General features: G+C 29.9%; 11 protein-coding genes across 19 annotated transcripts; 4 read left to right on the top strand and 7 right to left on the bottom strand.

The window, feature by feature from the left end:
* The first annotated feature begins 13,764 nt into the window (after positions 1 to 13,764).
* On the top strand, positions 13,765 to 15,873 carry LOC114190105. Its single transcript, XM_028078873.1, has 5 exons — positions 13,765 to 13,859; positions 13,949 to 14,150; positions 14,493 to 14,872; positions 15,585 to 15,651; positions 15,862 to 15,873. The coding sequence occupies exons 1-5, from the start codon at positions 13,765 to 13,767 to the stop codon at positions 15,871 to 15,873; spliced, it is 756 nt and encodes a 251-aa protein (XP_027934674.1).
* Positions 15,874 to 31,149: 15,276 nt separating this feature from the next.
* LOC114190801 (leucine-rich repeat receptor-like tyrosine-protein kinase PXC3) lies at positions 31,150 to 35,009 on the top strand. The gene is made up of 2 exons (XM_028079845.1): positions 31,150 to 34,008; positions 34,361 to 35,009. The coding sequence occupies exons 1-2, from the start codon at positions 31,650 to 31,652 to the stop codon at positions 34,690 to 34,692; spliced, it is 2,691 nt and encodes an 896-aa protein (XP_027935646.1). The 5' UTR covers positions 31,150 to 31,649; the 3' UTR covers positions 34,693 to 35,009.
* Positions 35,010 to 37,054: 2,045 nt separating this feature from the next.
* Positions 37,055 to 41,604, bottom strand: LOC114192096 (zinc finger AN1 and C2H2 domain-containing stress-associated protein 16-like). 2 transcript variants are annotated; one of them, XM_028081676.1, is made up of 3 exons: positions 41,380 to 41,604; positions 38,419 to 39,178; positions 37,055 to 37,310 (listed from the first exon to the last, which is right to left on the bottom strand). In XM_028081676.1, exons 1-2 carry the CDS (start codon positions 41,476 to 41,478, stop codon positions 38,420 to 38,422), a joined length of 858 nt encoding a protein of 285 aa, XP_027937477.1. In that variant the 5' UTR covers positions 41,479 to 41,604; the 3' UTR covers positions 37,055 to 37,310; position 38,419. The 2 variants fall into 2 exon arrangements, with proteins under 2 accessions (XP_027937477.1, XP_027937478.1); XM_028081677.1 differs by lacking the exon at positions 37,055 to 37,310 and having other exon boundaries at positions 38,218 to 39,178.
* A 4,852-nt stretch (positions 41,605 to 46,456) lies between these two features.
* LOC114192470 (polygalacturonase-like) lies at positions 46,457 to 49,814 on the bottom strand. The gene is made up of 9 exons (XM_028082203.1): positions 49,474 to 49,814; positions 49,040 to 49,165; positions 48,594 to 48,761; positions 48,479 to 48,499; positions 47,555 to 47,762; positions 47,384 to 47,465; positions 47,129 to 47,237; positions 46,922 to 47,038; positions 46,457 to 46,838 (listed from the first exon to the last, which is right to left on the bottom strand). The coding sequence occupies exons 1-9, from the start codon at positions 49,798 to 49,800 to the stop codon at positions 46,620 to 46,622; spliced, it is 1,377 nt and encodes a 458-aa protein (XP_027938004.1). The 5' UTR covers positions 49,801 to 49,814; the 3' UTR covers positions 46,457 to 46,619.
* An 11,163-nt stretch (positions 49,815 to 60,977) lies between these two features.
* Positions 60,978 to 66,099, bottom strand: LOC114190444 (probable galactinol--sucrose galactosyltransferase 2). 3 transcript variants are annotated; one of them, XM_028079329.1, is made up of 14 exons: positions 65,926 to 66,099; positions 64,678 to 64,886; positions 64,340 to 64,587; positions 63,993 to 64,083; positions 63,782 to 63,830; positions 63,601 to 63,692; positions 63,383 to 63,493; positions 63,162 to 63,284; positions 62,510 to 63,062; positions 62,365 to 62,432; positions 62,144 to 62,278; positions 61,845 to 62,062; positions 61,478 to 61,566; positions 60,978 to 61,384 (listed from the first exon to the last, which is right to left on the bottom strand). In XM_028079329.1, exons 2-14 carry the CDS (start codon positions 64,866 to 64,868, stop codon positions 61,094 to 61,096), a joined length of 2,259 nt encoding a protein of 752 aa, XP_027935130.1. In that variant the 5' UTR covers positions 64,869 to 64,886; positions 65,926 to 66,099; the 3' UTR covers positions 60,978 to 61,093. The 3 variants fall into 3 exon arrangements, with proteins under 3 accessions (XP_027935130.1, XP_027935131.1, XP_027935132.1); XM_028079330.1 differs by having other exon boundaries at positions 64,678 to 64,883; positions 65,926 to 66,097; XM_028079331.1 differs by lacking the exon at positions 65,926 to 66,099 and adding an exon at positions 65,881 to 65,897.
* Positions 66,100 to 74,753: 8,654 nt separating this feature from the next.
* On the bottom strand, positions 74,754 to 79,401 carry LOC114190561 (calcium-dependent protein kinase 20-like). Its single transcript, XM_028079501.1, has 8 exons — positions 78,694 to 79,401; positions 76,953 to 77,076; positions 76,705 to 76,848; positions 76,188 to 76,340; positions 75,944 to 76,059; positions 75,672 to 75,839; positions 75,297 to 75,527; positions 74,754 to 75,209 (listed from the first exon to the last, which is right to left on the bottom strand). The coding sequence occupies exons 1-8, from the start codon at positions 79,159 to 79,161 to the stop codon at positions 75,051 to 75,053; spliced, it is 1,563 nt and encodes a 520-aa protein (XP_027935302.1). The 5' UTR covers positions 79,162 to 79,401; the 3' UTR covers positions 74,754 to 75,050.
* Positions 79,402 to 84,180: 4,779 nt separating this feature from the next.
* On the bottom strand, positions 84,181 to 90,460 carry LOC114191955 (putative elongation factor TypA-like SVR3, chloroplastic). Of its 2 annotated transcripts, XM_028081430.1 has the most exons (14): positions 90,111 to 90,458; positions 89,721 to 89,830; positions 89,088 to 89,291; positions 88,770 to 88,946; positions 88,440 to 88,592; positions 88,081 to 88,170; positions 87,382 to 87,516; positions 87,186 to 87,302; positions 86,873 to 87,024; positions 86,712 to 86,796; positions 86,222 to 86,316; positions 85,767 to 85,932; positions 85,481 to 85,676; positions 84,181 to 84,856 (listed from the first exon to the last, which is right to left on the bottom strand). In XM_028081430.1, the coding sequence occupies exons 1-14, from the start codon at positions 90,322 to 90,324 to the stop codon at positions 84,723 to 84,725; spliced, it is 2,028 nt and encodes a 675-aa protein (XP_027937231.1). In that variant the 5' UTR covers positions 90,325 to 90,458; the 3' UTR covers positions 84,181 to 84,722. The 2 variants fall into 2 exon arrangements, with proteins under 2 accessions (XP_027937231.1, XP_027937230.1); XM_028081429.1 differs by having other exon boundaries at positions 85,481 to 85,932; positions 90,111 to 90,460.
* Positions 90,461 to 94,527: 4,067 nt separating this feature from the next.
* On the top strand, positions 94,528 to 96,816 carry LOC114190101 (pentatricopeptide repeat-containing protein At5g27110-like). The gene has a single exon (XM_028078868.1). The coding sequence runs from the start codon at positions 94,528 to 94,530 to the stop codon at positions 96,814 to 96,816; it is 2,289 nt and encodes a 762-aa protein (XP_027934669.1).
* Positions 96,817 to 98,621: 1,805 nt separating this feature from the next.
* On the bottom strand, positions 98,622 to 101,190 carry LOC114191978 (remorin 4.1-like). 3 transcript variants are annotated; one of them, XM_028081461.1, is made up of 3 exons: positions 100,300 to 101,190; positions 99,321 to 99,382; positions 98,622 to 99,189 (listed from the first exon to the last, which is right to left on the bottom strand). In XM_028081461.1, exons 1-3 carry the CDS (start codon positions 100,969 to 100,971, stop codon positions 98,970 to 98,972), a joined length of 954 nt encoding a protein of 317 aa, XP_027937262.1. In that variant the 5' UTR covers positions 100,972 to 101,190; the 3' UTR covers positions 98,622 to 98,969. The 3 variants fall into 3 exon arrangements, with proteins under 3 accessions (XP_027937262.1, XP_027937264.1, XP_027937263.1); XM_028081463.1 differs by having other exon boundaries at positions 98,622 to 99,161; positions 99,325 to 99,382; XM_028081462.1 differs by lacking the exon at positions 99,321 to 99,382 and having other exon boundaries at positions 98,622 to 99,161; positions 100,300 to 101,179.
* A 3,459-nt stretch (positions 101,191 to 104,649) lies between these two features.
* Positions 104,650 to 107,862, bottom strand: LOC114189600 (NAD(P)H-dependent 6'-deoxychalcone synthase-like). 2 transcript variants are annotated; one of them, XM_028078213.1, is made up of 5 exons: positions 107,418 to 107,862; positions 105,703 to 105,946; positions 105,431 to 105,610; positions 104,984 to 105,055; positions 104,650 to 104,952 (listed from the first exon to the last, which is right to left on the bottom strand). In XM_028078213.1, exons 1-5 carry the CDS (start codon positions 107,807 to 107,809, stop codon positions 104,842 to 104,844), a joined length of 999 nt encoding a protein of 332 aa, XP_027934014.1. In that variant the 5' UTR covers positions 107,810 to 107,862; the 3' UTR covers positions 104,650 to 104,841. The 2 variants fall into 2 exon arrangements, with proteins under 2 accessions (XP_027934014.1, XP_027934013.1); XM_028078212.1 differs by having other exon boundaries at positions 104,650 to 105,055; positions 107,418 to 107,861.
* Positions 107,863 to 115,326: 7,464 nt separating this feature from the next.
* On the top strand, positions 115,327 to 118,902 carry LOC114189732 (guanylate kinase 2-like). 2 transcript variants are annotated; one of them, XM_028078397.1, is made up of 11 exons: positions 115,327 to 115,544; positions 115,970 to 115,998; positions 116,143 to 116,250; positions 116,360 to 116,436; positions 116,511 to 116,637; positions 116,775 to 117,140; positions 117,731 to 117,852; positions 117,944 to 118,079; positions 118,171 to 118,213; positions 118,303 to 118,408; positions 118,579 to 118,902. In XM_028078397.1, exons 2-11 carry the CDS (start codon positions 115,996 to 115,998, stop codon positions 118,697 to 118,699), a joined length of 1,209 nt encoding a protein of 402 aa, XP_027934198.1. In that variant the 5' UTR covers positions 115,327 to 115,544; positions 115,970 to 115,995; the 3' UTR covers positions 118,700 to 118,902. The 2 variants fall into 2 exon arrangements, with proteins under 2 accessions (XP_027934198.1, XP_027934197.1); XM_028078396.1 differs by having other exon boundaries at positions 118,156 to 118,213.
* Positions 118,903 to 128,965: the final 10,063 nt, after the last annotated feature.

The raw sequence follows: 128,965 nt of genomic DNA, 5'->3' as shown, positions 1-128,965 counted from the left end.
TTTATCGGAGACAAAAGGAACATGAGTGAGGAGTTTTGTTTTGTGGGTTTGCTTGGTTCTGTGTTTGACTTGTGTTATTAAATCGACACTAGTTTGTTTTCAAAGTGTAGGTGAGTTGGGAAGAGAGTTAAAGTGGGTGTGGTGCGCAACTTAGTTAGCAAGTCTATTTCTAACCAATCAATGCTTTGCAATGTGCACTAACAAGTTTCCAAACAAGTGGTATATGTCTATGATTAGAGATGGCAAATAAATCCGTACCCGTGGGTATCACCCGAATCCGTCCCCGTTTTGACGGGGAATCCCCGCTTTGACTGGGTATGGGTATGGGTATGGGTAATACCCGAAATTTTCAACTGGGGATGGGGATGGGGATATATATATACCCGCCCAAATACCCGTCCCCGCTTAAATTACTAAACTATTTATAATTTATTAAATAATCTAAAAAATATATATAAATAAATAATATATTTACACATAAAATATAATATAATATAATATAATATAATATAATATAATATAGTATATATACATATAAATAAAATATACTTTTATATATATATATATATATATATATATATATATTTACACATATACATGTAATATAATATAATATAATATAATATAATATACATATAATATATATACATAATAATATAATATAATATATATAATATATACGTATAAAACAAATTAATCATTTAACTAGTGAGATCTTTTATAAACAAATTTATAACATTACAAATTTATAAAAATTTAAAAAAAATATATATATATATATATATAAAAGCATAAAATATCTACGCATATACATATAATATATATACATAATAATATAATATATATTATTATATTTATATTATTATATAATATAATATAATATATACTTAAAATAAATATATATCTATAAAAATATATATATATATATATATATATATATATATATATAAACATAAGATATCCACACATATAATATATATACATAGTAATAATAATATAATATATAATATAATATAATATATATAAATAATTATATATATATATATATATATATATATATATATAAACATAAGATATCCACACATATAATATATATATATACATAGTAATATAATATATAATATAATATAATATAATATATATATATATATATATATAACATATTTCTCATTCTCTTTGTTTTTTGTTATACACTTTGTTTACTCTCTCAATTGTCTGGTTTGTTTTTCAAGATTTAATTTTGAAGGTAATTTTTCTTCTTCTTATTACATAATTTTTACTCTCTGTACATGGTTATGTTCAAATAGGTGTTCCTCAATTTCATTCTATGAAATAATTTTTAGGTTACACATTTGATTATCTTTATTTATTTATTTATTTTCATGAAAATGTTTGACTATTATTTTGTAGCTCTTCTTTTTGTTACTTTGGTTATACACTTTTTTACTCTCTTTTAATTGTTTGGCTTGTTCTTTAAGGTTTAAGCAGATCTTCAAGGTACTTTTCCTTTTATCATAATCTTAATTATACATTTTTTTTCGTTATGTTATGTTCAAATGGATATTCTCAAATTTGGGTCACACATTTAATTATCTTTACTCCTTTATGATAATTTTATTTATTATTTATTTTTTGTTTCATGATAATGTTTAATTCTCAATTTTGAAAGTTACTGGAGTGTTATTCATGATATATTGGCAATTGCTTCAGTTTTAGATCCAAGGTACAAGATGGACATGTTAGAATATTATTTTTATAAATTGTATGGTAATGATTTTGATATGAAACTTAGTAGGATTCGTCAAATGTGCTATGATTTGGTTTTGGAATATCAATCAAAAAAGAATGAAACTTCTTCTTATAGAGCTACATCATTGGAGTTGGGAAAGGATGTTGATAATGATGCGAATGAATTTTTAGAGTTTATGACAAAAAAGAAAAAATCTAGAACTACAGTTATGAAAACAGAGTTGGATTATTACTTGGAAGAAGATAATTTGCCGGTTACACAAGAATTTGATATCCTATCATGGTGGAAAACAAATGGGTTAAAGTTTCCAACCCTTCAAGCAATTGCAAGGGATGTTTTAGCTATTCCAATAACAACTGTAGCTTCTGAATCTGCTTTTAGTATTGGTGGTCAGATATTAACTTCTCACCGTAGTCGACTTCATCATATTACTATAGAGGCTTTGATGTGTACAAGAAGTTGGATATGGAACTCAAACCATCTAGGTAAGTTACTCAAATTTATTAATATTTTTTGTTAGTATTTTTTGTGAATTCTCATCTAATATTCTACATTTGGTGTTTGTAGGTGTTAAAAAATTAGAAGGAAAAGATGTTCTCATGAGTGAAAATGAATCTGATGAAGAAGGTACATTATATTCTAGTAATTAAAATTTTCAATTTCAATTATTATATCATATCTAATTTTTCATTTTTTTTCTATGTGTAGGTGGATCGAATGCAAATGAAACCACTGATCATTTGTAAAATTAATAAATATTTTGGTTATTATAAAATTTTAGTAATGTGTAATTTTTTAGCTTTTATATAATTATTTGAATTTTATTTAGTTGTTATTTGATACTTTAATTTGAGATTTATACTATTATAATATTTTTCTTAATATTTGACATCATGAAAATCAAAAAGAGTATGTTATTTTAATATTGAATATTTTGATAGTATCATGATTCCGTTGGTGTGATTTTTAAATTTTTTTTATAAAAAATATTTAATTGATATATGGAACAATAAAAAAATGGGTATGGGTATGGGTATAAGAAAATACCCGTTACCCGGTGGGGATGGGGATGGGTCAAAAGTTGTATACCCGCTGGGTTTGGGGATGAGGATGGGGATGAATTTTTATTATGGGGATGGGGATGGGATCATGATACCCGTATCCGCCCCGCCCCGTTGCCATCCCTATCTATGACAAAACCAAAAACCTTTGATCTTAGATGTTTAGTTTGGAGAGGACTAAAATGATATCAACACACTCCATTAAACATATGCTTTTAATTTATTTTTGAATTAAATATATTTTTTCCCTTATTATTTTGGGTTAAAAATATTTTAAACACATTTCATAATAATATTTGACTTAACAATAAAACAAATATGTGTCAAATAGTATAAAAAATTTAAATACAAACCTGAAATGCGTATGAAAGATCAAATAAATCTAACAAAATTTGATTAAAAGGATTAAACCCACATATTTCCAAAGATGAATGACTAAATTGGTCCAAAATTTCAAAATGAACTAATTCCAAAATTCACTAAAAGTTAAGGGACAAAAACACATTTAACCGTTTATATTTTTTATTTTTTGTTGTGTGAGTCATGTGTATTGATGAGAAGAAGTGATAAGTGATATTTAAAAGTGAGTTATTATTTTGTGAATGCTAAGAAAAGTTAGATCTTACCAAATGATTTTATTGAGACAAGAGTGATTTGATGGGATCCTTGAAATAGATGTAAATAAAAAGTTATGAAAATGTGGATTCTTAGAAAACTTTTCCAGTAAGTTGTGAATAAGTTATTTAAGATAACAGCACATATATTTTTTACATCTTTTTATTGAATAATTATTATTTAATGATAAGAGGGTGACGAAATAGTCAAGAAGTGTGTAAATAATTTTTTGAATAGTATGAAAAGTGGATCGTATTAATTTTACTATTGGACGGACTAATTTTGGATAAAGCCTGTTACAGAGTTGGATGATTGGGCCTAGATGCTTGCGGTGCAAGTGAGTCGGCCTCATTCTAAGAAACTCGGTAGGTAAGCTTCTATTTGTTTGGAAAGAATAAAAGTGAAATGTAAACCGAAAAAAAATAAAATAATGAGTAGATGAAATTTAATTATTTTTATTTAAATAAATTATATATATATATATATATATATATATATAAAATTTTTAACTTAAAAATTATGTTATCTATAACTATATATAAAGGGGATTCCCTCTTTTGTGTCCACATTTCATAATTCCAACTTTACCCTTTATAATTTAATTATTTATTAAATTTTTAAAAATTAATGGTTATTTGTATAAGTTTTTATAAAATTATTTACTTATCTCCTTTTTCTTTTTTTCTCTTACTATTCATCAACAGTTATTTTTCTCTTATTTTCTCCGTACATTTTATTTTATTTTTTATAAATATACTTTTATTTTATTTATTAACTTAATAACATTACAACATCATCAATTATTAATATAATTCAAAAAAATGTGTACACACAGGCGCGATAGCGCCTGTGTTTACACTAGTTCTATAGTAAAGAGAATTCGTCATTTATATTTACTTTTAATTTTATACTATAATAAGTAGCTTTTCTAAACTAAAATAATTATTTTATTAATTTTATTTTTTAATTTAATTGTTTCTTTAAATTTCATATTTTTTAATTAAAATAATTATCTATAAAAAAACAAGTTATTCATAAAATAAATAAAAATTACATATAATATTGTAAAAATAATCTAAATTTACTTTATAATTAAAGTAAAATGTATTATTTTTTTGTTATTACGAACATACATGCACATGTATTATTTAGTTTCACCATTCTAACTCTTTATAATATGTTAAAATAATAATTAACATTATTTCCCATAATGAATTCCATTCAAGATCAATTTTAATAGCACTGATTCAAATGTCCACTCAAAATACGTTGGTTAAATATATTTATTGACTGACCGAAAGGGAGTTACTTAAGCTAAAAATGTTACCTTAATGAAAAAAAACAAAAAAATGGTTTTATTCCTAAAACGTTTACAAATTTTATATTTGGTTATTAATTTTTTTTAATTTTTAGTTCCTATTTTTTTATATATTTTATATGTGATCTTTCTCATTATATTACCTATAATAATATTAATATGATACATTTTTATGTTAGAAAGTATATAAATTAGTATGATAAAAGAAATTAAAAGTAAAAGAGAAATATAAAAATATTTATAGAATTACTTTAAAGAATTCAACCAATAAAAGTCAAATAAATGTTTGATTAAATACAAATGGATTAAATATATTTTTGTTTTTTAACTTTTTATAATAAAAATTAAATTTAAAATATTGGTCAAATTTAATCGTTAATTTTAAAAATATATGAATTTAATATTTTTATCAAATTTAATTAAATATATTTGATATTTTAAACAAAATTCATAATAATATTTAAGTTGTTTATATAATTTGACACAATTTTTTTATATAATTTAACATATTTTTATTTTAATATTAACAGATTAATTTTAATTTTTAATAAAAATGAGAATTAAATACAAATTTTTTTCCTGATTGAAAAGAATTTTAGAAAAAGAAAAAAAGGATTTTGAGTTGACATTATCTTCGAATGTTGTTTCTCTCTTCAACTTCATTTTACTAAGATAATTGAAACATGGTATAACAAAGGAAGATTTGACAGTTTTAAGTTCTGAAAGAAGATTTTTTTGGAAATTAATTGAATATAATAATAATAATTTGGTATTTTAAAAGTCGTTACCCTTAAAAATACTATATATCCAATCATCCAACTAAATATACAAGTAACTAAGTAACAGGACACTAACCATGTAGTAAACATCTAACTGTCAAACTAAAAAATACCATTAAAACTCAAATGAAGTTATATTTATTATACTAAGACTAAACTGTTTTTTTTTTTAAATTGTACTAACATGAAGATCTAGTTTCTTTTGTATAAAAATATACAATAAATTAATATGCCATTAATATTTTTCTTTAGATCATGTTAACATTAATATTTAATGGCATAATTAATAAATGCAATTAAAATTCAAATAAAAGTATAGTTATTTATGAATATCATTTATATTTTGTACTGTTACTAAAAAAATTGGAGTATATGTTGTATTAAGAATATATTTTTATAGAAAACAAAGAAATATAAGAAGGGAATTGTATATTATTGAGTGTTTATAAAATATTATGAGAGATGTGTTATATATACACACAAAGCTAATTCTAAGAGTCAAACTCACAATACTACGACTAAATACATTGAAAGTTTATCCAATAAAAATCGAAAGCATGAAACAAAGTGCGACTTAGTAAATATATTCATAATTTGTAGAGCCGAAGGAACAAATGGTAAAAATATAGTGTCAAGTTGAAGATGGTGACGAGTAAAATGACAAGTTGTTTCAATATATTTAGTTCAATCATGAAAAATAGAGTTGCGAACAATATAAATAGCATTTTTATTGTCACAATGAAGATGTGTAAGATCTTTCAAATAGACACTCATATTTGTAAGTAACCAACATAACCAAATAACCCCACAGGTAGTCAAAGTCATGGCGCGATACTCAGTTTTTGTGGACGATCGAGATGTAACATATCATTTCTTACTTTTTCATGATATAAGTGAATCACCAAGAAAAACACTGTAACATCCCTAATGAATATTACTTAATTAAATAATTAAATATATAAAAAGAAGTTCAAACGTCACAATATTATTAATCCCAAACGCGGGAAAAATTAAAATTTAATATTCAATGCGACAATATTCAAATGGAATTAAACCAAAAGTTATTACAAATTCCAATGTTCCAAATAAACCATGAAAACATAGTAAATCCCTAGTTCAAATTCCCCGCTAGCCCTCACTCCATCGCCTGAGCATCCTCAACATCACCTGTATCAACAGCTGCTCCCGTGTAACGAATCACACGATCATCGCCAAACACAAACAGAAAGAGTGAGCTGAAAAAAAAAACATATATATAATAACACAAGATAAGTCATACACCCATCTTATTCAATCTACTTAGTTCTTGGCCAAGACCTTAACCCCAAGGCTTTTCAGCCTTCAAATCACACAAATGGTTAGCCTTGGACTCGGGAATATGATGCTCACACGAACCTACCCGCTCATTGTCCTATCTCTACGAACCTTCCCGCTTGTAGTCCTGCTCTACGAACCTCCCCGCTGGTAGTCCTGCTCTACGGACCTACCCGTCCGTAGTCCAACACATGTGATCCACCAGCCACGTACCTCCCCGCACGCAACATCTCTCAAGCGTGAGCACGGAACATATGAACCTACCTCGCTCGTATCCCCACACGAGAGTAAATGGATATGAACCTCCCCGCTCATATCATCACATGTTAACCACCATCCATTAACCTACCCGCTCATGGCACAACATCTCCTGATCCAAGTATAACATCATTGCTTAAACGCAACAAACACACAAGTCACAATTTGCAGGATTATCGCCTGGCGCAGCCCCAAGCGCTGCCAGGCGAAACCAGTCCAGACCGCCTGGCGGAACCTCCTCGCCGCCAGGCGCCAGCGCTCTCCCAGGCCCACTATTTTACAGTCACCGCCTGGCGGAGCACACCTTACCGCCAGGCGCCACGCGATGTAGGGACCTCTCATGTTGTTCCTATCGCCTGGCGGCATCAGCAGGCTGCCAGGCGCCATACTAGAAGCACACCCCTGCTGGTTTTTTTTTTTTGCACTCTCTTTGGTCTGTTCTCCAATCCAGATAGCTTGCAACCAGTATTACACACTCTTGTATCAGTACCTAGGTCTACTTACTCATTCTCTGCAACACGATTTGATTTCCTTATAATTCATGTGTACCATTCAACCCTTTTAAACTACACGATTCATCCATCCCTATCTAGTTACACACTGATTTAGTCCACCTACAACAGTACACAACTCTTACTCCATTCTGGTACTCAATTCGACTAATTAACACACAATTCCACACTTAACCAATTGTTACCACACCCTTCCAGCACTCATTTGTAATGCTCAATTCTACCTACTCCACTACACCATACTCCGTATATCCAACTCCATTTTCCTTCCCTTATTAAGCATAATTATTCTCTGCAGTCATAGTTCCCTGGTTTCAAATTATTAGTTCCCATGAATGTTCATTATCTATTAAACTTCAAAGCACTCCAATTACACTCTCCAAATCCTTACACTACCTATAACCATAACAACCTTCTCTTTTCTTTATATTTCCTCCAGTCATGATAACTTTTCTTCCAATACCATTCACCCACTATCTCTCTCGCAGCCACTATACCAGATTTCTCACAACAGGGGTGACCAGCTACTATCGCCTGGCGGCCAATAAGATGCCGCCAGGCGGCACGACAGTTCCTGGGCAATATTCCATGTTTCTTGTTCCCCCGACCCCAATCTTTCCTTTCTTCATTTTCAGTAGGCTAATACCCATTCACATTTCAGAATTAATACAACTTCACGCTACTATCCATTCCATAACTTCATATCAATTTAACTAAGATACCATTAACATCAAATTCTGAGAATTCAGAATCCTCCCAACACGTAAATGAACCTTTAAATTTCATAATCACAACCCAAATTCTAAACACTCAAAGTGACAACATACAAGTATAATCATCCATTCATTTAGGCAAAAATATCCCAATGGAACCTCAACACATGATGAAATTCACGAAATCACAACGAAACAGCAACAAACATAATGAACCGCCTGGCGAAATTCAGCCCACCGCCAAGCAACTCGAGACAAAAACCCAGAAATTAGGTTATACTGATGTGCCGCCTGGCGGCACGTTCATTCCCGCCAGGCGGTTTCTAGGCGAGAACCCAGAATTTTGCGAAAACAACGTGATTCAACAGGGTTTTCATGCAATTCAATTCATCTAATTCACAGTACAATCATTCACAAATTAAAATGCTTAAAACAATGCCCCTTACCTGAATTCCTTGCTCCAAATTCAAAATTGATGTGTGTATTCAACCCAAGGACTCTCTTAGCCGTGGTTTCTCCTCTAACAATGGCTTCACTCTCTATTTCTCTCTGCAACCAGCACCAATTCACTCAATTTCCTCTGCCCAGTGACTAACACGAAAATGCAGACCTTTCCTCTCCTCTAATTCTCTTCTCCCTCTGTGTTAATACACTCTTAATCACCCTTTACTCCTCATAAACGAAAATTAATTCAAAATTGGTGTAATGGTCTTTGGATGGTTATTAGCAATACTTTTGCAGTCCCCTAAGCTGCCCCTATTAGCTGCTAGGGTTTCTAAACCCTTTCCTAATCATGCCAAAAGAAAATTTGGCAAAAAGAGAGTAAATTTGTTCTTAGCAAGGTTTAAACCCACAACCCATCAATTACCAAGTCAAATGCACAACCAAATCAACCAATTCATATTTGTTATAATTCTTATAATTTTAGGATTACATTATCACGTCTCACATTCAAATATATCAATAAATCATGCACAGATTAAAATAACATACAAATGGCATACATAGGACTTGAACCCAAGTCCTCTCACATAATTAAAATACTCTCAACCACATAAGCTAGTACTTTTCCACGTCATAACACTCCGCATTAAATGCCTTAAAGACTCCTATTACCTGCATTTATTAAATAATTATTTAATTAACTATTTAATTTTTCTCAGGTCTTACAAACACCACCTAGTAGTGGATTTCTAATCATTAGGATCATCATTCCAATTTTCATCACAATAGACACGCAAGTCTAAAGATGACATCGAAGAAAGTAAAAGAGACTAAAATTGAGTGTCCCAAAGATACTTGAGAATACGAAGAACAACACCCAATGAACTTTTATGGAAGCTGAAACAAATTTACTACAACATGTGCAATGTCTAGACAAATCACAGTAAGATAAACCAGACTCCCAACAATAGTTCGATATTAAGTAGAATCAATCAAAGGAACACTATTAGATGGAGAATATTGTACACTTGTCTTAAGAGGAGTATCAACAATCTTGCTGTTAGTAAGTCGAGCACACTCAAATAGGTCAGCAATATACTTGGACTAAGACAAAAGATAACCTTTGGGAGAAGAAGCAACCTCGATATCTAAAATAGTACACCCAAATCATTTATAGCAAAACGATGGAGAGTGTAAGTAAAAGTTGTCAAAGCACAACTATAAATCAAACATAAAAGTCCAAACTACTAGAGATTATAGAAAATCACAAAAATCCAATTAAACCATTTTACATTGTATTGTTAACATAGATACAATGTATAATGAACCTAGAATTTTTATGGTTTATATACTATTTTGGTCTATCTTTTGTTCCAGCTTGTTCAATTTGTTTTTCTTTTTTTGTGCGTTTAATTTGGTATCTGATTTGCTAAATTGTGTTCAATTTCGTCCTTTTTGATACTGTTTAAATTGATAACGGCAGAGTGTACACGATGTCATTGTTCATTTGACGTAGCACTATTCACATTATAATTGGTTTTATTTTGTTCAAATAAGTCCTTATTTTAGTTAAATTTGTTCAATTTAGTCACATTATGTTAGTTTTGAAATTGTTATTTAAGCCAAGAAGGGGGGGTGAATTGACTTTATAAAAGTTTTTCGAAAGCTTAAACCTCTTTTAAATTGAATCAAATTGACTGGAAAGTTAGTATGTAAAAGTAGTAGACCAATACACTTTCAATCGATTAAAACACAAAACAATAGACTAATTTGTTCTTGAACTATGAAACAGTCGATTAAAAAGACAAATCAGTCGGCTAAAACAGTAGAGATTTATGCAGAATGCAGTATTCGCAAATTTAACTCAAATAACAATCTTTTACATACAAGACTTGTTCCAATCAATATTTTTAACAAGTATACAATCTCAGATTACACAAGAACGCATTAAATCACACCAAAGAATGAATTGCTTGGTTTTCTTGAGTTTTTAAAGAGATTCAAAGTGAGTGAGATGAGGGAGATAGAATTGCACAGTTGTTTTTATACTGGTTCAGTCAATCACAGAGCTACATCCAGTTTACCAGGACAACCTGAGCCTGATTTCCACTATATCCAAAAGTTTTACAAATCACACACCAAATTACACTTTTGAACAAAGAAACTCACAAGATTTTTGACTCACAAAAATCTAGACACACACCCTGCAAGAATCACACTTACAGACCTGAAATCACATCAAACAAACCAACTAGAGGCACAAGAACATCCAAACGTGATGGTGGTTGTCCCTAGCCAACCATACATGTGTTCTTCAAGCTACTCACAAGTCAAAATGCCTCCAAGATCACCAAAGATCTTCAAATCACGAGTTGCAGTTGTGTATTGTAGAGAGAGAGTTTTCCAGAGAAGAATGACAAAGTTTCGTGCTCAAAAACTCATATTCGCACCTCTGCTCTCGAAAATACAACATATATAGTCTGGTTTAAGTGAAAACAGTCGATTGAATTTTTCGTACAATCAGTTGATTTCACTCGACTTAAGTGAAATCAGTCCATTGAAAAATAAACTGACTGAATGCATTCATACCAGAAACTATATAATGCAAGCCTTTTAATATGTTAAAACCCATTTTAACATATTAAAAGAGACACACTAAGGCACACAAAACATCTAACCTATGTCATATAGCCTACCAACATTATATAACAACAAAACATTACATTTAACATATTATTTTCAGATTTAACAACAAAAACTTAATCTTCAAGTGGATCTTCATCAAACACCTATAATCTTCATGCACATGGCTTTATCAATTCTTTGCTTCAAGCTTGCTTGTGCCAACATACTATTTATTTCATGACCTTTTACCACTACCACCACCACCAATGTCGCTATCACCACCACCACCACCACCACCACACAAAGCGTAGGTATATAAGGGGACTTTATTGGTGTGCATGAAGGAGAAGGAGGCGAGAGCAAGAAAGAGTTGTGTGATCATTATTCTTAATCACTCCCTGCAACCACATCACCACTATGAGTGTTGTTGTTGAAATGGAGGGTCATGAAATGGAGGATGAAACTAAATTGAACAAATTTAACTAAAATAGAGACTTATTTAAACAAAGCACAACTAATCATAATGTGAACAATGTTAGTTTGTACACTATGTCGTTATGAATTTAAACAATGTCAACAAAAAAGACAAAATTGAACATATTTTAGCAAATCAAAGACCAAATTGAACGCAAAAAAAAGTATCGAATTAAATAAATTGGACCAAAACGAGACCAAAATATTATTTAAATCGATCTTTATTGATATAAATTTTCACTTGTTATACTTCTCAATATTGTTTCGTGATTGTAGTAAGAAAACTACAAAGGTTAGTAATACAGATAAAATTTACCTTACTATACATTAATTATGATGTTGACTTAGTATTAATAATACTAATAATAATAAATATAAAATATTATGCTAATAATTAGGGATGACAAAAATACTCGTGCCCGTAAGTATCTGCGGATAAAATTCATAATGAATAGTTGGTACCAACGGATATTTGTTACCTACGGATAACGAGTATTTTAATACCTGCTTATAAATGGGTCGGGTGCGGGTATCATACTATCCGTAACCGCGGGTAACTACGGGTATCATACTTTTAAAATTATGTTTTATAAAGTTAAATTTAATGAAAATGAAAATTTAATTTATATTTTATTAGATTAAATTAAATTAAATTTAAATTTAATTGAATTTATATTTTATTTTATACTTTTTTGTAATTTTATTTAAATTAAATTTTAAATATTTATAAAATACATTTTTTAAATATTTACGAGTATCCACAAGTACCCGCAAATTTTAAAATACCTACGAATATTTTTTAAACGGATATCCACATGAATAGTGGGATGAGTAGCAAATAAATTTTTTATCACGCATCAGGTTACAGATACATACTATCTGTGTTCGACCCGACCCGTTCTCATCTTTATTAACCACTCCAGTGTTTGTGATATGAATTATGGGGATAACCATGACACTATGGTAGTTGTTAAAATGGTTATAATCGTAAAGTTCATGTGTATGGTAATGGTATTGACAGTAACACTAATAATAAAAATATTGATAATGATGATATAACAAAAAATATTATGTTAAATTAAAGAAAAAATTATAACCTCACTAAATAATACTCATACTTCCCTTTAATTCAAAAAAATTGATACCTACCTCCGTTTGTTTTTACAAAATAATACTTACATTCTCTATACATTTTAAATAAACATAACCTTTCTTATATTTTTAATAAATCACACATCTATTTATTTTAGTTTTTTCAATAAAGTGACAACGCAGCATCTTACTTTATATAAATATTTATATATTTTTTTCAAATTTTATTTTACATAAATTTTAGTTCTGTTAAAATAAAATAAGATAAGTGGGTGTTTATTTAAAGGTAAAAGAATTATGAATCTTATTTTATTGCAAATATAAAAAAGAAAGTAAATGTAAATTTTCAAATTTTCAATTTAAATGTAATGAAGTTGATGTGCTGTTTTATAAAATGGTAAAGTAAATACTTATTGTTCCGTAATGAATTTTCATATTTAAAAACAGAGAGTAACAACTATCAACCTTAACAAGGTTTTCTTAAAGTATTTTGAAATAGCGGAATTAGAAAAAAAAATGAAATTATAATTTATTGATTAAAATTATTTTAGTTGTAAGAATTATTTTACATTGTTCTAATTTTTATGTAAACTAATTTAATTTTTAACAAAAACTTATTTTATTTTTTATTACTCTTGTTTTGTATAGTATAAAAATGGCAGTATTATTCTTGCGTCTTAATAATAACAATAAACCAAAACAGTTAGGACACACGCGGCAAACGCTGACGAAGAGAGAGAAAAATTTGAAAACATTTCAATATACCGGGAGATTTGAAAAGCTGAGTGAGAAAATAGTGGAGGCAAACAATGTCTTCGTTTCCGAGTTCTGAAGAACGAACGGTTGCATCGTCTCTGCTTCTTCTCAACATCACACCTCCCTCTCCCTCGCTTTCTACTCCAAAGTAACTGCAGCAGTCTGAATTTACGTTTTTCTTCTTAGGTTTCTTCGTTTCGATCTTCACTCTGTTTTCTCAAATTTCTCGCTCTGAAGGTTTCGCTCTGATTCAAGCGATGCAGTTCCAGAGAGAAGAAGCAGCAGCAACACGTCCAAACAAATCTCAGTTTCCTACTGTTCTAATAAATCCTCATCTTCCTCACTCACCAATGACGACGGTGATTCCTCGGAGAAAGAGATCAAATCGCACAGTATATCGTTCTCTGCTATATTGCGTTACAATCAGATGAAGCTCAAGGTCGATTTTATATTTCTGTATATCTTCTCGTTGGTTGTATTTTAGAGTTTATTTCGCTTCGTTTTTTGTTTGTGCTTGTGTTTGCAAGCAGAACAAAAACAAACATCTATCTGTGATATGAAATTCGCGGAACTGATTCTTCTGATGAGATTATTCATCGTTGTTGCTGTTGTTTCTGGGATTTTATGTTCTGTTATGATCTCTTGGATTTGATAATGTATGGTTGTGTCTAAGCGTCGGTGTTAGAGGATAAGAGATTTAATTATTTGATTGATAATTGCGATTTATGTTATAAATTTATCGACTGTTTTATGTAAACTGAGGATTTTAGTTTTGTGAAAGATTGCAAGGAAGATAAGATCGAAGGTCACGTGGACCTCGTCGTGCTCCGGCGACCGGAAACCCAACGCCGGCGAGGATGCGAATATGCTCTCTCCTTTTTCGGCCTCCGGCGAGGCCTCTTCCTGCTTGTCTAGCAGCTCGAGCGGCATCTCCAGCGCGCGAAGTTTGCGCTACGCTAAAAGATGCAGAGGCGCGATTGTTGAGCGTGTGGCCGGGATCGGACGTGAGAAGGCCGCGCCGTCGCGTCGGGCGGCTGGTTCACCGCACCTTCGACGGCGTGGCGAAGCCATACTCAAGTTGCTCTCTTGCGGTGACTCCTCTGAAGTGAAGATCCGTCAAATGCTCGGTGACAGCCCCGACACCAGCAAAGCTCTAAGAATGTAATCTCTCTCACTCACCCAAACACGCAGATTGTGCCATGCAACATAACGTTTACGTGATTTAAATATAATAGGTTTAGTTTGGTTGATTTCAGCGGATTGAAATCATTAACCGTTTGATTTTGTTATTGCAGCGAAAACAAGCACGAACCAACTGTTTGGATTTTTCATACACACAAAAATGATAACAAATCACTCTCAGGATGTGTTTAACAGGGAGGAGGAGGGACATGGGAGGAATGAGTAACATGAAAAGAAGTAATAAGAGTGAAAATATATGGAAAATGAAGTGAAAAGAGAGAAAAAGTAAATGTGTTAAATTGAGGGTAGAGAGAGACAGTACGGGTACGAGTAGAAATACATTGGGAAAAGAATATAAAAGTACAAGTAGGTTCTCATTGTTCCTAAGATTTTTTTTTCCTTAAATCATCTCAACCAAGCATTCTTATTTCCCTTTTTAATCATCCATCGTCATAAGGTATCTCCACCAAATAAAGGCTTAAAATTTATCAAAAACTGAATCTCACTTTTCTCTAATGAATGTTAATTACGACAGTAATAAATTCTAATAATACTAAACATGTTTAAAAGAACCTACTAAATATTGATATTCAATGCTTTTATATATATATATATATATATATATATATATATATATATATATATAAATGTCATTATTTTTGTTGTCTGATGGATAGAATACTGTGTCTAGGTTGCTAAGGGTGGATGCTGTGAAAAGATCAGGCTCAGGAGGGCGTTATGATCCTTATGTTTACACGGTACACATCTTTATAATTCACTAATTAATTGAGTTTAATTTTTATAGCATAAAATTCGGTGTCATTTCATAGTGATTCATGCAATAATGAATTACACTTATCCTATCTTTTCCCCTAACATCTTATTGCTTCACGATGTCTGCTCTACTTAGATGATTTCATTTCCTTGTTTTCATGTTGTTTTTTGGAAAACAAATATTTTTCTCACAGATAAGTGGATGAAGTTCGCGTTGCTAGCTAGATTGTAGCGGATTAAGTATACTCACGGATATAGGTAATATCATATTTCGGTGCAATTTCAGGTATATATATCCCTAAAATAGATAGGGAAATTTTGCTGTAGCCCAATTATTATATAGTGATCTAGATGTTTTTTATGCTTATGATGATGTACTATATAAATCAATAACCATCATTGAGTACATAATGCTATCCGAATGTAGTATAGAAATCAATAATCATAGCTTAAAGTACATATTTTTTTCTTCTTGCTATCTTCTCTATTTCTTTTTGTTTTTATTTTGTTGTTTTGTTTGTTATTCTCCGTATTCAAAATATGTCAGTTGTGCAATGAAAATATATTTAAAACTCAAAAGTGGTAGAACTAGAGATTGGAAATGTTAAGTTGATGACTTCTATGTGCTCCCCATACATTAAGTGATGAGCTTTGTAGTCTAGTATTCTTGTAAAATTCACGTTTGAGCACAATAACTCTTCAATGTATTTATCATTCAATATGATGCATTTCTTCTCTCTCAATTGCATGAAATCTATTTTAAACAAGAATTGGGTCATTCCTGATTGAAAAATCAATTAAAAAGGGTAGTATTCAGACAATGAAAATGATTATAGACATTCTGATGTTGTCTACATTTATTACACACTTTTTTTTTTTTATATTTCTCTTCTTATCATATCACATAACCTATAAGTTTATTATCTTTCTTCTCTCTTTAAGTGTTTTTAGATGTTAATACACATTTTTGGTGTCCTTGAATTATTACTCTTCATACATGTGATTATTACAAAACATTAATTAGGCATAACAAGTACACTTTTTAATCCTGAATAACCATTCAAACTCTATACCTAATTCTCCTAAAAAGGATATTCTTTGACTTGGTTCAAGTTTAGAGTTTGAACTCATTGTTCGGATCAAATGTGTTTATATATATATATATATATATATATATATATATATATATATATATATATATATATATATATATATATATATATATATATATATAATATTATATTGATATAATTTTTATTAAATTTTATATTACTTATTATTTTGAATTTATTATATATTGTTTAAATTTATCGTGAGAGCTAAATTATATCATTAACTTGCTATTTTCAATTTTTTAAAAAATTAACGTTATGTATGATGATATTATGTTATGATTTAATAATTAATTGATACGCATTATTTTTGTATAAATTATTAAAAGTATATCGTTATAATTTGATCTCTTTTATATATATATATATATATATATATATATATATATATATATATATATATATATATATATATATATATATATATATATATATATATATATATATATTAGTTCTTACAAAAATGAATATAAATTATTTAATTTATTAAATAATATTTTATTTGTAACTTATTTTCAATTTATTAAATTTGTTATATTTTATCGATTCAAATTATAATTAATAGCTTAATTTACGATGTTTAAAAAAAAATTCATAAGTACATTATTTTCTTAAAATTAAAGATTCTCCCAATTTTTTACAAACAAATTTACAAATTTTGAGGAGAATGAGTTTTAAAATTTTAAATCTATCTTTTCCAAAAATTCAAACTCAGCCCTTTAACCTCTTTTTGTTGTCATCTCACCCTATAACCTATCTCGACCTCGTGACATGAAATCTTTACATAAATGTTTAGAAACGGTTTATGAGAGCGATGCCATATTATTCTTAACACAAAAAAAAATAAAAAAGACAAAGACGTATATTATGAAATGGAAAAGAAGATGGAGCGATATAAATTTTATTTTGCAAGAATATTATAACTTTTAAAGATGTAGATACAAAATATTTCAAGTATGAACATATTATCAAATATTTTGAGTTTTTCTATGAAACTGTATTTGTAGTTTTGTATATATTAAATGCTATTAATTCAAAATTAGATTATATAATATTACTTTAGTATATATTTTAAATAAATCACATAAATGTAAACATAATATAATAATAGACATTTATTTATATCTTAAATAAAAAATATAAATTAAAATAAAAAGGGGTTAATTAGTATCTAAATATATCAATTTTTTATTTAATGACTTTATAAGAATGCAAAGATTTGATTGATACAATTTACTATTTATATAAAAATATTAATAATGTAAATTTGTCAAATTAATATGGAGTACATATTAACTCTAGTATGGAGTATATATTGATTGAACAAAAATATCTCTATATCTCTCTCTATCTATATATATATTAAAAAGTGTCGTTAAGGATAATAATAAAAATTAACTGTCATGAAAATTAGTGGATATTTTCCTATGTCATGATGATAAAAGATTAGAATAAGGTTTAGATTGTGAGGAGATGAATAAATTTATATATTTAAACTTTTAATTAATCTTTATTTTGATAAATCAAATCTTTTAAATTTCAATTTGTTAGTTCTAATAAATTAATTTATTATTTTGTGTATACAAAATAAAAAATATTATCTATAAACAAGTTAAAATTTCATCAAAACAGATGTTAGCTAACATTATTATATTTCATATTTAATAATTTTAAAAAATTACGAATATTAACCTCTTAAAACTCGTATTCATAGAGAAAAGATAGTTCCAAGACAAAGAAGAAAAATATATAAAAGAAAAGAAGAGAAATCAATCAAAGAACGAGACAAGAGAAAGAAGAAACATATAAAAAAGGAAGAGAAATAAAACAGAGGAAAAGTCGAGAGAAGAAAGAAAGAGAGAGAGATGAGAGAGAGAGAGAGAGAGAGAGAGAGAGCAAAACAAGATTAAGAAGGAAAAAAAGAAAGTAAAAACTGTGAAGTACACAAAAAATTTGAAAAGACACAAAAGATACAATAGAAGAGAAAAACATACAGATGAGAAAATAGACACAAGGTTAAATTCTTGATATTTTGTGAAATTTGAAAATTTAAAATTTAAAGTAATCAAAATATTTTCATAAATTTACATTCCAATTCTTTTTTCCAAAAATATTTTATCCAAATATGTTTCAGTACAAAATATTTTAAATTCTCGATTTTTTTTTTTAAATTTCTAATACAAATACAGTAAAACAAAACAAAATAATTATAATTACCTTGAATTGGTTCAATTTATTAAGACCTTGTTTAGGAAGTTGTGATTATATCTTTAAATGTAATTTTAAAATAAAATGTGTTAAAGAAATACTAATATTATGAATTTAAAAGGTTTTTCCTTTGTTTTCAAAATTAAGAAAAAATATTTCTAAATTTAATTTATAGCATAAAAGATATATATATATTTTTTACTTTTGAAATAATATTTTCTATCACCATTATTACTATTACCGTTGTGGAGACTAGGGGCCATGGTCCCCAAAAATTTGAATTTCTTTTATACTATAGATAATATATTAGAAATTAATGATAATTAAATTAAATATTTTTATTTCTTTTATAAAACATAATATTTAATATTAATAAATAATAAAATACAAAAATCAAACATAATAAAGAATAAAAATATTTATCAAGATATTTATTTTATTGTGCAAATTGTACTCATTTTTCATTCTCACTTGTTTTCTCTTGTTTTTTAAGATAAAAATATCTATTACTTTTACTCTCATCTCTTATATGTTCTCTTCCATTCTTGAATATCTCTTGTCTTACTTGACAGTGAAATATTAGTTTAATCATTTATTTCATGAGCTTCTTGTATATCAATTTTTTATTTTGTGAACATAGAAGTAAAATTATTGTTCTGTATTTTTTTATAACTTAATTTTAATTGTGGTTTAATTATCATCGAATTTTCTTTTAGTATTTATGTCTCTCAATTTTATTTTTTATTAGATTATGGTAAATTATTTTTTAGTTTTAATTTTTTTAAATAGGTATATTGATGAAGAATAAAAGAATAAATTTATATTTTTAAAAGTGATAAAAAGAAAGTTACACGTGAAGATGAAAACAAGACAAATTCAACATCTTCATAAATGTTGAAGCACGATACTAATGATCCAATTGTTCAAATAGTAAAGCCCTTTCTTAATGCTCAAAGAATTAGAGGTGAAGAATTTCATATTAATTCTTTGGAACGAACTAGGAAAACATATTATTTTAACTATTCCTGTCTTTACAACTACAACACAAAGATAATTTTCTGCAATGAAGATTATCAAAACAAGACTGCAAAAAAAGAAAATGGAAGATGGATATCTTGCTGACAATATGGTTATTTACATTGACAAAAGAATATCTGAAAATTTTAGTTCTGATTTAATTATTGATGAGTTTAAGGATATAAAGGAACAAAAGAAAATATTTTAAATATGTGTGATTTCTTTTTTAGTTATCGTTATACCAATTTTAGGTGTATTATTTTGGCTCCTCCAACAATATTGGTCAAGATCAGCTACTGACGGTTACAACTACCCTTATAATTAGTATCACCAACACTTTTATTTCAATTTTATATCCTATTTGTTTTGTTAAAATTTCTTAATAACAACATTTGACTTTGGTGTTTGTTACGTGATAATTTATAAGTGTCTAGAATATGTAAAGTTTTCATACAAATTTGACACTTATCATGCTTTAATTAATCATGTTTTGTAAGTAAACAACCCCAATGAGGTACTTTAAAGAAGAAAATTAGGAAATTGATTATTTTTTGATAATTTTGTAGCAATTTCTCAAAGATTTAAAGATGATACTGCTGAACCCCAGAATTCACGGTTGAGATCTAGTAAGGCGATCAAAGAAGGATCCAGAATATGACTTTTTGAGCTGAACCACAACAAAATGGTGCTCAACACTTAAGGTGGTGCATGATTGAGCCACAACAAAATGGTGCTTAGCACTTAACGCAGTGCATGACTGAGCCACAAGAGAATGTGGTTAGCGCACTTAAGGCGACGCATAGTTGAGCGTCAAAAGTTGGGCTAAGCACCGTTCTCTAAATAAAGACTTTAAGTCCTCATTTGAAGCATTGAGTGGAGGCTATAAAATGTAGTAGTAGGATAGAATAGGGTCTGTGAGGCGCAAGGGAGATGCTTTTAGTGTAAATCTTATGTGTAGATGTTGTTATAATTGCATTGTAATATTCTATGAGTAGTTGAACTCCCTCGTGTCCAGTTTTGATGTAATCAATTCTAATTCCATACACTTCTACTCCTTGGGTATTTATCTTTGCTTTCATTCAATTGTTTGTGGTTTAATTTATGCTTAATGATGACTTGATCACTCATCTATTTAACTAGTTTGGATTGAGTTGAGAAATTGGTCTCAAGTGCCTATTTGATGCCTATTTGATAGCTAGAGGGGATGCCAGATGAGAGAGTTTTGCACATTAAAGCAATGATTCATTTTACCAGGAGTTGAGGAATCACACTGAGTTTGAAGTCCTTAGGTTCTAGTGATTCAAGGATGAACCTAGATCTATAGAGAAAGATTACTCCCAAGATATTGAATGATTTGCATAATAAGTAAACAAAATGGTAGTGGTGTAGTAGAAGAAGATGAGATGAAATCAATTCATAGCCTCCACTCCACTCAATCTATATAATTACTACTATCTATATTTACATAAACTTTATCACAATCCAAAAAACCCAAAAATTAACTATCAATATACTTACTAAATCCTTATGGATACAATAACCCTCATTCGGTTGTTCTACAATTGACTTGGTACACTTGTCAATAGGTCACACAATTGGATATCTGTTTTAAAACTTGATTATGTGTGATGTTGGGGCTTTTAGGGCTAAGCCTATAGGACTAAAAGATGTTTTGGCTTTTGTGACTCAAGCCCAAATGTTCTAAAAATTGTTTGTGGCTTTCGTTGCCCAAGCCCAATGGACAAAAAGTTGTTGTGGCTTTTGTGGCTTAAGCCCAATGTGCAAAAATTGTTGTGGCTTTTATGGCTCAAGTCAAATGGACTAAAATTCTCAACTGAAGTTTACCCATCATTATGTCTAATTAGTTATACTTTATATTACTCTAATATGTAGTTAGTTACAATTGTAGCTAATTTGTATGTATTTGAGTCTAATGATAAATTTTTCAAAGGATTAAAGGGAGTCCCATAAACTTTTTTCTGTGAAGTTTTTCAAAGTAAATTACATACACATGGAATAAGCATGAAACATTTAAAAAGAGCTAAACATGAAAAGAAAGCCAAATCATGGTGTATGGTCTTTATATCTATTTTATGTGGTATAGGAGAGACACATGAGAATAATTTGAATTTTTCCTTTCTTTTGTTAAATTTTCAAATATAAAAATAGGATCCTCCACTCTCGGTAAATTCACTTTGGATTTGAATGAGATAAGTTACTATAGTGGAATTTTAAGACAAAGTTATTTTTTGTAATTCAATCTCATCTTGCATGTCTTGAATTAAGTAGCAAATCTCCTTGTTACTCATTAAGAATCCTTCCAAGAGGCGTGACTTCACTTCTCCATCCAGGTAAGTTATTTTCTTTGATGTCATTTTTTAAATTTCATTTACTTGTCTAGTTTGTCTCTATCTTTTTATTCCACTTTTGCTTGTATTATTGTTTGTGCTGTACGATTCCATTATGCAATTTGATGAAAGTTTTCACATTTATTCCGGTGAACATCGTAGAGTTTCCTTTAACCTAAAATTCATAAAGAACTAAAATTCAACTTTAATATCCTTCTAAAAGCTAATTGTTTGCTAATTCTTATTTTCTAATTCTTATTTTGTGCAAATTTTGCTCTTATGAGTAAAAATATGCTCCTCAAAACAAGAATGAAAAAGAATAATAAGATAATTTAAAAATCAAAAGGAGAAAGATGGTAAAGAATTATTGAAGCTTCTACCTTTTCAAGATAACATGAAATGGTTTGTACATAGGTACACTTTTGCATCACTTCATTGAGATAAGCAAGGAGTTAAATCACTACCTAAGAACTCCACTCAAGATAAGAACTCTTCTAAAAGAAAGAAGGCTTGCTAACTTTCACAAATTACTCTAAACTCAATTTTATCAAAGTTGTCTTACTCGATGACACTTAGCTCCTTATATAGATACTAAGGTTGAATGTTTTACATCACTAAACAAGGATGGTCATGAGTTTAACTAATGCACAAGATATATTATTACTCCGAGAAAGAGGTTATTCGCCTAAACTAAAATATTAAACTTTTTTTATGATCTCTTGTATTTCCTGCATCCTTTCTTTCTTTTTCTTTTCTCCTTAGTCTCACATCTTGTAATAGCTCCTTGATGAACCTTTTTCCTTATCTCTTTTACTATTTATTTATTTGATTCATCTTCTTTATCGACACTCTTCTTCTATGCAAAGTATTTTTTTATTACCTTAAGTTAACATGCAAAAAGATTTTCATCTCAAAATTTTACATCATTTCAAATATGCTTCTTGATATACTTCATTATTTTTATCTAAGATGTTTTGTTGTGCATGATCCAAGGCTTGAAAGAATATTTTGAAAGAATGTGTTGAAAGAAAAAATCTTCTTTAACTTCGTTCTTGATGATGTTTGATCACATAAACAATAAAAAAAGAATTTAGTAAACTTTAAAAAAATTATAAACTCAAAATAAGAAAAGAAATTCAAATAAAGATGTATTGACATATTTAACTGTAAAAACAACAACAAAAACACACAAAACAAAGAGAATCTAGGACAACTAAAATAAGACTTTGAACAAGAAAAATATATTAGAACAATTTACTTGAAAATAAATGTCTTCAATCTTAATTTGAATCCAATTTCTAGATACCACTTAATGAAAACTTATGTGAATCTTAAAAGGATCTATCAACTCTAAGTTTTTAAAACAAAGAAATCAATAGAACTCACGGATCCCATGAAGATATAAACTCATCCAAACAAGAAACAAAAAAAAAATTAAAATAAAAAATGGAAAGAGGAAAAATGATATACCATGCCATCTTTGGAAAAATTAGTGTTATAAAGATTCACTACTTGAATAGCCTATTAAAAGTAAGAACTAAAGAGAAAAAATAAATCTTATAAGAGAAAATTGATAATAACGAAGTAAAATTATGATTTACCTAAAGATTGTAGCTATCTTAAGAGGTGTGTGCAAGAAATTAAATAGAATTCTAGTTGTAAAAATTTAACTATAATAAATTTAGTCAGTTCTAAAATCTTTAACTAATTAGATAAATTATCATTGACTATGAGACCATTAAACATAAATAACTTATTAGATACGTTATCATTGTTTCAAGTGTTTAGGTGGTCAAGTTGTGCTTTGGTTATACAATGGATATAGCATGACTACATGGATAGTGTGAAGACCACAATTTGGAACCCTTAAATGAATTAAGAAGAATCAAGGACGTTCTGATGATCTCTGGATGTGTTAGACTCATTTATTCATTTATAATATAGATTTGTCATCTTTGTATTTTGGAGATGTATGTGGTTATGTATTGTATTCAAGATGGGCAATGGGTTGAAATTTCTTTGGTGATTAAGATGTTAGTCCTATGCACTTATTGATCCAAGGTGAACAATATTTTGGTCATCATGTTCATTTTTTTTTTGTCGAGACTCATGATGTTAATCTTCTTGCATCCCTTATATATAGGGCTATCATATTTTTTGTAAAAGAGTTAGAACACCCTACAAGTGTTTTACTATATTATTTACTTAATTCTTTGCTGACAAAAGAAAACCATAAATAATTTATTGTCCATGCCAATAGTTTCTAAGAGAAGTTTTACATGTTAGATGGAAGTTAGGATAATTAATAAATTATAAGTTATTTCATTAATTTCATGTTAGGAGATTAATACTTAATATTGACTTTAATACACATGGTTAATATGATGTGGTCAATACCATATTTACGAACCCCCTTAACTTGATTTGTCTTTAAATTTGATGGGCATATTTTAGAATAAGAAAGAAATACAAAATTATTTTCTTTTTTTCTTATTTACTTTAATTTCTTATTCATCTTCAAATTACTCTTACATACAATATATATATATATATATATATATATATATATATATATATAGAAATACTAAAACTTTGATCCCTTATTCATTAAAAACTAATTTCAGACAAAATATCATCTATTAGGCTTGACATGGAGAAAACCTAGTGGCAAGACAACATCTTTTACCCATCAAATATTCATTACCTATTGAAATGTCTTTGGCTATGTGTTAATTAATAATGTGGTTTTTCTTTTCTGTGTTTTTTTTTTGTTGCCTTTCAATGAAAGTTGGCTACTGAAAATTTAATCCTTTTACTCTATAGATATTATTGGTTACTCAACACGTGTTGTATTTAGTATGAACCGCTTTTTTTCATACAACTTCATATATAAAGGCTTTATAAATTTTACCATTGATCGCATTTAACAACAAACACAATTGAAAAAAAAAAAAACTGAGCACAAAACGTATAAAAGAAAAAAGAAAAATAAAGTTAATGATTAAGATAAAAAAACACGTACACTGTCATAAAATAATATCATAACTCTGGAAATGTTTTCATTAATTATGGACACAACACAAATATTTATTTATATTGAAAAGAATGTTAATTTTGATTGTCGAACCATTATAATCATGCTGCCAATTATCAATGTTCTATTTTATATTGAAAACATGAGTAGAAACTTATCTAATTACGTACACACATTCCAAGTCATTTATTAATTGATATATTTTGGTTAATATCACAAAGTCTAATTTAATAAAAAAATGTTATATTTATAAAGCAAGATAGAAGCAATTAATTAGTATTTCAAGAATGACACCTGCCATATGCTTCATATGTCATGACATGCATCCAAACAAGTGTTATATGTTAAGAAATGCTATAGATTTTTTGTCATAAAATTTTGTATATGCATAGTGTAAGGAATGGCATCGGGACGAGTGAATTGCGGACATGTTTTCATTATCTTGAAAGTTTCATATCGGTTAAAGATAAGACAATTTTATAATACATAAATAAGGAGACTTTATTTTATAAATTAATTTTTTGGAATCGAGTTAGATTTAAAATCCATTTCTGACATATTATCTTTTCATTTTTATTTTTGAAATAAAAAAGTATTTTTATATACATTTTTAATCTAATAATATAATTTTTTTTGTGACATTCTATTTTTACTAAATAACCGGTATATCTCGTATCCATTATTTTACTATGTCAATATCAATTAATAATATTTTTGAATAATATAAAAACTATGATATAAAAAATATTATTAAATATTTAATATCAAATAGACATATTTTAATTTTTTTCATATCAAATATTTATAAAGTAATTAGTAATAATATAAAATTTAAATCCAAATACCAAGTAATAATTGGATAAAAATGAAACAAATATATAAATATTATACAATTACACATAAATAAAATTTTATAACAATAAAAACATATATTAGTATCACAAATGTTAATAAAACAAAGTTGATAAAGTTAAAAAGTATTTTTAAATAATTATAAAAGAAAATAAATATTCAAGTTTAAAAATAAGTTAAATGTCTCTTTACTTTCCTTCTCTAAACTGTAATGAAATCTGTTTTTTGATACACCAAAAAAAATCATAATACACCACTTAAATGAAATTGTACAGAAAAAAAATTATTAAACTAAAAAAATCAAATTTAGATATAGATATTTCATCTTTTCAACTTTTTGATAATGATATTAAATTATTATATTATTGTAAATAAAATATCATTATACAATTGTATCGGTAAGATTACACTTATGAGAATGAGTTAAAAAATTAAAATAATTATATAAAATTATTAAAATAATATTTTACATGATTAAAATAAATAACAACAAAAAATATTAAAAGAAGTAAAAATGATCAAAATGTTTCATAAAAACATTTTAATACATCATTAAATGAAATCACACAAAAGAAAAACGTATAATTAAAATTATGATAAGATAAAAAATAACGAGATCTAAGAAAACTTTCAAGATATAAAATTAGTTGAACTATTGGGAGATAATAAAAATTATTTTAATAAAACAAAAAAATTTTCAAATAAAACAAAGATTAAAGATCAAAGAAAATATAAAAGATAAGTTATTATATATATATATATATATATATATATATATATATATATATATATATATATTAAATCAAGGAACTATGTGATTGAACACTTCCAATTAAGAGTCAAAAATTCTGATGCAAAATAAACATAAAATAAGTATACTAAAAAAAAGGAGTATAAACAATTACATGTAAGACCTAATACTCTTTGATTAATTTAAATTGATAATACACAATTTGAATATATATATATATATATATATATATATATATATATATATATATATATATATAAAAGATGTGTAATTAAGATTGTTAGAAGAGAGTAAGAAAAAAGTATGAAAAAAAAAACTAAATTATATATATATATATATATATATAATTTCTTTAAGTTATTTAATAAACAATAAATACTTTGGTAGTTTAAATGGGACAAAGATGAATATGAGTTGAATATTAAGACGAGTACAAAGGTATAAAAATATGTATATCATTAAAAAAATAAGATATTATTTATATTGATATCTTAATTTAATAATTGCATATTTTTTATGAAAACAATAATAATTACATAGACGGATAATTTTCTCATTCCAAAATATATTTATTTTTGTTTGAGTAACATATATGATATTTCTTTAGACTTTCTCTTATCTTCTTTGAATAGTTTTGGTTAATTAAATTGGTCAGTTAAAAATCTGAACTATATATTGCGAATTTAAATTTTAGTTTAACTTCTTGAGACTTTACTTATTTTTCAAGTGATTTAAGATTTTAAAATAAACTCCTGAAATTTAAACTGTTCTATAACTTACAAAACTGTTATGTAAATTAAGACATATTTATTGTCTGCAAATATGCAGGAAAATACACGAAACGCACTTTTAAATTAGAATAATTGTTATATATATATATATATATATATATATAACCTTTAATATTCTTCTTAATCTAGTTACCATATCAGTTGACTGTCCAATGTGTTTAATAACAAATTTTCCTTTTTATTTTAAATACCTAATTATTAAACATAAATACTTATACATACATAGAATTTCTTTATAGATACTAATAACACAGAAAAAGAAGATGAAATGTACAAGTTAAAATTACTTGAGGTATATGAACTAATTTGTAAACTGTTTTATATATAATTTTAAAAATTTAATTTAAATTCTGTACATAAACTAATTTGAATATGCATTGATTTTTATATAAAAGTCTTCTATACTCAATTAAAAGTGAAAATAATACAAAAATATTTATAATAATAATTTACTGAATCATTATTGTTATTATTATTATTATTATATGCATTATTTTTTTATATTTTAGATAATGATTTTTTTATACCGAAGGTGAGAAGAAACAATCTTTCATAAAAATTATATTATCATATTCTAAAGTTCAAACCTCTCACCTCTCATACACCATATTTTTTTTATGTTAATATTTTGTTTTGTTAGTTATACGAATGCAGAAATTACTTTTTATAGTTAATATACCATATAGATAAGATGTTAGACATATTTACTTTTTCTTTTTCGAATTTGTTCATGGTGTGTTTGAAAAAAGAATGTTCAAATGATTTTCTTCTGAAATTTTAATTTTGTTTCAATCAGTTCATTATAAATGGTGTGTGACAATTGAGTTAAATATACAATGCAAAATAGAACATACGTTGAATAATAAGGGTAATGAAGATGGTCAAAGTTGAGTTAGTTTTAGTTTGACTATTTAATTTCTTTAGTTCTATTGAATGTAATTAGTATTCAGGATATCATGCTATTTAATTAAAAATGTTCAATTTGACTTGACCACTACCCTTATTATTATTTTTTTCACATTTTTATGAGTGTTACATCATTTTAAACAATAAATACATAACTATATGTGCAATATTATATTTACTCAGTTTAGATTAATTAAATTGCTTTTTATTGATTCTTTTTTTCATAAAATATCATCCTAGTTCACTCTTATAATTTATAATTTGTTCAGTATGGTTAATTTGAGTGTGTTGAATGACTTCAATAGAATTAAATGGATTTCTAATATAACTTAAACAAGGGATGTGGAATTAGGTGACCAATTCACCATTGGTCAAACCAAAACAAACTTTGGTGTTAAAACATTACATTGTTTTTAATGTTTTCATTCCATGTTTTCCTAATTCTTATAATATAATTGGGTAAGAATTTATAATAATAATTGTTTTTAATTTAGATTGAGCTTAATTATATTTTCATTTTTTTATAAAATTAGTGAGTTCTAATTTTGATTTTTATAAAGCAATATTTTTGTATAAAAATTGAAATCACTTTATTTAGTTATTTTGAAATATTCTAAATTTTAATTTTTATCTATGATTTTTTTTTTCAAAAATTTAAACAATATTTACTTTATATAAATAAACAACATTTATTATATAAGTTTTAAGAATTTTTCATATTAATGTCAATATTATATTACAGTATTTAAATGCATTACTTGAAATTATTATTTAATATTTCTAAAAGTAAAAATTAATATGTATTCATTTACATAATTTTAATTTAAAAATTAAACTTACACGTGTTATAGAAGAACACACTGTGAATGTATTACTTGCGTAAACGACAAAAAACCCTTTTTAGGTGAAAAAATCCACAAAATCTCAGTGTTTAGGTACTTAGATCAAATGCATGAAAATATGTGAAACATCCGACAAAGATTCTGTGAACCATCCGACAAAGATTTTGTGAAGGATCCGACAAAAACTCTATCATTATCTAAATCAAGTGAATGTTCTATCAATCAGAAGAACTTTGCTATAATCTTTTTCTCTTATGCTTAAATTTATTATATTTACTAAATCCGATAAATCTGAATGATTTCACAACCTTATATAAGTAATTTAAAATCAGTTTTATTCACATTAATGTCCTATGTAACTGTTATCTTAAAATAATATTATCCATCTACATTGATGCGAGAAACTTAAATACTACTTTTTTTTTCTTTTCAAATTCAAATATTTAAGTTATATATATATATATATATATATATATATATAATTAGTTATAAACTAAAGATAGTATTTAAATAGTGTAAATAAAATGTTATCGTCAATATTATAATTTTTATTTACATATAGAATTAATTATATTTATAGATACAAGTAAAATATATATTCAAAGCCAATATTCACTCTTCGTTTATTATAATAAAAGTTTCATTAAACTATAAATAATTTTTAATTATTAAAATAAATAATATTAATATGCTATACAATAATTTTCATAAAAAAGTCATTATAAAAGTAGATAATTTTTTATAATATTTTATTATATACATGTTTTTTTATTAAAGTTAAATATATTTGTAATTCTTAATCTTAGACACAGAATTAAAATTAGTTTTTGTCCCAAACTTTAATACATTCTTGTTTCAAGCTTAAAAAATGAATAGATTTGTTCTTAACCCAAAAAAGTTAAATTTCGTTGACGTGTCAAAAGATATTTAGACTAATGTTCGAGCTCTTTGACAACAAAAAATAATTTAATGTCGTTGGGTTAAAATTACTTCAATTTGAAGGTTTGGAAAAAAATTGTATCAAAGTTGGAGATACTATAGCCAACTTCAATTGTGTCTAAGTTTAAAAACTACAAATATATTTAACATTTGTTTGAGTAATTATTTAAATGTAAAAAAATTTATTAAAAAGATAAAATTGGAAAATAATTTTTAATTATAATAATTATTTGAATTGAAAACATAGTTATTAAAATGGTAAAGCTAGAAAAAAAATTGTGCACACAAAGAAGAAAAACCTATGTAGCAATGATATAGATCAGAGACATATAGAAGTGTTGCATATAGCATAACTTATTTGCAAATAGATATTTTCATATATTAATTTATACTAATAACACATAATGAAAATATCGATAATATTATTTAAAATTGTTTTTATTAAAGAAGTTGAAACTGAAATTTTTTTGAAATCGCATTGTAATGTGTAATGTGTGGCCCCTCATCTGTAATGATTTCAAGAGTCGAGGGATAGTAACAAGTTTGTCACTTACAAGAGAAAGATTCTATTTTTTTTTTTATATAATTAAGAATTAGAAGATGTTAATCTTATAATGAACTCTTGTTGTAGAATGATACAAGCTCCACCACCCTGATAAACCATACAAAGAGCTTTGTACAACTTGCATTCTTTCATATCACCCCTTGTTTCTTGTTTATCGTGAAGCCAAACATTTTCCTTCTTTCTCTGCCTACGAGACAGAGAAAACAACTAGCACCTGGTCCTGTGCCAACCTTGTATTATGTGATTTCAGTTCTCTCTTTCATTTTGTCACTTTTTTGCTTCTTCTGCTTTTCCATTCCTTTCCTCACATCTGCACCAAAACATGCAATTTATGGTGTTGGTAATGTAACCACCTTTTGTTTCTTTCACTGTTATCTCTTTTTCTTGCTAAGCAATTCCTTGGACTGGCTTGATCGTCTTGTAATTCTCAAAATCCTTCCGTCCACATTACCATCACATGCATTTTGAAACCATTTTAAAAGGGGGGTATCTCTAGACCTTTTCATTGTGGGTTACTCAATTATCCAGTGAAAGCTTACAAAACCACTTTTTCTTCCCTCAACAAAGTCTTGTGAATTCACATCTTCAAGAAAAGATCTTTCTTTTTTTCTGTGAAGATGGTGTTTTCAGTGATGAGAATTCTTAGCTTGTTGCCTTTTCTGCTTACTTTGTTTCTGTCAAAATCTCTGCTTGTGGATGCTGAGTTGCAGGAACAAACTATACTATTTTCCATCAACAAAAATCTCAGAGTTCCTGGGTGGAATGCCACCAACTCAGATTACTGCTCCTGGAACGGTGTCACCTGTGGCCATCGCTCACTGGTGGAGAGTCTGTCACTCTCTAAGCAGAATCTTGGAGGTGATGTAAGTTCAATTTCCATGCTCAAAGCTTTGAAGTGGCTTGACCTTTCAAACAACAACTTTCAAGGGATGATTCCTAATGCTTTTGGAAATTTATCCCATCTTGAATATCTTGACCTGTCTTCAAACAAGTTTGAAGGTTCAATTCCAATAGGATTTGGACGCCTCAAACGCCTCAAAACATTGAACTTTTCCAATAACATGCTGGTGGGAGAGATGCCTAAGGAACTTCAAGGCCTTGAGAGTTTGCAGGAATTTCAAATTTACAACAATCATCTGAGTGGTTTGATACCATCTTGGGTGAGGCACTGGACCAATCTGAGAGTTTTTGCTGCTTATGAGAATCATTTCAATGGAATGATTCCAGATGATCTGGGATTCATTTCTGAGCTTAAAACACTAAACCTGCATACAAACCACCTTGAAGGTCCTATACCAGCAAGCCTCTTTTCTGCATGGAAGCTACAAGTCCTGATCCTCACTCAGAACAACTTGAGTGGTGAAATTCCGGAGGAAATCGGGAACTGTCAAACCCTTCTCAGTGTTCGAATTGGAAACAATAATCTACAAGGTAACATTCCTAAGAGTGTTGGAAACCTCACTAGCCTTGCTTATTTTGAAGCTGACCATAATAATCTTTCTGGTGAGTTAGTATCAGAATTTTCTCTGTGTTATAATCTCACCTTCTTGAACCTGGCCTCAAATGGGCTTGCTGGAAAAATTTCACCAGAGTTTGGAAAGCTTATGAACCTGCAGGTGCTGATGCTTTCTGAAAATATCCTTTCTGGAGATATTCCAGAACCGATTCTGCAGATCAAAAGTCTTAAGATTGTTGACTTAAGCAATAACAGGTTCAACGGAACAATACCAAATGAAATCTGTGGCACCGCTCAGTTGCAGAAGCTGCGTTTGAATCAGAATTTCTTAAGAGGAGTGATCCCTCATGAAATCGGAAGGTGTAGAGAACTTGTTGAATTGCAGTTGGGGAGTAACGATCTGACAGGAACCATTCCCTCTCAGATTGGTCACATGCATAACTTGGAGATAGCCTTAAATTTGAGCTACAACCATCTTGAAGGAAAATTGCACCCAGAATTAGGAAGAATAAACAAACTTGGCTCTCTGGATCTTTCCAATAATAATCTCTCAGGTAAGATCCCAGAAACATTTATCAAGTTGTTGAACTTGGTTGTCGTTAACATATCAAATAATCAGCTCAGTGGTCCATTGCCAAAGTCTGCAGCATTCCTGCTCAATCCTGCTTCAAGTTATTTGGGCAACAAAGGGCTCTGCGGGGCGCCATTGAACACTACATGTGAAGATCAAGATAATCCTCATCATTATGCAGCTGTGGGAAACAATAATGGAATTTCTTACGTAACCATAATATATATACTTGGACCAATTCTTCTGGCTTTTGTGTTATTTGCTTCAACTGTCTTTGTAAACAGAATGTGTCGAAGGCAAGTACCAAATGTTCCTGAGATAATAGAAGGTGGTGAAACCGATACCAAACCATATATAATATCACGAGAAGTTTTTGCTAACAATCTAACAGAAGAAGTAGACCTTGGCGCGGTTGTTGAAGCAACTCGTGATGAATCGAATAAGGTTAGCAGTGGAAATTTCAGTGCAGTTTACAAGGCATTGATGCCCTCTGGGATAGTCTTATTTGTAAGGAAAATGTTCCCTATGGACATGACAATGATGCAGCAACACAACAAGATCGTTGCAGAGCTTCAAAGGCTTAGAAAACTGAACCATGAAAATTTAATGAAACCCGTTGGATATGTCATTTGTAATAAATTTGCTCTTCTCATTTATGAGTACATATCCCGTGGAACACTGGCTCAACTTCTTCATGAACCTGCAATGCAACCTGCATATGAGCTCGATTGGCCTGCTAGAATCTCTATTGCAATTGAAGTGGCAAATGGTTTGGGTTTCCTTCATAGTAAGACAATGATCCACCACGACATTTCTTCTAGCAATGTTCTTCTAGATGCAAATCTGAATGCACTGATCGGGGACATCGAAATATCAAAGTTCCTAGATCAAACTAAAGAAAGTTCTAGTATTATCCCATATGTTGGTTCTTTCGGTTACGTTCCACCAGGTATACTACTTTCTAACATCCAATCTTCCATGTTTTCTTGCTACTAATGTTTAAACTAGATCAAAATATTGTTGTAGTTCTCATATTAAAAAATGTTTTCATCAAAGTTCATTCTAGTTTCTACGTTTTCATGGAGGTAGTTCTGTGCCTTGTATTTTCTAAAATGCAGTGGATCTTGTCCTGTGTTGGTTCAAAATGAGGTATAGCATTAAAACACTGAAAATGTTATGCATTTTGATTCTTACATGAATTTGTTCCTACCCTCTTGAGAAAGGTTACAACTTTGTTCTATGTATTGAATATAATGTTTGGCATGATTGTAAGTAACTATTGTGGTTGTTCTTTGGTGCAGAATATGCATACACAATGCAAGTGACAGAATCTGGAAATGTTTATAGCTTTGGTGTGATTCTTCTGGAGATGATAACTTCCAGAACAGCCATTGATGAAGGTGTAGAGTTGGTGAAGTGGGTTCATGAAGCTGCAGAAAGAGGTGAATCTCCAGAGGAGATAATGGATGCAACGCTTAGCTCGGAGTGCGATGGTTGGAGGAATGAAATGCTTGGTACTCTGAAATTGGCGATGCTGTGCACTGACAACAGGCCAATAATCCGACCACCGATGATCAACCTTGCGGGAATGCTTCGACAAATAAGGAACCCTGTTGATGTCTATGTCGCATGATCTACCCTGCAGTGGAGAGTAAGAATAAACCTTAATAAAGTGGTGTCTGTCTTTTTTTTTTTTCAGCTGTTAAGAAAAAAATTACAAAAATAAAGAACCTTGTTTTGTTTATTTTGCATTTGAATTTGAAGGGAGAAGATGAAAAATCCTTTTTCTGTGTAATCACTCTGATATCAGAGATGATGACAGAATGGATTGTGTTTAGCTTTCTAGGTTAAGTGGTTTGAGTCAATAAAGCACTATGTTGGATTCTGTTTGAGATGGATCGCATCCATTTGACTTTATATTTAGTTGAATGTCATGTCATTGCCTTATTATGAGTTGTGTTGATCTGAAAATCAAATTTGAAGAAAAGAGATTAGTGAAAATAAAGGGATGCTTTTTCAGATTTTTTTTTGAGATAAAAATAAAATTATTCAGACCGGAAAACACAAGCTCACTCGACTCGATCGATTGAGTGAGACTGGTTCATCACCCGGCCGCAAAAAATGGAGGTTTTTTCTTTTTTATCCCATTATTTTAAAATAATCATTATCTGTTCTAGGAATCTTCTGGAACAAGTTTTTGAAACTTTTAAAATATAACTTTTGGAATAAAATTTTTAAAACGGGATTTCAAGAATAAAATTTTTGGAATATCTTTTATCTTAAACAAATGGAATGCATGTTGAAATATGTATTTGAGGGTTAAATATATTTTTTGTCTCTTAAATTTGAATGAAATTTGAAATTGGTTTCTCTTTTAAAATTTTGATTAATTTAGTCTTTCATATATAAAAATATGTAAATTTAATTATTTAAACCAAAGTTTTTTAACTTTATATGACGTTTCAAATGTATTTCATGATAATATTTGAATTGTTTACATCCTTTGAACCATTTTAATGCTAACTCAAATATTATTATAAAACGCGTTTGAAACTTCAAATAAATTTAACAAAATTTGATTAAAAAGACTAAATTCACACATATTTAAAGATAAATGACTAAATTGTTCGTCCTAATTTTAAATTTTATCGAAACTTGAAGGATAAAATCATATTTAACTTTAGAATTTTTAGAATAATTTTCTTAGAATATGAATGATTCTGTGTAGAACGAGGTTTTTGGAACAAACTTCTTAGAACAATTTTTTCAGAAAACATGAAATACATTTTGGAATAAGTTTTTCATAACAAAATTTTTGGAACCAGCTTTCCAGAATATTTACGATATCGTTCCGAACGATTTTCTTAAAACCAACTTATTTTTTCTTCTTCCTTCTCTTAAAGAGTGCAGCGGTGAAGAACAAAGGTGTAGTTGCAGGTAACTGTGATAATGGTAGCAACAGCGACGACAGAGGTAAAATGATGCAACGAGGAGGATATTTTAGCCTTTTACTCTAAATATAGGGGTGCAATTAAATGAATTATCATGTGGTGCAATAAGAAAAGGCCGAAATGAATCATAAAATACAAAAATGAGAAATAACCATTAAGATTTTACTTTATACACTCCGCACAATTTCTTTGTGAACCCCTCAAACTTTTGAAATAACCATTCATCTGAAAAAGTGACTTCCGAACTACATATTTTACAAACTTTTCGGGATTTCGGGATTTTCAAAACTAAATTTCTGAAACAAAATTTCCAAAACGTAATTTTTGGAATAAAATTTGGAGAACATATTTCATATGTTCTTTAATAAAATTTTCGGAATGGGATTTTCAAAGAAAACTTTCCGAAATGAGTTTTTCAAAATACTCATACATGAAATATTTTCTGGAAAAAGACTTTCCGGAACAAGTCCTTTTCTACTTGTTCTCTCTTCTTTCCCTCTGCAGCATTTTCTCTCTTTTTCTTCTTCCTTTGCACAATAGCCGTGATAGAAGCCGTGATAGTGTTGGTGAGGTGTAGAAATGAATATGGGAGTGCAGGAAGCAATAGTCTAACTCTTTTATCCCGGCCCAACGTAAGCCTCATCAGGCTTATCCAGCAATAGCATTACATATTGTAGTATGGTTTCCAACAATTAAAAAAAAAATAGACAATTAATTTAAATAGGCAAATTTAGTTGAATGATAAAAGATAATAATAATCTAATCTAAATTTAATTTAAATATTTTTTTAATAATATTAGAGAAATTAAATTTATAAAATAAGCTAAACATAAGAACTACATACAATTTTTTTAATATTTAAAAGATATACAGTAAGAATTTTAAATTAAATTTTTTGATATATATTTTTTTTAAATGGATAGCATGTAAGATAGTTCATATGGATATATTATCTTTATGAGAGTTATCTTTCTAAATATTTATTTCGTTTTGTACCTAAAAGTGATAGCATATTTTGTTAAACACGGATCCGTGAGTTGGCCCAAGGTGTACCTTGTATTTCTTATCTGTGTTGTTTGTGGTACAGTGCATAGTTTGTGTTGCCCTTTTCGGAGTTAATCTCATTTGGATGCAAGTGCCACTGGCTTACCTTTGAATTTTCAATCCAAGTTCCTTTGACAAAAATAAAACAAGGGTTCATAAAAATCGATATTTCAGGGGAAAAAAACTCTAAAATCTATTCTGTGATCTCTCTTCTATATTTCATTCCTTCTTCTTTGAGCTCCATCAGCAATACAACCTGGCATAACAAAACCAACAAAATCAATAAGAATCAGCTTATACAACTCTCCTACTATCATTGATGACTTAAATAACTTGTATATTATTTGACTAACATATTTGAAGCTCTTTTGGTACACGAATTTGTTTTAGTAAGTTCCTCAGTTTTTTCATGAATTACTTGAATAGTTTATCAAAATAAATTAGCTTATAAAACACGAATTTTTTTTTTTCATTTTATCCTAATTAATTTATTTGAAATATCATTTTAACTCAGAATTGGCAAAAAATATCTCAGAACCAAATATTTCATTATATCGATCAGCTATTTCAATTCATTACTGATAATATTTCAATTCATTTACTTGTAAATCTTTAACTCTTCAGTTTCCAACTTCTAGCTTGTAAGCTTCAACTAGCTTAACAATTGGCTTTTACCAAACACGCGCCCTTGATTATGCACACAGCAAATCTTGTTAATGGGAATTAATCTCTTAACATGAAAAAAGGAGAAAAAAGAGGGTATGTAGGAACAAAGTGAGGTCCGCCACTGCTTCCACAAAATGAGTGTGAACAGAAATTCGAGAACATGCATTTCCATTCTAATTTCTAAACGAGAAATTCGAGATTTCGAAAATTCAGACCAGTCCCAACAAAGGTTAGTCAGACAAAAATGTACATCACTATCGATTGAATTGATCTTGCAAATCCCTGACAAATTTGCAATTACTGATAGTATCCATTGAAGAGGTCAGTGTGATTCAAAACATAAAAAATAATTGAGAAATCAAATGAATCCGTCAGCCAAGCCAATCCCGAGGCATAGATACAAATAAGTAAAGAAGCATCTTCAAATTCATATCCACACTTTGATTATGAAGTTTAGTTTTGATATATATGCTACGAGTGTAAAGATTTGTATCCTATCAGTCAAGACTTTTAAAGTAACTATAACAGAAGTCAACAAATTTTAATCATATGTGATCCATGATTGTATGACAATGTTTACACTCTAAAATGTATTCAAATTCAATTCATGTTAACAAAACTACTCATCCAGAATTGCCATAAAAAAATGCATTTTCTTCTCGGTATAATTCATTCAATAAATAATACCAACTCCATACCTTATGATCTAGAATTGCCACCATGATCCCTCTCAACATGTTCCACAAGGGCAACAGGATCCTGAAATCCTCTGCTACACTTAGGGCAAGCATCAATTGTAACCTTTGGTCCAGATCGGTTGCCACTCCTTTCATGAACTTTTTGCACATGGTCCACCAAAGCAGTAACAGAGGAAAACTTGGCACCACACTGAGGGCATTGCTCCACTTGACCACTACCCTGGCTAGCTCCCACCCCACCTGATGCTTTCCACCAGCCTTGGTTAGCTTCACTCAACTTCGACACACCAGCCTCTGCTGATGATCGAATGTTAGAAACTGCATTAAGAAAGCCTGAAGACCATCTAGATGATGCAGATGAACTTGGCTGGGGTTTGGATTCCTGTTTTTTACTCACATTCAAAAGATTCCTGAATGAAAAACTTGTTTCCATTTTTCTGGGACCAGGACATTTATGATCAGGTCCAAACCGATGCTTTAAACAATGGTCTACATTGCAGTCCCTGCACTTAATTGTGTTTGAGAATCCTAATATCTCTCTGCACCCTGGGACGGGGCATTTTTTCTTCTTCGTGACTTTGTCATAGTTCGATGGGTCACAGTCAGTGTTGACATGATTCTCCCAAGTTATATTTGCATCTTGATCTGGAACTAAGCGAACTCCTTTAGCGCAAAGTGGACATACAACTACAGTAACATCTTTCTTGTCTGCTTTTGGACACTGATGTTTAATATAACCTCTGTGCTCCAAACAATACACCTGCTTATTTTTAGAGCAAAATTATTAGTTATATCTGAGTTTATAAATCCTTTATTTTAGAAAAATAGAACAAATTAAATGACTAAATAACACATTGAATGTGTGGGAGACAAACATAAGTAGTGGAACAATAAAATAAGTTTAGAAGTGTTGCATCAATTCCTTTTCACTTAACAATTTAAGTTTATATGACTTTTCAATTCTTTTCATGGGAACTGGTGGAGAAACAATGAATTGAACGATTCATATCAATGATTTGAATTTGAACATATTCATTCATGAATAGAAAGATTCTGATAACTATACTTTTAACACAACAATAACCAACATTTCAGCTCCACAATAAAACAAAGTATCCAACTACAACACTAAAGTTTAGTAGTACAACAGTACTAAACTAAACTACCTAAATGATTGAATCATACATAAATTTATAAAAACAAAAATTTCTATGGGGAAAACATTTTAAAAAAAGAGTTAATTTCTTCAAATAATTTGATCCCAATAAAATGTCAACATTAGCTTCAAAAGCTATATATGGTTCATTTAAAGCATTGTCACAATAGTTAGTTAAACTTATTGACTTATTGACTCAGTTCTTGACTCAAGCGTTTATACAAGTTTAATGAGTATACCTACGTTTACCAAATAAAAGACTTCAATAGTGAGTTAACTCATTTTCCCTAACTAATTGTAAACTTATAAGGATCTACAAGGCAACTCAAAGTTCAATAACAATTGTTAGAAAGTTTACAGCACCCCTTTTCACACACATATATATAATGGTATTTTTCTTTAGTTGAATTTGAGGGTAATGGAAATAAAAATAACAATACTAAGAAGCAATTCCTTAGTGCTATTATTGCTATTTTCAAGTTATAATTGAAGGTAACCCCACGATAACAGTTGGCATTGGTTAAAACTTCTATTTAAAACCCAAAAATGCCCATAAAATTGCACCAAGTCTGATCCTATAACTAACCATTGTTAGGTTTTTCAAGGGGAGATACCAAGAAGATTCAACACCAATGCATCATGAACAAATTCATATAAGAGATCAGAACACCACTTTCAATCGAAAACCTTAAAACAATAGATTTATAAGTCCTTCTACTCATATATTGTTCATCTCACTCATTTTTATCCAATGTGGAACTTCCAACTCACCTTGAATTCTTAACAATCTCTTCTTCAAGTGTGAGTCTCTCCACATTGGAATACCTCTCTTCTTCAAGTGTGAGTCTCTCCACATTGGAATACCTCCCTTTCAAGCACGAGTATCTCAGTGGTGACCATTCCTTTGTACCACTGTTCTACCATAGCATACACTTTCCTGAAATGGAAGACTTTCGATACAAAGAACCTTTCAACTTTAAAATTTTTCACCTACTTTATACCATACTCGTCCAAACCAAAACTAAGATGAACCATTGACTTTGATACCACTGTGAGGTTTTTGGAGGAGAGACACCAGGAAGATTTGGTACCAAAGAGTCATGAACAAACCTATATAAGAAACCAAGAAACTACTTTTAACCCAAAACTTTAAAACAATAAATTTATGGATTCTTCTACTCATATATTGTTCATCTTACTCATTTTTTATCCCATGCGAGACTTCCATCTCAACTTAAATTCCTAACAACCATAAGCTACAACAACAAGGAGCCAACCATTCCCACCTCTTTTGTCTCCCGCTCTTACATCATTACCACTTTTCCCGTAGTTTATATAACTACTTTTACTTCCATTCCTAATTCTGGATGCCACTTCCTCTGCACTTTTCTTGAATTGTTTCAACTCTGCACAGTTGTACAACTAGCCAACTTCCCATCCCTACTTCAACATAAAATTAAAAACAAGCCCATCCTTTCAAAGCTTTTCATCACAAAAGCAACTCCTCCTCTCATCACCATAATTCTTTAAAAATTAAATTGGTCAATATAGGTAAATAGACTTTCGCCCAATTAGCTACAGATTATGCCAGCAAAGAAAAATGGTACGATGGATCAGATCAAAAGGTAGTTTATAGAATAACAGTATTAAAATAAATTGGAAAAAACACATACCCAGATGAATAGTCCAATGGGTTTGTTCTCATAGTTCATGTAATAAGTACTCAATGAAATTACAGCATTAGGAGTAACTCAATTAAAAAATTCACTTTTTGGAGGAAATCAGAGATATAGAAAGGGAAGAACCTGGTGGCAGCGATCACAGGTGAAGGGCAAGAAATCGATCTGCTTGCAATCAGAGACCGAACAGTGCTTTCCCAGATCTGGGAATTCCGGCGTTCCCATCCAACACACTTGCAAACACAACTCAAATGAAATTGAGCAGAGAATGAAGGTTGGTGGGAAGAGGAAGGGAAAAGAAGGAGAAGGAGTCTTCCTAGGCTGACCTTGACCCCTCCCAAAAACCCATCTAATTCCATTCTAAACTATGTATATATTTATCTATTTTATCTTTAAAAAAATAAATTTTATATATACCGGTAAAAACTGATGCACTACAAATTCACTTTTTTAATTTTATTATTTATTTTATAAATAATTATTTTATTAAAGATAGTTATTTTAGCTTAAAAATGATTAATTTAAAAATAAATAAATAAAGAAAATAGTTAAATTTAACAAAATAGTCATTTAAAAGGTAAAATTAATAAGATAGTTATTTTAATTTTAAAATATTATTATTTATTAAAGTGTAGGTTTGAAAATAAGAGTGTGAACACTAAAATGAGATATTTCTACTCTATATACCATGCGATTTGTGTTCACTTTTTGTAATTTTAAAAGTAAATTTAATATTTTTTAATTTTTATTATAAATATTTATGTTTTTTTATATAATTTTTTTATTAGAAATATTAATTTTAGTTTAAAAATAATTAAATTGATGAAACAGTTAAATCTTATACGTAGTGGTTACTGAAAATGTAAAAATAGTAAAATAATTATTTTAATTAAAAAAATTTATTGAAGAGCAAAATTAGAAATAAAAATGTAGACACCAAAATAAAATATCTTTTATATATAAATATAAATATTATATATATATATATATATATTTACTCTTCTTTTATTATTTACTAATTAACTTAATTATTTATAATTTTTAAGATTAAATATATTTTTATTCTTTAACTTTCTGTTGAAATTAAAATTAATTTTTTTATATTTTTAAACTAATTTAATCACGTGTTTCAAACGCATTTTTGAAACATTATATAACCTTCCTCCTTTTAAAAAATTAATTTTGGATTCGTCTTATAATGTATTTGAAATTAAATAGTTTTATCCTATTATAAACATATTCGATTATAAATAAAGTATATCAATGTATAAACATAATAACATATAATTACCATTAAATGACAATTTAATGAAATGATTAATTTACAAATATTAGAATAGGAAATATCTAATTAAAATTTTATAAAAATCAAAATTATATATTAATGAAAGTACTGGAGCCTTACAAATTTATCTTATTTTATTATTACATTTTAGATTTGATTTACTTTATAATTTGTTAAATGTATGAAAGCGTGCTCATGCCAAGAAGATTTAAAATAGTTCAAGGACGTCAAGTTGTTAGTGTAAGAGGAGTGAAATGAAAAAAAAAAAAAAACAGAACAAGTTGATTTTGTTATTGCACACATCACAATAGTTACAATGTTTTAAATAAAATAGTAGTTCTTTATAAAATTGTAAAATTGACTAGAGTAACTACATATAACCCAAAAAGGGTTTGAATTACAAATGAAAATCAATTATATCAACTTTCTCAACTCCTTCAATCTTTCAATCTTCAAAGCCATAGTCACAATATAAGCCAGTTACACTTCTATCATGCAATGCTTTAGTTTGATCCTATCTTTGATGACTTAATCATGAGGAAATAAAACTTATGTCTATATACTTGTTTCTACAATAAAACATTGGATTTTTGGCCAAATCTATGACTGATTTACTGTCCACCAATAATTATACAATATTATCAGTATACATCTTCAATTCTTTAAACAGTGAGCATAACCACAGTACTTGACAAATTGTTAAACATGCTACAATATATTTTGTTTCACATATGTTGATAGTGTCATCACTGTTTGTTTATTTGAGCTTCAAAATATAGGATACCCAAACAATAGAAAAACTTATCCAGAGTGTTTTTCCTATCAATTAAGTCACTACACCAATCAGAATCATAATAGACTAAGATGTAGATGCTTATTTTCTTTGGCTTGATTAGAGAAAATAATTTCACGTGACAATGTCCCTTTCAAATATCTTACTATTATCTTTATAACTTTGAGATGTGATTGTCTAAGATCACTCATGAATCTACTCACAAGTCCAACATTAAAGGTAATTTCTGGTGTGCTGTTGTGACAAATAAATCTTAAGTTGCCAACAATTTTTTTGAACAAAGTTCATCAATTGACATAATCCTATGACCCTAAATCTCTTCCTATCATACTTCTATTAATTTCAAAACAAAAATTTAAAGACTATGTTTGACAATTGTTTGGCTATGGGTAACAACTATTTTTTATTACCTCAAAATTAAAGATCTTAATTTCCAATTTTATATCTCATCTAAGTTAGGCAAATTACTTAACTATTTATGTGATTATTTGTGGCTGCTATGTGACACTCTTAGACTCTAGATCTTGATCATTTAAATAAAAACTTTCTCTCTTATTGTTCTAAGTAATCATATGAATTATTCTTAAGCTGCTTGTATATATATTCTTCTCTTCTAACCCTTTAAACTAAAATATACTTGCATTAAGATAGGTATAGTTGGAGAATTTTAGTTTTGATTGTTTCCCCAATGGTTCGTATGTGTATGTAAGTAACATTTGTGTTCTTTAATTCCAATAACATCTTATTAAAACTATTGCAGGCGTGACAAATTTTATCACTCATAAAAGTCTTTATAATCTCATAGTCTCATTATTCCTCCATGTAGACAACATGTCATAATCTATCATACTCATCTTGTTTTATTTTTTTTGCTCATTATAATGTTTCACGTAATCATTATGCTTCATAGAGAACTGTGTCATGGAGGGCTGAAGATGAGGACAGAATTATGAAAATTTTTCACTCTAGAGCATCTCACAAACTCTCAGAGATGTTTAAAGAAGCTAGAAAAGAAGGTAACAAACTTGATTGGATTGGAACTTCTGTTTGGAATGGTTTGCTGGAAAAGTGGAACATGCCCACATATCGAGAAAAATGTGATACAGCTAAGGAAAATCGTGCATCAGAAAAAGGTGGAACATTACACACAAGTATATGGAGTTGGACATGTGGACTCTCGAGATGATTTTGTTCAGAGTCTCTTAAAACAAACACAGGCGTGTTCTAGTCAGCAAGTTTCTTTGGAAGAGATTAATGAACTTCGACAGCGACTAGCAACTACCGAGGATCGAATGTCAGAGCAAATTCGTGAAATGAGTACTCAATTTCAAAACCAAATGCAAACCCAATTCCAGACGTTCCAAAATTTACTTGGTACACTCATGCAGTATCTCCCACATCCAGTAGCAGTTGCTGCACAAAATATTCTTCAGCCACCAAACACTCAACAACAACAACAACAAAATCAAGAGCAGGAGGACAATCCACAAGTGCAACAAGATGAAGAAGGCCAAATTAATCCACCTCATCCTTATACTGATTATTAGTCTTAGGGAAAACATTGTGTTATATTAGGAACCTTTATATTAGTATGCTTGGATGTTTCTATAAGGTTTGGATTATGGTAGTTTTAACTTAGATAAAACATTGTGTTTGTAAGGTTTGAAATGTGTGTTATTTCTGAGTTATGTTAATTGTGTGTTAGTACTATAATTTCTCTACATAATGTGTTGATACAATATTATTTTGAACTCTATCAGAAAATATATCCAGGATAAATAGCAGGACAGATAAACCAAAACGATATTTTAAAAAGGGCAGTTACCTTCGAATATATCGGTAGGTAATTACCTACGGCATTACCTACGGATCTAGATTTTCGTAGGTAAGCATTAGCTACGCCTATATTACCTACAATTTTTTGTCGGTAGGTAATCCGTAGGTAAATCTGTTTTATCTACGAATTTTAGCCAGTATCTACGGATTTGGATGGTAAGTAATACCATTTTTTCTTGTAGTGTATCAAGTTTCACATTCAATTTGAAGTTTATGTAGGATTACACTCCAACATATTAAATTTATTTAGTACCTCTGAGATGTACTTCCTCTTGTGCATAACAATTTCCTTTCTAGTATAGGCAAACTCCAATCATAAAAAGTATGATGGACTTATGATCTATATGACTTGGTGCAACCATACATTATGTGGAAAGATGACCAATCCAATTACAATTAAAGCATTTACGGATATATACTGATATATATATATATATATATATATATATATATATATATATATATATATATATATATATATATATATATATATATATATATATATATATATATATATATATATATCGGTAAATTACCATTACTAAACTTTTCTGAATTCTTTTTTAAATTGTTTTTTTCATGTGTCTCGAGAGAACTTCATGTTAGAATTAATTGACGAATTAATTCTATGAGTGACTCATTTGAAATATTATGATGAGTCCAATTGTGATTTAATAAAATATAAAAACTTATTGGTTATTATTATGGAAAGTGATAATAAAATAAAATAAAGATAAAGATAAAATAAAAACCAACTTGATGGACGTTAGTTTATAAGAAAGGAATAGGGGTTTTGTCTCTGGCCATAAGGTTCTTTTCACAGTAACCCATCAAGCACGTGTGAGAAGAGAAAGAAAGGCAAAGAGATAGATTGAGAAACGGTGGTTGAAGAGCATACAAGATTATTATAAATTGAAGAACGCATATTCACAGGATCTCTCATTGATCAAGGTTAGTGCTCTGTTATGATTTATCGTATGAGAATTATAAATCTTAAAGATCCTTAATTAGTTTTACACATGAAAGTTCTTCTAATTTTAAATCTTCAAACCTCTTAGTTCTTCGATGACTACGGTGTCATCAAATTCGGGAGTGAGAGTTCTCGGGATTTTTTTCTACATCGAAAGATTGCATGCATATTTACCTCTCCATACACATAACAAAGAAACAGAGATATAAAAATTATTGATAATTAAATCTTATTATAACAAATAGCTAAATTAAAGTGCATACATCATGTATTCAAATTAATCCTAACTTTATGTGTGTATAATGTTGAAAGTTAATCATAAAGTAAAGTATGATAAGTTAAATTTTATTTATGGAACATAGAACAAATGATGAGATATGATACAAATATGATTGTTGGCTGCTATACAAATGAATTAGCCTTATTATATGTGCAAAACAATTAATGTTGCATTATTTGGAAGTGTGTGTTTTGTAATATTGCTATGGGCATTGAGGGTTAACATCTCCAATGTAGGACAATTGAACACTGTTGCATGAAGCTTTGGCCCCTTCTCCATCTTCACGTTCAAGCTCTACGTTCTGCAACACTATCCCTTTGCATGGGAACTTCTCGCTGCACTCAAATTGCACACCCACATCAGAAGCACTTGTGCCCTTTATGTTTTCGTACAACACATTCCTGATCTCAACTGCAGATTTCTGCAACAACATAACCTAATTAATCATCACTAATTAAATAAATTAATTAAAAAAAAAAAAACTTAAATTTAATTTGTTTTTACTTGTTTTTTGCATGGTGTCGCTTGATCACAGTAATTCTGATCTATTATTATGGGGTTCATTACTTTGTCCATTTCAATGTTCTGAAACTTGATGTTGCTTGCACTTCCTGAACCTCCCTGCATGCATGCACGTACACAATAAATTTAACCAAAACCGATTATATTTATACTCACTATGGTAAAATGGTTCTTCAAATTTCAAATTACCTGCCATGTTTTAATTCTTACTCCATTTGTAGTTCCAGAAAATTTAGCACCGTTTATCGTTACTCCTGAAACAAAATCCTTGGATTTCCCAGACCCTAAGCTTCCGATGCTGATATCATTATCATTGCAAACACAGTCACATTTCAAAATAATCATAGCAATGTGCGAACAAGTCTCAACAATATTAAAAGTTCTTTTTATTTCATCTCAGTTAAGGTATACAGAAGATTGTGATGATTATGTTGTTGAAGGTACCTGATACCATGGCCTGGTCCGCAGGTTATTTTTGTGGCTTGCACATTCGTGGATCCACTTTCTATTGATATACAATCATCACCTGCAAGAGTTGAAACCGAAAGTGATTTAGAAACTTTAATAAATTCACTTTTATTGTTTTGAAACGCGGAACATGTAGATTAAGAATACCTGTTCCTATAACTGTGTTTAAGATTTGGATGTTTTGAGTGTTTGTGATGTGAATTCCATCAGTGTTGGGGCTATCCTCAGGTGCTGTCACAGTGAGACCAGAAGCTATAACATTCTTAGATTCTTCGAACGACACATGCATCTGTTGGCCATTCTTTATCGTCAAATCTTCAACTGTTAAGTAGTTGCACCGGTAGAAAGTCAACGCCTGCAAAGATACAAAACAGTTGTTAGCATTTGAAGGTTGTACCAGTGAATTAATGGATCTTCTTCTGTCATATTCCACTTTGGCTAAATTATTATTATTTCTTCTAAATATCATGTATGTTTTACAGAAGACAATGCAATAATATTAAGTCTTCTTTAATCATACAAATAATTTATCGTTGGAAATAATAACTAATACTTTCCACAAAATGCATATATAATACCAAGTCTAATTTATATATAAAATTCTTTTAGTTGGCTACATTAATGTATTAAAAGTTTTATTATTTTTCTTACAATTATCCTTTATTTTTTTAAATATATTTCTGTATAATTCTAACCAGAAAAACAAACTTAATTAATTAATTAATTAACAACCCAGCTTCAGTAGTGTCATTTTGTTTCCATAAAAAAGGTGGAATAAATGAGAGGAGTAATCCTAATGCGTTTTCCTATACTCATTAAAGAGAGAGACTCATCAAAGAAATTCACTTATCATAATTATATTTTTGACTAGAAAAAAAAAATGTCAATGGAGTAATTAGAGAGCTTTTTGTGTAAAAGTAATTGATTGTAATAAATAATTGTTTCAAAAAGGATTAACCAAACCAACTTTATATATAGACATAATTAATCTTATAATCTTATAACGAATTTAAATATATTTTTTTCTATTAATCCATAGATTTTAATCCAAATTGAGAGAGCAATACATACCGTAGGGGCCTTCTTGCAAGGCTGCAAATGGAAAAACACAGAAGAATGGTTAGGTTTTGAATATGATATATTATTAATCAAAGATAACAATATTGCAGTATAATATATATCTTACAAGCTTGTGGTTCCTTTTGCATGAGTTTTGCCACCATATGTTTCCATTTCCATCGATGGTTCCACCACCATTAACTGATAGTTTCTGAACACTGTGGAACATAATCCAGTGTGTGCGGTCTCCACTGTAATCTGATGGATTATCTGATGCTTCAAGGGTCCCAGATATCTGATAAAAACAAAAGTTCATCCCTTATAATTAATTTATCTTAACATCAATTGTTCCGTCACAGAGACTAATCGGATCTGAGTCACAATTAAATTGTGATGTTTGAACTGTTATATTTTTAAGTACAAAAAGTTACACCCTAATTAAAAAGCTATAATTTTTGACCTAATGATAAACCTTTGATCTAACCGTTACTCTGTTGCAGATATTATTTACATATAATTTTAATGCTTTTAAGAATCTTTGGAACTGCAAATTTGAATATGTGCCATACTAACCTGTACTGCGATGTTGGATTTGCAAGGTCCAGAAAATGTGATTGGCTTGAGTACATAACTTTTCTGCGGCACCACAAAAACTGCTCCTGCAGATGAACATGCTACTTTCCAAGCCTTCTTGAATGCCTGAAGTAACCAACCCATTTAAGCAAAAACGAATACTTCAAATATTTACTAACACAACACATCACTAAATTTAATATAAAAAAGTATGTGATGACATTTTTAAACAAATGACCAATATTTAGTAAATATAAAAGAAGTAAATATTTACGTCTAATCCTCATAAGTCAGAGATAAATAAGTAAATTAACGTATATTGAAAAAAAGTTAATTTGTAATATATCTAATATATTTTTTTGGTTACTATATATACTAGGAAGTGTGAGTGAGAAGATGCATGTGACATGAATTTGTGAGGTGAGAATATTTACCAGAGTGTCATCAGTTTTACCATCTCCATGAGCTCCATAATCATTGACGTTAACCATTTTAAGCGAAGAAGAAACGAGACCCAATTTGCCAAAACTCTTCAACTTCAAAACATGTTGTGTACTCTGCATGATGAAGTTCTTGTCTTTAGGAGAAGCCTGATGAAATAACCTAAGTGGGTCCTCTGGCACTGTGCTATCAGCAAAAGAAACAAACATGGCAACGAGGAACAAAAAGAGTTGGTGTCTTGGGAGGGCCATTGTTTGTTGGATTTCCCTTTGTGTGAAAGTGAGAATTGATGCTATCTTGAATAATGAAAGATGTTTCATGAAAATGGCTATGGCCGATATATCCAAGTTGGTGAGGAATTGATGAGAAGATTGTGTATTTATAGAGAAAGAAATAATGGAGTTGATTAAGTATTTTTTTTTCTTCTTATGTTACGGTATGGGAAGCTAGGGTATGAGTGATTGAGACGAAAGAATCTCTAGGGTTCAATGACTTTAATTTGCTCCATACATGCTTGTATACACAAAGTTTACCAATGTGTCAGTTCATTTATGTGATATGTATGTCAAAATATGACCTAAATATTAATGATAAGTAAATATGATTACTACGTAACTACGTATATATGTATCAATTAGCCCTAGACACAATTTTAAGTTGGCTTAATTAACTTCAAATTAAGGATTGGAATACTTCACTTGTAAGACCTAGTTTTCCATAGGCTTTCTATGAATTTCATCAACTGCATGATATCTTCTTTATCTAGAAAATAAAAAGGAAGAGATGATTTTTTTTTTTATGAATACAAAATAATTTATGTATATGATGATAATCGTAATAACAAGTCATAATTTTTTTAAATTATTATTTTTAATTTACTAATAAATTAATGTTAACTTATGAAAAAAAATTATTTATTGACAGACTTCTTTAAAGATACATTTACCACTTATGTTAGGGTTGAGCTTAAGTAATCTTTCCTAATTAAATTGAACAATATTATTTGAACTAAGTCACCTTCCATTTATATATATGTTTTAGGTGCAATCAATGCAAATAGGTATGATAACGGGTGTGTTTTCATAGAAGTTGGGAGGGGAAAAGGTTTATAAGAGGTGTGTTTAATTTTAATACTCATTCTCGTTTATGTGAAAGTTTTGATAAACTTATTGCTAACTACCCTACTTATCTTATTTTATTGTTTACAATTTCAATTTATACACGTATTTTAAACAATTTATATATTAATTTATTAGTTATATTTTAATTCTTGATAAATGTAATTTACAAAAATTAAGTATTTTAAATAACTGGTTTGGTTAATTACAAAATCAATATAAAATAACAATGAGTTAATATGTTATAAATATGATACAAACTTTATGAAAATAAGGTCTATTTGAAATATATATTAAAAAAAATAAGAATTGAAAATGCTTGTTATTAATCCTATTTTTAGTATTTATATTTCCTTAAATTAATATCAACTAAGTTGACACTAATTTTAATTATTTTATTATTTATTTAAGTTAATATGAACTAAATTAAATTTTTAATATTTATTTATGTCAGTGCCGATTAAATTGATAATATATATATATATATATATATATATATATATATATATATATATATATATATATATATATATATTATGTGTTCGTGACAATAAATATGAACACTAAATTATTTTTAATTCAAAGGCTTTTATGACAAATTTTTTCATTTATAATTTTTCTCTTTTCCTCTCTATGGTCTTTCTTTCTCACTTTTTATATAAATTTTCTTATAATTATTTTTTTCATCCACATTTATTTTTTTCCATCCATATATCACTTATTTTATCCACATTAATTTCCTTTGTTCATTATAATTTGTTTTTCATTTGTATTTTATTTTATTGAAAATATATATAGACTGTCGACAATTTTAAAATTATTTTCATTAGTATCACCTAAAAAGTGTAAACTAAATTAATATTGAAAACAAATATCATCTAGAAATGGTTTAGCGACACTAAATTAAATAACTTTTAAAATAAAAAAAATCATTACTGTCGACTATGCTAATCTACTTTAATAAAAAATTAATTATTGAAAGGTCCACGCTAATAAATTAACACATATGATTGTAGGAGTTTGAATTCTCTATTGATTTTGTTGTACTGTTCCTCTACTGTGTTATTATAATACACTGATTACCACTAATTTTACGTTTTAAAATATATTAAAAAGATATTTAAAATACCAATACATTTTACTTTTATCGTTCAGCAAAGGACAGCACCAAAAAAATCAGTAGAGATTCTGGACTCATGATTGTAGTGTTTGTTCTCCATGGAATACAAATCCAACCCTATTAGATAATTAGTATAAATTTTAGGTCGATGCTAAATGTCTATTTTGTTTTTGTAATAATTTATTTAAAAAATTTGGACCAGAACTTAAATTAAAATTTAAAAGTTTAAAATAAAAATTAAGTACTTTTGTAAGCAAAAAGTTAAAAAAGTTACAAATAAAATAAAAAGGTAAATAAGTGTATTAGAAAATATGAATATGATTTTATCACAAAAATATAAAAGAGATAAATTTCTACTTTAAAGTTATAAGGTACATAAATCCTTTAAAGTAGAATTTTTCTATTTTAGTTGTCCTTTTCTTAAAGTAATGTTGAAAAAACGACAAGGAGGAACGACATACAAAAGACATAGTTTATTAGGTTCCATTCTGGGATTTGTTAATCTATATTACATGAATGAGCTATTACAATCTCAAGTTACTTTTGAGTTATATTTTGTCTTGCTTTGATTGTTGGAAACAATTTTTTGATTGAAAACGTTTCGTATGAGTTATTTACAAAATGTCTTACTTATTTCTCTAACTAACTTGACTTGAAAAAAAATTATTTATTAAAATGATAACTATTATTATATAGGTTTAATAACAACATTTTCTTTTTACTATTTATAGTAATTGTTTAATATTTTTTTTAGCTTTTCAATATTTATTAAAAGGAACATGGTCCCTTTCGTAATAACATTAGTTGGTAAAATGATACGGATTTTTTTTTCCTTGTAGAAATATAAAGTGCTAAATATTTTTTGTTTTTAACTTTAATTAAAAATTAAAATTAATTTATTTTCAAAATTTTAATTTGATTTAGTCTCTATATTTTAAAAATACGTGAATTTAATTTTTTAAACAAAATTTTGTTCAATTTATTGAAAGGAACATGGTCCCTTTAGTAGTAACATTAGTTGGTAAAATGACATGAATATTTTTTGTTCCCTTGTACAAATATAAAGTGTTAAATACATTTTTTTTTTATTTTAAGTGAAAATTGAAATTAATTTATTTTTAAAGTTTTTGTCCAATTTAGTTCTCCAACTTGAACTACGTGGGTTTAATCCTTTTAACAAAATTTGGTTAAGTTTATTTAAAGTTTTTGAAGTGTTTTATGATTGTATTTGAGTTGTTTATACCGTTTGTTACATTTCTATTTCAATGTTAACGGAAAAACGCATTTGAAACATCAAATAAAAACAAAATTTGACTAAAATGACTAAATTCACACATTTTTAAAGTTAAGGGACTAAATTATCAAATAAATTTAACAAAATTTGGCTAAAATAACTAAATTTACACATTTTTAAAGTTGAGAGACTAAATTATACCAAAATTTTAAATAATGACTAATTCCAAATTTCAAATTTAAGAAACCAAAAACATTTTAACCCAAATATAAATATATCAATGTGTAAATCATCACCCTCTAACAATTAAAGGAATTACGATGATTCATTTTAATAAATAGCTATACCACATCAAGTAAAATAAATTGGGTGAAAATATTAAATAATTATTATAAATACTATGATAAAAAGAGATATTAAACCAATTATATATAATAATTAAATAAAAAACTGAAACATAAAATTATGATTTACTTCAATGATTAATTATTTCATTAAAAGAAAATTAAAAATAAATTTATTAATAACTATATAACTGTAAAAATCACAAATTACATTTTTTTTATTAGAGATACCTCATATTAATGTATTAATATGTTATAAATGTACATGATGATCTTAAAATGCATAATTGATGGTAGTTATTTACTCTCACATATAATTGAGAATTTATATATTTAAAAGTTATTTTCGTTTTTTAATTTCGACAAAACTTTTTATTTTCATTATTTTATCGTCGATAGAATGTTTTTTTATTGGATAAAATATTTTAGTATCATTGTTTTTAATATTTGTTTTACTTTGCTATTGTCATTTTAAAAGCTACATATAATTAAATTTACCAAATATATAAATATATGTAAAGGAAAGAAGAAGGTAAAACATGTTCTTAAATTGTCATATATTTAATGTTCTTAAAACTTATTAGTTATAAAACCGCTTAATGTAAGGTTTAATGGTTTTCGAACTGAACAAAATAATTTTTAATCACTAAAAATGATATTAAAATGTACAATATTGCAATTTTATGATGTTAACAACTAAAATTAAATATAAATTTGATCGTATTAATTTTTTATTGGTGTATATCATATTCTAACAAAATAAAATAATTAAATAAAAAATAACTATTAAACATAAGTAAACGTATTAAGACACAAACTTAAAAATATTGATTAAATTAAAATATAATTAATGTGTCAATTAGTTTATACTTTCGGAAAGATCAATGCAAATCATTACCAAAATTTGCTGCATCCCCTGACCTTGAAGTTAATAGGAGAACCTTTAAAACTTTCATTGAAAGGGCAAAAAAAATCACTTTGCGTAGAAGAAATCATGAACTTTATGTAGACATAATTCTAAATAGATATCCTTAACATTTTATTTTAGAGAACATGTACAAGTCATTAATTCCCATGACACTCTTTATTTTTATCAGATTTTAATCATAATTAGTGGGTTGATTAACCGTATACTCCATACAAGCTAGCTAATGATGTTCTCTTATGGATAATTTAAGTCGTTAATTAAGAAAAAAAAACTCATGGAATCATGTCATTTTTGCTTCAAAAAAATATATGGGAATTATATATTCCTAGTTGTAAAAGAAAAAAAATCTTTGACTTTATCATGTTGATGAACAGTAAAATATTGTAGTTGTTCTTTTTTCGATGAATTACTAGAGAAATACAAGTCCATGTTGTATATTAATTTTAAACTATCATCTAAAAATAAACCAACATGAAAGATAAATTATTATTTATTTTTATGATAATTATCTAAAAGATTATACTAATTATAGTTTGAATATTAAAGTGTTTAAGTAACAGGGTTTCGTGAGATTAGTTGTTTCGTGCATTGTTTATACTTTGAAGGAGGGTACAGACATTCCCATACCTTTGCATGCAATAATCACTAATGACATCAGAGTGAAAGTTTGGTTCATCTTATTATGCGTGTCCAATATTATAATTAGGATGGTTAGGAACAACATTGCTGACTAAACATTTTTCTCTTGTTCAAATGTTAATATTCTTAAGTATATGATTTTATATTAGGTTGGAAGTTTCGTGTCAACCAGAAATAAGATAATTTCGTGATATAAGTGAGGTGCAAATTTTATCTTACAAGTCGATTTTGTGGGACTGAGTTAGACTTAAAAATTCACTTCTAACGTAGTATGAGCCATTGTTTAAAAAAAAAACTATTATCGGATGGACTTGGATCAGGTTGGAACAGAAAATATATTAAATGTATACATTAATTAATTTATTTGTATGATTGAGTTAGATTTAAAAACTCACTTCTAACATGGTCTTAGAACCATTGTTTAAAAAAAACTATTACCGAATGGACTTGGATCATGTCAGAACAGAAAATATATTAAATGTATACATTAATTTATTTTTACTATAAATTAAATTTATTATTTTTTTATTTATTTAGATATAATATTTTAACTACCAATTAAGTAATATTTGTTAACTCAAAAATATTAGTTGGTAATGTTTTCCTTCAACGTTGATCAATAAAATATTAAATAATGCTAATTGAAAAATAACACTGATTTGCAAGAACAAAGAGATAAGCCTTGTTAATCTCAAACTAATTAGGTCACACTTTAATGACAAACCAAGGAGAGAATATGAAGAAAATAAACGAATAAAAGAGAAGAGAAATATAAAACAATTTAAATTCTTACTTTTTACGTAAAATTTAAATTTTATAAATTTAAAATAAAATTATTTTCGTAGATTTTTAAATTTCAATTTTTTTCTTTAGAAAAAAAAAATAAACAAACTATTTTTTTCCATATAAAATTTCAAATTCTCTATACAAAAATGAACTATTCTCTAAAAAATTTTCCTCCACAAACATATTTTGGTGATGCTACCAAATTATTCTAGAGGATGATAAAGGGAAAAAAAGGGAAGTTTTGGTGAGAGATATGCAATGAGAAGATATACTCCAAATTTGACTTGTAAGAAGATGAAGGTATGGAGGAGAAGGTGAGTCTTAGAAACATAAAAGGTTGTATAGTTTATGTCGAATAAGTTTGACTAAGTTATTGTGAACTTGTGCACTTCATCTTACTATCGTAACGTATTCTTTTTGTATTTTACTTTGGATATTTTTCTGGACACAACATAATCATAATTATATACTCCATTATTGTACAAGAAATCATTTACATTGTTCAAATCAGGTAAACCAATTTGAAAATGTGATTTGGTGACGTACATATAGTTCGGGCAAGTCTAAAAATAGATGATAAATTTTATATTCTGTGAAAGTTGATAAAAAGTGATGGGAAACAATAATAATACAAAACTAGAAAATGGTAAGAATCACAAAAAGAGAATAATATTTTTAGCAAGAGAAAAAATTTTCAATGTGAAAATTAAAATCATACCGGCATAAACCAATCAATCAAGTTCTATTAAGATTAAATAAAGATACAAGAGAGTCAAATAAAAAACATAAACAAGTGTCTACAACCAATATGTCAAAATAGTAATACTTTCAAATTTGAAAAACAAAGAAAAAGAAACAAAAATAGAGTCATAGTGCAAGACTGATTTCTCTAACCACATCCTTCCAATTGAAGATCCCAATAACAATGAAAATGAAGAAGCATGTGTCACTAATCTTCTATCAAATTTTTAACTCAATCCAACGATAAAGAAAGAGGAATAACAAATTTATTGAGACGACATGACAAATATGTCAACAATTTTTCTCTTTTTCAAAGGCTGTGAAATACTCTCTCTTGACCTGAGGCTCCTCTCTCCATTAGGATAAGTGAGACAAAATAAGCTTCATTAGGTTGGACTTTTTAGACACATAGTTGGAAGCCTAACCCAACATAATTTTCTCCTCACAACTATGTGAAGGTGACTATCAATCCGACAATTTCACAACAAACTTTAAACTTTTGTCTTGGTAGAACCTTAGTTATCATACCAACACCATTGTCATTGGTTTGGAATTTATCCAACTTCAACAACGTAGCATCCAAAGCATCATGTATCCAATGACACCTCACATGTGCAATATCTGATCTTATACATACCACTACATATATCAAATTGTCCATCGTAGATGCATAAGGAACTCTAGTCATATATGTTTTCTCAACTTCATTTGAAGGACTCTCTTTAACACTTTAGCACAATTTTAAAATGTGTAGCATGACCAATGTTCACAACTTTAGCATTTTCAATCTGGAATCTATACTACACCATCTTAATGTAGTGCTCCTATGATAATCAAAATTTATTTTCTCATCCATCACTTGAGATACTTATGTCAAGAAACTTTTTATCAACTCTCATGTCTTTCATGACAAATGACTTGCCAAGTGTCTTCTTTAACTTGTCAACTTTGAAATATTTTTCCAACAATAAATATGTCATCAACATATAATACACTACACAAATATGCTTAATTGTTGACGAAATTTTACCATGAAAATAAATTTGTTGGTAATTTTGATTTATCGAAGGATTTTACTGAAAAATATAAATTACTAATTTCATTGATAATGGACCATCAGTGAAATTCGTTAGTAAATAACAGCTTTAATTACAAATAAAAATTTTTATCAATAAAATTTGTCTATAAATTAGAATTTTAATTACCGGTGGAAAATTTCTATTAGCAATGGATTCATCAGTAAAATTTATTGATAAAATTCATTGATAAATTATAATTTTAACTATAGACAAATTTTTTTCATCAGCAAATTCTATCGGTAAAAGGGTGCCAAATTTCCGCTTTGGATTTTGACCATTTCGTCGTTATCCATCGATAATTTTGTTGGTAATTGATTTTTTTTTTAATTTATCGGTAACTTTGTGATAATTTAATATTTTTGAAAATTCATCAATAACTTAATTTTCTATAATTCTTTAGTAAACCCTTTCATAAAATGGATGCCAAAGTTTCTATTAAATATGACAATATGTTTATAAATTAATTGGAATCTATCAGTAATTCCATTTTTTCTTGTAGTGATAACAAGATAATAAAGTCAACATAAAAGAACTTTCTAATAATAAAGACACAATTATGAGAAGTAATCATTTTGTAATGTTGATCACACATAAAATACTTAAATTTCTTATACTATTATCTTGGAACCTGCTTCACATAGTATAAACTCTTTCTCAACTTATGCATAACTTTCTTTGCTTTGAACAAAAAAACCAATGGTCAAGCAAATAAATATAGCTCCAAACCAAAGAGCTATAATGGAGAAATAACAACACGACAAAAAATAACAAAGTATGCAATTGAAATAATTTCTCAAAACTTGCAAAAATCTCCGAGGAAGCAACAATAAAAAAAATAGCATAATAATCACAAAAAGAAAACACTAATATTTTTAATATGGAAAAATCCTCTCAATGTGAGAAGTAAAATCTACGGACATAAGCTAGTCAATCAAACTCCACTAAGTTTAGATATGGGTAAAAGAGAATCAAATCAAAAAGTACAAATAAGGGTCTAAAATAAGTCAATAAATCTAAACAATAATGTTCTCAAATTTGAAGAATAAAGAAAAAGAAATCTAAAATAGAATATCAATGCAAGACTAATTTCTCTAACCATAAATATTTAATTGACAATCCCAACAACCAAAATAAAAACTAATATATCATGAACTTCCTATCAAAATTTAAGTTCGATCTAATTGTATCAAAAGTAAGAATTATAATTTTACTTGAGACAATTCAGTAAATAGCCAACAAATTTTCTCATGCTTTTTTCTCTTTTCAAGGCTACGAGAATAACAATTTCTCTTATCCTAAAAGATCATCTCCACTTATATCAAATGAGACAAAATAAACTCAACTAAGTTAAACTTTTTAAATACATAATTAAGAGTTAAAAAAAAAAAAACGGTAAAAATTGATGGAAAGCACTTATTAAAGGTATTCATACACGTTATTTTACACAGGAAGACAACAAAATGCGATGGAAAGATTTTTGAATAGAATTCATTTACACCAATTAAGAAAAACAATGAATACTATTTAATTTTACCACTCTCAATTTTAATTTTTTTCTAGATGCTTCTTATTAGAATTTGATACCATTAAATGGTGTTTAAGTTCACCATACGTAGCATTTTGATTGTTTATATTTAAGTTTGGATGGAATTAATAATAATGAAATGATGTAAATTTGTTTGAGATATAAAATTATAACCAATTTATATATCAATTTATTAAGTAAAAAAATTAGTAACTAAAATAGTTTTTGTTATCACTATTACAAAAGTTTACATTATTGAGATTTTTCTTGCAAATTTGTTAAAAAAATTTGTAAGAAAATTTTTTTTCTACCATTTTTTTAAGAATTTTAATTGGAAAGTATTTCATTTGTGGGTAATTATTTCCTACAAAATTATAAAATTTATAAGTATTTTTTATAAAATTTGTTGTGAAAAATGTTTTATATAAAATATTTTATAAAAAAATTGGTAGCAATTTCTTAAAAAAAACTTTCATAACAAAATTTGAAAGTATTTTTTACAAAAAATTCAAAACAAAATTAACAGAAAATATGAAATTTTTTTAATAGTGTAAGAATAATTAGTCTCTAAATTAGTCTTTAAAATTTAATTATTAAGAGTTTGACTACTAAAGTAATTAGTTTATAAATTAATTACTAAATATTAACTATCGAAGTTTTAGTTATCAAAAGAATTAGTTTCTAACTTAATCTACTTAATTAATAATCAATTTAATGATCAATTATAATCTTTTATTTATAATAGTAACTATTTTAATAACTAATAACTTTTTATTTTGTAAATTAATATCTAAATAAATTAATATAGTACCTACAATTTTTTATTATTAAAATTTATTATTATTTTAAATGATTTGTTGCGGATTATTTTGATTATATTTTAATCTAGAGTTTGATTATGGATGAACTTGTATAACATATTAAGAATTTGCTTAAAATTATTGAAAAAGAAACATTATGTGTAAATAAGAAAAAATTGTGTCTTAGGAATGATTGTGTTGTCTATCTAAAGTTTTTGTGAGCTCCATGGGTATTAAAATTGATGAGAAAAAGGGTAAGACAATAAGAAAATCTAACTCTACAAAAATCAGTAAGGTAAAAAGATTTCACAAGTATGTTAATTCCTATAATGATACATAAGCTTATTTAAAATTTCTATAATCGTTTTGAAAGATGTTAACACAATTGTCATCTTTAACTAAAATAGTTAAAAAAAATTATTAGAGACAAGGTTTAAGAAAAATCATTTTAAGAATTAATAAACTCTTAATGCCCCAATCTTACGACTTCACAATTTCACTAAATCATGTGAAATTAAGAATAATACTTCCAATATAGATATTGAACTTGTACTTCTTCAAGAAGTACCTCCTGTAATTTATTTAGGTAAAATATAAATAGGAGTTGCATCAATTATTCTACCAATGATAAAGAATTTCATGATAAATAGGAGCTAGTTCTAATTACTGGAATGGGAATTTTGCATATACTTATTGGTTCAGCGTTGCTTATCTTTTATCGAAAAAATTAAAGGATTAAATATATTTTTCTCTCTTAACTTTTATGAATTTTAAAATTTATTTATTTTAAAATTTGAATTAATTTAATTTTTAATTTATAAAATAAAAATACTTTTAATTAATTTATTTAATATTTTATACACATTTAAAAATTATATTTAAATTGTTTATAATATTTTACATAATTAAATTAATTCAAAATTTTAAAAATTAATTCAAAATTTTAAAGTAAACTAATTTCAAAATTCTATGAAAATAAAAGAAAAAGACATTTAATTCAAAATTAAACGATATTAAATTTGTCACTAGAAAATAAACTAAAATCATATTTTCTTGTTAATTAAACTATATAGATTTTATGGTACAATTCTATTTATTTTATAATAATTCTGGTTATGGTTTAGTTGATAATAATATTAATATTTATGAATTAATTTCTTAAACCCAATTACAAAGACGGAAGTAAATATTGGAAAAAGACGTTGAGTTTTTATTACTGAAGAAAAACTTTTCTTCCTAACACAAATACACTCTTCTCCGTTCTATATATGGTACCACTGCATCTGAAGCTATTAAGACTCAAAAATGGATCTCTATCTGCCAAACGTACATGTCCCTTTCAGGCACAGGGATGTAAAAGGTTGTCAACCCGTTCTCTGAGTCATAGTTGAAATCTGTTTCATTGCCACCCACCAAACACTTCACAGGACACTCAGAACAATAAACCCCGAATCTGCCATTTCCTCTCGCTCTCACAATAAAACTTGTTTTTCCTGATTCTTCATGGACATCAAAATCTTCCACTGCACCTCCAACGTTCAACATCTCCAGTAACCCTATCGGTGCAAATGAAATACTTGGCTCAATTTCCTGTTCAACAACACTGGACCAATTAGTATATCATGCTCCAGTTTTAATAACACCACAATGGTACAAAACCAAAAACTAATGAAGCTTCTTCACCTTGATTGGACAAAAATGGAAAACTTCGTACTCCAGAACTTTCAGTGTCACAGGAACCGAAGCACCTTTTGGCAGCCGAATCACCTCACCTAAAACATGGAAACAGGTTAGTTTCAATGAGGTTGAATTGGAGTCGTTTGCATAATTAGAACTGTCAAAATGGATCAAAATCAAAATGGATCAAAATCCACCAGGTATTGAGTTGAATTTCTCTTACAAATTTCAAGACCAGATTCCAAGTTTTTCGATTTGCTAACAAGTAAATCAGATTGAATTGATCTGCTAATTAATCAATTCGTGATAAATCGGATCTATCGATCTATTTTTGACAGATCTAAGCATAATAAATAAACTAAGTTTAAGTTACCTGATCTATAGGCATAAACAACAGTGTCACCATGCCAATCAGCACCGGCTACTTGAGCAATGAGGTCAACATCAGAGGCACGAACAGAGCCAGTGAGAGTCCCGGGTGATGGACAATGAATTCGGGTTTTCTTTTGTATCTTGCACCACCCAGCACCTTGGCAGTTAAACACACCAACCACGCCAGAGCATTTGTTCAAGTTCCATATCTTCAGCAAACTGGACAAGACAACTTAGGCACATGAGAACCATCACAATGTCCCAAAAACATTGCAACATTGGTAAGAAAACTAAACCAACCTGGTTCCATCTCTTGCTGGATCGACAAAGAGAGTGTCAAGAGTAGGCCTGCCAGGTAACTGAGCACGGAGAACTGAACCATCATACAGAACCAGTCTCTTGAGAAGATTAAAATTGTGCCTTCCTGGCTTATCACTGCAAAATCAACAAATCTACACGTCACATGTGCTAACTCGGTTCATGTATGGCCTAATGCAGGACAATTAATATTTGTAACGTACCTAACATAAATTGGACCTCCACTGACTGCACGAGCTGCAGCATGGTACTCTGCTGCCGGATGTAAACTCTGACACAAAAATTGTTTTGTCAAGATCCAGGAAATGTAACATATTCATGAACTAAACTACTATAACTTCCACTTACATGAAACATATCCCAGTCAGGTTGCATAAACTCTCCCAGAAAAAGTGTGTTATATGCAACAGATGAAATGTGAATTGTGTGGGAAGCAGGATCACTGGGATAAAAGTCATCAGAAGCTCTCACAACAGCGGTCTGCTTAGAACTGTAAAGGCCATCAGTGTTATGGCACATGCAGGCAATGCATCCATTGTCAGCAAAATTCTGAGCAACAGAAGCCTCAAGTGCCTGAATATAGCTGCGCGTGAGTGTGACTCTACCACCGTGTCCACTACCTAGTGTCTCAATAATGTTTTGCACATCAACCTTCACTCCATCTACTCCACATGAAGCTAGGTAAGCATGAAGCTCATTGTAGAAATCAAAAACCTTCTTCGGGTGCACCAGTCCCAGGCCATGGACAGACAAGCTGTCCATGACAATGTCCGGTTGGTTTCCTAGCACACCCGGAGACTGTACTGGATATGCCAAGGAAGTGTCGTAATGTTCCATGCCACTTGCTGCAGGCTTCACTCCTCCCCAATAACCAGCCAGAGCATGCCAAACATAAACATATCTGTCCACAATTCACAAACTCATCAACATCTCATAATTCTCCTCTAACATTAAAATATCCGAAAACACTCAACTCAAGTTTCAAGGTCTAAGACCATACTTCACATTGTGACATCGCTTTGCTTCATCTACAACATGCTTCAGACCAGAAACTGTGTCATTGCTCTGTCCATTCTTCTGAAATTTAGTATTTTCTTTGATACCAGTCAACCTGGTAGCAAACCTGCCATCACCAAAATTCTCCAAAATATAAATTACAAATGCTTTAAAATGATAATGGAAAACTGTTGGTAGCTATCAAAACTTATTAGTCAATCTTACTGTGCTCCTTCTTGTACAAGACAATCATCATCGTTTTTTGGTTTACTTTCAATCTGTTGCCAGCCATCATCAATGATTAGGAACCTTGGACTTGTACCTCCCTCTGATAAGCTGAAGTAATATTAACCAAAGTTTCAGTGTTTCAGTATCCGGTAACTTGACTCTTCTTCACGGACATAAAACAAACTAGCACACTACTATTTCCCTTAGATTATTACCTTTTGAGGCCTTCCTCAACACCCTCAGCTGTGACATCAGTATAGAAAGCATCCCATGTGCACCACCCAAACCAGTCAAGAAAAGATGGCAACTGCAAAAGTGGAACTAAAAGTAAGAAACAAAATGCATCACATATTAAGCATTGAATCCTTTTGTATACAGCCAAGAGGAGATTCTTACTTTTTTCTTCTCACGGTGACGGAAAGTTTGCATATGTTTTTCTACAGCCCTTGAGTGACATTAGAAAAGGAATCAGTAACATCTCAGTAGACAACAAACAAATTCCATTGTTCACCAAAAAAATGACAAATTCAAGTCAATGCAATTTTTGTGTAAGGTCCTCGAGAGACAGATAACATATTACAGAGAGAAAAAGGGAAAGTTGCCTTACTTGACAGCTTGGTTGATGACTTCAAAGGGGTTGGTACCGGCATGCATGTAGACCAAGTGAAGGCCGTGATTGGTCTGAACAGCAGGATCTCCTGCAAAACCAAACCATACACCAAAAGGAAACATATTGTTTCTGTTCTTTGGGACTCCTCCTTACATATACATTTTTGATTGATTTAATTGATTGGTAGGAAGCCATTGAGAGGTTTCTTCATCCCATTAGTATATTCACATATGGTAGCTCCACCTCAGGTTCTCTACAAACTTGGGGGAGCTTAATTTGAAGCCAGTTGCAGAGTTTGTGATAGGTAACACCAAATCAATTTTCATGGCCAAGAAGCAACTCACCACTCTCAAGGCAAATCTCTATCTGGTTTTTGTCATTGCCTTGTAGAACAGCACGGAACTGGCCTTCGAGGAGAGGAAGCAGAACAGTGTAAACTGTTGGAGAATTGTCTTCATTATAATAATCTTTACTGTCCTTGCTCTCTATAAGCATGAACTGAGTCTCCAATGGGACGTCCCTCCCACAGGTTCCCACTCTGTGAGTCATCCACCATAACTTGAACCGGAAACAACTCAAGAACCGAAGATCCCTATTCAAAAACCAGCTAAACTTTAGTAAAGAAGATAGATATAGCATGCTAATTCATTGTATAAAGGAAGCAAAGTTTAAAGGGACTTACTCTAAGACACCGATGGGAAAGACATGCAGACTTTTGGTGTTGGAAGCAGTGGCACCAATAAATGCGCCTGTGACAAGGCCCTTTCCGGTTCCTGGAGTTAGGACAATGTTGTCTGGCACTGCACTCAGTATAATGTTGCCATTAACCACCAGGTTCCCATCATTGATCGAGATCATAGGTCTCACCGTCATGTTTGGAACACTTAACTACTGAAACAACAACACCATATTAGAAACACTAGATTAGTATTATTAACATGAGAAAATAGGTAACAATTGATACTTGAATACTCTAGATGTTTCAAAGTCAATGTGAGCCTAAGAGAGAGAACTACCACATATTATGAATAATGATATTTTGATTTTTTTTACTTATTTTTAATTTATTATTTTAATTATTTTAGATTATTATATTATTTTAAATATTATTATAATCGAAATAGGTTATGCATGAGTAACATACAACAAATAATTATTAGATGGCCCGGATAACATTTTTCATGGCATGTAACTAAGTGTTTAATTATTTAAAAACATATAAATTAATAAAAAAATTGCTTACCATAATAAAAATTATTATTTTAATATAAGTCCCACGTATGATTTATTTAAAATTAAAAAATATATTTATAAATAAAAATTATTTTCATTTAAATCTAATATTTAATTTGTTTAAATTAAAATATTTATTTATAAAGTGTAAAGAGTTTTTATATTAATACTTCATTTAATTTATAAAATAGTTAATTTGTGGAAATCACATTAAAATATAATATTTTTATTTATAAATAACAATTGTAAACCATTCTCATCCAAATTTGGATGAGATTTCCATTGAAGGTACTCTTAATAAATAACTTTAAAATATGATTTTGTCTTTAAAATATTACATTTTATATTTTTTTTTTAAAAAAAAGAAAAATTCAAAGACCCTTATTGCTTTGATTTTTTAAAAATTAATATATAAAAAAGTTTTAAAAAATCAGAAAACACCAACTGAGGTTAAATTGAAAATCATGTATAAATATAAACTATAATATTATTTGCACTGAACTCAGATCAATTATTACATACAGATATAAACACGCATCAAAGTTTAATAATAAGAAATGTTATATACAGATGTTGAATGGTTGAGGGAAAATGATTCTCTTTTTATACATAAGTTATCTGAAGATCATTTTAGACAAACATTTATACTTACAGAGTACTGATTATGAGTCAGAGTTAATGAAACTGAAGAACTCACCTGAAGAAGAGGATTCAAATATAAGAAACCTTGAGACAGATGAAGAACGTGAAACACAGAATCAGAATATCAGAATGAGTGTGTAATAATGAAGAAGAGAAGAGACAGTGTTGGTATCAGAAACTCAAAAGTTTGATGCAATTGTTAGCTGAATTCGAATTGGAATATGAAACGAATGAGATTCCAGAGAGTAATTTATAGTGCGTGAGGAGGTAAAGGTCGAGCAACTTCTAGGCCTCCATGGTCGAGATGGTGACACGTGGATGTGACATTCATGGTAGATGGATCTTGAAAAATGGTGAATTAGAAAGGAGAATTTTTGTTTTTGTAATGTAAGAGAAATAAATACCTAACATGTGATCTGACCTACTGAACTACGTGTTTAGATTGGTCACTATTTTTTTTTTTAAATTTAAGGGGTTTAAAAATTAAATCAATCAGTATTTTTAATCTTATCAAATGTTAATTATTATGTTTTAGTAATATGAATAGGAGTAACATTTGATCTTTGGAACATATATTATCATCATATTATATAAACAATATTTCCTATATTATATTAAAATTTATATAATTAATTCAAGTATAAGTGATAATTTTCATGCATATATTTATTTAATTTCCTTCTTGATAAATGTATATAATAACATGTCATCTCAGTGTCAACAAAATGCACAACATAAAACTTGATAATGAGAATGTTGTACATATAAGAATAGAAAAGGTCATGATACCCTAAAAGCCTTATCTATATAATCTATTTTCTTATTACATTATTTTGATACCCTAAAAGCCTTATCCTATATAATATATTTTTTATTACATTATTTTGACTTTATAAATGTCATAAATTTCACCACATTAAAATTTTGTCATGACTTTCTTAGCTTGATGCTCATCCTAACATCGATGCATATTGATTCTCCAACATTTAATTGTCATTATTAAAAATTATAATAATATACTTATTTTATCTTTGAGAACATAAAAATATAATATAATATATAATATTATAATTGCTTTATAAGTATAATAATATACTTATTTTATCTTAAATATACTGAACATCAAACAAATTATAAAAATACAATTATAGACTAAATTCAGAAACTAGAAAAAAATGATAATGACTGCATTGGCAGATAGAAATATAATTTATGTGAAAATGATTTCTACTTTTCCGGAACAATCTAGTGAGTGCATTGATGGCGTCATTCAATACACAAGATAGATATTTTGAAACTCACAAAGATTTATGTGATTGGAAACTTTGTTCCATTTGAGATTCACCTAAAACCAATATTAGTTCTAGGTATACAAAATAATAAAATAACCAAATGAAATAAGCACATAAAAAATAAAAGCTGAAAGAAAATTATATATAATATTATGATTCAATAAGTTGAACTTAAAGAGAAAATAATTTTACATAATATTAATATTAAAAGATATTGTCAAGTTTTGGATGAAGTAGAAAGACTAAAATATGACTACCCTTTGTGTGTAAATTAATCTTCTAATTGTTTTGGAGAATTTTCAAGTTTAACATATTCTTATTCAGCTTTGTAGTAGCAATTATTTTTTACTATGTCCCAATATAAATTAATTGATAACCATTAATAATGGTTCTTCCAATTTTGTCAAAGATGTGTGGAGTGTTCTATTTTAATACAAATTTTAATGTTGTCCTAGAAAATTTATTAAGTTAAACCTCAGCAGTAATAGTAATGAAAAACAAACTTGTTTGCTTCACATCTACATGTACATGGTAAGGGTTAATAAAATAAAAATTATCGTAAATTTATTATACAAGAGTAGAAATAAAATATTATTAGTGAAAATAAAGTGTAATATAAACTCGTAAATAAATATCTTTTTATAACTCATTTATAATAAATAATCCAAATTTCTTAATAAATATCTCTAAAGTAAATTATAAGTCCTTCTTAACAAATCTCTCAATAAATTTTATTATTTATGGAAAAAAATATTACATATATTCCTATTTGATATGGTTTAGCCATTTTATCTTTAGATAATAATACTTTGTTAAGTCAAAAGTAACTTATTGAAAGAATATTTTGTTGAGCCAAAAATGATTTGTTGAAATAATACGTTAAGTTAATAATAACTTGTTGAAAGAATATTTGGTTGAGTTAAAAGTGATGATGAGTCCAAACAATACTCAAAGTGTCAGTGAGGAGTGGTTATGAACTCAAACAATACTCAAGAGTTAGTTAGGAATGAGTGCGAGTTTAAACATTACTTAAAGGGTTGATCAAAAGTGACTATAAACCCAAAGAATACTTTTTGTACTTCATGACATTAGTATGCTTAATAACTCAATCAATTAAATGATAGTTTATATAATCAAAGGAACCAATATAAAAATGTAATGTCTATTTTCTCTTCTTTTTTTTGTCTTTTTTGTCTTTTTTGTCTTTTTTTTTTTTTTTTTGCATCTTTTTACATTTCATGTGTGTATAACTAAAGATTTTAAATAAGTAAATCAATTAAACACTAAAGTTGCATACATTATATTTCTTCATATGCAACTACCATCAACTAATTATACTTTACATACAAAATTATCATCTAAATATTTTTTATGAGATGACATTTGAAAAAAAGTCCAAAAATTTTCTTGAAATGTAATTAAACTCTTCTTTCTTGATTTTACATCAAAACTTTTATTGAGACATGTGATAATGATTTTTTAAAATAATGAACATTCAATGAAAAGTGTTGTCAATAATTATTGTATTTGAGTTTATTATTTTTTTATCGACAAATGTTAGTTGTTAGTTTTTGTTAAGAGAGAGAATTGAACCTATCATGTCTTTCACCTTCCCTCTAAACCTACTAAACCAATTTTATTTCTCTAAATTGTTAACATACGTCATCTCTTATCTTCATTGTCTATTTTTTTTATTATGTTAGTTTAAAATTCCATATAATTATAATATAATCACAACTATTTAAAAAAAAAAATACACTCACGTTTTGAAACCTCCATGTTTCACCAACTCCTATCTCAAATGACATTTTCAACCAACAAAAACAACTTAGAATAAAAGTAAGCAAATCACCATCTAATCGTATCTCTATATAAAATTGACAAACAAAATATGTACACGAAAAAAAGTGAAAATTTCCATATATTGAATTCATCGTCTTATAATATGAGATTGTATATAGACTAAATATATCATTGAATAATGAATAAAACTATATAAATCGCACATGAACTTTAGGTCACTAAACATATTCTTATCTTCACCTGATGGGGAAAACAATAACAAACAATATACCAGAGAATGCAGCGGATATAATTTCCCCTAACTTGCAAGAATCTATGAGGAGCAATAATCAAAGAGCAGCAATAATAAACCACCAAAAGCACAAATAAAGGCACCAAGATTTTTAACGTGGAAAACCCCTCAAATCAAGGGTAAAAACCACGAGTCGTCCAGACCAAAGAAATAGCTTCACTATGATCAACAAGAGTACAAAAGAGTCTTAATCAATAGCACAAATTAGTGCCAACACCCAACCAAATAACAAAGCAACAAAGCTTTCAAATAGAGAAGAACAAGAGAGGAAAACCTCTACAAATCACTGCTGCAGTGCGAAATTAATATCTCCCAACTCAGACCTCGTATCAAAGATCCGACCGGTCAGAATGAAGAGCAATGAGTTCCGAACCTGCTGTAAAAATTTCAGCCCGATCCAACGGTGAACGAATCCGCAGCGCCGAATTTACTGCGACAGCTCTATGAAAAACGTGAACAGAATTTTCCCTCTACCTCTCCCTCTATGTGTTAGGGCTTTCAGTGTATTCTGACTCTATTGTTCTGCCTCTCTCTTTATTTTATAGCCTCCTCTCCACTAGGTTTAAGTGAGACATGGGCTTCTCAAATTTTGGGCCTTTTCTCCACATAGGAAGGGAGCCCAATACCCAACAAATCTCCCCCTCACAACTATGTGGAGATAACCGCCAAACCGGCGATCTCACAACAAACTTCAAACTTTCCTCTTGGCAATGCTTTAGTCATCATATCAGCACCATTATCATCTGTATGAACCTTTTTCAACTCCAACAACTTAGCATCCAAAGCATCACGTATCCAATGATACCTCACATCAATATGTTTGGATCTAGAATGAAAAGTTGGATTCTTACCAAGATGGATAGCACTTTGGCTATCAACAAACAATGAATAGTTATCTTGCCTAAAACCAAGCTCCTGCAAGAATTTCTTCAACCATAACACCTCCTTGCATGCTTCAGTAATAGCAATGAACTCTGCTTCTGTAGTAGACAACGCTACACACCTTTGTAGTCTTGATTGCCAAGCCACAGCTCCCCCTGCAAACTTTATCAAATAGCCCGAAGTGGACTTTCTGGAATCAATATCCCCAGCCAAATCTGAGTCTGAGTAACCCATCAAAGTAGGTTTATCACCTCCAAAACAAAGCTTCATATCAACTGTACCATGAAGATACCTCAAAATCCATTTCACAGCATTCCAATGCTCTCTACCTGGGTTTGACAAAAATCGACTAACTGTACCAACAGCATGTGCAATATCTGGTCTTGTACACACCATCGCATACATCAAACTGCCCACCGCAGATGCATAAGGAACTCTACTCATATTGGTCTTCTCAACTTCATTTGAAGGACTCTGTTTAACACTCAGTTTAAAATGAGTAGCAAGAGGAGTACTCACAGCTTTAGCATTTTCCATCTGGAATCTCTGCAACACCTTCCTAATGTATTGCTCTTGTGATAGATAAATCTTCTTTTCTCTCCTATCACGTGAGATATGTATGCCAAGAATCCTTTTAGCAGCTCCCAAGTCTTTCATGGCAAAAGACTCGCCAAGTGTCTTCTTTAACCTGTCAATTTTGGAAATATCTTTTCCAACAATAAGCATGTCATCAACATATAATAACAGGATAATAAAGTCATCATTAGAAAAACTTTTAACAAAGACACAATGATCAGAAGTAGTCTTCATGTAACCCTGCTCACACATAAAAGACTCAAACTTCTTATACCACTGCCTTGGAGCCTGCTTCAAACCGTATAGACTCTTCCTTAGTCTACACACATATTCTTCCTTGCCTTTAACAAGAAAACCATCAGGTTGCTTCATGTATATCTCTTCCTCCAAATTACCATGAAGGAAAGCTGTCTTCACATCCATCTGCTCAACCTCCAAATCAAGAGTAGCAGCTAAACTTAGCACAGTTCTGATGGATGACATTTTCATCACAGGTGAGAAAATCTCATTGAAATCAACACCCTTTTTCTGTCTGAAACCTTTCACCACTAATCTGGCCTTGTACCTTGGAAGTGTAGAATTTGAATCTTGTTTCACCCTGAAAATCCACCTAGTTTCCAATGCCCTTTTGCCCTTAGGCAATTTCACCAAGTCGTAAGTGTGATTATCATGCAAAGATTTCATCTCATCTTGCATTGCATCCAGCCACTGTTTCTTCTCTTCACTATCCAAAGCCTCTTCAAAACACTCAGGTTCTCCACCGTCAGTCAAGGTTATGTACTCATCACAGGAATACCTTGTAGAAGGTTGTTTTTGTCTATTAGACCTCCTGAGTTGGACTTGAGGTGATTCAGGTATATCACCAAGATCGTCATCATCATCATGTTCCTCTTGAGCATCATCAATTGGAACCTCTACTCCACTTCCAAACTGTTGATCATCAACATCACCATGTTGCTCATTGTCTTGAGCTTCCGTTTCAACATTCTCCAAATTGTGAGTGGGCAACCTCATCGGATTACCATCAGTGAGATTACTGTCTTTCTCGGGTGTGGTCTTCTTCACCTTATCAATGTCTTCAATGGTCTGATCTTCCATGAATTGTACATCACGGCTTCTAACAAGCTTCTTCTCAACAGGATCATAAAACCTGTAGCCAAATTCATCCTCACCATAGCCAATAAAGATACATTGCCTTGTCTTTTTATCTAACTTGGATCTTTCATCCTTAGGAACATGAACAAATGCCCTGCAACCAAAGACACGCAAATGATCATATCTAACATTCTTACCAAACCAAATTTTGTCTGGCACCTCAATATTCAAAGCAACTGCGGGACTGAGATTAATAACATGCACAGCTGCAAGCAATGCCTCTCCCCAAAAGTGCTTAGGCAACTTTGCTTCTGAAAGCATACATGTAACCCTTTCAACCAAGGTCCTGTTCATCCTCTCCGCTAGACCATTCAACTGAGGAGTTTTAGGAGGAGTCTTCTCGTGTCTAATACCATGCTGCCTGCAATAAACATCAAAAGGTCCACGGTACTCACCACCATTATCACTACGGATGCATTTCAGCTTCTTGCCTGATTGCCTCTCAACCATAGCATGAAATTCCTTGAACTTTTCAAGTACTTGACCTTTCCGCTGAAGAGCATAGACCCATAGCTTCCTGGAACAATCATCAATAAAAGTAACAAAGTAAACTGCACCACTAAATGACTTTACCTTTAATGGGCCACAAACGTCAGAATGCACCAATTCAAGTAATTCTGACTTCCTTGAGGGTGGATGCTTCTTAAAAGATACTCTGGTTTGTTTACCAGCCATGCAATGAGAACATTTCTCCAATTCTGCATTTCTCAATCCCATAAGCACATCCTTTTTAGCTAAGCAGTTAAGCCCTTTCTCACTTATATGACCAAGCCTCCGGTGCCACAAAGATGCCTCCATATACATAGCATTCACACTGTCTTTAGCAACCAAAGCTTTAGTCCAATACAATTTAGATTGTTTCTCCCCTCTGGCCATAACCAAGTTACCTTTAGTGAGCTTCCATTTACTAGAACCAAAGTGATTGTCATAACCACAATCATCAAGCAACTGCACAGAGATTAAATTAAAACGGACATCCGGAGCATGTTTGACTCCTTTAAGCAACAACTGCACTCCCATGTTGGTTTGCAGGCAAACATCACCAACACCAATCACTTTAGACTCACCATCATTACCCATCTTCAACACTCCAAAATCACCAGAAGTGTAAGATGTGAAGAACTCCTTCCTAGGTGTAACATGCAGTGTAGCACCACTATCAATAATCCACATGCTCTCATCAGATACAAGATTAACGGACTCAAAGTCACGAAGAAGAACAAGATCACCATCTGTAGCAGTAGTGACACGATCATCATCATCATGATCATTCTCTCTCTGTTTGCCCTTCTTGTCTTTGTTCTCCTTTTTCCACTTAAAACAGTATTTCTGAATGTGTCCAGTTTTATGACAAAAATGGCACTCTAAATTCTTGTATCTTGACTTGGACTTGCTCCTACTCTTCTCTCTACCACCTTTATGTTCCTTTTTCTGACTTCTCCCCCTAGCTTCTGTAACAAGCATCTCAGACTGAGATGAAGAACCATGTGCCTTCCTTCTCATCTCTTCATTAAGAGCACCGCTCTTTGCCATCTGAAAAGAAACAACACCATTCGAGGCAGAGTTCGTAATTGAAACCCGAAATACCTCCCAAGACTCTGGTAGAGTATTAAGCAACCATAATCCCATAACTTCGTCATCAAACTTTATGCCCATTCCTGACAATTGATCTAGGAGCCCTTGAAACTCATTTAAGTGATCAGAAATAGAAGAATTCTCCCTGTACCTCAAATTCATCAAGCAATTTAACAAATACAATTTATTATTGCCCGACTTAGAAGCATACAAAGACTCAATCTTCTCCCACAAAGCTCTGGCATGTGTCTCATTAGCAATATGATTATAAACATTATCTTCAACATATTGCCGAATAAAACCACATACCTGTTGGTGCTCAAAGTCCCATTCTTCTTCAGACATAGAATCTGGCTTCTGTGTAGCAAAGACCGGAAGATGCAATTTCTTGACAAATAATAAATCTTTCATCTTGCCCTTCCACAAATGATAATTTGTACCATTCAAAGCAACCATCTTTGCATTTGCCTCCATCATTCAAGCAAGTAAATATAGCCCAACCAAGAGCTCTGATACCACTCTGATGGGGAAAACAATAACAAACAATATACCAGAGAATGCAGCGGATATAATTTCCCCTAACTTGCAAGAATCTATGAGGAGCAATAATCAAAGAGCAGCAATAATAAACCACCAAAAGCACAAATAAAGGCACCAAGATTTTTAACGTGGAAAACCCCTCAAATCAAGGGTAAAAACCACGAGTCGTCCAGACCAAAGAAATAGCTTCACTATGATCAACAAGAGTACAAAAGAGTCTTAATCAATAGCACAAATTAGTGCCAACACCCAACCAAATAACAAAGCAACAAAGCTTTCAAATAGAGAAGAACAAGAGAGGAAAACCTCTACAAATCACTGCTGCAGTGCGAAATTAATATCTCCCAACTCAGACCTCGTATCAAAGATCCGACCGGTCAGAATGAAGAGCAATGAGTTCCGAACCTGCTGTAAAAATTTCAGCCCGATCCAACGGTGAACGAATCCGCAGCGCCGAATTTACTGCGACAGCTCTATGAAAAACGTGAACAGAATTTTCCCTCTACCTCTCCCTCTATGTGTTAGGGCTTTCAGTGTATTCTGACTCTATTGTTCTGCCTCTCTCTTTATTTTATAGCCTCCTCTCCACTAGGTTTAAGTGAGACATGGGCTTCTCAAATTTTGGGCCTTTTCTCCACATAGGAAGGGAGCCCAATACCCAACATCACCATATAACATTTTAGTGAAAATTTAGAAACCAGAAACGAACAAGCAACAAACAATGACAAGAAATTAGTTCATACTTTAGATAATTTAAATATATTTTGTTATAATTATTTGTATATTTTGATCATTGAAATTGAATAATGTATAATATATACATACAGAGACAGAGAGCCCAAATGTTAATGAATCTGTAAATAGAAAACCTGTAATATTAGAAAGGCATTGAAAATTACAAAAGAGAATTGTGTTACAGTTTTGAATAAAACTTTTGACCTTTAATTGCTTAAACAGTAAGCTAAGGGCATTGGTTATAAGAAAAAATTGAGAAAAGAATAAGGATGAAGGGAAAACAGTAAAAGGATGAGTTTTTGGGAGTAAAACAGATTGTGATTTCTAAATTCAGCTACCGCCATTGTTTAACTGCAAAGACCCGTCCTTCTTGAACAACTTCTGACTTAAGGTAGAAAACCTCTCTCTTGAATACTGCCTTGATGCTTTCCTCCAATCTGTGCCAGCCTTCATCATTGCAGCAAATTCCTCATAGCTTATTCTTCCATCCTGCAATCACATCAACACAAACTCTTTCAAATTCAATAATGTATGTATAATATATATACATATAAAATCAAATTCAAATATACTGACCTTATCTGTGTCAACATCATGCATAATTGCATTGATGACTTCGTCGATGTTTGTTTCAACCTCATCAGCTAAGGTATTGTGTAACTCTTCAATTTCAATATATCCACTTTTATTCTTATCAAAAAATTGGAAGGCTTTGTGAATGTGCTCATCATGGTCTATCTTTCTCAGATGAATAGATATGGCAAGAAACTCTGCATAATCTAGATACCCATCTTTGTCTGAATCACCCTGTATTAAGCAGCACCCATCCAAAGTTTACACTTAGTTTCATATATTACAACGAAAATAATTTTGAAAAACAAGAGAAGAAACTACTTTTTTCTCCACCCATAAATTGAAGAACAAAAAGAGATAAAGTGAAAAAGTACTCACAACTTCCATAAGTATTTGTACATCTGCGTCAGGAATTTGGTGACCTAGTTTCTGCAACCCTTCTCGCAGCTCATCAATGTTAATTTTGCCTTTATTGCCTGTATCCATCAGGTCGAATCCCTCTTTTATTCCAGCAGCTTCTTCTGATGACAAATGTTCTGCAATCACCTGTTCACATGAAAGTCAACAGAACATAGTGTTAAAACAATTTTCCCTTAAGATTTTGGAGAGTATTTCCCATAAGATTGTTCAAATACGGTTTAGAACATTACCCTCAAAGCTCTTTTCTTAAGCTTGTTCATTACAGAAAATTGCATGAGCTTTGATCTAACAGTTTCTCCCAATGAAACATTAGGAGCTTTCTTTTCATTCTGTAACCATGGATGATCTGCATTTAGTGAACATTTTTGTCAGCAAACTTTTTATCATAATAGTCCATCTTATAAGAAAAAAACCAAATAATTCTACACTTAATCTCCCTAAGCAGTTATACGAAATGCATATATATATGTATACCTAACACTTCTTGTGCAGTAAGCCGGCGCTTTGGGTCAGGATCAAGCATCTTCTTCACAAGGTCTTTTGCATTATCAGAAACCTTGGGCCATGGTTCCCTCCTAAAATCAACGACAGACCGAATAATTGATTGAGCAACTCCCTGTTCAGTTTCTGCATTCAAGACAAAACATTTAGAGAATCGAATATATCAGAGACAATAATAGCAAGAAATAATTGTATGACACAAATTTTACTAAACGATCGACGATAAGCGAAACACTATTCATACGAGCACCAAATAATCTTTTTCTATGTTAAAAGATCACTACGAGTAAATAATTCTTTTTCTATGTTGTAACTAAGACATAATATTTTTCTTCCAACGCAAAGAATTATTTTTCTAACATTACTATAGTACATATTTGTTGTTAGTACAAAAGGGCAAAACCCACACACATTGACCTAAATAAGTGAGCTACTTAAGATCTAAGACTCTCGCAAATGCCAGAAACATCATTCATAATACAAAACTAACCTGCCCAAAAAGGTGGAACACCACAAAGTAAGATGTAAAGAATTACTCCAGCACTCCAAATATCTACTTCAGGGCCATAATTACGCTTTAATACTTCAGGAGCCATGTAATATGGACTTCCAACTATCTCATTAAACTTTTCACCTGCAGAAAAAGGCAAACTTCAGCTTATTGTAAAGGCATGGCAGCATCAAAATGTTGAGGATCAAACAACAGCATCGAGATTTAATAAATAGCCAAAGCATTGCCTGGTGTGAAGATAACCGACAATCCAAAGTCAATTGCTTTCAGAGGTGCTGACTCCTTCTTGTTTCCAAACAAAAAGTTCTCAGGTTTGAGATCTCTATGCATCACACCATGTCTGTGGCACATCTAAACCACAAAAAAGACAAATACAAAAGAGTGATCATTTAATATCAAATTTAGAATAACCAATAATATATATATAGAGAGAGAGAAACACTCCAAGCACATTGCAGTGAAGAGCAAATAATATTCATAGAAACCAAGAAACAAACCATACCAGTCCCAATATTTCAACTCCAAAGGTTAAAATGCCATTCATGCATAATATATCATTTATTTGAAGGTCTGATAAGTGAGATATACAAAACAGTCTTTCATCAACATCCATCTGATAAACGTAGAAACTCCCATAAAAGGTAAACAAAAACATAGCAGAAGAAAATATAGTAATACTGAGTCTTCAGCACCGATTTTAAACAAAACACTGAATTGCACACACCAATTAATTACGTAATTGTTATGCTATTTCTTTCATTTCAAAGTAATACCACAACTAAAATTTCAATTTACTTCAAATTATTCATCATTTAAAAATTAGCAACAGAGATGAAGAACTTTTTTTTCTGATCCCACAATGAATAAAAAAGAGAAATAACATAAAACTACAACACCATCAGTTAATTTAATACCTAATATCTCAACATTATTTTATCATCCAAAATTATTTGTCAATATTTATCACTAATAACATCAACATCACGTAATACTCATTTTAGCCTTTTTAAAATTCCAAGACAAGCACCAAACCAACCAATATTTCAAAACTTCAGAGGTTAAAACAACCTAAATCATTACTTTTTTCTGGAGAATCTAAACCATTACTTTATATTAATTAAATCCGTAATCTAATCTAATATTTGACTACAATTAAAAAAAAAAAAATCAATGCAACTGCGTTACTGCTTCTATTATTCTTCTCTAATCAGTTAAAATTTATGCTTGATATCTGTATCAAAAGCTAATGTAAAACTCCATCATGCAAATTATTGAAGTTTGATTACTGAAGAATTCTTTTTTTCATTTCATAAGTCATCTACCATTCTAACAATTCTCCCTTCTGCAACTTGGAAACCGAGACTTTGAACCGTATACGGTAACACGGTATAGGGTCTAGAAAGTGAGCCCACCCGGCTCACCGTATGTTGAGATGAAAATGGGTTACCTTAATCTGGCTCAGAGTTAAAAATGGGTCAAATTAACCCATCTTACTTTATAACAAATAAAAAATTTTGCTACCCAACTCGAATTATCAGATATTAGCGAGTTCTGGCAGATAGACTCTGAATTTGTTTTATATATTTATTGGAAAAGCAACAGTGTGGGTGGTTGGTTCTACCCAGCTATTTATGCAGAAAAATCAATAGTGATTTCTCGTGGGATTAAAAATTCATATATAGAAATGAGTAGGAGTTAATCCACCACGGACCTACCTCAAACCCAGATTAGTGAATTGGGTTCATACGGTTCAAAATTCAAAAGAAAGTTTTTTTTTTTTTCAATCTAACCGAACCGGGTCTCCGCGCTGAGCGGATTTGCTCATAGGTTTGGACCAATTTGACACCCCTACCGCGGCAACCACCATCCAACGACGCGTGTTGGCGCTAAATTTAACTTACACACGAAAAAGAAAGACGAGTTAACGATCATGCAAAAACGGTAAACAGAAAGGATTTGGCAGCGAACCTGGACGACTTCGACGATGGTTTTGACGACGGATGCGGCGGCGCGCTCGGTGTAGTGGCCGCGCGCGACAATGCGGTCGAAGAGCTCGCCGCCCTCGCAGAGCTCCATGACGAGGTGAACCGCATTGTCGTCCTCGAATGTGTCCTTGAGCGAGACGATGTTGGGGTGTTTGGGCAAGTGGCGCATGATCTCCACCTCTCTGCGCACATCCTCGATATCAATGGCGGTTCGCAGTTTCTTCTTGGATATCGATTTGCACGCCCACTCCTCCTTGGTCTCCTTGTCGCGGCAGAGGTAGGTGACGCCGAACTCCCCTCGGCCCAGCTCCTTGCCCAATTCATAGCGCAGCCCAATGTCCCGGCCCGTGGGTTCCTTGAGCACGACGAGCTTCTTGGCCGCCGCCTCCTCCTTCTTCCGCTGCCTCCTCTCCCTTCTTAGCCTCACCGGAGTGACGCAACTGTTCCCCATAACTACAATGCGTTACACCTTTTTCAAAATGGGAGAATGAATTGGAAGAATAATAATATGTGAAGGAATATGAAAATGAGAAAGGAGGGTTTTGGAGAGAGTGAAGGATGAATGAGAAACGCGGACGCAGGGTCCAGCGTCTCCGTCTTCTTCTTCTTCTTCTTCCTCCTCTTCTTCCTTGACCCTCTCTTTTGCGCTTCTTCTTCTTCTTTTTTCTCTCTAACTTTAATGGCGTGGAAAATGTGAGTATTTCCATTTTTGTCCTCTGCGGTACTTGGCTTTTGTTTCGTGCGGGTTTTATTTTTGGCAAAGCTGACGTGTCACGCTACCTGTCTCTGTTACAAAAACAAGCTTCGTTAACTAATTAATTCATTATTAATTGTTGGGATTGTTGAAAAGTGTTGGTGCTGGAACAATCTCTGTTTGTCTGTTGCTGTTGTGTGGATGGAAAGAAATTTATTTAAACTAACTCATATATATAAAGAAAATCAAATTTAAGAAAATTGAAATAAATAAACTTATATATAAAGAAAATATATTGCACAACAATGCCTCACGAAACTCATCTCAATTTAGAAAGTGACACCACACGATGAAAAATATTATTATTTTTTTTTTGGCTTTTAAATAATATGTAAAAATTTATAACATCATTATAAAAAAAGGAAAAACATGTAGTAACTTTTTTTTATCGTAAGTTTTCTAAACTCATTGGTACAGAACTAATACTTTTATAATTGCAGTTAATTGGGACTTTGCTATTTTACTAATCTAGATGAAAGTTTCCCTTTTTTTCTTATTATCCATTGTTTGGTTTGGATGAAAAAAATTAACCACTTGTTTACTTCAAAAGATGTAAAGACACACATTTACTGGTAAGAAAATAAAAAGGAAATGAAGAAAACCAAAACAGAATAAATACGAAAATTGAAAATCCAAAATTGATACTATTTTCTATTCAAAACCACAAGAAATGCGATAAAAATAATTATTTATAGTTTATTATATTTAATAACATAATCAATTTGTGTATATAAATCTCATATAATATTTGAGAATATAATTGATTATGTTAGAAGATGTTTTTAAGTATCATATTATGTATATAAACCACTTCCATGCTTACTAATAGAGATTTGTGATGATTTTTCTTAGAACAAATTACATTTATTAATTTTATTTGTTCGTTTAGGGGAATTTTACATCTATGTTGCATCATAACACGAATTTATAGACATGATAGACTTTTACAATAGAAAAAAAAAAGGATGGATGTGATAAAGTTTAAAGCCTCACGTAAGTTTGAGTACGTATTTTCTTTCTATTAAAACAAAGAAAATAGAAGTTCAATAAAAAGATCTCATGAATGAATTTACTTTAAAATTAAAATATTAAATAGTAATCATGTATACCACTCTTTTCTGTTTCAATTTAATGTTTGAAAAGTCTCTCTGAGGAAATTTATTTTCTTTGATTCTAGAACACGAGAGGACGAATTTATGGAAAAAAAAAATTGGAAAATCTCTTTTCTATCTTCTTTTTTCTTCGATAAAACGATGTTATGTCAAAAGTATGATAAGCTTGTCCAAAGGATAAGTGTAACGTTTCATTTTATTAGTATAAAATTAATAAAATAAGAGATTTTATAATAATATTTAAAAGGAGATTAACAAAATAAAAAATATATTAATATAATTTTTATAAGAGTTCAAACTATAAAAATATACAACGATACAAAGCCTACAAAAGATATCCCTATAACTAACATATTAACTCCCCGTACATCCACCACAATCTCACAATTCTAACTACGGACTTCTCATTCAAATACTGACAAACATTAAAAATATTTTAAAATACAAAGTACACTAACACACAATATCACTTTCAAATGGAGGGACCACAATGAAAAAAGAAAGGAGCACATGCCATGACACAGACCCATACTGAAATAAGCACAATATTCCATAATACATTACTATTGACCAACAAAACTAACATTTGTTTTCCAAACGGATGAGCGCACTCGAAAAAACTTCCAATCGCACAATCCCCAAATTTTCCCAACCTTTCTAATTTTAAAACCCTAAACCTAATTTCAGTAATATAATATTTTAAAAAAATTCCCTACGTAAAAATTACCCTTGTCATTCCACGTCATTGTTTCCTTGCCTCGTCACTGTTCTAGCACTGGTCAACCTTGCCATGTCACTATTCACCTAACGATGTCTAGCCAGACTTAACAGAAAGGGCAAATTTGAGACTTTTTAATAAAAAATGGGACCAAATTGAGATTTTAACTCTAAAATGGGGACCAAAGACATGATTAAACCTTATATATATATATAAACTAAAATATTTTAGATTATACTACTGAAAATATATGCGTCATATATGTGTGTTAATTTCTTTTATACAGTGGACAATTTCAGAGATATCATTTCCCACAAAGACTAATGTAATTTAAACTAATTGGTTGTTTAATAATAAAGGGGAAGATTAACGAAACATTTTGGTGTATAAAAATAAGAAATTCAGAAGTAAAGAAATAATAGAATTTCATTCAATGGAAACAATGAGCATTATAAGGTCCTTTATTCTTATGTAGGCATCCTAATGTCAGGTACGATGTAGCGAAATGAGTAACACTTGCCTCACCAAATCTTTTCTTTTTGTGAAACATTGTAGTAGAGAAATTAAAGAAGATCTTGATAGATAAAGGTAGTCATTTTTTTTACCTTTTGGAATTGTCTCCCATGAATGGAGATCTTCTTCACATAGTCCTCCAACATTAAGTCAACACAATGTGCAGCACACGATGTCCAAAATAGCTTTTTTCTCTTTTGTCATAAACATTTGACTAGCAACTTTGTAGTTTATTGCATTATTTGTGACAACTTGAATGAAATTTTCTTCTCCTACCTCTTCAACAATGTTATCCTTCATATCAAATATTTTCTCAATTGTTTTAGATATTGCATATGCATCTATGAACTTCAACAACACAATTTCCTTTAGGTTGCTCACCAGGAAGTTTATTACTGTCCTTCTTTTCCTATCTGTCCAAAATCGGTCATAATAATACATCCTTTTTTTCATTCATCCCTATGTGCTTGTAAAGCAAGGGATGTAGTTCGAACTTCCTCTTTCAAATATTTAACTATAATATCATGATAAGATGAAGGTTTAAAACCAAGGCCATGTCTTGGAACCAAATCAAGCATAGTAATGAACTCTTCACTTTTTGCCACATTGAAAGGTATAACATTGTTATAGAAGAATCTAGCAATTGTTTGACAAACTTCCTCTCTCATACCTTTCTTAAACATGTTCTTGATGGTAGTTTGTGTACTAAATACTGTATTCTTAAAAATATTTGTAGGATTGTTGCTTGATGCTTTACTATTTTTTCTTTTCTCACCAGCTTCTGTTGTTTCCTCCTTCATATTAAGCATTGGCTTCTTGTTTAAATTTTGTTGCAAACCAATAACAATTTACCACATTTCTTTCTTCACTTCATTTGTAACATCCTTGCAAGCACCAACGTTCTTTTGAGTACTAACCAAGTGACACTTCAATCAATAAACTCCCTCTGTTACTAGCTTTTGACAATATTTACATTGAAGTTTCCTAGTATCACAGCAACAGAATTACAATGCTTCAAAACTATATCACTCCTATTTCTTGAAGCATTTTTTTGAGCCACGAGTATAACAGATTTTGAAGTCATTTTAATAAGTAAGAATGCATATTGGACTGCAGTTTGTGAAGAGTTTGGATAAACAAAGTAGTGTGGTGATGTCGTGAAAGAAACAAAGGGAGAAATTGTGGGTGGGTATGGCATTTGGGTACAGGGGGTGCAGTGAAGTTTGGGTACACTAGGCAGAGTGAAAAAAAAAAGAGAACAAAGAGAGAAGAGAGGGGGTGGTAGTTCAGTGTCCCTTTTTTTTAAAAAAGAAAAGAAACTTAGAGTGCCACTTGTTGTATGTTATGGAAGAGAGGGAGTTACTTTTACCTATTGGGGTAATGGTAACTTTTACGGTCATGTATTTTTACCTTTCATTGTCACTAATTGAACTTCAAAATTGGATTTTAATATGTTTAAAATAATAGGGTTTTAAAAGAGGTCCCAATTCCATCAATCCTCATAAAGGGACTTGTAGAGAGGTCGTCACCACTATTAGGTATGTTGATGTCGTTAGAGTCATCATCATCAGAGTTGTCGTTTGTGGAGGCACCACCGCCGCAAGGTCTACCCCCTTATTCTCCCTCACCACTAGAAAGGATTGTGATGTGAGGCCACGAGAGAAGCACCATCGCGAGCTCTATCAGCTTCTCCTTCACCATTTGGAGGGATTGCATCGCGAGAATCCCTACTCCCACACCACTTGCAATTTACAACGACAATCCAACAAAATCTGTGAAGATCACGAATTTTAAGTGAAGCGAGATCGAAGATGGAGAAAAAGATCATAGATTCGTATAATCTCACGTTCTAGACCACGATTTTGACTACCTTGTTATTATGAGCATCACCATATACCTTTGAATATTTAATGACTTTAGCACACAATACCTACAGAATTAATGCTGATTTAGATTTTAATCATATCTCTTGTTTTATGACTATCACCTAAGAATTTGCGAGTCTTTCACAAGTGAGACTCCACGACCACACCATGTGTTTGATTTTTGACACAAAATAAATCTTTATTAGTAGACATTGGTAAAATATTGAAAGTTCTTTAATTACATGACTATATATAAAATATTGCACCTCTATAATTTTTTTTTAAATAGGCTCACCAAAAAATGTTTCTCCAACATTAAAGTAAACTTTAAATCTAATTCAACTCCACTGTATATATACAAAAAATATATATATTGAATGTCTATAACTTTTGTTTCAACATGTTCACCAAAGAATGTTTTTCCAACATGATCTATTAAGATATGAACTTTAAACATAATTCAATCACACAAAATCAACTTGTAATGTAATATTTAAACTCACTTATATAATATAAACTTACCTTATTTCGAATTGATATAAGATCTCCAACATGATCCAAGACTAATTTTCTTAAATGAAAAAATCTTAGTCTTGCATGAAATGTTTTTCTAGCTTGTCACTCATTCAAAGTAAAAGCTAAATATCAATACGTGAAGATTGGTGAGGTAGTTCAAAATCAGTGATCTCACTGGAAATTTAACCCAAGGTGTGGTGTTGCTATTTGCCAACCAATATGAAGAATTGATATCTTCAAGTTCCTTTCTGCTAAAATATGGACTTTACAAAGCAAGTAAACAAAACTCTGTAATGTTACTTTATCCCCTTAAATCAACTGTGACCAATACCTATAATGAATATTGAATACGGCTTTCAGCAGCTCCTATATTATTCTGCATGCAGCTTTGGAAGAATATGTGACACTACATCACTGGTAGTGATTTACTTCTTCATCGATTCAGCAGCAACAGCATTAATGAGTCATGCAGCTTCAGCTGTAGTAACTGGTAACTCAAAAAGCATTTGCAAGTTACTGCTTCACAGTGAAAGTCTACCTTGGTTTCCTTGCTAATTTTGGATTCTTGCACATTCGGATACTTGTTGGGGTGACCTCTACAAGTTCATCTTCTTGGATGTATTCAATGCAGTCATCCAGACTATAGTCTAATGGTGTATCAAGAATCACTGCACAAGGGAATAAAGTAAGTTAAACCTTTCTGGCCTATTAGCATACCACTACCACACATTTCTTCAAGATTATTGAAGCAGCATTATTTCTTCAATGGTACAAAACAATGTTGAAGTTAAAATTAATCAAAAGAGTATATCATTTGAATTCAGTTCAGTAGTACTGCTTTAACTGAGGAACTAAAGATCATCAAACCATGTTATTCGAATGTGTGTTTCATATAAGATAACATATGATGTACCGAAACTTCAATTCGTATCCCGTATCTGTGTTCAACACGTATTCGTATCCGATATTTTATAATACTTTACCGATAATTATCATTGAAGTATCTATTATATAAATCAGTAATACATTTATGATGACAATAATTTATAAAATTTTATGTTGAAAATGTTTAATATATTTGATTTTAATTTGGATTCACACAATATTAATCATATATATATATATATATATATATATATTATGTTTTTAAGAATTTTTGTATAACTTTCGATATACATATATCATGTATCGTGTTTATTATTTTAAAAATAAGTGTATGGATGTATTAGTTACGTGTTGTCTTGTATCCGATACATATGGATTGCATCAGTACATCATAACTTGAGTGTTACCTGTTTGTTCCTTGTTGGATCGAATGTTGGTAGCAGCTTTCTTCTTACAAACATTCAAGGACAAGTCTCCAGGTCGCTGATGGATGCCAACAATTTGACCTTTATAAACTTCCACACCAGGTCCAATAAACATCTGTCCCCTCTCCTGTGAACTAGAGATTGCATAAGAAGTACTTGCTCCATCCTCAAAAGCAACCTGAAATTCCATAACTTCATCAATGACTGAGGGAAACAATGGAATTATGGAGTACCATGCTCTACAAATTTCTTTCAATGCAGACATTACCAATGAGCCTTGATCACGGGTACTAATGTCACCGGCCCAAGGCCCGTAGCTATCGAAGACGGTGTTGAGAATAGCCGTTCCTCGGGAGGCGGTTAAAATTGAATTCCGCAATCCAAGAAGACCACGTGTTGGGATCTTATATTTGAGTAGTGTAGTTCCTTCCGATCTAACACAGAAATAAATGTTGTCAGTATCAGATCAAATGTTATGCAAGTGTAGTTGATAAATGTGAACTTTTCATCAATTATTATAGCCAACAAAGATATCATCAATGTCTTTTACGTGAATCTAATCTATTAATCCAAAACAACACAAGATAGAACTCCCAATGTACTAAACAAAGAAACTCATTTCCATGATGATGATTCTCTTAGAAGTTTTGCTTAACTTCAATGCTTTGTTCCTATAACAAGTATATCACGTTCAAAATAGAAGCAAAGAAAGAATTTACACACCCAACTCCTTGCATGTCAAACATCTGTCCCCGTCTCTTACCAAGAAGTTCAACAACAGCTCCCATGTGCTCTTCTGGTACCTCCACAGTTGCAATCTGCAACACATCCTCTTGTTAAAACGTGCAATGAATGATAAAAGAAATTTATTCTTTGTTAGGATGATAAAAAGAATAGGAAGAAAAGAAAGAAAAAAAGAGAGAAATAGAGTGAAAAAGATGCATTGTTAATATGAATAAAGTTGAAGAAAAAAACTAAAATTTCTCTTCACTTTGTTCGGATGTGTACAAAAGAGTGAGAGGAAAGAAAACAATGTGTAAGATTTTTTTTTCTAATGTAGGGAAGAAGAGTAGAAGAAATAGAGGATAAAAAGAAGAGAATTAATTTTGTAAGTCCCACACCAAAAAGGATAGAAATTTGGCTGGGCGTTTCAAAACAAAAATCTTAATTTTTCTGCTTTTGAAAAGCAGTAAAAAATTGATTGAGATATTACCTCAAACGGTTCCAACAGTTTGTCATTCAGCTTCTTGTTGATAACTTTGGGAGGTCCAACCATGAATTCATAGCCTTCTCTTCGCCTGCAGATGCAATATTATTTAAAGAGCTTGAAGAATAATAATAATCAATGAGAAATGAAATATTCACAACACTCACATATTTTCTATGAGTATAGTGATATGTAAAGTTCCACGCCCACTGACAACAAATGTATCAGCTGTTTCACCATCTTCAACTTTCATAGCCAGATTCCGCTCAAGTTCACGATAAAGCCTATCCCTTAGGTTCCTACTAGTAACATACTTTCCCTGAAAAATTACAATACATTTTAGCTGATCTATGACATAGCTGTGAAAAGCACAAATTACACTGTTACCAAGAAAGAAGCTGAACATAGCAGCAATGGTTGTGCCTAACTAACAGAGAAAGAGATAATACAGAACATTTTTATGGCAAAGCATTAATATACCTCACGGCCAACAAAAGGTGAAGTGTTTATGGAGAAAGACATTTTCACTGTTGGTTCTTCCACCTTGATGGAAGGTAGTGGCTTCCCAGATACTTTATCAGCAATTGTCTCCCCAATCTGAGTATAGCATTGTAAAGGTTAAAAAGGTTACTGTGATACAAGATTATGCATTTTATCCAAGACCCTCAATCTTTACCTGAATGTCAGTAATTCCACACACTGCACATATATCACCTGCCTCCACATTATCTGCAGGAACCCTACTGAATTTGTCATACACGTAGAGCTCACTAATTCTTCCAAATCTACATGAATCTTCTGAAGTACATACCTGGACAAAATCAACGAATAAGGGGTATGCTGATAGAAACAGGATCAGAATGTAGAATCCCTAATTCCCAATCACTGCCCCAATGAACGAGATCACGTTTACCCCCTGAATATCACTTGAATACCACTAATCCTCTCTTTATGTATCCACTTTTATTCTCTAGGTGCTGTCATAAACTGATTATTACAGTTACTATTGTGTTTCTCAGAAGTTATGATCCCCTCTTACTCTCTTACTTCTCCTCACATAGACTTATTTAACTGGAGGTCTTTTACTTTCAAAAACAGATTAAAATAATCTATATCCTACATCAAACTTTGAACTGAATGGATTCATTCATTTGTGTTCCACAATAATCTCTACTACAACTCGCCCACAACTCAAAAATACAAGATTTAGAGAAGTGAATGTAAGACTTAAAATATAGCTGTTTGTAAAGTATATAAAATTCACTATTATATGGAAGTACAGATATTTATCCCTGGTAGTAAGATAAACTCAAAGAAGCAAAGGGTAACATGTGAGTATGAATGAATTCACAAAAATGAAGAACAAAATACTCACTCGAACATCCATGCCTTTTTCTAAAACTCCAGCTTGCACACGCCCAATTGCTATACGCCCTTTATGTTCATCATATTCAATATTTGTCACCTAGTTGACAAATAAGCATATGTAAAAACAAATTAGATCTTGTATACAGAAATAGCATTATCAGAGTCAAGCAGAAATTTAACAGGGTTGTCATTGTTTATTTTCTCATAAATAAACTGGTCAAGATCTTCACTTGCTTCTTTATTTTCTATTTCCCTTGTGCTGGTAAATTAGCAGGAACAAAAATAAGCTAACCATAATGAAAAGATAAATCAATAGAAAAATAGAATAAAAAAGACTAAGAAGTGATATAACTAGCAACTACTAACCAGCATTTGAAGAGCACCATCTTTGTCAATGCGCGGTCCAGGGATGCATCTAATGACGGATTCAAACAATGGACCAAGGTCTTCTGCCAGATTTTCAGGAGACAAACCTGCTTTCCCTTTTATACCACTTGCATAGATCACTTGAAAGTCACACTGCAAGCAGAAAAAAAAGATGATTTATTGTAATAATATTCCTACAGATCATTGGGAATAAAGAAATCACAGTAGAGTTTTGACCAAATACAAACTTCCAAGCTCCAACCCAATTTGTAAACAACACACAAAAACTACAACTATTTAAGTCATATGATAAGTTGATAACCAACATACTTGTTCGTCAGTGGCATTCAGTTCAATGAAGAGTTCAAAAGTAGAATTGACAACAAAATCTGGGCGAGCAGAAGGTCTATCTATTTTATTCACAACCACAACAACTGAATGACCAAACTCCAAAGCCTTCTTCAAGACAAATCTTGTCTGTGGCATTGGTCCTTCAACAGAATCTACCTACAAATACAAAGAGCAGCTTCATAAACCCTATATATTACAAGAAGCCACACTACAAAAAAGAAAATGAAGCATTTTTATATAAGGGAATATGTAACAAAATTCCTAATGGAGGAAACAAACTACAGTTAGAAGGAGTACCACTAGAAGGATCCCTTCCACCATATTTAGGATACGCTCCACTTCACCCCCAAAATCAGAGTGACCTGGAGTATCTATTATATTGATCTTTGTGTCTTTATAGGTGACAGATGTATTTTTACTCAGTATAGTGATCCCTCTTTCGCGCTCCAAATCATTCGAGTCCATTATCCTTTCCTGCACAAATTGGTTATCACGAAACACCTGCAAAAAATTCAACAGATGAATACCATATCAATATTACCCTTCATTCTTTTTTATAAGAATAAACCAATCGACTTTATGGCGAAAACAATGGCTAAACCATTTAACAGATATTGAATGTCTCTAATCTACCACTTTTCAACAATTGTATAAAACTATCCGTCTGTTTAGTCTGCTGGCTAAATCAACTCCACACACTGTGACGCACATTCCAATCACGTTAATAGTTAAAAATCAATTCTACCAAACACAAACAAATTCTCACTAAATCATTTTCTACTACAGGGCCTGCACGCCAAATCACGTCCATTAAATAATGGATGTCAATTGGCTCAAGTTAACAAATGAACTAAAATTACACAAATAAAAAATCAAATTCTCCAAAAGAAACCCGTTGAAACTAACCATGTTCCATGTAATGAACAATACCTTAGTTTGTTTGAGCATGGCATCAACGAGAGTAGTCTTTCCATGATCAACATGAGCAACAATCGCTATGTTTCTGACGTCCCCTCTTCTCAACAATTGCTTCTTCTTCTCTAAGAGACAAATAAATAAAAAAATCTCAAAAAGGCAAACCTTATAACAAAGGGTTTGCTAAAACCACTGCAGTAATTAAGAAACTAAAAGGAGGAAAATTTAATTTGAAATCATACAAAAGCTGGTAAAAAACATTACAAAAGAACACATTTTTAGGTAGCCCGATAAAAAAAAAATGCTTCTAATTCCTAAACAAATGAACTTGAATCACTGGTTAACAACACTTTGTGAATAATAAAATTGAAATACAGATGAAAGAAGAGGGTGCGGATTTATTACCACCAGCTTTGGGCTCTGTGGCTTCGGAAACAGAACATTTGATGGGCCTGGAAGTGAAGGAAGATAATCTTTTGGCGACGGAAAAAGAAGAAGATAAGGGTAGGCCAAGAAGTCGGGTAGAGAAGAAGGGTTGAAAAGATGATGGCTTTTGAAGAATGGTGTTGGTGGGGAAGAAGGAGGTGTGGATAGTAGTAAGTGCAGCCATCTTCTCCATTCTCACTCTCACACAGAAGAGAAGAGAAGAGAATAGGAGAAGAAAGAGATGAAGAAGAAAAGGAGTAGGAGTATGAGGCTGTTAATGAATTGTTTTTGCTATTGGAAGTTCCGCTATTGAGTGGCAAAGGAATGGATATCGAAGACTGTGTGGGAAATGGCGTATAAGGTTTCACTCTCACAGTCTCTACGGACCACTTTTTTCCACATCATCGTATCTTCCCACCTTAACCTATTTCATTAACCTTAAAAATGGTTTTATTTTCGGTTTAATAAGTGATACCCATTTTTGTTCAGATGTGTTAATTTGGTATTTGGTATCTGTTTTTAAATATGTGTCAATTTAGTTTCAACTTTTGAAAAAGTTTCTTAATCATATCTCTTTCAGACAAAAATTACTAAAACTGTTAACTTAATTCATGATTTTTATCATTAAATTTTGACATAAATATCAATACATAATTTTGTAAGTCATTGTAAATATCAATAACCGTTAATAGTGTTAATAATTTTGTTGAAAAAAATATAATTGAGACATCTTTTCAATAGTTGGAACTTAATTGATACATTTTTAAAAACGAATATCAAACTCACATGTATACCATCTAACTAATTAAACATTTTCTATATTTTTTGTAATCCTATGGATAGAAAATAACCTATTTCATTGTAATACAACGAACCTTGATTTTTTTATGTTCTTCTATTTATCTATGTCAATAATATGTAGCTTTTGATTATACAAAGTTCTATGCGAATATCCCAAAACTCTCTTTGGACTTGTATTATCCACCTATTACAAAATATCACATAATAAAGAAAATATCAATCATGATAAGCTAAGACATTTATTTCATATTAACCTTATCAAACATTATAGACAAACCTTATTATCTAATCACATGAACCTTTTTACTTCATCTTAGAGCAATACTTTTGTTTATTATTCATCAAAATAAGCATTTATTAATTTGTCCTTGGACTTAACAATGAGCCAACATGGCATCATCCAAGAGTATTTTCATGATTCCACATACACATAAGTAAAGAGTGCTTAGTTAAATCATGGAAGTGGAATATCACAATTAAGCATCCTATGTATGTTGCACTTCATGCATTAACCAAAATTTTTCTCACAGTGCATTTATATAATGCTAACCAAAATACATAAACTATTATATATTATATTAGAATCATGTTGTAATAAATAAATAATTTGAAATACTTAGAGATTACATGTATATAAAATGTAGGCCTTTTTCTTTAATTTACATAAGAGTCTCTTTTCACTATATGTTACTTTCTTTTTGTTTTTTTTATTCTTATTTTTGCTTGACTATGTTTTATTTTTCTTTTCTTTTCATTAACATTGGTTTTTTTATTGTGAATTTTGTATGATAAGTTTAAAATATTATTAATATAAAATAGAAAAATAAGTTATGTACATAAAAAGAGAAATTATATACTTTACATATTTTTACATACTTTTACATGAATAAATTATTTCAAAATAACAATTCGTCTTTTGACCTAAAGTTATTATTTTAACACATTTACAACTCCAGATTAATTATTTATTTAAATGGATTATTTACATAGAAAAGCTTCTTTAAAAGCTCCGTTATTTTTAATTATTTTCATTATACATTTTAGAAAGAAAGACAATGTGGGTTGAACCGTCCGTTTAGGCTCGATCCGTATAAGGTTCGTACATCGCGGGCTATCTCGTCCCATCCCGCGTAATTTATGCGAGCTATAACCATTGGCCCGCTCCGTCCCGTACTTGGCCCGCGGGCCCGCGGGCTAGCACGCTTTTTTTTTCATTTTTTAAACTTTATTTTTTTTTTAATTTTTATGATAAAATTTTCAATGTTTAAAAATTGAGAAACTTTAAGAAGTTTACACAATCAAGTAAAAGACTTTGGAGAGTTGGATGATAAATTGATAATTCAACATTTTCATTATTCATACTATGACATATACAATGTATTCTTTAAATTTTAGCACATTAAAAAAAAAATATACTTGTATTTTTTCAGTTATACACAAATTTGAAACGTTAATGCAAGAGTCCATAAAAAAAGTAATTAACATACACAAGTGCAAGTTTTTTTTATGCGAGCTTGCGGGCCGGCCCGCACAGGCTGCAGATTTATGCAGGTCGGTCCGCACAAACTACAGGCTTATGCGGGCCGGGCCACTACGGACATACGGACTCACTACCCTGGTCCACCATGTGTTTTTTTCGCGGGCTGGCCCGACGAGTTAGACCTTGATTGCCATTCCTAGAATGAATGACTCAGATTACTATTTAAGCTTTGTTTGGATGATATACTGAATTTGAAAGAATAAATTTGTGAGAAAAAGAAGATGAATGTAGAATTATTTAAATTAAAAGAAAGATAATATAAATGGAGAAGATTTGAGAAGAAAATTTATGAAAAATAAAATATAACGTGACAAATTTAATCAATTAAAAAAGTATTTTAGTTGAAAAATATATAAAATTGTTATTATTTTATTTTATTATTATTATATTATTTTATAATCATCATTATTATAATTTAAATAAAAGTTAAGGTGAAGTAAAATTATTTAACTTTCCTCGCAAATCTCTTGTATTGTAAAGAGAAAGTTAAAACAAAAAACATAACTTTGATTTCCGTGAGTTTTTGTCTTTTACCTATTACTTTCTTTCTAAATTAAATTTCTGCATTTCTATCGTTCGAAACAAAAAGAGTATTAGGATGTATTAATTTGAAAGAGTGAATTCGTGAGAGAGCGAGTCGGTGAATATCACTGGATTTGAGCGGATAAATATTAGTTATTTATTTTAATAAATTTGAAGGTGAAGTGAGTGAATTTAAAAATAAAATTTATAAAAATTTGGAAATGAATAAATTGATATGATAGATAAAATTAATATATTATTTTATTTATTTATTATAATAATTATTGTATATTATTAATTAATAATATAATTATTATATATTATTATTTAAATAATATAATTATTCATATATTATTATTTATTTAATATATAATAATAATTATATATGTAAAAATTAAAGTTGAATCCACCATCTTTCAAATCTTCTCTTATAAGAGAGATAATCATCCCAACATACATATTTCCATATCATTGGAAATCCTTCAAAACGGACACAAATGAGTCCCGCAAATCTTTTTACAAAATCTATTTGCGCCATCACATAGTGTTAAATGAACATGCCCTTACTCTTTTAAATATCTAACATGTTATATATATATATATATATATATATATATATATATATATATATATATATATATATATATATATATTTTAAATGAAATTTATTTTTTAGTTATATATTTTCGAGTTGGATTTTTCAGCTAAGTTTTGTTATGTTGTCCCTAGTTAAACATTAAATACACATTGTTTTAATATTTTAAAAATAATTTTAATATATTTTAAAATTTTTAAATTAATGATCATAAGTATATTTTGAAGATATAGTCAAAGAATAATAAAAAAAAACTAATAAAAAAAAAATCAAAACTCCATTTTTTCTTTTTACAAACTCAATTTAACATCTCACTCAAACCTAGTTTACTCATTTTAATCAAATATCAATTTTCTAAAAGATAAATAGTGTGGTAAATATTTGGTTTAATTAGTCGGATGTTTCATTTTATTTAGATGTGTCAGTTTGGTATAAATTCTTAAAAATGTGTTAATTGAGTTCAACTTCTGAAAATATGTCTCAATTAGGTCATTTTTAGCAAAAAAAATTATTAATACCTTTAAAAGTATTGATATTTAAAATGACTTACAAAATTAAGTAATGATATTTATATTAAAATTTAGTGGTAAAAGTTATTAATTAAGTTAATTATTTAGTAATTTTTGTTTGAAAGGGACCTGATTAAGACATTTTTAAAAAAATTAGGATTAAATTGACACATTTTTAAAAATAGATATCAAACTGATACATCTAAATCTAAATAAAAAAGGGTATCATCCAACTAATTAAATCTAAAATATTTTAAGCTAATGAGTATTTTTTGGCACATAATATGATAATTAAAGAAAAGGACAATTATATACCAGAGGATAATTATTTGAATTTCACCTTGTGGTAGTGATGAGTAGAGAAATTTAAACTGCTATGGAAGCAATCGCATTCAGTTGATTCTGTTAAGTTTGCAAGTACTTGTTCCAATGGTTCACCCAATTTTCCAACCACTTGTTCCACTCTCCATTCTTCCTTCTTATTCATGCCCTTTGCACATCCTTCCACCAAATAATGGCTTCCACCCCATTTTCCCAAATCCCTCACAAAGTCTGAAACTTGTGAAACCACAGTGTTGTGCTGTTTTACCCTGTAATCAGAACAATACCGCTCTTCTCGATGACTGGTCTCAGCTTCTTCAATTCTCAATTGGGTCACAGGATTATATGCTGGCAAAGACAATTCATGGGTCTCTCATCAAATCTGGTCGTGAAGGTGACCTATTTGTGGACAACAATCTTGTGAATCTCTACTCAAAATTCAACAACATGAATGATGCACAGAGGATATTTGATGAAATGCCTGTGAAGAGCACAGTCACATGGACTACCCTCATGAAGGGTTATTTGAAGAATGGGGATGTTGAGTCTGTTTTGTGTATCGCACGTGATATGTGCATGGTTGATGAAAAGTTCAATGAGCATACTTGTTCAGTGGTCCTGCAGGCTTGTAGGTCCCCGGAAGATCGATTTTTTGGCGAGCAGGTTCATGCTTTTGTTGTAAAAAGTGGGCTTCAGGAGAATGTTGTTGTGGCTACTTCATTGGTTTCCATGTACTCTAGAAGTGGCTACTTGGGTTGTGCAGAAAGGGTGTTTGATGGCATAACTGTTAAAGATGCTCAGTGCATAAATTATATGATTTTGGAATATGGAAAGGCAGGTTTGGGAGATAAGGCATTTCAGATTTTTGTGGATATGCTAAAGTCTGGACTGAAACCAAGTAATTATACGTTTACGAATTTGATCAGTGCGTGTGATTTCAGTGGAGGATTATATGTAGGGAAACAACTACATGGGCTTGCGGTGAATTATGGTTTTATGTGTGAAACATCTGTTAGAAATGCAATGATTACAATGTACGGGCAACATGGAATGGTCGAAGAAGCTGAGAGAGTGTTTGCTGAACTGGATGAGAGATCTTTGATTTCGTGGTCTGCGCTTTTGTCAGTATTTGTTAAGAACGGCCATGCTAACAAGGCCTTTGAATTTTTCTTAAACATGATTCAGATTGGTGTGTCTCTTGATTCTGGTTGCTTCAGCACTGTTCTTGATGGGTGTTCAGAGTGGAATAATTTGAAATTTGGGGTTCAGATTCATGGACTTACAGTAAAGCTTGGTCAAGTCTCTGATGTAAATAGTGGTACTGCTTTAGTAGATTTATATGCTAAATGTGGAAGTTTGAAGTCAGCAAGAGCCATTTTTGACAGGCTCCGAAATAAAACTATTGCTTCATTTAATGCCATTCTAGTTGGATATTTGAACTCAAAGGTAAGAGATGATGAAGAGGACCCTATGGTTTTTTTCAGCAAATTAAGATTCAGTGGTGTAAAACCTGATGGTGTAACATTTTCACGGCTCTTTTGTTTATCGGCTAACCAAGCATGCTTGGTAACTGGGAAGAGTCTTCATGCTTACGCAATAAAGGTGGGACTTGAAGATGATACTGCCGTAGGAAATGCTGTTATTACGATGTATGCTAAATGTGGCTCTGTTCAGGATGCTTATCAAATATTTAGTAGTATGAATCGTGATTGCGTTACCTGGAATGCCATAATTTCTGCGTATGCCCTTCATGGTGAAGGAAACCATGTTCTTTTGCTGTTTGAGGAGATGAAGGAACAGGGTTTTGCTCCTGATGGGATTACAATATTGGCTGTTCTCCAAGCATGTAGTTACTCGGGTTTGTGGGAAACTGGGTTATACTTATTCAATGAGATCCAATCAAAGTATGGGATCACGCCTGTGATTGAGCACTACTCTTGCGTGATTGATCTTTTGGGTCGAGCCAGAAATCTGTCCAAAGCCATTGATATCATCAACAAAAGCCCATTTCCAGATTCAGTTTTGCTTTGGAGGACTTTTGTCAATGCCTGTAAGCAGTGTGGTGATTTACAACTTGGAATGTGGGCATCAAGAAAATTGCTTGATTTAGCCCCGCATGATGCCTCCTCTTACATACTTATATCAAACATGTATACCGAAGGGGGCATGTTTGAAGAGGCTGCGAAGGTGAGAACGGCTATGAATGACTTGAAATTAACTAAAGAAACAGGCTCCAGCTGGATTGAGATAGATAATGAGGTTCACTATTTTATAGCAAGTGACAAAGACCACCCTCAAAGTAGAGAAATTTATGCAAATTTGGATCTGTTAAAAGATGAACTTTGTTGGACCTGCGGGAACAGAAATAATGTTGAACTGATATCAAATTCCCTGTGATACTATTTTACATTTGCTATAGTTCATTAGTAAGATTTCAGCAATAGTCTGAGGATTGAGGGAGGATTTGCGAGTAGATCACTCTTCCATGACAATTTTGTAATGGTTCCAGTTCCACCACATTGACTCTGTATACCCCTTGTAACCAAGAAAAGGTTGGAAAAACCTGAACATCTTTTGTAATGTTCCTTGCACAGTGAGTTAGAAACTGGTGCATAGCAGCTCCTTTTGTTCTTAAATGAACCAAAATCATTTACACTTGTAATTTTTATAGAAAATCCAGCACTTAACCTGAAGCTCATGCATTATACTTCATCAAAATGAAATCAGGTTCTAGATGCTATGGAGTTGGTAGACTTGACTATTACTATTACTTTTGGAATGCAGTGTATCATGGATCTAGTTACTGTTTCAAATAATAAACCATTTTCTGCATAAAAACAGAAATATATCCTTTGAAGCCTTGCCTAGGGTCCAAGCTCCAAAGACACACAACCAAGCATGAATGTATTATTTCAAGATATCTGTGAATCCCATCTAAGATAAAAGAAGCATATTTGATTATTTTATTGGCAACCCACAGATTTGACAAAAAAATTAAGTTGTGTCACATAAAGATTGACTGAGACTATGAACAAGTGATAGTATCAGACTATATAATAATTTATCTTGAGTGACAGAACAGATACAAGATTAGCAAAACGTGGGACCAAGGACTTGAAAATCTCATTGGACAAACACAGGAAGAGGAGAAATTGAAACATTATGAATGATGCCTTGATCATATTTGATTGCGAAGAATCTCTCCTTTTGGCTTGTGATGAATTTATGAAATTGGACACTGTATCTAGCTTTATTGACAATGCATTCCATGCAGACACTCAATCCGTTTCTAGACCAGTATTGGTGAGAATTGCCTTCCACTGGAGATTCACGCTCCAAATACAAAAACACTAAAAGACGAAAATTGTTTCCACTGTGCTTAACTTTAGCTCTTGCTTTTAGATTGAAAGCGTGAAACTTTAGTTACTTAAGGTGAACAAATACTAGCCACATCACTGCGCAATTTCCGTGCAAAGGTTGAGCATCAACTATTCTGTTACTTTTTTTTTTTCTCTGGTCTACAAAGTAGTCACATGTCTAATCTTTTCCCTTTTTAAATAACTTAGTTCTTAATTTACTAGTCAATAAGATTTAGATTCAGAACTTCTTTTAGAGTTATTCTCCAACTAAAATTTAGAGTTTTACTTTTAATCCATCATTAACAGCTGGGAGAGTCAAGTCAACTATATTTTACCATTTGTTTAGAAAAGCATGACATACCAACATAAGTGTTATATTGAACTTGTTAAGAGTTACTTTTGCTTGTTTAGATAAGTTACAGGTGAAATTAAATTTAAATCTTCTGAAGAAAATCTAAAGTTCAAGTTTTAGTAATGAGAAAAACACCATTAAAAGTAGAACTGTCATTGAAAATAATCAATCAAGTTTTTCTTAAAGATTAATCTCTAGTAAAGTTCATGGATATTTTACATCAACAATAACTTAATGTTGCTTTTCAATCTTTTCACGTGAATTTGTGATGATGCAACGCGAGTGTTAAGCTTCCTTGCATGTGTTAGCATGATCTGCAAGATATTTTCTCATAAACTAAACAATTATTTCTTTTTTTCTGTGATGGGATATGAAAATTAACAACTGATTAGAAAGATTAGTGAGGGCCACAAGATTGCGGAGAAAATTGCAAAAATGTTGGACACAGTTACGTGTCGGCAATGCATTTGCAAGTAGTGGAGGCCAACTAATGACAATAAACCAAATTTATTAATGTACAAAACGTTTAATCAGCAGCACCACCAACCCAAATGATCATCATGTCTATAAATTCTAATGCACTAATCAATCACTCAGAAACACTCCAATTGGTTTGTATATAATATAAGATGATAATGTACACCCCCCATATCTTCTTTTTTCTTCATACTGCATCTCCTTAACCCTTTAAGTTGAATTCAAAAGGAAAAGGACTCTCACCACCACACTATGTCATCTATTATGCCATGATATTTTCTTCCCTCTCTATGTTTCTTTTTTTGGTCATATTTGTCTACAAATGTGGTTTCAAAGTATAACATTTATTACTATAATACATCTTAAAAGAAAGATCTTTTGGTAGGTGCTCTTCCAACTGCTCTCATGAGGTTGGCAATCTCCAGAACCCTGGCTACTTTTGTGCCCCTTTTAGCCTCTGCTGATGCTTTCCTCTCCTCAGCTTTTCTGTGAGCTTTTGCTATCTCATTTTGCATTTTCTCCAGTGCTCTTGCTCTTTTCTCCTCCAGCTTCCTCTGCACAATGAGTGCAAAGTTTTGGTCACTGATGAACAAAATTGTAATTGCAAACAAAGTGCACTTATTAGTCAAACTTCTGTTTTACTGTCCAATAGAGTTGGTGTAATGTAGAATGAAAAAGGAAAAACAAGCATCAAAATCAAATCATTAGCCCACTTGCTTTTTTTCTGGCGGCTACCATCTTTCCAGCTCTTTTTTGTTGTCACTGTAAAAGTAGCCTTGGAGATAAGGCAATGGATGCAAGCCAAATGAGTCCTTTCATATATTATGAACATGTTATTATCCTATTAACCAAAAGAATATACTTTTGATGGTAAAAAATGCAGAAAGAGCTTGTGGCTGAATGATGACATTTTTCTTTCAATTTGGCATGACAGTATCCCTGTCCAAAGATGGGAAAAGGAAGAGCTTATGATGGAGAAAAATCCTAATTCAACTTTTCATTTAACATATCTTTCAACCTGGGAAGACTTTGATTTTAAACCCGGATTTGATCAAGACCAAGCCCTTGAATTGCATGCTAAAACAATAAACACACATCAAAATTCAAAGGATATCTGCTACCACTGACACTTTTTGTTCAGGGAAAATAGTAATATTGATCCATACATAGAAGTAAGTTTTTTCCCCAACCATTCCCACAAAACATGTTGAACATTGATCCATGATCCAAGAGTCTAAATAACAATAATTAAGCAATCATCAAGGGTATATCAACCCTACCCCCTAGCATGTCAACCATATCCAATCTTTAACTTCAGTTAAAATAAAAAAAAAAAAAAAAAACCCACTCATATGAAGACCCAGAAGAAATTAAGGTAAGAGTTCCTCTTCACCGATCGATTGGATCAACCATGGACTAATCTAACGACTCAATTTTAGTCTCAACAGTAATCATCATAAACAAGCACCACCATCACCCAAAAATCAAAATCAACTAATCATGATCATTAACTAACCCACTTACAGCCACCAAAGAAAAAAGTAGCCAAAATTCAACTCGAGAGTTACTATATATATATACCCATACTCTGGTACTGAAAAACACCTTGTTAAAAGAAGTTAATTTTTTCAATTTTGAAGAACTAGTCTTTGCCTCCATCCAAAGTAATTTCATAATTCATACATAGCATACCTCAACTTTCTTCATCCATGAAGTTGCTTTCTGAACCTGCTCATTCTCCCACCCATTTATAACAGCATCTTCCCTCTTGAACCTGTTGTTAATCTTAGCAACCTTTGCGTTTTGCCAAGCTGCTATCTTTGCTTCAACCTCCTCCTTTCTCACCCTCTGCACTGTGACCTCACTCAAAGCAGCACCAGAAGCTGAAGAAGAAGAGTTCCCTCCACGCCTTGGAGGTGATGATGAGGAATCAGCTCCCAAAGGGTTGCTATCTGCCACAATTGCCAAAGGGTTAGTCTCTTCCATCATCAGCAACTCATCCTCTCCGATCCTCCCCAAGTTGTTGCTATTGGTGTTCTCGTTGTTAATGCTGCTATTACCACCTCCTTCATTGCCATGCATCATATTCACACTCATGGGACTAGTGGTGGTGGTGTTGTGATCAATACTCGAGCCTGCTAGAACCAGGGCACTGAATTCCCTACTCACGCTGAAGTTCTCGCTGGAACCACCTTCTATGGACACAGAAGAAGAGTGGTGGCTGTGTGTGTGCGTTTCCCAGTTAGGCTCTCTTCTGGGGGGTGGGGTCAAGGCATGAATTTCTCTGATTTGTTGTTCATTATCAGTGTAGTCGCTGTGTTCCTCTCTGGCATGGCTTGTGGAAGGTGTTTGATAATTCAGCATAGGTGAGGATGTGTGTTGTGGTTGAGTCTGAACAGAGAAAGTGAAGGGAAAGTTGAGTAAAGAGTAGAGACAAAGTCAGGGGTTCAAGCACAACATCATGGTTTCTTTGTTTATTGTGTCTGTGTTGTGTTTTCTGAGATTTTAGTCCTTTTTATTGATAACTGAAAATGGTGCCAAAAGGATCAGTGTGTGGATATCAACTCAGATAAATTATTTTGTATTTAATAAGTGGTTTTGAGTATAAAATTTAGATATACTATACTTTTTGTTAAATGCTCAAAGAAGAAAGTTTTACCATTTATAGTGCTTTTATTCACTTGAACAAAAATAATCGTTTTTGGTAAAAGAGGGTAGGTTTATATAAAAGAAAATTGAATAAAAGGATATATATATATATATATATATATATATATATATATATATATATATATATATTGATACGTGTTTCATAAGTGATAATTAATCTTTAAGATAGCATGACTGATCATCTTTTTGGAATCTCTTCACAATTTCAACTTTTCTTGTTCATATTTATGATATTTGAGATTTTGTTTAAAGAGATAAATAGATATAAATAACTTGTTAATAGAGAGAGCAATTATTAGATCCATATTGTTTTTATTATGTGGAAAAGGATAATTATAATTAAGGGTGATTTTAAAAAGAAAAAGAATTATACGTTAACTAATAAGAAAATCTACATTGTTATAGATGATATAAAATTTCAGAAAATGTGTTGGATGATTCTTTGGATTCATGTTACATGTATGTGCTAAAATAATCAGAATCAATTGTTATTAGATTAGCTATAACTTCTTAATTGGTAATGTGGTTACTTACTATGGGTTGCTGTGGAGAATTTATTTAATGAAGAATTATATTGATTAGTGACATGTGTACCAAAAACATTCTTAAAAATTAACTAACTCATGGAACTGTTTTGGTTGAAATAAATATAAATGTATCTTTCTTACGTGAAGATGTTCATTAAAAAGATACAATATCAATGAAATTTGAATTCGATTAGGTATTTATATCACTCTTAAATCAAAACATTGACACCCTTCTCACTCCAAAATCTTAAGATAATGAATTTATGAATCTTTGTCCTCGTACGATGCTTCACTTTCTCGATGTATTCTATAAAAACAATATATGTAACGAAATACTATTTAATTTCCAATATTAGAAAACACATCAATCAAACAAAATAATAGTAACAACAGTAAGATTAATGTGAAAGTTACGAGTTTTGCTCATATGAATGGAACATGGCGATATTTAAATGCAAGTAATGGTTTTGTGAATTTTTGATGTGATGCACTTTTATTAGAAGAATCCTGAAAGAGCTAGCTATGGAATGTTGGAGGGACTCAAATGGACCACTCAATTCTCAAACCATAAAAAAATCCTTTGCTTTTCAATTCAACAGAAGAAAAATAAAAATAAAAATAAAAAACATATTTATGTGTGTTAAAACTAGTTTATTCCTTTAGAGGCTTCACGTTGCACACGGAGTGAGTGAGTGGGTGGTATTTTCTATAAAGATTAAATTATATTTAAAGTTTATATTTTAAAATTATATCAAAATCATTTAAAATTACGTTACAGTAAGATTTGATTTGTTATATATAATAACCCATTGAAATATAATACATAATATAATATAACCCATTGAAATAAAGTCATAAATCAATTAAATATAAAAAAAATATTTATTTTACATTATTAAAAACATACATATTCAATAACTTAAAACAAACCAAACAATTTTTGTTTTTAGCTTAAGAAAAAACTCCCCACTTGAGCCAAAATTCATTCTTTTGAGCGAATTTTGAACAAAAATAGAGGTTGAGTTGTACTGTTGTTTTTGTTTGAGTGAAAAAAATTTGACCGGAGAAAAATAAAAATGGGAGTAACGTCATTTTTAATTCTATTTTTCATGAGTGAATTTTTTTTTTCTTTAAGTAAAAATATTAGAAAAATAAACCTCAACAATATAACCATACTAGTTTTGAGTGATAATTTCAAAAACATTTTAATTGATAAACTTCTAAACAATCCAATTAATTAATTAAATTGTTATTTGCTCAATCATTTTTTACTCATTTTTTAATCAATTTTACTCTCAAGTATACATATTTACACTCATATCAAATTTATAAACTATGGTAAGAGAATATATAAATTCCACTTTACTTACCTAAACCATAATTAAAACTCAATTCGAAAAGATTTTATCTTTAACATGTATAATTTAGTTACTAAATTAACTTATTAATAAGAATATCTAATTCATAAAAAAAAATCAATAATATTCATGAATTCAACATTTAAATAAATTTTCAACCAACTACAATCGCTACATAAAACTCAAAATACAAGCAGTAAGGTGTCAAAACATGACATAATTTAATATACATGATACAAAAATTTGAAAAAATCACTTTTCTTAATTAACCTTATTAAGCATGACAAAATCATAAAAAAATAAAATAAAAATCTATAAAATAACTAAAAAATTATCCTCTTTGAATATCTTATTAAATAAAAATATCCATTAGCTCCTGAATCAGTATAAGGTGCTTTGAAATAAAAAAAAAAAAAAACTAAGAAAAAAAGTTTAGAGAAAACTGGAAGAAAAGAAAAGGAAAAGTGAAAAGGAAGAGAGAAGAGTGACATGGAGACGTCACAGTAATGGAATAGGTGAAATTATTAAAATATCAATTAGTTTGTTTACCATTTCGAATGCAAACACTTGGCAATTCTCTTTCATTTTAAAATGGTTTGTGGTTATCTCATGATAAAAAAAATAGAAAAATAATAATTGGATTTTTACATTAAATTAAAATTAACTTAGGTAGAAATTAAAAACAAAAGGTTTAGAAATATATAAAAAAAAAAGCTCGTTATCTTACGGAGGAAATTATATAAATTTGTTTATTATTCTTTTAATTTTTTTTGTTAGGTCTATAGACCAAGTTTATAGAGAGAATTTCACTGGAGAGAACAAACACCAATGAAACTTGAATTCAACCATATAAAGAATTGACACCACTTTCAACCCAAAACTTCAAGACAATAAGTTTATGGGTTTTTAATTTTATACAGTGTTCTACTTTCTTATTTTTAGTCAATATGAGACTTAGATTCATATTGGAATTCTTAACATTTTTAAATACTTACAAAGATGCTTAAATAATCCTATGCGACTTGGGTTGTTTTTGGAAGTGAAATAAGCATTTATTTAGATAATTGGATTCCTTTAAAAATATAGAAAAGTTTTGTGAGCAATTCCAATGGAAACACCTTTAAATTAGATTATATCTAAAAAGAAAAATGAAGGAGTGAGAAGTGTAAGAAGATTGGTCCATAAATTGCACTACAAACAAAAGAAGGTGGAAGAGGCTTATCTTCAACGTTGTTTTGTTTGATTTTCGAAAAGTTCCAGAAATTTTTTGCATTGTTTCGGTGGTTTTGTTTTCGTGATGAACGCGTATTACAAGTTCCACACTTTTCTCTGTCTTCTTCCACCATATTCATTTCACACATTTAATTCGGAAGTTACATCTTGGTCAAAGCTTCAAATTGAATGGTATATAAAATCTTAAATCTAAAAATATTATTGAGTTACACAACTATTACAATATTCATTTAAATTATTTTGTTTGACTAACATTTAAAAACCGTGAAATCCAAATTCATTTAAAGACATTATACAAACATTAAATCCAAATTCTCGAGAAACACAATGTATAGTATTCCACAGCACGTGAGAAGTAGACGAAAACAACATAATATCTATACAATAGAGAGAAATTACATCAAAGAGTGTACTCAAAACTTCAAGAAAGTGCTGATAATTATTTTTCAGACATGAAACCTAAGTTTCCCCATCCCAAAGGTTATCAAAGAACACCACTGGTCCGTTGTTAATACGAATCTGCTTGATTTGATTAATCTTTTCATGGTCATCTCTTGTAAGAGACCAATCAAATATTTCCAAATTTTGCTTCATTCTCTCTTTGTTGTAGCTCTTTGCCGCAATAGTCACACCTTGTTCATACAACCATCTAAGACTTACCTGTGACAATCAACTCATAACATTAATTAACTTTACTCATCATATGTTCAAGAATCAAAATCTAAGATGAGGAGTTCTAAATTAGGACTTGCAACACAGTCCGATAGTGACCCAATAGTCAGTGGAACAATAAACTAATAAACCTTTGCTAGGATAAGGTCTAATCCATGACTCTGATATCATGTCAAGGAATGGACTTTAAATCTAACTCAACTTTACAAAATCGACTTATAAAACAAGGATTATACTAATTTATATATTTTAAATTGACTTTATCTCTATTTAACGTGGGACTTCCCAGAGTCTCCATATATAATCTGTTGTAAGAAAAGATAAATTCAAGTGATTGACTATGAAGTAATGTTAAAGTGTAACCTGAGCAATAGTTCGGCCATGGGCTTGTGCAATTTCCTTGAGTATTTCACTGTCCATGACTTCATTGGTACCCCAACTGGCCCCTTTGGCTCCCAGAGGAGAAAATGCAGTAATGATTATACCCTTTGCTTCACAGAATTCTCTTAGCTTCTTCTGATGCCAAGCAGGATTCATCTCCACCTATTTTGTAACAGTGTAAAGAAATAGGTTAACACTTGTCAAACTCAATGAACATGAGAAAGAAAATGACCAAGATGAATTCATTGGACTACTTGATTGACAGAAGGGGGAATGGTAGCAAATGAGAGTAGATCTTCAAGTTTCTTGCATGTGAAGTTGCTGACTCCTATAGATTTTGCAAGGCCTAGTTTCTGACATTCTTCCATTGCTTTCCACACACCCTTTAAGTCAAATGTTGTTATTAGCTCTTCACTATATGGAGTTTCCCAATCGCCAGGTTTCACACTGATGGGCCAGTGGATCAAATAAAGGTCCAAATATTCTAGTTTCAGCCTCCTGCATAATGTCGTTATTTCAGCAGTGTACTCTCTTATTCCTTATGCAATATACATGATGCATGATGAAAGTTTCATGATATGGCCAAAATAGTGTATGGAGGATAATCCATACCTTTTGAGCTAGTTTTGATATTGAGTTAGACTTAAACTCAAATTCTAAGATAGTATACTTGTACCTATAGTGAAAATCTCACAACCAAGTCACCAAGGCACAACTTTTACACCAGGGCTTGCCCTCTAATTGATTCATTAGTCTGACAACACAAAATGCTTGAATTTGGGAAATAGATCATATCCAGTTCCATTTTTAACTTCACTTTTTACAGCTAAGATCCATGCTCTAAATTTTTCTTCAACTCATTTTGTTAGGCTTTACTACTTCTGCATAAAACAGAAGAAACAGAAGCAGCAGAAGTTAAGGGCCCCCTGCAGTAATTTTAAAACTGCACAGACTTTTGACTTGAGCTTGTGGCCTCTTTAATCTACATAAAACATTAAAGTTTGTACATGTAGCTATCCTAAGGCTTCTTTCTTTCACAATGAAACAGGAAAAGTTTGTTATTGTAACTATTTTTTTAGGATATCTCCAATGACATCTGCAGTTTAATTAGTAACTCTATAGATAATTATGTGTGAGCAATATACAATTTTGAATATTATCCTGTCTTTAGCATATAAGAGCCAGGACATTATACTATATGGTTTGTTGTGCTAAATCTTTGTCTATGTAGCTATCCTTAAACCTTTGTTGATGTTAGACCCAACTGCAGCTTTTTAATTTTTACTGGTCCTGTAAGTTTCTTAGTTGTAACTTGTGTTTTATTGTCCTACTTTATTTATTTACAGATGCAGGGTTAGAATACAAAATTAGTGAAGTTGCTTAAAATAATAGAAAAAAGATTATTTGTCAGAGCTTTAAGCCAATATACATGTAACCCTGAACATAACTCATGAAGTTGATCATGGATCCTAGATAACCAATATATTCATGGAATCCAGAGAAGATGATCATGAAAACTAGAGAACCACCATTAATCATTCACAACTGTGGTCATCCAGAAAAAAATACTACTTAACCGTTGAGTGCATCACTGCATATGCATCATATTCAGTAGAACATATTTGATCATTGAACTCTTAATATCTATTGTTTCTTAAAGTAAACATTTCCTACTGAAAATTGAGTACAATCACCGAGAATATAACACAGAATTTAAGGTAGAATAATTTATTTATGTTCACATGTAACTGATCAAAACAAAACAAAACAAAACATAGATAGAGTTAGAAACTGAAGAATTGATTGCATCCCTAACATATTTCTGTTTTGAATGGTAAATAAACTATAGACCAATTTGATGCACTGAAAAAAGCCCCCAAATGAAAGTTACTAATTAAAACAGCCATAACAACAAATGAAAATCTTACTACAGCGATTTTGACGTTGAAAAGGATGAAGTTTTGCTTACTGGAGAGATTTGTGCAGAGCAGGAAGCACAAGATGAGGAAAATTATCAGTGAGCCAGAGCTTAGAGGTGATGAAAAGCTCCTCCCTAGACTTGATTAGACCGAGTTGAAGAGCTTCAGCTATGGCTTCTCCCAAGGCCTCTTCAGATCCATAGAATGATGCAGTATCAAAGTGTGTGTAGCCCAATTTGATAGCTTCTATTACTGCCACTTTTGTGGTTTCTGCACTGCTTTCGTTTGTATCAGCTGCAGTTCCAAGTGCTATCACTGGCATGCTACACTGGTTGGAAGAGGATTTTAGCATAACTTGGGGAATTTTAGTTAGAGACATGATGGTATCACAAACCTTATGATATTTACTTGGAAATTGATCATATACTTGGTGTGCAAACATGGACACTTTGCATCTCTTTATATAATAGTGATGTATAAAAAATAATTGTGTTGATACTTTGATATTGATAGCTATTTTACATATGTATGTACAAGGTTATGTTTGAAATAAGAGAAAATGGTTTATATAATGGTAACTACATTATATACTAATATAGTAAATTTGTAATCTGCTAATATGTTGCTTCTTCTTCTTTGTGAAATCCTATTTAAAAAAGTAGTATAAAAGATATAAGCTAACATAAATTATTTATTTATGCTAGGTTATATTTAAACAAATATAAAAGGATTTAATAGTTGATCCCACTACTAATAGAAATGGATTATAATTGGATGTTTATTTGATTAAATATTTTTTTATGTCAAATTATTTAAGAAACTCGAATAGCAATAAAAATAGCTTTCCAAAATTGACGACTTGAATTGACCATAGGACAGAATTGAACATTTATCTAATTAAACATTATTTTATATCGTATTATTTAGAAGTACAAAAAGTAATTCCAAGCTTTTTGTGATTATTGGTTTGGTGATGTCTTTTTGAACAGAGAAAAAAAAAAGACTTGGTTCTTAGGGCAGCCTTTGTCACGATCTAAATTGAAGCAGCCACTACCTATGCATGTGTGTCATTTCAATCGGTTTATTGTTAATATCTACAAATATTATTTTTAAATAAAGATGTCAAAATGGGTTGAAACTCGAGAATCAATCTGGCTCATCACGGTTTTAGGTTGAGTTGGGTTAGAATGTTTTTACAAATTTTAATACGGGTTAATTTTTTACTTGTCTCACCTAAAACCCGGCTCACCCGGGTTCAACCCGTGGTGAGCCAATAAATGGTCACACGGTATTTTGTTATTAAGTTAGGTTTTATATTTGGATTATGTTAGGTTATGTTTTTTAGTCAATACACAAATAATTTGTATTTTTGTGATTTTAGTTTGTATTTGGATTGTATTAAAATTTATTTAAATTTTAATTAAAATTATAATTTAGTTTTGACCAAAAAAGTAAAAAAATTGTATTCTTTTAATTAAGTAAATCAGTGAGCCAACCCGTTTAATCCACCAACCATGGTGGGCTCGAGCCAGATTCAAATTTTTTTAGCTCGCTAATAAGTGAGTCGAATTGGATTGACTCACTGAGTAATCAACCCATGGGTTGGACTAGGTTATCGTTGTGACAGCTCTATTTTTTTTAATATGCATATATGTTAAAATAATAAGTTTATTTATTTTCAAATATCTATTATGAATACACCTTAAATTAACTTTTGTATTTTATGATTTAATTATAGAGATGTTAAAATTTATGTAGTTGGGGTTGGTGAGATGTGATTGGATCGAGGCAGCGGTGTACTCTTGTTGGGGCAGGAAGGGTTGATCACGGAAGTGCATTCTATGAATAAACAAAATTATCTATCTAAAGAACGCTTAATAAAATTTTAACTATTTTATGAATTTAGATATTTTTAATTACATTTTTATTTATTAAGTAAATATTTTTTTAAAAATTAAGTATTTTTATATTGGTTTTTATTCTTAATAAAGTCACGTTACATTTTACTCTTCTAATTCGATCTTTCTCTTTTTAATCTCTTCTAATCTATCTATGAACATTATTCTTTTTAATAACAAGTTAATAAGTAAGTTATGGAAGATTAGAAAGAAAAGATACAAGTTAAAAAAAAAAAAAACTAATGATCATATATTCCGATGATAAAATCTGATAAAATACGTAGACAAAATAAAAACATATTTTAAACATTTAATAAAATAAAAAGTTAATTGAAAATAAACATGTTAAGATAGTTAAAATTTTATAGGTTTTTTAAGGAAAAAAAATTATTAAGACACGTTAACAATGAAATATGGGTTTAATTTATGAAATGATTCACGTTACTTTTAATTTAAAATCTTAAAAGAATATATTTATAGTTTTCATTTTTATAAAATGTTTAATTTTTTTCAATGTAAAACTTAAATTTTCAACAAATTCAAAGGTGAGTCTTTTTCATATTGACACAATATTCTTTCAATGAAAGTATTTATAATCACAAGTAATTTAATTGTAACATCTCATTTAATAGTTTAACAAAATATTAAATATTGATACGGCAAAACAGATAGTGGAAGGCGTGTATATATATATATATATATATATATATATATATATATATATATATATATATATATATATATATATATATATATATATATATATATATATATATATATATATATAACGATAAACTCGTGTTTTAAGAGTTTTTCAAAAATTACACAAACATGAACAACTTCACAACTAGGAATGTCAACGAGGTGGGTAAGGTACGAGTAGTAGCTCCTTTGTACCCTACCTGTTGGATAAATATTCGCCTCGTACCCATACTCATATCCATTGGGTATCTATTATGCGGGTACCCGTCTATTTTTTTCATATTTACGAATATCCACGGGTACCTGCGGGTATTAATAAAATTATTTAAAAAAATATATTTAATCATAAATTCAAATAAAATAAAATAAAATACATCAATGTCATAAATTTTAAATAAAGTTAAAACAAACTCAAGTTCGTACAAGTCCAAATAATTATTAAAATAAATATAAAATGATGTTCAACACAATAGAAATTCTTTAATTAGTGTCTTGATCAACAAGCTCATTTTTTCCGATTGATTCCTGAAAAATAATCAAATAATAAAACTCAACGTCACGTGTCAAGTATTCTTATTTTGATTCCATCATTTTGACAACAAGCATACCATAAATGTCACTGTCTATATAGGGTTTGATGTATATGCCCAATTTCAAAGAAGAGAAAGAGAAGAATGTCAAGGGATGTACTTGGAAGAAGATAGCGTACCAATACTTGAAGCTAGAAGAATGAAGACAAAAGACAAGATGTGCAGCTTTAAAAAAATTAGGACAAAATGTTTTTTACTAATATATATATATATATATAAGGGTATTTTTATGAATTAAAGTTTTGCGGGTACGGGTATCCACGGTTACAGATACTATGATACACGTACCCGTCTCGTTAACATGCGAGTATAAAAAATATTCATACCCACGGGTAGCGGGTATCCATTTTTAATATTCATTTTCTACCCATTACGGATTTTATCCGCAAATATCCACGAGTACGAATATTTTTTACATCTTTATTCACAACTCTCAATAGCTCTACTCGGTAGTCTGAGTGTCATCCATTAGAGGGTTATTCTCACATGCATCATCCTCTGCTCACACAACTAAATAATCATTACAAAAAAGACAACCAAACACAAACACTATAAATACAAAATAGGATAAGTTTATATGAAAATAATTCACTGTATAAAATCAAGATCATGTTACAAATCTCATGTCACAGTATATATATATATATATATATATATATATATATATATATATATATATATATATATATATATATATATATATATATATATATATATATATATATATATATATATATATATATATATATATATATATATATATATATATATATATATATATATATATATATAATCTCCTCATATTGCACTGAGTTAACTTTCCGCACAACGATTGCAAAAGTAATAATAATAAATGATGTACTTGTCATAGAATTTTAGTTGTATATAATTATTTATTTGTTTTATATAATTACTTGATATTTATGCAATTGTTATTTTTTTTTATTATATTTTAATATTCATGCAATTTATAACTTCATCCTTAAAAGATGACATGAGGTTGTGAGAGAGTTGAAAGCATTGATTATACATAATAACATGACAGGCACACTTTTTCTCCATAACATCATTGTATGGTTATACATACGTAATCTCGTAACTTGGTTCACTTCCTTCATTGGATGAAAGTTTGGTGTAAATCTTCTTTTCACACCTCCTTTTTAAGATTTTGTATGATGGGGATCGTCCAATCATTTTAGCCTCTATTAATGATAACACACTCTGCTACATTCATCACCAAGTGCAACAACAACGTTGTATAAGGTTGTTGCTGCTTTTGCCACATAGTGAACTAAATTTAGCAAAACTTTGACAAGAAATTAGTCTCACACAGAATCTGCTGGATGCTGAAAAATATGATCTTTTATATTTAGATAAAATTTTCACGTTTGAAAAGGAATTCTGAAAGGGAGAAATCCAAAATTAAATGGCATTTATAAGTTGATATATGTACGATATATTTTCAACAGGTTGACAAGATAAAAAATGCTTCCAATAATTTTTTTTTCTTAAAAAATGATACGGATATTCAGAATCATACACTTCAATATCATAAAAATTTGTTTGATGGTATTTTGTGTTACAAACCAGAATTACCGCAGTTAATATTAAAGCAGAAAAAGCTGAAGGAACTGGAAAATTATGTATTATTTGTAACATAGAGGGAAGCTACACGGGGAAGAAACGTCGAATTATCTATAATATTAAAGTTCTCAAAATGGATTACTTTTGGTTTCGTCTCACTCATCATGGATTTAGTGATCATTTAATGAGTCAATCTAATCTAGTTCATTAATTAATAAGTCAAAAAAATTTTAATTCGGTCTGACTCACCATGAATTTGAGAGTTAAACGAGTTAGTTAACTTAATTAAAAAAATACATTTTTTTTTTCGTCCAAAAAAAATTAAATTATAATTGTGATTAAAATCTAAATAAACTTCAATATAATCTAAATACAATCCAAAATAATATTCAACCCCAAATACAAATCAAAATCACAAAATTAGATTTACATTTAACAACCTAATTATGTTAGCTAAAAAACAAACAGCCAAATCCAACTCAAATACAAAAACAAATGTGTGACTCTTTATCTGCAGGTGGATTGTGAGTCAACCCGGCTTACCACGGGTTCAGTCCGAGTAAGTCAGGTTCTTGATTTGGGACGGATTAAAAATTAATCCGTACTAAAATTTGTAAAAAAATTTCAACCAAACTCGGCTCAAACCCGTGGTGGGCCAGGTTGACCCACGGATATTGATCCGGTTTGACAACTCTAATACAAGGGTGGCAAAATGGGTCAACCCAACCCGTTTTGGCCCGCCAAAAACGAACCAGGTCAGACTGGCCCACCAATTGGAAACGGGTTGGACACTGCAACCCGCCCCGCCTCAAAGCAGGTCAGTGGGTTGGCACTCTAATTTTTTTAATTTTCTTTTAACTTTTTAACAAAATTTGCTTATAATTTTTTTTATATATAAATTTGTTTATATAATATAGAAACTTTATTAAAGAATTAAAAAAAAAAAGAGTTGACAGGTTAAGATGAACTGACTCACCTTTGACCTGTCAATTTGACACACTAGACAAACCAGACCACAACAAATTGACGGATTAAAAATTCTAACCCAACTCATCCTTATCTTGACGAGTTAAGAAGCCAACCCAATAGACCTAGCCCGCTTTAACATGTCTATTCTAGTTTCTCTATCATAATATCATAAATCACAAAATGAATGAAACCTGACTTCATATTAGTTAACGGTTCAACATAAATTAACTCATGTTTCAGATAACATAGCACTTGTTGAGTTGGTGTTAAAAATATAGAAGACTTTCCATCTTTTCATAATAGTTATCTGAAATATTATTAGACATGGATCATGGAAGGAAATAACAACAATTTAATTGGCAAGAGCCTAATGTTACAGTAAATGTAGAAACTAATTTTAAATTTTGATAAATTAAAACGACAGATACCTAATAAAACTAATTTAAAATAAAATGAATACAAAATTTACTTTATTGAATGAATCAGTTTATGAATATAATCTTTTGTCTAGATTTGAATTTTTTCTTGAACATTTTTTTTCTTAGTTTATTTATAACGTTATTCCTTTATTTATGTCACTGTGCACTATCTTAAATATTACGAAAAGATATGAGAGAGTGATAACAATTGAATACATAAAAAAAATAGCTTACAATTTAAGCTAAAAGAATAAATTTTATAAGCGTAAAAGGTTTTTAAATAGACAAGAGTAGAAAATAATTAAAGTATGAACAACTTAGATCAATTAATTCTTCAATAAGGTCAACTATAATTTTCTCAATCCATCTTTTTATTCTCAATTGAATTGCAACAGTGAAAAATTATATTAAAAATTTATCACTTGACTATGTGAATATACCTATATTTTTTCACACCAATGTTTAAATTTTGTTGTTAATAATTAAAATATTTCATATCACTTAATTCTTGAACTCAATTATTTGTTAATTCTTTTGTATGTAAAAAATAATTTACTCTCTTCAAATTCAACTTTTTTTTTTCTTTCACAGGATAATTATATGAATTCATTTTTTGTTTTCACGTGTCGAGTCTTGTTGTGACACATAATAATGTCAGTACCACGTGGTAAGATAATGCCACGTATACCAAATGTCATTTTATTGATTTTAATTTTGTATCCATATATATCTCATTATTTCAATTTAATCCCCACTTTTGTATCTTTGGTTCAATTTTGTTCGATTTTTTTTTAATAATTGAAGTATATTTTTTAATTAATTTTGTTATAAGATTAAAACTAATTAAGTATACATATTTTTAAAACATTAAGTACTTATATTTATATTGCAATTTAGTGGTCAAAGAATACATTGACAAGATATAGGTTAATAATATACAATAACGTAATATGCTAAAAAGTCATTTTTAATAAAAAAATATTAGTATCATTCATACAAATAATATATTTGGTCTTGAATTGGAAAGAGACAATATATATTGCTCTATTTTGAAAAAAAAAAGTGGATGATTATATTGTTCTATTATATAACATTTTCTTACTACTAAATTTTAATGTAAATATCAATACTTAATGTTGTAAAAATATTTATACTTAATTACTTTAAATCTTATGAAAAGGTGAATTAAAAAATGTACTTAAATCTTTAAAAAAATTGGGATAAAATTTAACCAAAGACACAAAAGTGAAGACTAAATTGAAACAATGATGTATATATGAGTACTGGATTGAAATCATTACGATGACATTTGTCACACGTGGCATTATCCTGCCATGTGACATTGACATTGCCACGTGTCAACATGAACTTGACACGTTAGAACAAAAAAATTTTACAAAAAAAATCAATTTAAAAAATCAGATAGTGACACGTGACATGCCATTAACCGTGTTAATTATATCTTGCTGGAAGGAACTTTATTGAGACACTTTTTAAAAAATGGAAAGATAATTAACACTTTTTTACTACAAGTACCAAATTGACATATTTATACTAAAATGAATATCATCCGAGTAATTAAACTGTACAAAAATTACAAAAATTAAAAGTAAACCATTCCTTAATCAATGAACTAAATTAGAAGGAGCGAAGCTTCGCACGCACCTCACAAAAGACTAAAGCCGGTCAAACCGGTTCGTGAACTGAAAGCAAAAGAATAAACCGAACCGAACCCTTTTTTTTTTCACTATTTGCGCCTACAAATATGAAAATTTGGTTCTTGATTTTTGTTGCACCTTCCTCTGCCGCCTCTCTCTCTTGTTTTCTCTTTCTCTCTCTCATTTCATCTCATGCCTTGTTTTCATTCTTAAAATCCAAAGTTGAAAAGGTTGTCAACAAGGGAAGACACAAGTTGAACCTCAAAGGAACACACAGTGCCACCTCAAAATAGATCAAACAAACCTTGTTTTTTGTTTTTTTATGTGCACAACCCAACCTGCTGCTATCATCAACAGGTAACAACATTATCATTAAAATTGTTGTTCTCGCCCTTTCAAAGGCTTAGACCTTTTCATCAATGCGATCTGGGTTCTCCTTGATCCACTCTTGTTTCATTGGTTTTTTTTCTCTTCTTTTTTCATTCACAGATGTACATGTCTCTGTTTTTTCGGGGTTCTTTTATTTTGTTTTTTTTTTCAAGTTGATTTTCTCTTTCTTTGTAAAAGACGGTAATCTTACGGAAAATTGCATGATGTGGGGTCAGAGAGATATTGAATAAAGGCCAACTATGGTTAATTCTTTTGGTATAAGGGTGGGATCAGAATGATGTTGAACTCCATCAGAATATCTTATCGGAAACGTTCTGTGTTTTTACCTATTGAAGTTTCTATGTATACTAGATCCCTCATGAGGTTAATTTTTGTTTATGCATTTTGATCAGGATTGGATTCTGACAAGGATTTCTCTATGGTAAGCTTTAGCATAAATTTTGTTGGGGGATTAGAATGAATGGTTTCAAAATGTGGAATATGGTTTATGGTTAGCTTATTATATTGGATCAGAGTGGCGTTTTTGATTTGGTGTGTGTTATGCTTCCTTGTTTATGATCAATAGGGAGAAGCACCTGTTATTATTGGTCAAGACCTGCAGAATGGGAATGACAATGACTTTGAATCAAAAAGTGGGACTTTTGAAACAACCACTATCATTGGTGATAAAAAGGTTTTGATAATGCAATATCTATTGTAATGTCATCTCTCAATGTGGCACAATTTACTAAGTTGAAAATCTTCTGTCTATAACAAATCATCCACCTCCATTTATTTGACAGTATGTCATTGGTGGGACTGCTGGTGAAACTTTTTTTGTGAAAGTTCAAATTCTTGACGACAACTGTCTAGGGGAATGGTAGGTTAAAGTTTCTTTATCTCTGTTTTTTTTACTGCTTTAATTTTATTTCTGATGTCTATTTTAATGTGCAGGGTTAATGTTGTTGATCTAGGCATTAAACCCATTTCATGTAATGGCCACTCAGCCGTGCTTTTGAAAGACAGAATACTAATTCTTAAGAAAAATTCTAACCCAGATGACTCTATATGGTTTCTGGAGGTTGGTGTTTTCAGACCCTGGTCCTTAATCTAATGCCAAAGTGCTGTTATTGTGTGGAAACTCTGAAACATTATTATTAGATTATGTAATGCTCTTAAGAGGTGTTAAAGTTTTCTTTTTATTATTATTATTGGCAGGTGGACACTACATATGTCAGACAGCAGCAGAAAAAAAATTTGGGGACTGAGGTTGTAGCATGGAGTAAGGGTGTGATAGGAAACGTGGAGAAACCTGTTGTTATCAGTGGTCCTTCTGGAGTAGGTAAAGGAACATTGATATCTCTGCTCATGAAGGAATTCCCCTCTATGTTTGGCTTTTCTGTGAGCCACACAACCCGTGCCCCAAGAGGCATGGAGAAAGATGGGGTCCATTACCATTTTACGGAGAAGAATGTTATGGAGAAAGAGATTAAGGATGGCAAGTTTCTGGAGTTTGCTTCTGTCCATGGAAATCTATATGGGACCAGTGTTGAGGCTGTGGAGCTGGTATCAGATGCAGGGAAAGTAAGTTCCTTATTGGCCTTATTTTAGAATGTTAAATCACAGGCCTATACATATCAATCACTCTCTGAAATATGCCTTTCTTTTATTGTTTCCTATTTCAAATATATTGCTCTTAATTTAGGCTTTATCAGAGTACTCATAGTAATCTATTGAGTTTTATGAGCACTAGTAAAGTCTGAAATGTTTGGATCTTTTTAACCTCCTTGATTGTAATTGTTGCAGCATGCACAACAATGCAGTCTCATAGCAGAATGTGTTATTGTATTACTTATCTGCACATTAATAAATTTTAATGCCACAGATGCTGGGAAAGAACATGATTTCTATCAAATATAACAGCCTTTTGCCTTTTTCTCACCTTCTAGTATTTAAATGTTAAAGGCGTGTGTATTGGGATTGCGTTATGAATACCTTGATCTACTGAAGCAAAATTAAACTTTTAAGTATAAATTAGTGTATTATGGTCTTTCCTTGTGACTGAGATAGAATTTTATGTTTATGATCATACCAAACAAACCTCTTTCCTTCATATATGACTTAACCCTTTTGTCTTGAGATAGTGAAATCTTAAATTTTTAAATTTTGTTCAGAGATGTATTCTTGATATTGATGTTCAAGGGGCAAGATCCGTGAGGGCTAGTCCTCTAGAAGCCATGTTCATCTTTATCTGCCCCCCATCAATGGACGAGTTGGAGAAGCGTCTTCGTGACCGGTGAGTAATTGTTCTTACCTGTGCTCTTTCCCTCTGAAATCCTCCCACAATGCTGCTATCTAAACACTTCAAACCATGATGTTTTGTGCAGAGGGACTGAGACAGAAGAACAGGTTCTAAAGCGACTAAGAAATGCTCAAGCTGAGATTGAGCAAGGGAGATCATCAGGCATATTTGATCACATCTTATACAACGACAATCTTGAGGAGTGTTATGAGAATCTAAAGGTAACTATTTAGTTGCTATAAGTAAACTTCCTTACCTAAACTCATGTTTTCTTTAACTGTTAATCTTGATTTAAAGCACCCATTGGTGCAGAATTTATTGGGACTTGATGGATATGCCACTCCTCCCAAGTCTGGTAAGAGTTCCCTAAACCAGATAAACTTGATCTCAGCTTCACATAACGTTTCATGTTATTAATTATTGTGTTTAATTTTGTCAATCCAGCACCAAAAGAGATAAATCTCCCAAGGGATTATTCAGTGTCAAAAATTGATAACAGAATCATCATAAATTCCACGTCTTCAAAACTAGAAAAGGAATCAAAGAACTTGTAAGCCTTGCCATTTACTTTTGATATTTGCTCCTAACAATTATTGATGAGAAAACATTATTGTATGAAGTGTTGCTTTTCTTATCAAATACTTGTCTTACACAAAACCTTTTCTTATTTTAGCAACCGATGATGTGATGAAGTTCTGAGTTTGTATTTTTCTGAAACAGGATCATGTTAGACGTGTCTTGTCTTAAAGGGGGTGCACCTGGACGGACAAGAGGACTTAATTTAGAAGCCATTGACTCGTTTTCAGAAAGCTTCAATGGCAATGGGAATGGACCAATTTGACATTCAATGAACCTGGTCTAACTAACTCTGTTTCTCTCCATTCATATATAAAAAGTTATTTGAAACAATAGGTCACAGATGAGGGTGAGGCATTAGGTTAATTTTCTTGAGATGTTTTTTCATGTCTTGATTTGATGCGTCTGGAACAATTTTTTGAATGAGAAATTTGAATGTTGTGATTCTTAGTACATTCCAATCATCAACAATGGCAAAGGTTGTAATCCACAATTTTTTGTGTGTATAATCAATAAGTACACAAATTATTTGGCATCTCAACAAATCACGTGGAGGAGCAGTGCCCTGTATCTGGAGGTCCATATCTAGCTGCCCTTAAGAGAGACACTCACATGCATGTCTACGCAAAATTTGTAGGCCAATTAATCAACATTAACCAACTGATTAAATCTTAATTCATGATCTTGGGATACTGATCAACGAATCAAAAGGTTTCATACACGTGAAACAAAATCTAGTAACCCAGTAACAAAATCTGACATAGTCAGTAAATAATTGAGTATTTTAAGAATGTTATTAGAATTCAATTTTTGACTTTATGTGTAAAAGGAGGTTTTGTTATTGTAGAAATTAGATTTTTTTTGTGATGATTTTACCACCCATAGAGTTGAGAGAATGTTAAATGTGACATCTTTAAATTAAGTTTCGAAATTTTGATGTCACTTTAAATGAAGTTTTGAAAATTTGATTTTTGTAATGTTGCATGATAAAACTAAATATATTTCGTCTCCTTTTAAGTAATTTATATCTTTAGGTATTTTCAATTTATTTTTTATTAAAAAAAATTTGTTTTATTAAATGTCTAAAATATTTTCGATTTTTTTTTCACAAATGACGTTCTCTCCAAAAAAAAAAAAACCCATTTTCATACTAGGTGTTATTTTTCAATTTTCTCTGGGCTTCTTTTTGGTCTCTAACCGTCAACAGAAATTAGTTAATTCTGAGTTGGCAGAGTGTGGACCTCTATGTTGTTATATTTTAAGGAACAAAAAATAACATTTAAATTTTATGTTGGATTCATATGATAAATTTTTGCTAGGCCAGTGTTTTTCCTTCTTAGCCAGCCCCACCAAACGTGACATTAATGTCAAAAATTGAGGATCAGTGGCTCACAATGTGCTGGGAACATGCATTTTGTTCAAATTTATCAAAAACCATAAAATTGAGAGTGAAATTTTGGATATGTGATCCACAAAATTTGAAAATAGAAAAAGTATTTGAAAAAAGTGTTAGAAAAGGTGAAAGTGAGAGAGAGATTTCACGGTGGGAAAGGTGGTGTGAGAGTGCAACTTGCCATCTCCCCACAGCGTTTGGGGGACCCAAAAAGTGCTTCTGAGAAGCAAGTTGGAAGGTGAAAAGTCAGAATTGTCCTTCTCTGCTGCATCTCTGCCATCTTCTGCTATGGGGTGCTTTATTCAGTGCAGCCTTTCACAACTCACATCTCTCACCAGTGTTTTGGTGGGTTCTACACTTCACATGCTACTTCAACAAAATATGCACTTTCTAAATTTCTTTTACGTATAATTTTCAAATTCATTATAAATTTTGAAAAAGTTGAGTTTCTCTTCTATTTTTCTTAGAAGTTCATTTAGAAAAAAAAAATGTAAACATATCTTAACTGACTCAGGAGAGTGAAAGCAAAAAAAGTAAACTACAATTACATCCCTGATTTTTTCTACCGTTACATTAACCTGCTTTTATCAAGAGGTGTAAGTTTAATGTTGCAAAAATTGGTGACAAAAAAAAAAAATATATATATATATATATATATATATATATTAAAAAGCTTGTATAGATTTTTTAAAGAATTAAGTGTAAGTGTAATTAAAAAAAAACAAAACTGAAAGTGTTATTTACAAATCTTCGAGTGAGAAAATAAAAAATTAAACTCTTAAGAGAATTAATATTTCATTAAACGAAGAGATCTATATAATACAAAAGTCATATACCATCTGATCAATAAATACCCTCTCTAGAAAGACTACACTAATACTATTCTTTCACAACTCTTCCATCCTGCATTTATGTCAACATATATGCCATTATTATAAGTGGACAAATCACAACACAACAAAAAATAATGGTAAGTTAATACAACAAAAAATAATGGTAAGTTAATGTAACTATGAGAGATCATACAAGTTATAAATTTTTTCATTATCATAACTAGTCAATCACATATAATAAAAATCAAATGTTCATATAAAGTTTGTTCTCAGTGACATACTTATGAAATCACAGTCCACAAATTTCTCAAAACTTAGACATTTGACTATACTTTCAAAAATGTATTAAGCAAACTTGAAGATTGTGTACCTGTCATCTCTCATTCATGTCTCTCAAGAGTTGTAGTTATATCACACTTAAGCAACATCCCTCTCATAGGGCATGACATGATAAATTATATATATATATATATATATATATATATATATATATATATATATATATATATATGTGAGTTTGACCTCTTATCAGAGCTTCAAATATGAACCTTCAACAATCCTCACAACTAGATCTCTTCCTCTAATCGAGTAGGATACTAGTATAATCCCTTTACAAAATCAACATGCAATACACTTTAACTCAAGATTAATGTAACACTTCCTCCTTGGAAATCACTACATTATCCTCACCCAAATAATCAACATCACACATTACATATTAACTCATTCATCACACCTAATAATCTTAACTGAACAAAAATTCATCTTGAGCCATGGAAGTCCAAAACAACCCACATGCAACATATTTCTTAAAAGACCAAAAAGAAAGATAAACGATGAATTTACTTTGTTCAAGATTCTGATCAGGTAAAATTGTAGATCACTTGGTCTAGAGTCCACCATCAAATAAATGAAAGACGAACTCAAAAAGTTAAAGAAAAGTTAGAAGTAATTCTAGAAATAATTTCTAGAGAGATAATTTTTTTATAGAATGAAACTTGATTTAAAGTCAAATCTATTTATAGTTGAATATTTTATAAATAAAATAATCAAGTGTTATTATTAAAATAACCACTACTCTTAAAACTATATTGTAGGTCCTTAAATTAAGTCTTATAAAACTTACAAAATATCCTTAACAAATAATTTTCTTCTAGTCTAGTTAAAATATTAATTACCTTACATTATAAAGAGATAAAAAAAATAGAATTGCACTATGTCTTATAATTTGTAAATATTTTATTGGGTACTATAAAAACACTTTTATCCATAAAAATAATTAATATATATATATATATATATATAAGTATTTTTTAATTATTTTTATTTATAAATTTTAATCACTTAAACAACTTTTTTGTATAGTACACAAAAAAAAAAAAATTAGCTAATGGATATAGAAGTTCTCTTAACTAAAATCAACTTGTTTGCCTAAGGGCATGCAATTGATAATGGATAAGCCACTATGGACTATGTTTATACCTTGGCTGCAAAACCTCAACATATCAACTACAAATATTAGTGGCTCTTCTAAGCCAGAAAAGAACATTGTTCCTAAGTAAATCTAAACCTTTAAAGTTTGTAGTTCAAATGACTCCACCAACATACCAACTCCTTCAACCACGCTTTTTTGTTAGGCTTTTTTTCTAAGTTGGACTTGTGGACATTTATGTGCATCTCCTTACAATAACTTGATAGCATGATGTACATATATCCGTTAAATAGTTTCTATTAACAATCAAAATGTGTACAACAAAAATTACATCAAAATATACTAATTTACTTTAAAAAAAAATAAAACATGATCATTACTTAACAACAATTTTCAACTATTTACAAATTTTCATCATCTACATAAGATCGATGTAATAAACTTAAAAATTCACTAAAGTATATGTTTTACCATATAATTGTTCTAATTTTTGAATTTAGAACGTTTCTTGTGACATAATATATAACATAGAAAAGAAAAGTTATGTTTTGTGACCTTGACTTTGATATCAATTGTTAGATCGAACTCTTACCATTAAGCCAAAAATTATAGTTGTTAGTGTTGGATATTGAGATCCCTTCCTATGTGGAGAAAAGACTCAAAAGTTGATAAGCTTATGTCTCACTTAACCTAGTGAAGAGATGGTTAAAAAATAAGAGAGAGACAGAAAAGGTAGAGTCAAAATCCGCTTGGAACCTTAGCACATTGAGAGAGAAGAGGAAAAAAAATGTTCATATTTTTCACTGAGCCACCACTATAAAATTGACATTGCGGATTTGTTCACTGTTGAATTTTGTTCAAAACACAATATTCTTCATTCTGACAGTTCGGATTGTCGATACATATTCTGAGTTGAGAGAAATTGATTTCGCACTGCAACTATGTTTTTTAGGTTTTTTCTTCTTTATTTGCAAGCTTTCTTACTTGGTTGTTTGGCTAGGTGTTAGCACTATTTTGTGCATTTGGTTAAGACTCATTTGTACTCTTGTTGATTATAGTGAAGCTATTTATTTGATCTGCACGACTCGTGATTTTACCCTTACTTTGAGGGGTTTTTCATGTTAAAATTTTGGTGTCTTTATTTGTGATTGTGGAATAAAAACAGTTTCAAAAACTTATAGTGTTGGGAATTCAAATATGAGTCCAAGTCCCACATTGAATAATAGAGTACTGTATAAAGATAAAGACCTATAAATTCTATTGGTTAAAGATTTTGGATTGAGAATAATATCAATTCCCTTTGTGATTGGAGTCTCATTAATATTGTATTTTTTTATGCCACTTACAACTATTATCGCAATTTAAAATAAGATGATCAATCAATTGAAGATTGAGATATCTCTTGGTTATTGATAGGAAATAAACAAGAAAAACATCAAGAGAAATTTTCCATATTTATTAAGACAAAAAAGTGAGAAAAAATTGAAGAATTCAGAAACTCCTGTCCTAAACTAAAATAAAAATAGAATGTCTTATACGAACTTACTACACATTTAGTGATAGCAATGCCTGATCAATTTCTTTTAACATACAAAATTAGAAATATTATAACTTTTCAAAAATGTCATGCTATATTTCTTACATCAATATTTTGCAATTCTAATATTAATTTCTATTTTTTAAATGTTCTTTGATGTATTTTTTTAAGAGTAACATTTAATTCTAAATTTTAATAAATTGTTAACCAAAAATATATGCAACTTGCAGCAAACAAGTTTTTCTCTATCAACATTTGCAACTAGCCACTAACAAAAACCATCACCCAACAATTAACTTTTGTGACCAATTGGTGACTAGCTATCCAACAATTTTAGAATACATTTTTACTTAAATCTCTGTAAAATAATTTGTCAATATGAAAATGAAAACAACATTCCAAAAACAATTTTTGAAATATTAAGAAAATAAAAATCATTTTAAAATATATAATTCAAGTTGTTTAGAGTATTATTCTCTAAGAAAAGAAAATCGATAATGTCTCATAAATATTTTTTAAATGTTAAGAATAAATAAATAAAAAGATATCTAAAGTTTCATGAAAAGTAAGGGAGGAGGGACGAAGTTAAAAGAATGAAAACTATTTTAATTTAATTGAATATAAATAAGATTTTAATTAATCTTTCTAATACTATATACAAGCATAGTCCTAGGGTTGAAAACATAAAGAGCGTGTATGCAAGTGTCTGAATGCAGAGGAGATAAAAGTGTTTTTGAAAAGCAGAATTTAAAATAAAAGAAATAAAATGGTAGTGTATGTAGGAGAAAAAGGGACTCCAAATAGTAGGAGCCTAACTATTTGTTACAAAGCCCATTTTAGGCTATAGTTCTTGTTAAACAAAACAGGCTATATTGAAGCCAAGCCTTTTTACAGTATTTTAAATTTTTACTCAGCACACCCCATAAGGAAACGGGCTATATTGTTATTGCAATCCAATAAGGCCCAACCTGTTGCCATGTTAAATCTCTAGATGACATTGGGCATTACTTTTCCTGTTTCTTTTATTTATTTATTTATTAATACAATCTACATTATATCCACCAATGGAGTTTGGTTTTTGATGATATAAGTTTGAAAAATTATATTTATTTTTTGTTCACATGTGAGTGTGGATAAATCATGCATTAATATAATTTCTCTCGAGATTATGCATGTTATAACAATTTTATTTCCTTTGGTTGAACTTAAACATTATTTTCAATTGCTTTAAAAATCTTTTATAACATACTAATACATTATGATAAATATGATTTACTAAATTATGTTTGCACATTAGAGTGTATTTACAAATAATCAATCATTTTATGTCATAATTAATAATTATTTACGAATCACGAATTTGAACAAATTTATGTATAGTCGATCATTACTCAAGATAATAATTTCTTAGAGTTTTGTTTAGATACAAGCCTTAGAAATAATTGATTATTAGGGGAAATAATCAATTATAATGTACTTATTGAGTTTCCATATTCAAACAAGAATAATACACTTAATCTATTACGGAAGATTTTCGGAATTTTTTTGTTGTAAAAGTTAATAAGATAAATTGTCCATATGGATTTGAGGTAGTCATGTGATTCAGAGTTAAATAGTTATATATCCATGTAAAAATATAATAACTATGTTGGAAATAAATTAAGTGTGAGTCAAAAATGTTTCACATTAGATAGAATTAGACAAAATTAAATACTATATAAAAATAAAAACTCATAACCACATTGCTTTAGGATTTTTGGGTTAAAGTGATGTCAAATGCCTTATATATGTAACACTAATGTCATATAGACCCATCAAACTCTACATAATTAGTTCATAAACCACAAATAATTTATTTATTTATTTATAAATTAGTAGAAGATAATTAACCTCTCTCAACTTTAACTCACATAATAATGATATTTCATTACATTACATAATTACCAAACTCGATCTCCAATTTGTTTATTAATACATTTAAATACTTAGAGTTACACCTATCTCATTTTCTGTAATTTTACATTTCTGGTCTATTAGGAATGTTATGTCCACACTAAACACTAATAAAATAAATTGGTTGGGATACTACTATGTAAATTTAATTAACAAAAGGAATATAAAACATTATTTTCATCATTATAGGATACGATACGTGATAGATACGTGATATATAAATAATAAAAAATGTACAATAATTCTTACAAACAAAATAAATATATGATTATTAATGTGTGAATCCAAATTTTCTAATTAGACACCAATTATTTTGGTAGTCAAAACCTTGTAGCTAATGTTATTGACCAATTTAAAAATCAATTCATCATTGAAACTATTTTAATTATCAATTTAGAAACCGATTATAATTTTTTGGAACTATTTTAGTTGTCAATTTGGTCACTATATAGTGACTAATTATTTTTTGTCACTAAGATTGGTCACCATTCAAAGATTTTATTGTTGTGTACTACTACTTTATAAATTAGATACTTCATTGATAAGTATCGTTAAAATATCCTAAAGTATCTGACACGGTACGTGTCGAATACAAATACGTAACCTAAATTGAAGTATTAGTACGTCATAGCCCTATTATATTTTGAAACATGTAAGATATTTTTGTGGAATAAACAAACATGTAAAAGAAAACATCAAGCTTGTCATAACTTTTGCTGTAAGATATATTCAAGAATGGTTTTAAAATCATTGTCTTTATATTGTTTGTCTTAATTCAAAAAATGTCATGGTACAACTTTTTTGGTGAAAATGTAACCATTGTCTTATAACGTACTATAACTTTCATAGTCATATAACTTTCAAAATAGCGAAACAAATCATATTAAAATTATAATGATAAGTAAGCCAATATTTTTTTTTGTCTTTCTTCTATGTTCTCTTTATTTTAATTTCTTTACATTTTTGTATCCTCAATCACCTTTTACAAGAAATTTTTATGAGATTTCATTTAATTAATAAAAAGTCTCTTGAAATACCAATTCACACTCCATTTCAACAGTAATTTTCTTTATATACAACATATTTTTTTACAAATATTTACAAAGTAATTTTCTTTAAATAATAATAATAAAAATCGCTAAAATATTTAAATATTATACATATATAATAACACTTTTTGATAGTAACCTTTTAGACAGTATTATTGGGCAAATCATCATTTTAACAGTTCCTAAACAGTGAAACATATTTATCGAAGGATTAAACATGTTTTGGTTTTTTAATTTTTAGTGAATTTTAAAATTAGTTTATTTTAAAATTTTAGATCAATTTAGTTTTTTATCTTTCAAAATACGTAAATTTAGTCATTTTAATCAAATTTTATTAAGTTTATTTGACATTTCAAACGCGTTTCATAACAGTATTTAACTTAATATTAGAGTAAAAATATGTTAAATAATAAAAAACAAATCAAATACAATTCTGAAATACATACGAAACATCAAATAAATCTAATAAAATTTGATTAAAAGGATTAAATTTATATATTTTAAGAGAAGAAATATTAAATTAGTCCAAAATTTTAAAATGGACTAATTCAAAATTTACCGAAAGTTAAAAAGTCAAAAACATATTTAACTCTTAATTAAATTTAAAAAAATAAAAAATAAAAGTTAAGAAATTACGTTAAAACACTTGATTCTACTGAATCAGAATGTGGTTAATAAAAAACACAGGAAGCATTGGCCATGAAAGAAAGAAGAACGTGAGAATGCACCAAAATTTCGTGTCCCTAGCGCCGACACCAAATTTATAACTAGGATTTTGGTCTTGGTGATAAAGTAAAACGACGTAAGAATTAAAATTTTCACGAGGAGTTTCTGGAGATTCCCCCATTTATGCGTGTCCATACATAGAAACCTAAATTAAAATTATCAGCTTCCACACGAGCTGTTTCATCGGATTCTTTTCATCCATGTGCCTCTTTCTTCTTCTTTTTCTCTCTCATCTTTCATGTCTTGTTTTTCTTTGAATAATTAACCCTAAACAATTGCATGCACATACCCAACTTTTTTGGTTTTGCATATTCCATCACCAAGCTATCCATTGTCTTTGGATTCTCCTTTTGTAGCCGCAGAGACTTTTTTTTTCTTTTTTTTTTTATTTTCTTTTCATGTCCCCTTTCGAATAATGTACAAGATAAGATTGACAGCAATGATAATCATAACCCAATATCTTAGTTTATCACTCATATCATTTTTCTTTTTGCATTCCTCTGCTATATAACTCAATCTCTTTCTTTCTTTACTTACTCTTCGATCTCATTAACTACCTTTTTTTTTTAACTCTGATTTCAAATGGGGTGAATACAAGTAATTACTATGATAAAAAAGATAACATTTTAGGAAAGTTGTAAGAAGTTACACGTGGACCAAAAATAAAATCAATTTATAATATATAGATGAGATACAAATTTAATCTTATAAATTGGTTTTGTAAAATTAAATTAAACTTAAAATGCCACTTTTATAGCATAATTTGTAATCTATTATGTGATAAAAGCATTCTTTAATGAAAGGGTCGAATATTCATCTCTAAAGATGGATTTGGGTGCTGTTTTATTAAATGAATCAGGAGTATTAAATATTTTAAATATATATGTCTTACCATTCAATAAATGAATGCATTAATTATAAATATATTTTAATCCCTCATATATAAAATAATGTTTTTGTCTCTGGAATTTTCTAATCCCATGTTTTTTTTATTATAAAATTACTCTGTGTGGCCAATTGTCATCCAAATTTTAAAGAGAAAACTCAGATGTAATAGGATATTTCCTGATCAAAGTGATTTATCATGCAACTAATTTGTATTTCGTTAGTCATAAGTGAAGTTTCAAAAAAGTTAGAAGAAACGGATTAATTTCAAATATTTTTTAAATTATAAGAACTAACAGTTAATTTTATATTTGAGAGAACAAAATAATCTTATTCAAATTTTAGAAACTAAAAATATATTAAAGTTAATATGTAGTTTGTTTTACCCATATAGTTTAATTAAAAATCGGTTTGAAATAAAAGAGTAGACAGTTCCAAATTTTTGTTACACTTGCATTTGCTCAAATGTGTCTGGAACATATAAACAAATTGATATCAGAATAATTTCATTTATTTCATTGGGATATTTTTCTTTTGCCTTATTATAAATTTTAGAAAAAAGAAATAAAGCATATACGTTTTGTGAGATCCAAATTAGCAATAGTCCCTCCCAATATGTTTTGAGAGAGATATGGTGGAAATTTAATCTCAACGATTTAGTGAAATTAGACAATAATTAAAATAAAATTTAAAAGAAATAGCATCAACAATTTAAATTTTATC

Source organism: Vigna unguiculata, chromosome 7, assembly GCF_004118075.2.
Source record: "Vigna unguiculata cultivar IT97K-499-35 chromosome 7, ASM411807v1, whole genome shotgun sequence".
NCBI classification, from domain to species: Eukaryota; Viridiplantae; Streptophyta; class Magnoliopsida; order Fabales; family Fabaceae; genus Vigna; species Vigna unguiculata.
This window is presented reverse-complemented; position numbering and strand designations above follow the sequence as displayed.

Bases quoted from the DNA above. Each gene is read 5' to 3' on its own strand.
- LOC114190105 (XM_028078873.1), top strand. From the start codon at position 13,765: ATGTCTTCGTTTCCGAGTTCTGAAGAACGAACGGTTGCATCGTCTCTG. The intron at 13,860-13,948 runs GTAACTGCAGCA...CTCGCTCTGAAG, and splicing joins CCCTCGCTTTCTACTCCAAA to GTTTCGCTCTGATTCAAGCG. The intron at 14,151-14,492 runs GTCGATTTTATA...GTTTTGTGAAAG, and splicing joins ACAATCAGATGAAGCTCAAG to ATTGCAAGGAAGATAAGATC.
- LOC114190801 (XM_028079845.1), top strand. From the start codon at position 31,650: ATGGTGTTTTCAGTGATGAGAATTCTTAGCTTGTTGCCTTTTCTGCTT. The intron at 34,009-34,360 runs GTATACTACTTT...TCTTTGGTGCAG, and splicing joins TTTCGGTTACGTTCCACCAG to AATATGCATACACAATGCAA.
- LOC114192096 (XM_028081676.1), bottom strand. From the start codon at position 41,478: ATGGGAACGCCGGAATTCCCAGATCTGGGAAAGCACTGTTCGGTCTCT. The intron at 39,179-41,379 runs GTTCTTCCCTTT...AAAAATAAGCAG, and splicing joins CCTGTGATCGCTGCCACCAG to GTGTATTGTTTGGAGCACAG.
- LOC114192470 (XM_028082203.1), bottom strand. From the start codon at position 49,800: ATGAAACATCTTTCATTATTCAAGATAGCATCAATTCTCACTTTCACA. The intron at 48,762-49,039 runs GTTAGTATGGCA...TGTTTTTATCAG, and splicing joins AATCCAACATCGCAGTACAG to ATATCTGGGACCCTTGAAGC. The intron at 47,039-47,128 runs GTAATTTGAAAT...GCATGCATGCAG, and splicing joins TAAGAATTAAAACATGGCAG to GGAGGTTCAGGAAGTGCAAG.
- LOC114190444 (XM_028079329.1), bottom strand. From the start codon at position 64,868: ATGACGGTGAGACCTATGATCTCGATCAATGATGGGAACCTGGTGGTT. The intron at 63,285-63,382 runs GTAAGATTGACT...TGGTGATGGCAG, and splicing joins CTTGTACAAGAAGGAGCACA to GTTTGCTACCAGGTTGACTG. The intron at 61,567-61,844 runs GTAACTTAAACT...TCCATGTTTTAG, and splicing joins TGTTTATGCCTATAGATCAG to GTGAGGTGATTCGGCTGCCA.
- LOC114190561 (XM_028079501.1), bottom strand. From the start codon at position 79,161: ATGGGGAACAGTTGCGTCACTCCGGTGAGGCTAAGAAGGGAGAGGAGG. The intron at 76,341-76,704 runs GTTAGTTTTGTA...TCTTGAATGCAG, and splicing joins TGTTCCACCTTTTTGGGCAG to AAACTGAACAGGGAGTTGCT. The intron at 75,528-75,671 runs GTGAGTACTTTT...TGCTTAATACAG, and splicing joins TACAAATACTTATGGAAGTT to GGTGATTCAGACAAAGATGG.
- LOC114191955 (XM_028081429.1), bottom strand. From the start codon at position 90,324: ATGGAGAAGATGGCTGCACTTACTACTATCCACACCTCCTTCTTCCCC. The intron at 87,303-87,381 runs GTAAAGATTGAG...TGCTATACTCAG, and splicing joins GTGGAATTACTGACATTCAG to ATTGGGGAGACAATTGCTGA. The intron at 84,857-85,480 runs GTAACACTCAAG...TCCCTTGTGCAG, and splicing joins ATCCAACAAGGAACAAACAG to TGATTCTTGATACACCATTA.
- LOC114190101 (XM_028078868.1), top strand. From the start codon at position 94,528: ATGGTTCACCCAATTTTCCAACCACTTGTTCCACTCTCCATTCTTCCT.
- LOC114191978 (XM_028081461.1), bottom strand. From the start codon at position 100,971: ATGCTGAATTATCAAACACCTTCCACAAGCCATGCCAGAGAGGAACAC. The intron at 99,383-100,299 runs GTATGCTATGTA...CTTATCTCCAAG, and splicing joins CATGGATGAAGAAAGTTGAG to GCTACTTTTACAGTGACAAC. The intron at 99,190-99,320 runs GTGGGCTAATGA...TTTGTTCATCAG, and splicing joins AGCCGCCAGAAAAAAAGCAA to TGACCAAAACTTTGCACTCA.
- LOC114189600 (XM_028078212.1), bottom strand. From the start codon at position 107,809: ATGTTTGCACACCAAGTATATGATCAATTTCCAAGTAAATATCATAAG. The intron at 105,947-107,417 runs GTAAGCAAAACT...GACATTATGCAG, and splicing joins GCTCTGCACAAATCTCTCCA to GAGGCTGAAACTAGAATATT. The intron at 105,611-105,702 runs GTAGTCCAATGA...GTTACAAAATAG, and splicing joins TTCCCCCTTCTGTCAATCAA to GTGGAGATGAATCCTGCTTG.
- LOC114189732 (XM_028078396.1), top strand. The intron at 116,437-116,510 runs GTAGGTTAAAGT...TTTAATGTGCAG, and splicing joins GACAACTGTCTAGGGGAATG to GGTTAATGTTGTTGATCTAG. The intron at 118,409-118,578 runs GTAAGCCTTGCC...TTTCTGAAACAG, and splicing joins GAAAAGGAATCAAAGAACTT to GATCATGTTAGACGTGTCTT.